Source organism: Pseudorasbora parva, chromosome 17, assembly GCF_024679245.1.
Source record: "Pseudorasbora parva isolate DD20220531a chromosome 17, ASM2467924v1, whole genome shotgun sequence".
Classification (NCBI taxonomy): domain Eukaryota; kingdom Metazoa; phylum Chordata; class Actinopteri; order Cypriniformes; family Gobionidae; genus Pseudorasbora; species Pseudorasbora parva.
Genome location: NC_090188.1, coordinates 5861949 through 5987045, shown reverse-complemented (window position 1 = coordinate 5987045; position 125097 = coordinate 5861949). Strand labels below are relative to the sequence as shown.

Genomic DNA, 125097 nt, shown 5'->3' with positions numbered 1-125097 from the left:
CATGACTGTCCAATTTAGCGATGACTTGATGAGCTGCGTTGCTGGCTGCGCTGAAACCTGATTTGGAAAGTTATGATAATAAACAGCCGTGGTCAATATTGTCAGAATTAAATAAACGGTAAAGAAGGTATTCTTGAATTCATATAATGGTCGGGTGATGGCGCTAAACGCACACCATCTTTGTCTTACAATTGCTTGGGCAGGAGAGTTAAAGATACAACAAAAATAATATAATATACTACAATAATGTAGCCTACTCTTGTTTTATTTATTATTGATGTCATTTTTATATGATTTATGGTTAGTTTAATGATTATAAACACAAGGTTAACCATGCCAATCTACAGTATTTCTTACATTAATATAACATTAATTCAATGAATGTATAGGGGTGAGCAGGGAAACCTAACGCTTTGACTTTCTCAGTTCGTGTAAATTTACTTGTGGTTCCGATTAGGCTATTTATTTTTTTCTCACACGTCTAATGTGGTTCTGTTTCATGAATACCTAGAGTGAATACGTTTTTCCTAATTTACCCCGAAAGAATGGAAGTGAAATGTGACAACATGCCCCATAGGTGCAGGGGTAGCCTAGCCTACATGTAACATGACCAAACGACAACTTAAAATGTTATCTGATATAATAACTAAAAAAATCCAAGACAAACTAAAATATTTTGTAAATAAAATACAATTATTACCTTTTTCAAATAAAATAATGGCATTTTTTTAATCATTAAAAATAAACACATTTTTGAGTTTGACAACAAACACATCGCAAAAGACATAATAATAATTCATTTCTGAACATTGACTCTCAGTCATTATTCACCCTTTTCTCATAGCTTCTCAAAATAATTTATAAAAGTATAGAATAAAATAACGAAGTTTTACAAAAGAAAAAAATAATCAGGTCTCCAATTGAAAATTTTCTAGTGACTGATCACATCTACATTTTTCAGTTGGCCAAATTAAATTTCTGTGAATTGATGCAATTTACATAAAAAATGTAGATGTGATCAGCCACTAGAAATTTTTTCAATTGGAGACCTGATTTTTTTGTTACAGTGTAATAGTGGCTGTGACAGTATCAGACAATATCAGATTAGTCTTATTTTAAAATAAAAAATAAATAAAAAAACACGTGAGAAATTCACTTAAGTAAGATTTGTACTTTTGCTATGCTGTTCAGTAATATCTTCCAAAGATTTTTTACATTTTGTCGTAATTTTTTTCTCTAAATAATGTTAATATGGCAACTAGTAAACTAAGTTTCGTCATCCCGGCATGAGTGGAAAGTTTTGACCCATTTTAAAACCGATTACAAATAACCCCACAGCATGGTACTTTTCTTTCTTTCCTTTTTTGTTTTTAATTCTTGTCGAAATTTCTCTCGGATCTGTTTTGCCTCCATTGCTGCTTAAACCACCCAGCAACTTCACCGAAAGTCTGCAAATGAGTGCCGGATGAAAATGTAAGCTTGAAACACGTTAATATTTATTTTACATGATAAAAAGCTCTCAGATTCTGCAAAGAGGGCAAAAACTTACTTATGCACCAATCGCATATATTTTGTCTGCGGACTAGACTGAAGAAGAACCCAGGCCTCTGTGCATCTCATATCGTCCACTAGATGGCAGCACAGGCCATGTTTTGAAGTGATTCTTTCATTTCCTGTCCACCTCTTGAACATTACCCAGGCTACATGCATTACACATGACCTCTTTTATGAACACAAATCAGGGGTAAATGACACATTTAGTGCCTGTCTCAAGTTCCCACAACTCTGGGTTGCCAGATTTCGATACTAAATTACACTCATGAAGTAGAGTTCACGTGGGAGGTCAGAGCATGTCTGTAAAGTAACATTCATACCATTTCAAGTCTAAAGAGTCAACATGCTCAGTTATACAGATTTCTGTGAGTTAGACCTGACAACACTGCAGCAGGATGAATGTATGCGCTGGTTGACTGATTGTATGGAATCCAGATCCACTCCATCCATATCAAAACAGGAGGGACGTGGCGCCGTGTTCACACTATCAGCGTGCAAATCTATCACGACACCTCCTGTTGTGTGCTTTATCTGTGGATCAGTGTGAGGCTGAATGGCTAACCCGTAACTGCATGAGCGCACACTGAGCAGCATCATGAATAAAACAGACTTATTTTGATGCAGCTCTTTCCCTCAGATATGCTCAATTCACGAATCATTTGATGTCTGTATAACAAGCTGTATAAACACAACTGTCTCAAAGACTTTAGTGCATGAGCCATTTTCAATGAATAAATGTCCTCTTCATATAGGCCTATGCCACCTATTTTCTATTGTAATTATATTTAAAAATGTAATTTATTCATTTGATATATTTTCAGCATCATTAGCCTACTCCAGTCTTCATTGTCACACAATCCTTCAGAAATAATTCTGATATGCTGATTGGCTGCTCAGTAAACATTATTATCAATGCTGAAAACAGCTGTGCTGCTTAATATTTTGTGGGGGGAAAACATGATAGCTACTCTTTTTTTTAGGATTCTTTGGTAAATGGACTGCATTTATATAGCGCTTTCAACAGACCATATGGCCATCCAAAGCGCTTTACATATTGCCTCACATTCACCCATTCATACACTCATTCACACACCGACGGCGGTGTCAGCCATTTAAGGCGCCATCCAGCTCGTTGGGAGCAGTTGGGGTTCGGTGTCTTGCTCATGGACACCTCGACACTAGGTCAGGTGGAACCGGGGATTGAACCACCAACCTTCTGGTTTGTAGACAATCTACATGAACCACTGAGCCACTGCTTTCTTTGATGAATAGAAAGTTCAAACAGCATTTATTTGAAAAATACAACCTTCTGTAAATGGACTGCATTTATATAAATGGACTGCATTTATATAGCGCTTTTATCCAAAGCGCTTTACATTTTTGCCTCACATTCACCCATTCATACACCGACGGCGATGTCAGCCATGTAAGGCGCCATCCAGCTCGTCGGGAGCAGCTGGGGTTAGGTGTCTTGCTCATGGACACTTCGACACTTGGTCAGGTGGAACCGGGGATTGAACCACCAACCTTCTGGTTTGTAGACAACCTACATGAACCACTGAGCCACTGCCGCCCCACTGCCTGTAACATTATGAATGTCTTTATTCCCACTTTTGACCAATTTAATGATTCCTTGAACTGTACAGAATAAAAAGTATTAATTTCTTCACTGATTCCAGACATGTCTTAATTGGAGCGAATTTTAGATATTTAGTGATACAGATATGGTGGCCGATATATCGCGCGTCCCTAGAAATCACATTAATCACAATTGTTTTCCATAATGAGTGAACATTTATTTTGGTCACTTCTAACATGAACTAGCAGGTTATTAAAGGGGTGGTTCCGTGTTTTTTTTTTCTAGGCTTGGTTGTTTTTATGGGGTGCAGTATAACATGTCTTAATACTTCTTTTTTTTTAAAACGCCGTATTTTTGTTATATTTTCCCTTTATTCCACACTGCTGTCTCCCCTGTCCTTTGACCGACTCGTTTGCTTCCTGCTTCTATGAAGCCCATCCCTCTAAAAAACGCAATGGTCTTAGATTGGTTAGATGGCCAAATGTAGTTTCCTGTATTTTTATTGGCTGAAGTGCCAAGCACAGGTTGCCGGAAAGGCCGCGCCTCTTCCCATTACGGGCAGAAGTCACATCTGCTGGACTAGCAAGGGTTTATGATGTCACCAACCCAGGAAGAAGCTCGTTGTAGTCCAAACCGGCCGCTTTTGTAGGCAATAAACTGCCATAACTTTAAAAGACAATATCTCCGTTTGCATTCAACTTTCAGCGCTGTAACTTTGCAGATACTGTTCATGCTCAAGCAGCAACATTACACACTAACTAAAGATAAAAAAAGTGAAATCGCATGCAACCACCCCTTTAATAAACATTCTGTTTCTTTCAAAAAATGTCCCCCTGCGTCTTATCATTTTCCATTCTATTAAATTTCCTTGATAAACAAAAGTCAGTGACATCATTCAGGAAGTAACATTATTTTTATGTGAATCAACCAAGGGGTCAATGTTTGGCTCTTTATTAACTTTATTAACCAACTTAACCTCTTTAGAATATGTTAGGCATGTTTGTTCATCCATAATGAATCAAGTTGAAGTGCCTGATCAAAGCATATTTTTGAAATTCTGGCAAATGTTTTTTATGGAAATACTTCTTTAAATTACAACTCAAGCATATTAAAGTTCAGAAGGTACTTCATAACAGGAAGCACAGTGAATATAAAGGGAGCCTGTCTTGATTTTCTAGACAGGCCTGAAACATGCGAACGCAGGGGGAAAATACAAACACAGACTACAGACATTTCTCCCACAATGTTTCCACAGGCATATCGTCTTAACACACCTAACCCGGTAACCCATTACAAGAAAGCAGTATGCACAGCTGGTTTAAGTAACTTAAACCCTTAATGTAGAAAAACGATTAAAAAATGTGATTCATAGTGACTCAATGTTGTTTCAGATGCAGATGGAGCTCCAGGAGCAGCGAATGGGACCAACAATTACTAAACACTCATAAAAACGACCTCGATGTAAACGAGGTATGAGGAGGCCCTTCTAAAACAGAACATCTACTTGCTATTTTATTCGGCAATATAAATTCCCAGCCGGCAATATAAGTGCCAGGGTGGGCTGTTCGTGTTTCACTATAAGAGCCAAATTTCAGAAAACGTCCTCTCGAATACAGTAAAACCTCTTAAACCAAGTTGTCAATATGATCCTCATTAAAAAAAGAGGCTCATAAATGAGCCAAATAACTTAAATCAAAAAATGTGCCTATAAGTTCTAGGTATACACTAGACTAGAGTATATTTACTAGAGCATTCTGGGTAGTTGTTTCCCAGAATACAAAATAAGTTTCGATTGAGTTATAAAAATGTTATTTCTAAATGCAATCTTGAATGAACGTTCAAAATGTTTAATGTTTTTAAACGATTCTGGTAAAAAAAACGTTCCATGAATGATGTATGAAAAATGTTTTTTTGCTAACTTTTTTAGAGCATTATTAAAGACCAGATAACGTTAAACAAATGTTGTATCACCGTTATGAAAGAACGTTTGTTTATAACTTTCAGAGAACCTTGAACCACAACATTAGTTAAAGATCTGAGAAAGTTCCCCGTTACCTGGGTTACCGATTTTTGGGATATTTTGGTGTTTTAAAATGCTTCTGGTCCTTGCTTCAGTGTCATTTTCTTCACCTGACTAATCGTCCACCATCGAATTGACCCGCGAGGGAAGGATGTGTTACTTTTTTTCAGATTTCAACCACAAAACTCCTTGAATCCAGTTTTTTGTGTGTATTCGTTGGTCCAACTGCAACAAAGTCCTACGCCCGTTTCACACATACTCCGTCTGCAGTGCGTGTGCGTTGCGTATTTTTTTCCGTACCCATGTTAACGGATGACAGCTTTCACACTGCACGCGGATGCGGTCCGTCAGTCCGTTCCAGGAGCGTTGCGTCTGCAGCAGTGCACGGATCGTTTTCGTACCGAGTCTATTTTTTGCTGCGCTGCGCTGCGTTGCGTTGCCGCATTAAAGTGATAGAACATTGTTCGCATTAAAATAAACATGTACTGACGCGAAAATCTAGTAATTTCAACACGGATGCATATCATTTAAAATATACTCTTGTTTCAAAGTCAACACATGGCTTTTTTTCTCAAGTAAAGCAAAACGACACCTTACCTGGCATTTAGGTAAAAAATGTGCCATAATGGAGAGCACTCGTACTTTCTTGGAGGTGAAATGCAAAGTTATTTTTGACCTGCAGGATTTCTTTTCAAAGGGTTTAAAAACGAAAGAAAAGACGAGAGTAGGCTGTTTTTGAATAGCCTATTCTAAGTTTCTAATTTAAAATGTTTATGATTTTAGGCTATAACCTTTGTTTAAATGTTTTGCCTTTTGTGTGAGCTAAATCTAAAGTATATTAATATATAAATATGAATTAATGAATTGAAAAAATGTTGTTTAAATGTAGGCTTGTAGCCTACGTTAACCTGTCTACTCAGAAAGATTAAACAAAGAGAATTGCAATTCTGATGAGCCAAGATTAGTAACAACTTCTGGATTTTAAATAAAAAAATCATTAATAAATGCTGTGTTTGTGGTATGTAAAAGCGGATCAGTTGCGGACTGCAAACGCAGCATATGTGAAAGGACTACAGGGTGTGGGGCTCCTGCAACGCACACGCAACGCAACGCAACACGCACCGCACACGCACTGCAGACGGAGTATGTGTGAAACGGGCGCTAGAGTCTTGGAGAGTGGTGGTGATTGTTGGCACTGTGCTGCACATCTGATTGGTTCCTGCTGTATTAGTAGCCAATGAGCTCGCTGGTCAGCCTTCAAATACACGGGGCCCTATCATACACCCGGCACAATGCGTGCCAGAAGTGTTTTTTGCTAGTAACAGTCTGACGCCGTTTTCATTTTCATGTCCAGCGGCCATCTGTTCACCCATGACACCCATGGTCTGAAGACCAGGTGTGTTCAGGTGCACTGTTGGCACGTTGCTATTTTGAGCCAACTGAAAACACAATATTTATTTTGTTATTTAAAGCGTGTTTGTAATATGCGACTATAGGCGGGTGCACAACACGCATAAACTCTGCTTATTACACACACAGGGTAATACAAACATTTTTAAATATGAAAAATAAAAGGATTCCTTTCTGGAGAAGCTTGTAAATCAGGCCATGTAAATAGCGAATCCTCCATGGTGCGAGCGCAACTGGCTTTAAAAGGGAATGGGAGAGGAGACTCTGATTAGTTTATTGCATATTACATCCAAAACACACCATGACTTATTAAAAGAATCTAGGGACAACCCTTTTGGTGCGCCATGCAGCATGTCAATCAATCAATTAACTTTATTTATATAGCGCTTTTACAATCACGATTGTGTCAAAGCAGCTTCACAGTGTCAAACAGGATAATATTGCAACAAAATTAGATTTGGCTGTACAGTCGTTCTGGAGAAAACTGTGATGTTATCAGCTTAGTTTCATTGAGCATATCTAGCTCACAGCAGTGTGTTGTGTGTGTATTGGCAGTAGTAAGTCCCATACAGCAGAAGCAGTGTAGCAGATCTACTCCGTTACCGTCATTACCATGCCAAAATCACCGATTTGTTCAGATCACCAATGCTAAGTGTGAGCCTTAGCAAATACCACTGATTTGCTTCCGTTAAAGCTCCACTGTGTGATATTTTCCCCCATCTAGTGGTGAAAAGGTATATGACCATCCATTGAATAATAGTTTCTGTTCCTCTCAATTTCGATTTCGTTTCAACTCCTACTGTGGCCGATTTAGTCATGGCTTTCAGTTCGACCTCTTCGGTGAGTGTTGCGTCAACTCAAGTGATGAGGTAATTTTTGAAAACTATTAAAATTTGCAGTTATTTAATTTACCAAATGATCTATGATCAAATTGATCTATGTAAAATGAATAATAGTTTTACGTTTTCGTTATTTTTAACCATTTCATTGCTAACATCAGCTATCAGGTTCCCAGACGAATGCAAGCTCTTAGTAAAGTAACTTTTATCAGTGCTATCATTATTCTGTATATTGTACGACATCACTAGCATAAGGCAAACAAATTATAATGCAATTAAAATATTATTCTCATGTTATCCGTCATAGAACATGGATTTATGTTATAAGGTAAACAATACTTTTTCATCATTGACGCGAGGAAAACTATCCTAGACGTCGTTCTAGTGTTATGCACAGCACACCATGATATAATTAGCCAAGCAACAATAAAACTTCCAATATACACAAATAGGCTGAATTAATATTACCTGTCGAGAAGAAAGCAGGCAACGTCGGCGTTCTTTTTAAAATCGTTGCTCCTCGTGAGCTCTTTCCATCTTGGAAAGGCCACTCCAATATTTACTTTTGTCTTGTTGATTTGCCCGTTGCGTTGCCGTCTTAATTCTCTTTTCCGCTACCTTGGCGACTCTGATACATATTCCGCAATGTTACTAGGTCCCCGACCCGAGTCGAATTCGGTAATCAATGCCGGGACGTGGTTGCTTTCACACAGAAGGCGACCCGGCAATGTTCCGGGAATATTGCGGGTCCGACGTGCAGTGTGAAAGGGGCTTAAGAGTGATGATCCTCCATCATCATATAGCAGCCTCAAGCAATCCTCCTCTTCACATTCGACACAGTGCCATCGAGTGTAAAAACGCGAAAAGCGAAGCTTGAATTTACGGGTATGTCCCTCTTTGGCAAATGTACTTTCAAGATGGAGGGGCAACATGGCGACCGCCATCCGAACCCTCAACACGTATGTATTTTCAATGGCATATTATAAACTTACGAGAATACTTTATTACTTGAAAGAAGTAAATATACATTAATGAGCACATATATTTTTGAAAGAACTAAGTGATTTTAGCTAAGAATAAACTAAAAAAGTTACACAGTGTAGCTTTAAGAACACTAGAAGTCAGGAGAAGGTACAAATGAATGTGTTTATCAGCTTTTCTGTCCAAGGTTTGTCATCAAAGGCAAATTACCTTCATGCCTAGACTAATAAAACCCCTCTCAGCTGTCTGCTCCTTATTCACACTGCACATATTTCATGTAGAGACTGTGGTCTTCAAGACACACGCAGGTCAAATTTCAGACCCTTTGAAGTTTTTCATATAGGGAATAAATCACAAGTTCAGGCAGATTAATTTAGTGTATTTTGGAGAACTCACTTTGCCTTTACAGCTTCCGTTCTTGTATCTGTGTGTGGCGGTGAATTTTGCAGGGACATTTTCAGACAGCCCTCATGACGATAGTTCAAAAAAACACTAACGGGATCAGATTAAAAAAAGATTTAAATATTATTATAATATCAAATCTTTTCACCAACATTCTCTAGCTGTCTTAAGGGACAAATGACCAGTCTGAATAACCGCAGTTAGTCATCATTTCAGCCTATGAAAACCAGCGGCTGTTTTTGCTAGTATTCTGTTTCTTACTGATCTCTGAACAAGGCCTGTCTTTACTGAACTCAATGTTCAAAAAATTTAAATGTAAAATAAAAACTGATCTGCATAATATTTTTAGACAGACAGACAGACAGACAGACAGACAGACAGACAGACAGACAGACAGATAGATAGATAGATAGATAGATAGATAGATAGATAGATAGATAGATAGATAGATAGATAGATAGATAGATAGATAGATAGATAGATAGATAGATAGCTCTGCAGTAAAGTTGCTCTGCAGTGCCTCTCAGTGTCTGACGTGTGTATTACTCCTCTAGAGCAGCTCAATCCCAGCCTGTTAATCAGATGTACTCGCCTTTTAGAAAATCCCAAATTACCTCAACATTTCACTTTACTTTAGTTGTATATAATAGGTTTAACAGAGTCACGTGGATAAAAGCTAAAATACTTTTCAGTGGTCATAATTACAGCGCAGGTTGTTTTAAGAGAAAACGAAAGAAACCAAAGTAAAAAAAAATCACTATTTTTAAAAGCCTGCGTTACTATGAGCATTCAGTTGAAGCTGTGCCAGTGTTTTGGCCTGTTTCTGACATCCTCCCTCAAGACTGATCCGTTTAGACTTCACCCACACCAGGCTAAAAGCTTCTTTATCACGCTTCAGAACAGAGACGCTGGCCGGTTGATAACCTCATTCATCAATAACACATCCTGACCGCACTCTTCTCGGCTGCTCTGACATGTGTTTAGGAATGCAGGGTTAGAATCAGTAAGTTAATAGTTACATTCATAGTCAATAGTTAATGTTAAACTCTTTTGTGACTGGTGATTAACAAAATAAAAAATCATTTTGACCCGTCTTGTTATTTGGTAACACTGTAGCCAATGTATTTCTCATTGTTAGTTCATGTTAGGTAATACATTAATTAATGTTAACAAATGAGATGTTATCTTACTGTAAAGTTTTACCAATTATTTTCTTGATTTAAGATTTCTTGCCTTGTCTGTGTTCTCTCTCTCTCTCTCTCTCTCTCTCTCTCTCTCTCTCTCTCTCTCTCTCTCTCTCTCTCTCTCTATATATATATATATATATATATATATATATATATATCAGAGGTGGAAAGTAACGAATTACATTTACTCGCGTTACTGTAATTGAGTAGTTTTTCTGTGTACTTCTACTTTTTTAAGTAGTTTTAAAAATCTGTAATTTTACTTTTACTTAAGTACATTTTGATTAAAGTATTGTACTTCGCTACATTTTAAACCACATCCGTTACTGAGTAAAAATAAATCATTAATGCAAAGAGAGGAGGAAAAAGACCGCGATCCGGAAATGACTAATATTGAATAGAGGGCGCGGGGAATGCGCAAATATCAGATGGAGACGAACAAGACGTCAGTGACGCAGACCCAGGTGAAAGCAAAACGCCGTCGTGAACTCCTGGCTAGTATGGAAATACTTTGGATATAGAAAAAAATAATGTGGTGTTGTCCTGGAGGATATCAAATGTGCACAAAATGTGGATGCAAATGAAGAAACACATAGAACATGTTCGGGCACACATCCCTCTGTGCAAATAAAGGTATGTTTATAACTTACGGCCGATTGATTTCTGTGACGCAGAGGGAATCCCGGAATCCAGTCATGAACATTAACTTTACATTATAACGTAGATTTGGTGTAATACACGCAAACTGGTGGATGAACGAAAAACTCGAATGTAGAGCTGTAGGCCTTAGAAATAAATCAAATCGCGACATGGTCTGTGAACATTAAAGCACAACATTTGTAACGCTTGTGTCCGGGTGAAAAATGCGGATAGCTCACTTAATATATCTGGAGTGGATGCAAACAGATCGCGCATTATTTCCTGCTGAACTCTCATCACAAACTCCATTTCCGTCCACAGCATTACTCAATAAAACAAAATAACTGACTGTTAGCAACAGAAAAACAGAGAATAATCCCCACACATGGGAGCTCAAAACTCAGTGCGCACATACACAAGATGCAGAACTCGTTTTCAGGGAGCGCGCGCAGCTCTTAAAGGGGCCACACTATATTTCTACTCGTTACACATTGAATGCTATATGAATATATGATCTGCTTGTTATCTCTCTGTGAATGAGCTGCTCCGTCTACTACATATGGACTCTATTATTCTTAAACATTTTTACGAATTAATGATAAAAATAAGTTGTTAATCTAATTCATAATAATTTATTGAATTTAGTTTATTAGACATGTTTTATTGAAATTTTGATAAACAAAATAAACAAATGGTTTTAAGTTTGTTATAATAAAGCATTTGTTCAACCAAATAAAAAAAGACCAATCTTCTTCATTCATTTAACATCATTTTAACAAGTGATAATAACCATCATTTAATAATAGGTACAGTAAATGTTTAATTGATGTTTTCTGAGATAGTTGTCATATCGTGAAAATCTCATTCTATCACAACCCTACAGGGTAGAGTCCCCCACCCCCACTGTTAAAAAAAAGTAACTAAGTAACTTTTACTCTGAGTACATTTTAAATGAGCTACTTTTTACTTTTACTTGAGTAAATTTTTAGACCAGTAATTTTACTTGTACTTAAGTAAAATTTCATTGAAGTAACAGTACTTTTACTTGAGTAGAATATTTTGTTACTCTTTCCACCTCTGATATATATATATATATATATATATATATAGCAATTAAAATATATTTTTGAAGAGTATTTTTAATAAAAATATTTAACTTTTTTTTATTTAATTAATTAATTAAATTGCAAACACAAACAAAAGGCATGCTATTTGTCTAGACATGACCCTTGATCAACCTTAATTCAAATGTTAAAGGTGCAGTGTGTGATATTTAGAGGCATCTAGAAATGAGGTTGTGAATTGTATCCTCTACCTCCCTTTTGCGTAGAGAAGCTACGGTGGCCGTCACAGGACAAACTTACCATCACCTGAGACAGCAGAGAGTGACTAGTGCTCTCTAGAGCAGTTTGTCCATTCATGGCTACTGTAGAAACATGGCGGCGCAAAAAGGCCACTTCACTGTAAGGGGACCAGCGTTGTATGACACAAATAGCTCATTCTAAGGTAACTCAAACATAACGGTGCATTATGTACTGTCTTTATATACTCCACTGAAAATGTAGTTGTTATTATATTATATTTCACTTTGGTCAAAAAATATTAAAATAAAATATTCCTAAGCACATGGCAGTGACCTTCCCTCATTTATCTGCAGGAACATAGCAATTTTGTAGCATTCTTCACCTATTACAGAGGTCCTGACAGCCTTTCCCAGAATCTCATTCGAGTTATTGAGCTCCCCATGAGCCTGTTAAAATGACTTTGAAATCTCCTTCCCAGAGAGCCGCACTAACCGATAGCTCACTTCATGAGGAGCAGCGCAAATGAAAAATAGCAAAGCTGTTTTGAAAACAAAACAAATTTCTGGTAAATATGCTGCCTTTCAAAAGTATACCAGTCCCAACCCTGAAAAATCCAAATCTGAAATGTAATTGTCTGTGTGATAGCTTTAATTTTTAAGCTCATATATTTTTTCTGTATTTCTGAAATGATTTCAATGTTGATTAGACACAACTTTAAATAACACGCACACTCTGGTCCAAAAATTGGAAACATTAAGGTTTTTAAATATTTTTGAAAGTATAGTCTTTTAATCTCACCAAAGCTGCATTTATTTGATCAAAAATACAGTAAAAACAGTAAAACTGTAAAGTATTATTACAATTTAAATCCACTGATTTCTGTTTTAATATGTAATTTTAAAATGTTAAAATGTAATTTATTCCTGTGATCAAAACATTGATTGAACATTTTCAGCATCATTACTTCAGTCTTTACTTACTGATTGCATTGTGACAAGTGTAAAGTTTGGTGTAGGGGGGGGGGGGGGTTATGGTGTGGGGTTGTTTTTGAGAGGTTAAGCTTGGCCCCTTAGTTCCAATGAAAAAAACACTTAATGCTTCAACATACCAAGATATTTTGGACAATTTCATGCTCCCAAATGTGTGGGAACAGTTTAGGTATGGCCTTTTGAGTGATGAGTGAGTTTGGTGAGGAGGAACTTGACTGACCTACACAGTCCTGACCTCAACACGATAGAACACCTTAGAGATGAATTAGAGCAGAGACTGCTCACAAATGCATGCACTATATTATATTATATATATATAAACACACACACACACACACACACACCCACACACGATTTGTTATTACAAAAAAAATTATTTTGTCAAATCAACTTTTTATGTGGTTTAGATAACAATATTTTGAGTTTCTGTTGATTAAACTTATCTTCAATATATTAACGCTAAAATTTGATTTCTAATTTCAATTAACTGTAAGTAGAATTTATATGAATTAATATAAATAAAATAAATAAAAAACAGACATAGCCTATAGGGTGAATGTAGGTAAATGGGGGGCTTTTTAATAATTAGTTGTTTACATAGTTTTTTTTATGATCCAAGGGGGAAATCAATGTCTCATGCTGACTTTAGTATTGGAAGACTACACATAAATTAGATTATGGTTAATATTAAATTATTTTACAAGTATTAACTTCATGCCTATTTTAACAATGTAAAACTAATACCATAAATTAGAATTTAGAACTAAGTTTAAATATCCCCTTCACCTCATCACGCCAGTATTCAGTCGCTGTATTGTGCTAAGATTCTCACAGACACACAGTTTAAAAGACAATTGCACTAACGAGGGCGAAATTACCTCACAATTAGTCTCTCCTGTGAATCATTAAAGTAATTACCACATTTTCAGTACAAGTTCCCTCAGTTAATGGATTGTGATTAAGTTTGTGAATCTGATGGTCAGCAGAAAAAAAAAGCAAGAATAAATAGCATTGCAAAAATATAAATCTATAAAAAAGGTACACAAACAATATCTAAATGTTCGGATGGGACCATTGGAACAATTATCAGGAGCTGGATGCTACATAAAAACCACCCATACAACGTTTACAGCAGAATACTACACTGTAAAAAAAGGCAAATTTTTAACTTTTGCAGTACAATCGACTTGGATGTGTAAGTTATTTCAACTTAAATTATGTTAAACTGACTTTAAAAAATGAGTTACATCTTGTATAACTAATAAAAACAAGTTTAACGTTTCTTAACTTATTTTGATGAGTTAAAACGATGTAAAAACATATGTTGTCATAATTTTTTTTACAGTGTACGATATTAAATAAGACCCAAGTTTGTGTTTCCTTTCCTATCTCTACTATCATGTCCTAAGGGCAAAAGACCATAACATACATTTAAAATATTCAGTACTTAAAGGTGACCTATTATGCCTCTTTTCACAAGATGTAAAATACGTCTCATGTTTCCTCAGAATGTGTCTGTGAAGTTTCAGCTCAAAGTACCCCACATATAATTTTATTATACCATGTTGTAAATGCCCATTTTTGAGCAAAAGCCAAAACATGCAATTTTTGTGCCTGTATCTTTAAATGTAAATGAGCTGCTGCTCCCCGCCCTGTTTTCCAGAAGAGGGCGGAGCCTCTACAAGTCTGTTTATCATCTCTAGCGCGGCCACACTCATGTGACATTGCAGTTCTTCATCATCATGAATGTTTGCATTTTAAAGCCATCAGTTTAAACTTCTGATATATGGTTTTAAGAGCACACACATCCAAAGCACGCTAGACGTCGTGTGAGTATTAAACAAAGTTCTCTTTCACGTCTTATTGCGCTCAAACTGTCAAAGGTTAGGTCAAAACACACACAAAGTTCACATAAACACAGTCAGTTATTTCTGTGAACAAATAAAAACGGATATTAGATCTGTGTTAAAGTGAAAGCAGCTTAATATATATCAAACAACAAAAGAAAATCACTCACTGCTCTTGACTAAATAACTTTAAAGAACATATTTCTTACTTGAATGCTGCAGTTAAATGCTCTGGCGAGGAGATAAACATGGTGGACTCTGTACAGGTCACTCAGGGCGGGGTTTATGCTAATAAGGCGGAGTCTGCAAGCAGTCGTGGGCGGGACCTAAACAATGTGTCGTCACAAAAGCTAGAATCTGCAAATGCTTCACTGCAAAAAAAATGTGTTGGTTTTTGTTGGTTTAACTTAAAAAAGTAAGTAACCTAGTAAGTAACCTGGTTACCTTAAAATTTTAAGTTTATTGAAATTAAAAATTTGAGTTGATACAATGAAGGAAATTTGTTTAATAAATAGAAACTCAAAATATTATTGTATCCGAACCACATAAAAAAATTGATAAATCATGAAAATAGCACTATTTGGCATGTTTCACTGCGTCATTAGAAATAAAACACACAATTACCCAATATGCTTACAAAATCTTTTAATAATATTTTAATAAAGGTTGTTGAATCTCAAAAAATGTTCATTGTATTAACTCTTGTACTAAAATTTAAAACTTGTATTAAAATTTTAAGTTAACCAGGTAACTTTTTTTCATACACACACTGACGACACATTTATGTTCAAACACCATTTTAAAAAAAATAATCTCAGAGATCAACATTTCAATGTAAAACATAAGAGAGTTTTAAAATAAAATGAGCGGATCTGAATACCTGCAGCACGTGTGGCTGGAGAGCGTCTCCATCCCTCTTGTTTATAGATGAATGGAGGCGGAGAGAAGGACGGGAGGAGGTCCTGAAGGTAATGCAAGCCAGGCGGTGACATGACAGATAGCAAATTTCAGTGCTGGGAAACGGGGAATATCCTAATCAGAAGCAGCTCCAGAATCCCTCTCACAGCTGCGCTGACTTACAGAACCATACGCATGTGAAGCACCATGTCAAATACTTCAGGCCACCTTTGCACATAAAAATGCAAAATCCACTTTATTTTGAAAGCTGGCCATCCAGAGGGAAACCCAGGAGCCTTGAGCTCAGTGCTGACTCAAGAATGAAAATAATAAGGGAGAACAAAGTCCAAGTCAGCTGTTTAAACCTAAGTTAAAGCATAAATTATGTTGATGAGCTGTATGATCATTTTCCCCTTCTCTGCTGGTCTTCAATTAGAGGGTAAATGTCACAAAGCTGGTATGTAAATTGTGAAATTGACTGTTTTCTGTTTGTGTGATGACAGAACGTTACTAACAACAGAGGGAAAAGGCATTCTGCCCGCTAACTGACCCGACTAAACATCCTCAACAAGCGTCTTTAGTCTTTGTCTGCAAATACAGCACGCTTGAGAGTCTAAACATTTACCTGGACTGCGTAGTGTAATGCTGCACGGTACTTTGAAACTTCTTTGAAAACTGAAGGTTGTATTGTTTCCTTAAGGAAGATTTTCCCAACGGAAAGGTCAAGCTGAAGACAATAGACGCCACATAAATAGTTTCAGCAGTTTGCCATAAATATATACACCAATATGCTGATTTTTTTTATGCTCCAATGATGGCCATTCAAAAATAGGCATGGAATTTATTTATTTCTTACTTCATTATTTTATTTTTGCAAACTATATAAAATGCATGCATTTCAAACCATTATAGTAGATGTTTTCAGTTCAATTTAAGTTTAAAATTATAAAAATTTCTTCTAAATGTATAAATATTTGTATTCAAATAGTTTAATATTAGGCTATACTAAATATTTAATATATATTTTAATAGTCTAATATTATATATATATTAATACAAATATTTATACATTTATAAGAAAGTGTTTTCTATTAATTACATTATTTACAAACATAAACAAACTATTTTGCTTTTTATCAATTCTTAAGATTAATAAATACGAAAAAGTTACATTTTAACTTGTCTAATATAAATATAAACTTGCCTAATATAAATGTTTTATAGAAAATATTTATACATTTGTAATCATTCATTTTTCATTAATCACAAACACAAACGTTACAATCTACACTGTTACTGTTTAAAATATATATATATTTGTAATTTTATATAAAACTAAAATTGTAAAATTCTACTAGCCTTTAAATTATAGCCTAATATAAATATGTCTTTATAGAAAATGTATAAATTATATTTCATTAATTACAAACACAAACATAATGCAAACTATTTTGCTTTGCATTAATTCTACAATCTAAAACTGTTGGTGTTTAAAATGATTTATTTAAATAAAATGCAATTAAAATCTAATATATGTTTTTATTAAAATATTTATACCTTTTATAATAATTTTCTCTTTTGCTTTGCATAAATTCTAAAATCTAAAATGCTCTATTAGTAGTGCCAAAATAATTTTAAAATGATAAATCATTTTTTTTTATATATTTAATTAAAATATGTATACATTTATGATGTTTTTAGTCATTAATAACAAATTCAAACATAATGCAAACTATTAGTTTGAACTATTAACTATCCTAACAGTCTAATCTTAAACAAGCGACTCTTTAGCTATCGTCAGACATGGTGAGCTTTGTTAAACCCATAAATGAAATACGATGTGATCCTTCTGTCCTGAAAATGTGAGATAAACCGCACGGCAAACAACACAATCAGGACCAGCATAAACACATGGCGTCCCTTTAACAGTTAACTACAGAGCTGGATGGCTATAACTGGCTCAAAGGCTCCAGAATGTAGAGGATGTGCAAAACTGTTTACCATGAATAGTCCCTCACGAGCTCCTCTGATTAACGTTATACGAGCCACATTACTTTACAGCGCATGGCTCTGAATTGTTTTACAGCGGGGTCACGGGCTGATAGCATGAAATGAGAGATTAAAAGAGACATTTGTCATATGTGTCCGTGAGGTCATATATCCCTGGCTCTATAAAACGCTCGCTCGTCCTCACAGCCCAGCTGGTCTTGTGTCTATTTGCAGATGTACAGTACATCATGTGCCTTTGGCCTGTCCCCTTTATAATGTGGACAATGATGGAATAAAACGTCAGGCTGGATGTCTACCCACTCATTTCAGCATGAACATTTATTTCAGTTCCTGAATATGATCCATATATCACATATACAGTAAATAATCTGTGACAATAAGAGTGTAATAGTTTCCAGCTCTGCGGGCAGATACAGAACACATGGCTGGTGAATGTGTACATTTATAAGACTGATGGTAACACTGGTTTTTTGACAAAGAGCCACAGGATCGTATGACGGTATCACCCACCATCCCTCATCACCGCTGAGCTCACCGGGTTTGTTTTGCTGCCTCAAGTCCTCCAGGGAGGATTCTGCTTATGAATTTGCAAATCATAATTATGATGTGATGAGTGTGACTGTTGGAGTAAAATGAGTGCATTAGCAATGGCAAGGAAAGAAAGATTTGCATTAGGTGTGTAATTCATGCTTTCATCAATCTGATAACCGTTCCTGTCTTTTCATAAACAAAAGGAAACTTTTTGAATTTGAAGATCAGGGTAAATTACCGTGTTTGTTTTGTGGTGGAAACAAGCTTTCATAAATAATTTATTTTTTGTAAATTATCCTGAAAAAAGGTAGCTTTCATGGTTTTCAAGATTGATAGTAATAAGAAATCAGCAAATCCTCGTATTAGAATGATTTCTGAAGGATCATGTGACACTGAAGACCGGAGTAATGATGCTGAAAATTCACCTTTGATCATAAGAAATAGAAAAGTTATTTGATATTGTAACAATATTTCGCAATATTGCTGTTTCTACTGTATTTCGATCAAATAAATGTAGCCTTGGTGAGAATAAGAGACTTTTGAGCGGTATAGTGTACATGGCTTTTTTACAATGACAGAAATTCATAGTGAACACTGGCTATCAAGCTCCAAAACAGACCATAAAAGTCAATATGACAGATACCCCAAATCTTCTGGGGCCTCATTTATAAAATGTTGTGCAGAAACAGGGAATGGTGACTTTAGCAAGCGGCAAGAATTGCTTAGATTTCGGAATACCTGCCGTTCTCAAGACTCTCTGCCACAAGGAGAAGTGTGCATGTCCGCTAAGCTCTTTTCCTCGTCAAATGCCATTTGATCGTTGTCGTGGATTTTAGCCTATACACGCTCATATTTTATCTGTGAATGTTCACATTTTATAAATAAGGCCCCTGTAGCCATATAATAAATGTGTGTGTAAAACAACAGTTTTTAAACACACACACAATATATATTTTTTATATATATATATATATATATATATATATATATATATAGTCTTGTTCAAAATAATAGCAGTACACTGTGACTAACCAGAATAATCAAGGTTTTTAGTATATTTTTTATTGCTACGTGGCAAACAAGTTACCAGTAGGTTCAGTAGATTCTCAGAAAACAAATGAGACCCAGCATTCATGATATGCACGCTCTTAAGGCTGTGCAATTGGGCAATTAGTTGAATTAGTTGAAAGGGGTGTGTTCAAAAAAATAGCAGTGTGGCATTCAATCACTGAGGTCATCAATTTTGTGAAGAAACAGGTGTGAATCAGGTGGCCCCTATTTAAGGATGAAGCCAACACTTGTTGAACATGCATTTGAAAGCTGAGGAAAATGGGTCGTTCAAGACATTGTTCAGAAGAACAGCGTACTTTGATTAAAAAGTTGATTAGAGAGGGGAAAACCTATAAAGAGGTGCAAAAAATGATAGGCTGTTCAGCTAAAATGATCTCCAATGCCTTAAAATGGAGAGCAAAACCAGAGAGACGTGGAAGAAAACGGAAGACAACCATCAAAATGGATAGAAGAATAACCAGAATGGCAAAGGCTCAGCCAATGATCACTTCCAGGATGATCAAAGACAGTCTGGAGTTACCTGTAAGTACTGTGACAGTTAGAAGACGTCTGTGTGAAGCTAATCTATTTTCAAGAATCCTCCGCAAAGTCCCTCTGTTAAAAAAAAGGCATGTGCAGAAGAGGTTACAATTTGCCAAAGAACACATCAACTGGCCTAAAGAGAAATGGAGGAACATTTTGTGGACTGATGAGAGTAAAATTGTTCTTTTTGGGTCCAAGGGCCACAGGCAGTTTGTGAGACGACCCCCAAACTCTGAATTCAAGCCACAGTTCACAGTGAAGACAGTGAAGCATGGAGGTGCAAGCATCATGATATGGGCATGTTTCTCCTACTATGGTGTTGGGCCTATTTATCGCATACCAGGGATCATGGATCAGTTTGCATATGTTAAAATACTTGAAGAGGTCATGTTGCCCTATGCTGAAGAGGACATGCCCTTGAAATGGTTGTTTCAACAAGACAATGACCCAAAACACACTAGTAAACGGGCAACGTCTTGGTTCCAAACCAACAAAATTAATGTTATGGAGTGGCCAGCCCAATCTCCAGACCTTAATCCAATTGAGAACTTGTGGGGTGATATCAAAAATGCTGTTTCTGAAGCAAAACCAAGAAATGTGAATGAATTGTGGAATGTTGTTAAAGAATCATGGAGTGGAATAACAGCTGAGAGGTGCCACAAGTTGGTTGACTCCATGCCACACAGATGTCAAGCAGTTTTAAAAAACTGTGGTCATACAACTTAATATTAGTTTAGTGATTCACAGGATTGCTAAATCCCAGAAGAAAAAAAAATGTTTGTACAAAATAGTTTTGAGTTTGTACAGTCAAAGGTAGACACTGCTATTTTTTTGAACACACCCCTTTCAACTAATTGCCCAATTGCACAGCCTTAAGAGCGTGCATATCATGAATGCTGGGTCTTGTTTGTTTTCTGAGAATCTACTGAACCTACCGGTAACTTGTTTGCCACGTAGCAATAAAAAATATACTAAAAACCTTGATTATTCTGGTTAGTCACAGTGTACTGCTATTATTTTGAACAAGACTGTATGTATATATATATATATATATATATATATATATATATATATATATATATATATATATATATATACAGTCAAACCAATATTTATTTAGACACCAACAATTTCTCACATTATCACTGTTTATTCACTATAGTTTAGAAAATGGCATAAAATATGACACACATTTTAATTCATCTTGAAATGTCAGATAACTTTGATAGAAAGGGATGTATTGGATTATAATTAACTAATCAAATTTAAGTACACAATTAGATAATTAGGTCAACCAATGACCAAGAAATGCTTGATCTATTCAGTCTGTGGTGTAAAAGGTCACATTAGCAATTAAAGAAAAAACACTTCAGCAAAACTATCGTGTCCTAGCTCAGAAATCTAGACGCTCCCTAGCGGTAGCAAATCTAATCTGCCGTGAGTGTCGTCTAGCAACTCTCAATACACTTCTGAGCTGTAAATGCCAAACTCTGGTCGGCCAATCACATCGTATATAGAGTCGGTGGGCGGGGCTTAACATAATGACGGCCGAGTTGCGCTTGCGTGCTTCTAGTAAACACAGAAACTGGCGAACGGCGGTCTTTCGAATCAGCTCTGACCGCGACTCTGGAAGACTTGGAGTTGAGCTTTTCTCTGAGAAAAGAACAAAGAACGGCACTGAAGTCATTCTTAAGAAGGGAAGATGTGTTCGGAGTTTTGCAGACCGGATACGCCGAAAATTAATCTGTGAACGAGCTCTGCTTCACCTTCGTTGCTCTGGTTGGTTGTAGCGCTATCCTATCGCGTGCAGAGGGAGTCAGAAAGACAACCGTTTATCCCGCCCCTCGGATTGAGCTGTCAATGGTGAGTTTCCAGACCAAACATCTTGATGTGGGTCTGGCTTGTCAGGCTAATCGTGTCCTGCACCAACTAGTAAAACAATTATTTCTGGTGTCTAAATAATTTTAGTTTTTTCCATAAATATAAATGTTTTACAGTCACTTTTCATCACACTCAAAAATGACTTGTTAAATTTACTTTAAAAATATGCATCAACTTGATGCACACACATATATTGAGCAATTTTTACAAATAACAATTTAGTTAGTCTATATGACCACAAGAAATTCAAGTAAAGCTGACAAAATGTCCTTGAGTAAATACAAACCATTTGAATTTGTCGCTGCTACATAATATTTATAAGTGCAGTTTACTTAATAATGTTATGCTAAATTGAAAAAAGTTTATTATGTAAGGTGAACACATTTTCACATTAATAATTAAGAAGCTTATTTTTAGAAATAAAATGCAAACATAACTCATTGGACAAACTCAAATTTAATTGAGAGCAGGAATTCCATCCAATAATGTGTGTATATATATGAGTCCTCACAGCCTAAACACAGCCACTCCTCTGCATAATGTTAACCACAAAATTACAGAAACTCCTCAAAGTCCAACATAACTGAACATTAAACACTAACATAAATAACAACACTAACAACATCTGTCCCTTTACTGAAAAACACATAAAACAACACTTTAATCCCTACATTTACTCTCCTAACTCTCTTGCAAAGCATGCTGGGAACTACAGAGCCACTGCCCAGTTAGTTATGTCAGCACAAATATTTTATGTAGTTTTAACACAAATTATTTAAGTAAACTTCAGTTTGAAATATATAAGGTTGATTAAACACAATTACATTTACTTGAGAAAAAATTAGATATGTTTAAGTAAAGTGGACAAAATTTAAATGTGTCATATCTATGAAGGGCCTGAATCATTTTTTTTTTTTTTGAGTGATATGCTTCCTTGCTGAATAAAAGTATTAATTTCTTACAAAAATATATTTTTTTGATTCCTTAAGATATATTTTTATCTCCAAAGAAACAATTAACATGTACTATCAGTGTTCTTCTTTGAAAAACTTTTACTTCACAACACTCCAAAACATAATATTTTACTTTTTACTGCAATACATTTCCTATTGAATATCATTTATTACTTAATTACATTAATAATGTAGTACTCAAGTAAAAGTAATTCAGAGTTTTACTTAAGTAAGTTTTACAAGTAAGAAAGTACTACATTTTTATTGTAATGAATTATTAAAGATATGAAAACATGAATTTTGAAAACAAGATATTAATTATTTTATTCATGAAATGTAGTGCAGTAAAAAGTATGACATTATATATTATGCTTTAGAATGTAGTGAAGTAAAATTAAAAATGTTGAGTTTATTAAAATTAAAAATCATTTAATTAAAATTATAAATCATGAAAATAGCTCAATTTGGCATGTTTTACTGCATCATCATCACAAATAAAACACACAGTTACCCAAAATGCTCACAAAATCTTTTAATATTTGAATAAAGATTGTCGATTCTCAAAAAAATTCATTGTATTAACTCACATTTTTAATTTCAATGAACTCAAAATTAAGGCTTATTTTTTAAATAATTTTTTACAGTGTAGATGTGTTTACTTGTAATTGTTTGGTTTTGCTTTAACACTTTGCTTTATTTTTACATCAAAATAAATCGAGCAATTTTAAACTTTTTTATATAAGTTGTACAAGATTTTAAGTTGAAATGACTTCAACATCCAAGATGATTGTACTTAAAAACATTTTTTACAATCTTGTGGCTGTCAGAGCAGATTTTTTTGTCAGAAAAAAGCTGCTGCTCTCCGTATGAGCTTATTTTGTCCATCAGTTTGAAAGATCTGAAAAGCCATACACTGTTAAAAAAAAAAAAAAAGAGTCTGTAAAAATAGGGCACAATGTACTGTATAAATATGAAGGAATTTTCCGTGTTTGAAATATTTCTGCCATAATTTCCTGGCAGAAAATTACCAGTACATTTTCTGTTTTTATTTTTTACAGTGTAGATTTACCCACATATAGACCCGCCCCTCGAATAAATCAGGACAAAAGTGGTTTGAAAGTGGACAAAAGGCAATGTAAACGGGATTGTGTCTCCCTCGTCTACTTGTGATCTGATCGACCAAAACACATCTTAATACCAGGTGTAAACAGGGACTGAATTACTCTTTAAAAAATCTCCCTAAATGTTTCTCCTTCATCTCAGATTCCAGGTTTCCTGTTTGACGGTCAGACTGACAGGCTCATTGAGAGCTCATTACTGCTGCATGCTTCCACAAGACCTCTTCTGCTTCATCTTCTGACCTGACCCTGCCCTACATCCACCCAGCAGGAGCGAGCAGATGAAGGTGAAGGCCTAATGTCGCTTCAGGTTCAACTGGATTCAAGTTCAAACACCCAAGAGTCGAGATTCCAAACATCCCAATGCATGTTAGCAAATCCATTCTGCATTTACACTGTCAGACAACTCTGTATTTTCCCCTAGACATCAGTAAAGAAACACTTACGGAATATAAAAACAACAACAAATATTTCAAAACATCAGTTATCAGGTTCTCTCTCTCTCTCTCTCTCTCTCTCTCTCTCTCTCTCTCTCTCTCTCTCTCTCTCTCTCTCTCTCTCTCTCTCTCTCTCTCTAAACATGTTTAGACATTCATTAAAACTCTCCTTGGGCAAAAAGGCAGCAAAGCATATAAAAGGATTATGCGTCAATGGTAATTATGAGATTAAATGTGTTTTTGTTTGCACGTTGTTATTTGTTTCTAAGCGCTGCCGGCAAAGTTGAGTTCTTGAGAGCGGATCTTGGAAAGAAGAAATATAAAATATGACTAATAAAGACCATCACTTATGGCTTTCAGATCAAATCCAGGGATTAAATGCTTGATTTAACAGCACCACCTTAACCAAAAATCTGTTCACTGCCAAATTATAACAAAGTGTTAATATCCCAAATTAGCATTGCGATGTAGGTGTGTTTGTGCTACAGGATATGTGATTCATAAATCTACTGCTGCACTAGAGAAATGGCAGAGGCTTAAAGTTAACATGAAATCCAAACGGAAACTTGTTTATGTTCTTAATTCACTGTTCAAATAATTCATATATTTATGTATTGCCATTCTAGGCTCATGCTTATACTTTCAGGCCCAATTACAATGAGGACAAATAATAATTTAGAATTATTATTACTTCATTCTAACGCTAAAACTCTGTAAAAACAAATCATTTATGAACTAATAACATTTAAAATACTGTCATCTCCATATTTCATCATAAATCAATACAACTGGTCACCCTTTATGTATGTCTGTGGATTTTGCAAATATTTAACCAATGAAAAAGTATTAAAAACAGTGTGTGACCTCGTAACTTCATTGGCTAACTGGATCTTGAATGAACTGCTGCACGCAGTTTGGAGCGTCTCTTTTTATAACATGAGATTTGGGCAAAATGACAGAAAAATCACATTATGAAATCAATGTATTTCTACAAAACACATTGGCCATAATTACTGTCACTCCTAGAAGATGTCCCGAATCTGCCTGAAAGAGGACGTGTGTCTATAACGTCCTAATGCATGGCGAGGAGGAACGTTTGAGTGGACAAAGACTCTCAAGGTATCACAGATGGAGAATCACAGAGATTAGTTGAGTCTTGGGGCCTACATTTTTTTTTTTTACTCAAACAACCCCTATAACCACATGTTGTTTGGGAGGGTTTTTAGGAAAAACCTTCCTTGCTCATCCAGAAACAAACTACAGCATATTCACTGGTCAGACACGACTGGAAATTCAAAAGGGACTGGTTCTGTGGTCAGATGACATTTACATTTATGCATTTGGCAGATGCTTTTATCCAAACCGACTAACATTGCATTCAAGGTACACATTTTACATTTTTGTCAATCCTTGCTTTCCCTGGGAATCGAACCCATGACCTTGGCGTTGCTAGCGCCATGCTCTAGGAAAGCATCTACAAGCATCAGATGACACTACAAAAAGAGTTTTTTGGGAGCAAACTCAACAGATGTGAGATAAAAAAGGACCCCATGTCATGGTTAAAAATACAGCTGGATCTTAAATGTTGTGGTAAATATTAAATGTTGTATTTAATGTTGTGGTAAATATTTCCTGGTAAATACTAAAAAATTCACAAAAATCCAACCTTTCATTTAAGTACAATAAATGACAATGGGGGGTAAATCACATTATGAAATAAATGCTTTTCTCTAAAACACATTGGCCACAATTGTTGGTACCCCTAGAATTTTAAATGAGTAAAATATCTCTGAAGTATATTTACATTAATATTTACATTTTTTAGCACACCAAGGTGACAAGGAACATGAAATTGTCCAACTAGGATGTCTTGTTTCACAGGAGTATAAATATAAGGAGGCATACAAGCCAAATTCCCTTAATCATTTATCACAACGAGTGACACCAAAGAATATAGTTCTGATGTGCAGCAAAAGATTGTTGAGCTTCACAAGATAGAAAGAGGCTGTAGGAAAAATAGCTAAAGCATTGAAAATCCCCATTTCCACCATCAGGGCAATAATTAAGAAGCTCCATTTAACTAAAGATGTTACAAATCTGCCTAAAAGAGGACGTGTGTGTGTATATTGTCCTAATGCACGGCGAGGAGGAACGTTTGAGTGCATAAAGACTCTCCAAGGATCACAGATGGAGAATCGCAGAGATTAGTTGAGTCTTGGGGTCAGAAAGCCTAAAAAATTCAAACAGCCCCTACATCACCACATGTTGTTTGGGAGGGATTCAAGAAAAATCCTCCTCGCTCATCCAGAAACAAACTCCAGCACATTCAGTTGTCAGACACGACTGGAAAGTCAAACAGGACTGGGTTCTGTGGTCAGGTGAAACTATAAAATAGCTTTTTGGCAGCAAATCTAGCAGATGGGTTTGGTGCAAACAGGGATAAAAGTACCCCATGCCCACAGCTAAAAATACCACTGGATCGTTAATGTTGTGGGCCTATTTTTTTGCTGGAGGTCCTGGAAATCTTGTTCAGATACATTGTATCATGGATTTTAGCAAATACCAAAAGATAAAAAAAACCTGATGGATTCTGCTAGAAATCTTATAATGGGCCGTGGTTAGATCTCCCATCAGGACAACGATCCAAAACAAACATTAAAATCAACACACATGTCACTGAGCTCAAAATGAAGCTTCTGCCATGACCGTCCCAGTTTCCTGACCTGAACCCTATGGAAGATGTGTGGCTGAACTGAAGAGAAGAAGCTCCAGCATGGGTCTGTGAATCTGAAGGATCTGGAGAGGTTCAGTATGGAGGACTGGTCTCTGATCTCTATTCAGGTGTTCTCCAAACTCATCAGGCATTATAGAAGAAGACTCAGAGCTGTTATCTTGGGGAAAGGAGGTTGAAAAAAGTATTTAATAAAAGGGAACCAACAGTTGTGGCCAACATGTTTTGGAGAAAAGCATTAATTTCATAATGTGATTTACCCCCCATTTTCAATTATTTTACTTTAATGAAAGGGTTAGATTTTTGTGAATTTTTTACCAACAATTTTAACCACGACTGTATATATATACTTTTTTTTAACAAAGATGCATTAAATTCATCAAGGGTGACAGTAAATACATGTTTTTATTGTTGCAGTTTTTATTTTTATTTGTTCAAATAAATGCTGTTCTTTCAAACTTTCGATTCATGAAAGAATCCTGACAAAAACGATCACAGTTTCCAAAAATGTTTCCAACATTAGAAATCACAATCCAAAATGTTTCTTGAGCAGCCAATCAGTATATCAGAATGATTTCTGAAGGATCATGTGACACTGGAGTTATGATGGTGAAAATTCAGCTTTGATCACAGGAATAAATTACATTTTACATTATATTTAAAACAATTTTTTTACTGTATTTTTTATCAAATTAATCCAGGCTTTGTGAACACCTTTCACTGCAGTATAAGAAACGGCACATACCAAATGGAGCCCGGGTTTTGTGCTAATGATGATGAATGGACATATGGCACATGTGAGGAGTTCAGTCTCTCACAGCATTAGAGAAATCGCTCTAACAGGCTGCACGAGGTGTAACAGCTTCTCCTAACCAAGACGAATATGGTTAGTGCGTGTGTGATTATTGTATTTAGTGGCTACACTGAACACCACAGTCTAAATCTGAACAACATTTCCTCTCTCGTTGGCTGATTCTTGTCTTTCACACAGCCTTTTATCCTTCGGCCAAATGCTTTCTAATAGTAGCCATCTCACAACGTGTTTGAGATCAAGTGTGAAAATAAAAGAGGGAGGAAAGAAACACAGCTTTCTTATAACACAATCAATCTCTTGTTGAAGTTTAGAGTTTCTGTACGGGTTGCAGACCCTTCACTACACGTAAAAAGACTGCAATATGATTGTACACATTGTGTTAAAGTGCAATTATGCATTGCATTCTGAGTGTAATAGTTCGCCTGTCATATTTCTGGCCTATACGAGGCTGGTAATGGCACAAGATTCATTTCACACACAAAAAACTGCATTTGTGTATATTGTTTGGCACATCTCAAGAAATGAGTTTATACATCTGAGGAACGTCCGGAGGGAATTTATCCTTCTGTACACACTCGACACACACTGACTCATTCAGCCCGTGATTAATAGTCGTCGTGGGATCGCATCAGTTTAACCGCACACAGCTGAAGAAAATACAAGGACAGAAAGAAACTAAAGGACTAATGAAGGGATGTCAACCAAATTGCAATGACATTTTAATCCACCCTATACTCCACTGGATTTCACCATTCACAAAACATTGATTAGGCTCATAGTTCTAGGAATAGTAATAGAGCTCACCACAACAGGAACTGCTGGGTTTGAAACCACTTCAAAACCACACGACTAAATGAAGATGAAGAAGTGAACAGAGGGGAAAAAGAAAAAGAGCTTTTTTTTGCCAAAGTAAATATAAGAAAGTATGGAAGCTTGTTTCCACCACGGAATAGAAATGACAAAATAAATAAGTAATTCCGACTTTAGTTTAGGGTCCAATTCTCACTACAAAGTACAAAACTATGACTTTTGCCTCAATCACCTCCTAATGACTGCTAATAATAGATAGTAAGGTAGTTAATAAGTTTAGGTATTGGGTATAAGGGATGTGGAATATAGTTATGAGTATTAGGCATTAATACAGGCTTTATAAATTCTAATAGCAGCCATTATCCTAGTAATAAGCTATAATAATAATAAGCAATTACTTTACAGTGAAAATTGGACTGTTACTTGCGATTGCGAGAAATAATTCAGAATTGTGAGCAAAAAACAACATACAAAAAATATTATTTATTCATGGAAAAACAAGCTACTATAGAACGAGCACTGTCAATTCCACTCACTATTGAAAAAATTGATTTATTTGACATTGATAGCAATGTTGACTAGTTTGCTACATTTACCCTGGAAAATTAAAGGAGAAATAAAACAACAATGTGGAAAGTGATTTTCCATAAACTCAGATGACTATAGATCCTTTGGGGGAAAAAAGACAATAGAATTATTAGGGGTTCAATCGTGTTACGCTTTAATTGTTAGAATTTCCAAGGAAACAATCTCCAGAAACTTTAAAGTGATGGTACATGCACTCTAAAAAATTCTGAGTAAAAAACAACCCAATGTTAGGTCAAATATGGACTAACCCAGCAGTTGGGTTGTTTTAACCCAGTGATTGGGTTGTCTTGAGTAAAAATTTAACCCAACCGCAGGATTAAAACAACCCAATCGCTTGGTGAAAACAACCCAATTGCTGGGTTAGTCCATATTTGACCCAACATTGGGTTAAAACAACCCAGCATTTTTTAGAGTGTACCCACCCTGTCTACAACGTCCCCAATCGGCCTGATGGTGCTGGTCAAGAGGATGTGAAAAACCGCTCGTCGCAGGCTCAAGTGTTAATGGAATTAACACAGGATATCAATGGAATCAATGGGTCAAGATGAAAATAATAATAATAATTTGCACGTTGGATTTGATCGTCACGCAGGTGAAATGTAAGTAATTCGGGTTTTTCTAAAAAGAAAAAAAAAACCTTTTGTAAACTATGGCATGATCGACAATAAGTCATGAAAACATGTTTTTGTCACGGGAATAAAGGCAGAGGATTCAAAAGCAAGTGCAAACTCGTTTATTGGATAATGCAAGAAGTAAAGAGTGTCAGAGTCTGATGGGGTGATGACGAAGACAGCACTGGTAGCGCAGGAACCTAATGGACAATCCCGATCCCAGGTCCGTGCAACCGTGAGTGATGACCGCTGAAGAGTGACGAAGTCCCGTGTGTGACGATGTCCCGTGTGTGTGTGTGATGATCCCTCAGCAGAGGGTGAAGGCAAGATCCACCGTGAAGGCAGAGAAGGTCAGAGATCTGCCAGGGAACAATCCTCGAGGGGAGAGCAGAGCGATCCTCTGGAAAGCAAGCAGAGCGATCCTCCGTGACACAGAAGGGCTAAGTCCAAACTCAGGCAACGCCAACGATCCTGCTGGAGAGAGAGAGAGAATGCCTACGCAACCACACACACCAACACAGGGAAACGAAAACAACGATCTGACTAACACAAGACGCTAGACAATGGGTATAAGTAGACCCAGGAAACAAGTGGCAGCTGGTGCTGTAATCAGCGGGGAAATAATCAGCTGCCACGCCCATCACCACACACATACACCAACACTCACGTACCACATAACACAGTGCAGGGCGAACAGGTGAATTCATGAACCGTGACAGTACCCCTCCCCCTAAGAGCGCCTCCTGGCGCTCCCAGGAGGACCTACCTGTCGATTGAAATCATCGATAAGAGAGTGATCCAGAATGTCCCTAGCAGGAACCCAACTTCTCTCCTCCGGACCGTAACCTTCCCAGTCCACCAAATACTGAAATCCGCGTCCCCTCCGTCTCGAGTCCAGGATACGATTAACCGAATATGTTGGTTCCCCATCTACGAGACGCGGCGGTGGAGGAACCGGGACCGGCGGATTAATAGGTGAATGAAACACTGGTTTTAATTTGGAAACATGGAATACGGAATGGATCCTCCTGTACACTGGAGGGAGTTTGAGGCGGACTGCCACCGGATTAATGATCTTGGTGACAGTGAACGGGCCAATAAATTTGGGAGCTAACTTATTGCTAACGGCGCGGATCGGAATATTCTTGGTAGAAAGCCACACTTTTTGGCCTACGACGTAAACGGGTGGCTTCGACCGGTGGCGATCGGCCTTAGCCTTGGTGCGTGCTCCCACTTGGAGCAGAGTCTCGCGGGCTCTGGTCCATGTGCGGCGGCACCTCTGGATGAAGGCGTGAGCGGAGGGGACCGCGACTTCGGATTCCAGACTGGGAAAAATAGGTGGCTGGTACCCTATACTAGCTTCAAACGGAGTGAGGCCCGTGGATGACACTGGTAACGAATTGTGTGCGTACTCCACCATTGAGAGTTGTTGGCTCCAGGAGGAAGGATTCTTGGCAACCATACATCGTAACACTCTCTCAAGATCCTGATTGGCTCGCTCCGTCTGCCCATTGCTCTGGGGATGGAAACCCGAAGACAGACTAACCGTCGCCCCCAGCAATCTACAAAACTCACGCCAGAATTTGGACACAAATTGGGGCCCCCTGTCAGAGACCACATCTATCGGGAGGCCATGTAAGCGAAAGACATGGTCTATGACAGCCACCGCTGTCTCCTTGGCAGAAGGTAATTTGGCCAAGGGGATGAAATGAGTTGCCTTCGAGAACCGGTCCACGACGGTTAAAACCACCGTCTTACCCTGGGAGGGTGGGAGGGCGGTAACAAAATCTAGCGCTATGTGGGACCAGGGTCTCGAAGGAACAGACAGCGGTTGGAGTAACCCATCTGGAGGGCGATTGGAAGTCTTACCAGTGGCACAGACCGAACAAGCCAAAACAAAATCTCGGATGTCACGAGCCATAGTTGGCCACCAGAATCGTTGCTTGACCAAAAAACTGGTACGATTAGCTCCTGGATGGCATGCTACGTTAGAACAATGACCCCAACGGATAACGTCTGAACGTAGCCCCTCTGGCACAAATAAACGACTCGGTGGCCCACCGGGCGGAGGCGTTACCCCTTCTAAGGCCGCTTGGACCTTCGACTCGATCTCCCATGTGAGTGTGGAAACAATGATGTTCTCCGGTAAAATACACTCGGGAGTAGACGGGCGTTCGGAACGGTCAAAAACACGAGACAACGCGTCGGGCTTGATGTCTTTCGAACCCGGCCGGTATGAAAGCGAAAAATCGAAGCGACCGAAAAATAGAGCCCACCGAGCCTGCCTAGAGTTAAGCCTTTTAGCAGTTCTGATATATTCCAAATTCTTGTGATCGGTCCAGACTATAAAAGGCACCCCTGACCCTTCTAACCAGTGACGCCATTCTTCCAACGCGAACTTAACTGCCAACAACTCTCTGTTACCAATGTCATAATTGCGTTCGGCCGGCGATAGACGATGAGAAAGAAACGCGCATGGGTGCATCTTGTCATCCGAGGAAGAACGTTGGGATAGAACCGCTCCTATCCCCACCTCTGACGCGTCGACCTCTACCACGAACTGACGTGATGGATCAGGGGTAATCAGGATGGGAGCCGAAACGAAGCGGCTCTTCAGGTTGGAAAATGCCGCCTCGGCAGCATTAGACCACCTGAACGTAGTCTTGGGAGAGGTCAAGGCAGTCAGAGGTGCGGCTAGTTGGCTGAAATTGCGAATGAAACGCCGGTAGAAGTTGGCGAACCCCAGAAACCGCTGTAGGGCCTTACGGGAATCTGGACTTGGCCACTCTACCACAGCCTTAACCTTCTCGGGATCCATGCGTATTCCCTCGGATGAGATGATGTAACCTAGGAAAGGAACAGACTGTGCATGAAAATCGCATTTCTCCGCCTTGACAAAAAGCCCATTCACTAACAGCCTCTGGAGCACTCGTCTGACGTGCTGAACGTGTTCCTGGAGAGACGACGAAAATATCAGTATGTCGTCCAGGTAGACATAAATGAACTGATCTACCATGTCTCTCAGCACGTCATTGACGAGTGCTTGGAAAACGGCAGGGGAGTTGGACAGCCCGAAGGGCATGACCAAGTATTCAAAATGGCCCCTAGGGGTGTTAAACGCAGTCTTCCATTCATCCCCCTCTCTTATGCGAACCAAATGATAAGCATTACGTAAATCCAATTTCGTGAAAAAAGATGCTCCCTGCAACCTCTCGAAGGCTGAAGACATTAACGGCAAAGGATAGGTATTCTTTACCGTAATGTTGTTCAGCCCTCGGTAGTCAATACAAGGTCGCAGAGAACCATCCTTCTTACCAACGAAAAAGAACCCCGCCCCCGCTGGAGAAGAAGATTGACGAATGAACCCAGCTGCTAGTGAATCAGAAATGTATTTCTCTCATATGGCCTCCCTCTCAGGAATCGAGAGAGAGTATAACTTGCCTTTAGGCGGAGACGTACCTGGCAGTAAGTCTATAGCACAGTCGTAGGGACGGTGCGGAGGTAGAGAGGCAGCTCGGGACTTACTGAACACTTCCTTCAGATCGAGGTACTCAGCGGGCACGTTAGACAAATTCACCGGCTCCTCCTGTAAAACAACACTAGAAACAGACGAACAGGCAGAGACAAGACAAGAGGCATAACACTCCTTACTCCATGCCAGGATCGCGCTCCGACCCCAATCCACCTGCGGGCAGTGCTTCACCAGCCAGGGGTGACCCAACACCACCGGAATCTGAGGTGAGTCCATGGCAAACAGGGATATCTCCTCGGAGTGATTTCCGGATATGGTGAGGCGTAACGGTTCCGTGCGGTGGGTGATGCGGGGTAAGTCTTGACCGTTGAGTGCGTTGACATGGATCGGGTTGGTGAGAGGTGTGAGTGTTATCCCCAGCTGGTGAGCAAGCTTAGTGTCAATGAAGCTTCCCTCGGCCCCCGAGTCCAACAGTGCTTGACAGCGATGAGATCGGGTTGCCCATTGGAGTGTCACCGGGAGGAGAGTTGATGAGGAGGCATTCTTCCTGGAGATCCCGCCCGATAGTAGCCTCCTGCTTACTACCGGGCTCGATCTTTTACCGGGCAGTCCTTGAGAAAGTGACCGTCGCCACCACAGTACATGCACAGCCTCCGGGACCTCCGGCGTTCTCTCTCCTCCCGGGAGAGCCGGGCTCCACCCACCTGCATGGGTTCGTGATGGCAATCCGGACTGACCGTGTCACCGCCGATCGCCAGAGGATGTTCCTGCCGACTCTGGACTCTGGACCGTAGAACTCTTGACTCCGCACGATGAAGACGAGCATCCACTCGTAAGGCCAGGTCGATGAGTCCCTCTAGGGTCTTAGGCAGGTCCAGCGCGTAAATCTCCGCCTGGACACGGTCAGCCAACCCATGAAGGAACATGTCCCACTGCGCCTCCTCGTTCCAGTTGCATTCGGCAGCGAGTGTTCGGAATTCGATGGAGTAGTCCGAGACGGATCCGGCCCCCTGGCGAAGATCAGCCAGCACGCGAGCGGCCTCTCGTCCGCTCACCGCCCGGTCGAACACTCGCCGCATCTCCTCTTGAAGGTCTTGGAACGAGGAACAGCATGGTAATTGGTTCTCCCACGCCGCCGTACCCCACTGAGCCGCCCGTCCAGTGAGTAATGTCAGCACGAAGGCCACCTTAGACGCCTCAGACTCAAATGTGATAGGCTGCAGTGAGAAGAACAGTGAACACTTTGTCAGAAAGGGTCTGCAAAAATTAGGCTCACCGGAATAGGGCTCTGGAGTGGGTAGTCGTGGTTCGCGGGGTCTCTCCCCGGAGGATGGAGTGGGGGGAGCAGGCGGCGTGGGTGGCGCAGCGGGCACATGTGATTGTTGTAGTTGTTGGGTGAGCCCGGACACCTGCGCTACCAATGCTTGAATGGCCCGACCAGTCGCGGCCATCTGCTCCTCCTGTTGATCCATGCGGGTGACGCATCGAGACACGAATTCAGATAATCCTGGTGCACTCGCTGAATCCATATCTGGGTCAGATCGTTCTGTCACGGGAATAAAGGCAGAGGATTCAAAAGCAAGTGCAAACTCGTTTATTGGATAATGCAAGAAGTAAAGAGTGTCAGAGTCTGATGGGGTGATGACGAAGACAGCACTGGTAGCGCAGGAACCTAATGGACAATCCCGATCCCAGGTCCGTGCAACCGTGAGTGATGACCGCTGAAGAGTGACGAAGTCCCGTGTGTGACGATGTCCCGTGTGTGTGTGTGATGATCCCTCAGCAGAGGGTGAAGGCAAGATCCACCGTGAAGGCAGAGAAGGTCAGAGATCTGCCAGGGAACAATCCTCGAGGGGAGAGCAGAGCGATCCTCTGGAAAGCAAGCAGAGCGATCCTCCGTGACACAGAAGTCCAAACTCAGGCAACGCCAACGATCCTGCTGGAGAGAGAGAGAGAATGCCTACGCAACCACACACACCAACACAGGGAAACGAAAACAACGATCTGACAAACACAAGACGCTAGACAATGGGTATAAGTAGACCCAGGAAACAAGTGGCAGCTGGTGCTGTAATCAGCGGGGAAATAATCAGCTGCCACGCCCATCACCACACACATACACCAACACTCACGTACCACATAACACAGTGCAGGGCGAACAGGTGAATTCATGAACCGTGACAGTTTTTACATTACTTCAACTCAACAAAATAAGTTAAGCCACTTTAAACATCATGCAGTTTAATGTAATTTCAGTTTAAATTACTTACACAGCCAAGTTGACTGTACTCAAAAATGTAAGCAATTTTTTTTTTTACTGTGTAGGTTTTTCGCCATATCAGAACTAAACTAGTTTCTCTGGAGTCTGATTATCAATAATACAATTTAAAAAATCAACTGATGTCTGTGACGGGACAAAACATTCGAAATGGCCGTGGCCACTTGTACTCAAGCAGCTTAATATGTGGCCACATGAAAAAGGATGCGGAGACTGGCAACTTTAAGACGCTATAAAATAAATTGCTCACAACTTCTATGGATTTTGAAACCTAAATACAATTGGCAGGTGTAAAAAGATTGTACATCTATAAACAAAGAATTTATACGGCATATTCAACATGACCAGCATTAAGCTACAGACAATTCCTTCAATCTCTGTTTAAATCCACACGAATAGCTTGCAAGAGTGAGATTATAAACACGAGGCTGTGAAAGCATCTAGCGAGTAGATGTGTTTACCTTTTCGTCACCTGTTAACAGCTGTCTTTTTATGACACACATTACTGATTTATTTTATGTTGTAAAAAATAAGTGGGAAAATATCTTGTGCTTTTGTTCACCACAGACCTTATTTTAGGCATTTACCCAAAAACCCACTGCTTTTGGGACGATGGAAATGGAAATGCAAAAACGCAAACTCGTTTGTTCAGACAAACAGGAAGTCCCGCACAAACTCACGCCATCGGTCGAGTCACACATTGATATTTTGAAAGCACAATCAAACAAAATGACAGTGTGTGAACAAAGTGTTTACACAGTTGAGGAAGTCAACCTATGAATGGCTTTTTATAGTTTTGGTTGCCCATTACGATAGAACGATTGTAGTAGAAAAAATGCACTTTCACTGTTACACGTTACATGTGTTTACATGAAGCATAATTACATGCTACTAAACTTAAACCAAACCCTTCCCATGCATATAGTAAGTACACACAGTTAATTATTATTGCTTGATTCTTAAATATATAATTACACAGTAATACTGACGCCTTAATAAAATAAAGTGTAGCCAAGTTTTATTAGAGAATATTAAAACAGTGTGATAGTTGACCCTGAACCTGCTCTGTGTGGCTTGCGTGTGTTTCATCTCTCTGCTCTGTGTCTTCATAGTTTATCTCTGTTTTCATAGTGAAATCTCAGGCGAGAAGATGCTGTGCAGGTTCACACTGTCCTGACGGCCTGCAGGAGAGAGATTTATCCACTTCCTGTTCCTCTCCACCATCAGGGCATGTTTAGTGTCACTTTTTAGCGTGATATATCTGACCCTGAGACAGCAGCGATCCTGGTTCTGTCAGTCATTGTGTATATAAAACAAATACAGTGGCACTAACAAGTAAAAAGTCACACTTAAATATGTCTGAATGTCATCGCACATCCATTTCTATTCAAATATATTTAAAATCTCTTGCTGCTTAATGTTCAATCTTGTTTAAATAAAAATAAATCCAAGAATAACGCTTGCCGGCCGTTTGTTCTATCAGTCACTCGGGGTTCAGTAGAGAGCGACACTAACTTTGAGTCATTAACTGGCATTCTGGTGCCTGTGACCTGCGCCAGTTTTTATATTTTTAAATGTTATGGAAAGGAAAATAAAAGAGGAATATGTGCGTTAGTGTGAGCGGTTCCAGGTTTGTGTCAGAACTTCCTGTAGGCCAAGTTTGGGTAATGTTTGGGCTGCGGATCATCACTGTGGCGATAGTGAGGCTCTGAGCAGGGGAGGTGACGGGTCACTTTGTCCAAAGGAAACAGCGAGATCTGTGTGTGTACGCGCGTGTGTGTGCGTGTGTGTGAGAGAGAGCAACAGGTCAGGGGCGATCATAAATTTAACACTCACTAGTGAGCTTAGAGACAGTCTCACTCGCGCTGACCTCGGTGATCTACTCCAGATCAAGAAAACTCAAGAGTCCTGCAGTGACAAATGCACAACCAACTAACCAGTTACATATGACATTTGTGCTCAGCATTTCTGGTGGTCTTGGCTTATGCTGCCTTCACATGCTTTTGGAAATTTCCTGCTTCTCACTTCCTAAGTCATAATTACAAGTTTTTTGCTTTCAAGTGCTTTGTCGCTGGAAATAATGGAGGATGCCAGGTACACGTCTGCCTATTTCTTGAGGAAATCTTCCAAAAGCCAAGAAGTAAGCATAGTCATAACAAAATAATTATTCATGACAAGTAGTGTTGTAGTCAAGACCACCTAACCCAAGACCGAGTCTAGACCAAGACCAATGTGTGTTGAGACCAAACCTGCAGAACCCCTCTCAGAAACTAAAGCCTCCGCGCCTCGATCGCCCCCCAGTGACCGGTCCCAGTATAGTCGCCCCTCTGTGTTTTCTAATGGACGCGAGGCAAACTAAACAATAAAATTACACCTCAAATATTTTCCCCCAAAGTTAGTTTATGTCATTGAAGGCAGTTATCATCACGATGATTTCATTTCAAGTGTTCGTTTTTTAAAATAAGTTTAGTTTTACTTTTTAGTTGTGATGTCATGATTGACAAATGAGATCGACGTCTTCTCTGAGTGAAGTTGTCACTGAGGCACTAACAGACTTTTTGCGGGATTTTTGGGAGCAGATTGGAGCTTTAGCTTTAATTTCTACATTTCCATAATTGTTTATTTCACACCAACATAATTAATTGTTCTGCATCTGCGAGAGTGTGGGCGGGCTTTTGATATCGCGGCTCTACTTCCTGCTCTACTTCCTGTATTTCCCGGTCCCAAGATGTCATCGCCGTGCAGGCCGCCTGAAAGCTTAAAATCTGGCAAACGGAAACAGATGATGTCGAGTCGTCCATATTTTTTTATGGTCTATGGTTGAGACCAAGGCAAGGCGAGACAGTCAAGTTATAACTTATGATAAATGTAAAAAAATTATAATTTTTTTCAAACCAATATCATGTTTGCTGCCATGCTCAAATTTGTGAAAATATTCTCTCTTGCTCTTGTGATATTGCTTAATTATATCACGTTATAAATCCATAACCCATACAAGAACTTTTTTGCAACAATATCTTGAATTTTCTTAAGCCTTAATTAATTTCTGAACCAGTTCAATAAATCAACCAAATTACAAACAAGTTATTGATTTTATCTGAGGCGGTAAGTTTTACATCCAATTTACATTAAAGGTGTTAATAAATAAATTAGTCAATGCATCTGCAATTTAGTAATATCCCAGCAGTTGTGCTCTGCAGCCTTGAAACAAAATCCTGAGTCAAGACCGAATACAAATGTGGTCGAGTACAACAACACTGACTCAGGTTTATTTGTTTGCATCCCTGCAAAAATTAAGCACTCCTTAACAGACGTCTTCATATCTGTGCTATTTTATTTAAAATTAATTGTAAATTGACTAACTATCTTGTCATTTAGTTCTGATTTCACCAGTTTTGTCCATTTGTTAATGTGTCAAAATGGTCAATGTGGCGATTCCCCTGATCTTCTGTATATCAAGCTCAACTTTGGGACCTTGGTATTATATACTGCATTCATCCTGATTGTAAAGGATGTAGAAAGCAATACAGATGTTGTGAAGGGGGAAAAATGAATAAAATGTTTTAAAGATTTTTAAAAATGTTTAAAGCCTGCCCAACTCAGAAACTCAGGTATCAAAATGATTTGACTTGAAAGTTATATTTATGATATTTGAACATAAACCATGCCTGTAACTGGTCCCGCACTGTTCAATGGTACAGATATTAATGATATTAAAGTGATCTGACTTGCACAGCCACCTAGGACTTCATAGCAACCACCCAGAAATCCCTAGCAATCACATAAAAACATGCTAAGAAACATTCAGTGGACTTTAGAAACCACATCGTAATGCTCTGGCAACCACTCAAATTGTCAAGTTTTGCAGAGTCCAACACCCGTCACATTTTCTTTGGGAAAGGAAAAATCCCATTTGCTTATTTAAGTTGTGTAGCCAAGATGTCCTCGCAAGGCTAGAAATACATTACAGATTGTGTAACTGGCTCCAACACACACACACACACACACACACACACACACACACACACACACACACACACACACACACACACACACACACACACACACACACACACACACACACACACACACACACACACACACGCATGTTGGTCTATGTGGTTTACAGGGACTCTCCATAGGCCTAATGGTTTTTATACTGTACAAACCGTATTTTCTATCCCCTTACACTGCCCCTGCCCCTAAACCTACCCATCACAGGAAACATTCTGCATTTTTACTTTCTCAAAAAAACATAATTTAGTATGTTTTTAAGGCCATTTGAATTATGAGGACATTTGATATGTCCTCATAAACCACATTTATAGTGTAATACCATTGTAATACCCATGTAGTTATACAAATTTGTGTCCTCATAAACCACATAAACAGGCTCACACACACACACACACACACACACACACACACACACAAGCAGGCTAGAGTAATTCAGGGGACTATCAAATTCACAGGTCATTTGAAAAAAATCACTCCCAATATGAGCCAAACTGAGATGCCAAATATCGCCCTCTCGCCAAAACAGATCAGGTACACAAGCACTTGATCTCTCCAGTGACCTTTTTCTAGTCCCTACATAAGCAAACACAGCTCAACAACCTATTTTAAATGTTTTTTCCCTATATTTTGAATAAATGGTCACCCTGACTGGAGCTACATATGAAACAAACTGCGGTGCACTGTGTATTCTGACACCTTTCAATCAGAACCAGCATTATTGTCATTTGAGCTCCAGTAGCTCATCTGTTTGACCGGACCACACGAGCCAGCCTTCACTCTCCACGTGCATCAATGAGCCTTGGCCGCCCATGACCCTGTGCCCGGTTCTCCACTGTTCCTTCCTTGGAGCTCTTTTGATAGATACTGACCACTGCAGACCGGGAACAGCCCACAAGAGCTGCAGTTTTGGAGATGCTCTGACCCAGTCGCCATCACAATTTAGCCCTTGTCAAACTCACTCAAATCCTTACGCTAGCCCAAAATGCCTGATGCCTAATATATCCGACCCACTAATAGGTGCCGTGATGAAGAGATAATCCGTGTGATTTAGTTAACCTGTCAGTGGTCATAACGTTATATCTGATCAGTGTATATAGTTAACTTTACATATATGGTTGCTACTTATATTAAAATATGAATAATTTACATAGCATAGTGTAGTTGTGTATTAGTATGTTATTCTAATCACGAGCGCTACTTTGTTGCTTTGTGGCTGGTTAAAACTACACCATTTACCGGAATGCAATACATTATTTTACTGTATGAAACAAACTGGAAATAATTACAGCCACAATCACCTAATTCAATACTCGATCAGACTGCCAACAGTTCCGGCATTGTACATACATAGCCTATAGGAACATAGATGCCCCTTGCAGGATTAAAAATGTGATGCCAGTGAATGTATTAAGGTGAAAACAATATAGCAAAATAAAATATAAATATGTTCATTGCTGAATAATGTTTTTTTTTTTTTTTTTATAAAATAGCAAGCAGTCCACACCAGACTGCAATACACTATTCCATTTTAAACACATCCACACATTTCTTTCTGGTATCTGTTTTCAAACTCTGGCATCACGAAGTTAATGAACAGGAGAGCAGAAGCCTTGTGACAAACCCTGCCTGATAACCAGAGAGATCCAAGCTGCTTTTATCTTCTGAGACCCTTTGGCATGTCCACAGAAATCCATGCGCTGTGTCGCAAAGCTGCCTAATCTTCTCAAAGCTATGCTTAACATTCCTCCTCATTTCTCGAGAATAGCAAAGAGGGGCTGTCTTTCTTTTTTGGTGGTGGTGGGGGTTGCTTAATGGAAAACATTTTCTTTTTTGCAGGGCTCTTATCCACATCCGCTTCTGTTCAGGGTTTTGCATGCCCAGGAAAACTCAAAGGACTCTGCTTTTGGGATGTGGTAGTGGTTGTGGGCCGCTTTTGGCACATTAAGCTGTTTTCTAATCGTCGGAGCAAACTTTAGAAAGCTAATGACCCAGCTAACCTCAACATACTCGATGTTGTGATCTTTGTGATCTTTAGCACAAACACACACATCTGGTTCACTATCTTTGTGGGGACTCTCCATAGACGTAATGTTTTTTTTACAGTATAAACTGTACATTCTATCCCCCTACACTGCCCCTAAACCTACACAACACACACACACACACACACACACACCCTGCCCCTGCCCCTGCCCATCACAGGAAACATACTCCATTATTACTTTGTCAAAAAAAAACTCATCCTGTACTCATCAAACTCACCCACATGAAATTAAATGACTTCCCTTTCTAATATGGAGTCGGCCCACCCTTTGCAGCTATAACAGCTTCAACTCTTCTGCGAAGGCTTTCCACAAGGTTTAGGAGTGTGTTTATGGGAATTTTTGACTATTCTTCTAGAAGCGTATTGATGTACAGTCAGGGACTGATGTTGGACGAGAAGGCCTGGCTCTCAGTCTCCGCTCTAATTCATCCCAAAGGTTTTCTATCGGGTTGAGGTCAAGACTCTGTGCAGGACAGTCAAGTTCCTCCACACCAAACTCACTCCTCCATGTCTTTATGAACCTTGCTTGTGCACTGGTGCGCAGTCATGTTAGAGCAGGAAGGGGGGATCCCCGAACTGTTCTCACAAAACTGGGACCATGAAATTGTCCAAAATGTCTTGGTATGCTAAAGCATTAAGAGTTCCTTTCACTGGAACTAAGAGGCCACGCCCAATCCCTGAACAACAATCCCACACCATAATCCCCCATCCACCAAACTTTACACTTGGCACAACACAGTCAGGCAAGTACCGTTCTCCTGGCAACCACCAAACCCATACTCGTCCATCTGATTGGCAGACAGAGAAGTGTGATTGTCACCCCAGAGAACGCATCTCCATTGCTCTAGAGTCCAATGATGGTGTGCTTTACAGCACTACATCTGACACTTTGCATTGTACTTGGTGATGTAAGGCTTGGATGCAGCTGCTCAGCCATGGAAACCCAAACCCAACTTTCTATATGCAATGTTCATGAGCTAATCTGAAGGCAACACAAAGTTTTTTAAGGTGTGTAGCTGGCGACTTCTGCACACGGTGCACCTCAGCATGTGCTGACCCCGTTCTGTGACTTTTACTGGCCTACCACTTCGAGTTGCTTTTGTTCTCAATTGCTTCCACTTCGTTAAAATACCTCTAACAGTTAACCGTGGAATATTTAGCAGAGAGGAAATTTCACAAATGGACTTATTGCACAGGTGGCAACCTATCACAGTACCACGCTTGAGTTCACTGAACTCCTGAGAGCGGCCCATTTTCTCACAAATTTTTGTAAAGTGTCTGCATGCCTAGTGCTTGAATTTATACACCTGTGGCCGTGGAAGTGATTGAACACCTGAATTCAATGATTTGGTGGGGTGTCCCAATACTTTTGCCAATATAGTGTGTGTGTGTGTATATATATATTTGGTGCAACAAACCATGACTAACATTATAAGTTGGCAGCAGGGAAAAATAACAATGCTAAAAAAAATAGAATTTAGTACTTTAATATGTCTTCAAACTTTTAAACATTTGTGTATTTCCAACATTTCTCTGCCACAGGGCATCAGGATGGATGTATGGCTGACTTTATAAAAAAGGTACACCATCTTCTAACAGCCCTTTGTTTACCTTTACTCGTCGGCATTTGTCATTTTCTTTGAATAAGTGGAACAGTAGGAGAACACTAAGGGACAGATGCCAGGAAAAGGAGTGAAAAAGGACAAATGGAAAGTCACCACGATCCTGCCAGTGCAGAACAGCGTCTGCCAGTGAGAAAGCTACCCAAAGGGCAAGACCAAAGCAAGCAGCGGTGGAAAATGCAATGAACTCTCCAGCTTTCTTTATCCTCTGACTCTGTGCAGACTGGCATGATGAGTCACAAAGGTCTGCACCCGTTCTCATCTCCATACAATTTCCATTCCTTCTCTATCCAACATTACCCAGTTCTTTGATTCAGTACGTTTTTGCTTTTATGATACTAGACCATGTTAGCTCTGGGAACATAAAACATTTTTTAAAATTAAATGTATTTCAGACTTCAATATGCACTTGGCTAAATAACCAGTCCAAGAGGCACAATATTGCATGGGCATCTATTGGAATGAGGCTCAGATATATGCAAAAATGTCCCTTCTTTTCCTTCATCTATTCCCACAGTAGAGATTGGTGCTATTGATCATTGTTTTAATTCCCAAAGATAAAATTTAAACTAATAAAGCGTCTCCCAAATTCAATATCCAAATAATGGTCAGAAATGCTGCTCCATTTGCCTAGAATCGGGTACAAGATACACTTACATCTTGGTATTTAGAAGATATACACATTCAAAACATACGGTCTCTCGCTTGATTTCAGTCATCAATGATTTTGATGACATCACTGCACTTCAGCTTCTCATCAGACTTTCTGTCCAATCGAATGCTCTCTAGAATCTGAAGCCCCGCCTCTACATTATCAATAGACGCTGAAACTGCCTCTGCTGAAATCGGTCGCTTGTTCACACATTTCTTCATAGTGAATGGCTCATAGTGCACTATATGGCGGATAGGGAATGATTCAGACAGTGTAAATATGCTTTCCACTGGGGCGAATGAAGTCTGGCCACCACATCACAGATCCAGAGACACCACAGCACAGAGCGGATCAAATGCAGAAAACGTATCGGACCTGTTTGAATTCTGCACAGAATGCTATATTTTAAAATTATATGGAGGAGATTAGGAGGGGAAACGGTTCGAGATTAGAGGAAACTATGGCTTTACACAGCTGTGATAAACAAAACGCTATTGGCTATTTTCAAAAAAAGGGGAGGGGCTGTTCCCGGCCTGTCTTCCGGTTTCAGTGGAAATGACATCAACACACTGAATAATGCTGTGTGTTTCGAGGCACTTCAGTGGGTCTTTAGGTTCTGATCAAACCCAGAACACACTAGCAACTACCCAAAACATCTTAGCATCCACCTAGCAACTAAAAACACTACAAACCCAAAACACCTTAGAAAATGTGTAGCAAGGCCCTGGAAACCACCCAGGACACTCTATAGCAAACACCAGTCACATGTTGTTCAACTTAGCACATGCCTTCTTTTGAGACACAAACACCGATCGCTGCTCGATAAGCCCCTTCTCATGCGTTCTCTCTTTTTGTTGAGGTATGTTTGCAGTTGTTGTGTACACAGGTCCTATGGTCTCTCACAGAGCTTTTGGCCCGAGTGAGAGGGTCCGTGATAAGGCAGGCATTAGCCAGCTGCGGGGCCCCGGGGAGCTCAAACATTACGCCACTGAGTAAACTCAACACGGGGCCTCTGGAGGCACTGCATTGTTGTTCAGGCCAGAGCCGAGCAGGGTTCATGTTTGCAGAAGAAAGAACGTAACTCATATGGCCCGGCTTATCGCAAGATCCGAGCCCTCCTCTGCCGTCTGTTCCTATGAGCCACAGACAGGACACAACTTTGTTTTTCAGATATTTACAGCAGCCCTAAAATAATAGGGTATTTAAGATGCACTTAAATTGCATTAAAAAAAAAATCTGTTATTTGCACTCAAATGCATTGATCAGCTGGATGAAAGATTGAATGTCTATAAACGCATATATGAGGATCTTGCCTTAGACATTACATTCATTCATCCAGTGTTTGTAATGGAAATACATGATGACCCCACAGGAAAAGAGTAAAGCTTTTGGAAATGGGACACAATATTAATGGCAAACAAATGCAGTGGGAAAAACGGTGTATGGCATGTTACCAATGGCCAATCTGCTCTTCAGCACCCTCTAGTAGTATTTATGAGCTATGTGATGTGCATTAGAGAAATTATTATAATTTTTTTCATAATTTCTTGTGCTGCTTAGTTGTTTTGAAGAGTTTTTATGGAGATGTTTTCCATATGGCATATACTGGCCACGTCTGTCAAGCTCTAAACAGGACAAAAATAACCACAAACGCACCATAAAATGCACCCATATGACTCATGTGCTATATTCAATAAGATTCAAAAGTTTCATTTGTATAGCGATTTACACAATACATATCGTTTCAAAGCAACTTTACCTTATTAAATATAATATAGAGTTGGGATAGTTATTAACAAACCGTAGTTAAATACATCAAAGCTATTTAATAGAGAATTAACTAAAAATATGTTATTGTATTATTATTATTATTAATATAATTTATTAATATTAAAATATGCCATTCATAATTATAAAATATAATAAAAAAATTATAATAAATTATATACAAGTGTGTGTGTCTATATCTATCTATCTATCTATCTATCTATCTATCTATCTATCTATCTATCTATCTATCTATCTATCTATCTATCTATCTATCTATCTATCTATATATATATATATATATATATATATATATATATATATCTTATATGTTTTTTAATTTATTTATATTCACATTTCTAATAATTATAAAAATATAAATATAATAATATCTGAAAAACCTTTATGTAACAGAAACAAAACATTATAGTGATAATTTAATTAAATTATTTAAATATCTGACTACAAAAAAGACGACAAACTTTTCTTTTCTTTTTTTGGTTCAGGAACTGGTGGACATTAATTTGGGTAACAAAAAAAACGATTCACTAAAATAAATCAGACTACTTCATGCTACCAGAGAGAGAACTCGTCATTAGGAGACATGAATCAGAATGGCCTTTACGGAAAGATAATCTTCATCAAACCACGTGCCAAAGTCTAAAACTCAGGGATGTAAACAATCCACAAACCTCTTGCGTATGAGAAATACTAATAGTGATGCTTGCCTTAGCAGAAGCCACTAATTAAAAACCTACGCAGAGATGCCTATTTATAGCCGTGCTGTGAATGGAAAAACACTTTAGGACCTGAATTCAATGAATGAGAGGAGCTGTGGGCTTTTACACAGGGGCCGCAGAGCTAAATGTTACAGTTTAATAGAGCCCCTCTGTGCCTGATGAGTTACAGTGGGAAGCGAGGACTGTAAACACACCTAAACAGCTGTCAGCCGCTTCCTGTCCTTAACCGAGCCCTCGCTGGCAGGACAGCCTATTGTACACATGGCACCGTTGCCAAGGCGATGTCAGCAAGCTCTGGGACCTGTCACAATAGGTTGTGTTCCATCTCCACGGCAACTGAGAGCCAATCAAGAGTAATGGGGTGGTGGGACGCAGAACGGATGGGCTTCCTCACCGCAGACCCCTGCGTGGATAATTAAAACAGGAGAGAAGCCAGAAAAACAGAACAAGGGCATTTGTTGAAAGCCGAGTGTTGGTTTCAGGGCACGTTTCCCGCTTTTTGAGGCATTGTGTTGTGCAAATGCTGTGCATGCAAATGTAAAGGTGCTTTTTACTCACTTAAAATGTAGAGGTTGACATCCAGTAGAAGTATTGCTCTTTATATATACACACCGATAAGGCATAACATTATGACGCCTTTCCTAATATTTTGTTGGTCCCCCTTTTGCTGCCAAAACAGCCCTGACCCGTCGAGGCATTGACTACACTAGACTCCTGAAGGTGTGCTGTGGTATCTGTCACCAAGGTGGTAGCAGCAGATCCTTTAAGTCCTGTAAGTTGCGAGGTGGGGCCTCCATTGATCGGACTTGTTTGTTCAGCACATCCCACAGATGCTCGATTGGATTGAGATCTGGGGAATCTGGAGGCCAAGTCAACACCTCAATCTCGTTGTTGTGCTCCTCAAGCCATGCCTGAACTATTTTTGCTTTGTGGCAGAAGCATTATCCTGCTGAAAAAGACCAGACCAGGATATCTTCTTCCATTGCTCTTTGGTCCAGATTTGATTCTCACATGCCCACTGTTTGGCGCTTTCGGCGGTGGTCTGCAGATATGCAGCCCCATACGCAAACAAACTGTGATGCACTGTGTATTCTGACACCTTTCTATCAGAACCAGTATTAACTTCTTCAGCAATTTGAACTAAAGTAGCTCATCTGTTTGATCGGATCACACGGGCCAGCCTTCGCTCCCCACGAGCATCAATGAGCCTTGGCCGCCCATGACCCTGTGGCCGGTTCTCCACTGTTCCTTCCTTGGAGCTCTTTTGATAGAGACTGACCACTGCGGACCGGGAACAGCCCACAAGAGCTGCAGTTTTGGAGATGCTCTGACCCAGTCGTCTAGCCATCACAATGTGGCCCTTGTCAAACTCACTCAAATCCTTACGCTTGCCCATTTTTCCTGCTTCTAACACAACAACTTTGAGGACAAAATGTTCACTTGCTGCCTAATGTATCCCACCCACTAACAGGAGCCGTGATGAAGAGATAGTCAGTGTTATTCACTTCACCTAGGTCATAAAGTTATGCCTGATCGGTGTATCTATATACACATTATGGGGCTGTTGAATGCTTGAATCTGATTGGTTGACAAACCTTATAAGGTGTGCAATACATTTCAGGGAAACGCACAGCTAAAGTATAGTTCCAGGCAGGTTTTGACCGCATTACAGTTCCATATTCCTCCACCAAATGATTTCAGTTATTTCAAAGGTCCTAAGGGCCTGCACAAAGAATGTGTGTGTGTGTGTGTGTGTGTGTGTGTGTGTGTGTGTGTGTGTGTGTGTGTGTGTGTGTGTGTTGTTTTTTTTAAAGTGATGTTGAGTCTGAGCTGCTTTGCTGAACCCTTAATTGAGGATGACCTTTAACCTCTGGATCTCACTTTCCTAAAGGCACACAGAGATTAGACATGACAGAGATGTCTGCTGAAATAGAGAGAGGAATATAAGAAATACCAGAATAAAAACAAAGAAATCTTAAAAAGGCACAGCAGCAAAAGCAACAACAAAAAAGTTTAATTAGGATTTAAAGAAAATGTAATGAATGTTTTGGCACAAAACAAATCTTGACTAACATTATAAATATACCTGAGAGGGAAATTAAAATGCTAAAAGTACACTGTGCGCGCTTTTGTAAGCCAATATTACAGTGTATATTGCAAGCCGTTAAATAAAATGTACTTCTAGAGAAGGATTGACTATTGAGTAACTCATATTGCTGCAATGATTTACAAATGACATTTACCATATAACTCTCTAATGAAAAAACAGAGCCTCTTAGCAACGTTTGGCCTCGCTGGACAGTGCTTTCAAATCTGCTGTAAAGTGATAAATCCAGAAAAGTTTGTTAATACTTCTGTCAGGACTCTGATCAACTGACACGGAGACGCCATTACGCCTGTCCGAGCACAGTAAAGAGAGCCATGGATCAGACGCATGACACGGCCATGCGATTATGTGTGAGGGACGACATCCAAGCCTTGTGTGGAACGTCTCTGAGCATTCAAGATGATGTCAAAATATATTCTGTCATATTCCCTCGCAGCGCTCATAACAAAATGCCCCCACAGGGTTGGGCCTGTTGGCTCCGGGACGTTTTGGCAGTTTGCAGCTAGCGATGTGCATCCTCACATTTCAAGATGAATTTCTGCTGTCAAAGTTTTTTCTGGCGAGCTGTCATCAGTTCAAACGAGGGCAAAATGGTGTCATTTCATACGGCTAATTTGACTGGACAGCCAATTCCGCTGCTGTCGTCAAACTATTTCTAAGTTTTCAAATCTGCCAAGAATGCTTGGAATTCAGGCCTTTCTACGTGCAAGCGAAGAATGACACTTTTTGCAGCATCGTGCAGAGATTAAATAAATAAACGCCTGTTCACACTAAAGACTATAACTATAACATTTTAGTAATCATTCTAATTACAGAAAAACAAATACAGCAAACATATTTGTTTAATCTGAACTTAACCTTAAAATAATAAAATGTACCACTTTAATATACAGTTCTATCTATCTATCTATCTATCTATCTATCTATCTATCTATCTATCTATCTATCTATCTATCTATCTATCTATCTATCTATCTATCTATCTATCTATCTATCTATCTATCTCTCTATCTGTCTGTCTGTCTGTCTATTTATCTATATATACACACAGATCAGGCATAACATTATGACCAGGTGACGTGAATAACGCTGACTATCTCTTCATCACGGCACTTGTTATTGGGTGGGATTTATTAGATAGCAAGTGAACATTTTGTCATCAAATTTGAAGTTGAAAAATGGGCAAGTGTAAGGATTTGAGCAAGTTTGACAAGGGCTAAATTGTGATGGCTAGACGACTGGGTCAGAGCATCTCCAAAACTGCAGCTCTTGTGGGCTGTTCCCGGTCTGCAGTGGTCAGTGTCTATCAAAAGTGCTCCAAGGAAGGAACAGTGGAGAACCGGCCACAGGGTCATGGGCGGCCAAGGCTCATTGATGCTCGTGGGGAGTGAAGGCTGGCCTGAGTGGATCAATCATTTAGACAAGCTACTGGAGCTCAAAATGCTCAAGAAGTTAATGCTGGTTCTGATAGAAAGGTGTCAGAATACACAGAGCATCTCAGTTTGTTGCGTATGGGGTGGCATAGACCAGTCAGGGTGCTCATGCTGACCCCTGTCCACTGCTGAAAGCTCCAACGTGAGCATCAGAACTGGCCCATTTGTTGTGTTTGTATTTTTTTCTAGATCATGAGGTTCAATTGCTAAATTAAATTAGAATAGCATCGAGTCGAGAAATGTCAAACCAGCTAAACTCTGTAATCAGTCATACTGCTTTTTTTACTGTTTGGGTTTGGTCATTTAACCATTGTATAGGTAAGAAAATGATCTAAAATATTGCATTTCTCTGAAAACTGCTGCATTTTCCATTGTTTAATCAGAGAGGAGAAAGTTTTTGAGCTCAAGAGAGTCTTTTATTTACTGACATGATATGAAACAATAATCTGTAATAAAAGTTTAGTGCTTTATTATTTTCGTCTTTAACCCTCAATCCCAAGTTTCTTCCTGGTTCTCTCACACCTGGTGGTGCTTCAGGAAGGCTTACAGGAGGATTACAGGTCTGTCAATCTCCTGATCGCTGGCCTGGAGCCACACTTAACCCAACCCTACACTCTCAACTCATTCTGGGACGCCGCTCACCCTGGGCAACCAAACACTAATGCATCTGTCCTGTAAACAACAGACCAGGTGTGCCAAAAAGAAAGGGGAAAAAACAGGGCAAAGTCAAAAACTGAATACAAGCCTATGAAAAATGGCACTAGATGGCGCAATCCTTAAAGGGTTAATTAACCTTGAAATGAAAATTCTGTCATTAATTATTCACCCTCATGTTACACATCGTGTTAGCTTCCTTCCAAGAGCCAATGAGGTTCATTTCAATCTGTGCATCATATAAAGCGATCGAGTCTCTTTAGGAAATTTGGACTAAATCGCTTAATTCATAAGATTTGGTTTTACAATCTGTTTATGAACTGTTTGACGCGCCAAATTGGCAGCTGCCTAGTTTTCAATAAAGGGACACAAATCTCTCAGATTTCATGAAAAGATCTTCATTTGTGTTCCGAAGATGAACGGGTTTGGAACGACATGAGGGTATTTAATGACAGAGTAATTAATGACAGATTTATTTTTGGGTGAACTGTCCTTTCAACGCAACCTGATGACATTTACATTATTTACTACATGGCACAAGCTGATTGGTTCCTGTCACATCTGCAGCCAATGAGATTGCTGCTCAACATTTAGATAATAGCATTTGCTATAACAGTTTGCAGAGCGCTCCAGAGTTCCTCAGAAACCCTTCACCTTCCCCAGCTTCACCTGTATAGATCTGCAATGGGGGATTTTATATATGCTGTTTGTGCAGCAGCAGTATGTCTTACATGCACATAAGTGTATCAGTGTTTGGCTAGGAAGCAAATGTATGCACAATGCTATTAACAACTTTTATTACACGGCTCTGTGAAATACGTTATTCTGATTGGTCAATTGTGCATTCCAGCAGTATGTTATTCCCAGATAACAACAGCCAAATTTGAATAATACACCGATCATCTGGGTACTACGAGTTATCTTGACCGGTACTACTTCTATGCTTAACGCTGTCGTTGACTGTCTGGCGCCCTCTCGTGGCTGTAATACACTTAACCGCCTTGGGTTACAATTAAACATAGATATTTTTCTTACACAAACGCAGCGACTCGAATCAGAAGGCCTCTATAACCCATTGGAGCCGTGTGGAGCACGTTATTTGACGGATAGCTGCATTTTTTATGGACTTTAAAAACAGCTAACTACTGCTTGGATTAACGCCAGGACTTTTTAAATATAATGCTGATTGTATTTGTCTGAAAGAAGAATGTCATATACACCTATGATGACTTGAGGGTGAGTAAATCATGTGCTTAGTTTCATTTTTGAACTATTCATTTCAGCATTCGTTTTCAACATATAGCTAGCCTATTGTAAAAACAAATCTTCAGCAATAGAGAAAGGCTTAAAGCAGTTTGGAACGTTTTTTTTTCATGGCAGAAGCTTTGCGTAAGAGCTAATAAAATGTAATCTTAAGACGATATTTCTAATTATAAGAAAGGTATATGTCTAATTAAGACAAGTAGCCGTGTAATAAGCGGGATAATGTACACCCAGCCGGTTGTTATCGCAGAATAAACCCCTTCAGAGTAATGCAAGACCTGTCCGCTTCGCGTCGGGGTCCCACGGGGTCCACTCTGTCAGGGTTTATTCTGCGATAACAACCGGCTGGGTGTACATCATCCCTTACTTGTTATGTTATGTAATATGGAGTTGTTTATTATGTTGGTTAGTTCTACAATATGCAGAGGAAAGACATACAATACATTTCAAAAGGCTGGATTTGGTAAGATTTTCTTTTAAAGAGTCTTATGTTCACCAAGTTTGGATTAATTTGATGAAAAACAAAACAAAACAGTAAAACTGTGAAATTGTGAATTAAAGCTGATTTTTTAGCATCCTTACTCTATTCAGTGTCACATTCATATATACTAATTTCCAGCTTAAGAAACATTACTGATTATTATCTGTGTATTATTAAAAAGAAATTAAATCACTTTTTTTCATCTGAATGAATGTGTGTTGCTCTATTTGTTCTCACGAATGCTACAGCAGCAAACTGAATGCTTTATATGGATGTTATAGCGCACATGTGGCAAAAAGCATTGCATGCAATCACACCAATGTTTTGGCCATGTTTACATCTCAACCGAATCTAAAACAAGCATAAATAAAACAGACAGCCTCCATTAAGATTGAGAGAGTTAGAGCTTTAGATAAACAAGCATCTCTCACTTCACAGATGATATCTCCCATAATGCACGATGAACTTGTATTTTGACAGCTCCATGCCGAGTTATCTGGTTAATAAGAGTGCATTGACAGAAATCTGGTGGCTGGGGTGTTTCACATTCCTCTATCTTCACAAGGCCCTATGGGTTTATGATGGAACTGACTGTGAGATTAACTAAATCAAGAAAAATAACATCAATATCTTATTGAGATTAAGATTTTTTCCAATGCCCCTCTGAAATCCAAAAGGCTTTAAGTAATGTTGAAAATCTAATTTATCTAGATTTGTATTTCATAAGATCTGCTGCATGTACTGCGGTTATAAAGTGGAGTGTTTCGTCAAACTGATTTTAAAACGGGCCTGTAAGGACTTTATTTTATGAGACTTGGAGCCGATGTCAACACTGGATACTAAATCAATAATTCATTGTGCTTATTAAGCAATCCATACCTTTTAATGGAAATTTTATAAACAGTATTTTTATTTTGGCATTAGTATTTTGGTGACATAATTCTGCCCTAAATTCACTTCATTAACTGAGCCACTGTTACGTTTGGATGTTGATGTTTAATATGTTTATATACACACATATATATATATATATATATATATATATATATATATATATATATATATAATGTTTTTTTCACATTTTAAATTATTACAGCATCTCTCGCGTATATACATACATACATACATACATACATATATATATATATATATATATATATATATATATATATATATACATACATACATACATACATACATGCATACATACTATATATATATATATATATATATATATATATATATATATATATATATATATATATATATCAAAACATATTAAACAAAAAGTGTAAGTGAAAAATTTGTCCATTTTGACCCAAATTTCAGTGTGTATATGTATTAATTGAGCCACTGTTACGTTGGGATGTTTAATACACACAATATTAACCCAATGGTTGGGTTTTTCCATATTTTACCACGTTTTTAAAACAACCAGAGTGTACTATCTATTTTATTGGCACTGGTCATTAAAAACCACCAGTTCAATTGTTTTCCCCAGTCCTGTAAGTGTGCGTTCTTTGACAAGACAGTTCCTCATCAGAAAGCATGACACAATCTCTCTTAAACAGTCTTTCTGAGAATATCTGACTGCACAAATATTGTTCTGCGTATACAGTAAAAGAAAATATACAAAAAGTCCATGACATGGACCAAGCAAGCACGAAGCCAGTCCAAGAGTCATTTCCTACAATCCATCCTCTGATTTACAGTAAATATTTATACATCTTTATGCACTCAGCAAAACCATTGAAGCAATCTCAGCAAACCTACAATGAAGACTGTTTGTGTATTTATGAGCACCATGTGGCTGTTTTCAGTACATTTAAGCCATTTGTGGGTCATTGCTGCACTTATGCATTTTTGGTTATAAACAGAAGGTTGTGTGTGAGTTTTCCTGATGGTTTTGCTGGGATGATGTATGGAACTAAACAAACCCAGACTCTTAAACATTCAGCCTCCAACTTTGTTTGTCATTCTGGCTACGTGGACGCATGGCGTGATTCTTTACAGCAGTGCCACATATACGGCACAGCTGCCTCTCACAGTCTGCTCAGATTTCAAATGCTTCTCCTAAAATGGCTAAAAATACACACCAAAAAATGCACCAAAATTCTGTATTTCAAATATACATGTTCCATACCTTATTAGTGAAGCCTGACTGCATTATGAATGTGCCGTCACAATTTTACACCACCGGTCAAAAGTTTGGAATAATTATGAGGTTCTTTTTTTTTTTACTCTCTTTTGCTCACCAAGGCTGCATATATGTAATCAAAAAATACAGTAAAAACAGCAATATTGTAACACATTACAAGTTTAAAAATATATTTCTATTTGAATATATTTTAAAAAGTAAAACAAGAGTTCAGGGTCACATGATCCTTCAGAAAGAAGTCTAAACTTTTAACTAAACTTTAATAATGGTTCTTATTATTAGCAATGTTGTTTTGTGGAATTAAAAAAATGTATATAAATGTTTTGTTTTTGATCAATTGAATGTATCTTTGGAGAATAAAAGTATGTATGTATGTATGTACACTGTAAAAAAAAACTTTTGCAGGACAATCGTCTTGGATTTTTAAGTTATTTCAACTTAAATTATGTTAAACTGACTTTAAAAAATGAGTTACATCTTGTATAACTAATAAAAACAAGTTTAACGTTTCTTAACTTATCTTGATGAGTTAAAACAATGTAAAAACCTATGTTGTCATAACTTATTGAACATATAATTTTTTACAGTGTATGTATGTACATCCCAAACTTTTGAATAGTAGTGTATCACAGTTTCGCAGCACAACTGTTTTCAACATAGACAATAATAAAAATTTCTTGAGCAGTAATTCATCATATTAGAATGATTTCTGAAGGATCATGTGACACTAGCTGTGTTTTTATTAAAGATTTAAGACTTTTGCAATATTTTCTATATAAAAAACGATTGCTAAATGACAGCGTTTCTATTAAGCAATGTAATGCAACTAAAACTTTTTTTTTCCTCTCGCGATGAGTAAGGTTTCATGATATCCCAGCCACTGCACTAGCCATTACTTTTAATCAGAGACGTAGATGTGTTATCCAAGCATTAATGGTAAGGACGGCCCCTTACCCATGAGAGCATCACAGGTGTGTGTGTGTTTCTCCCTCAGATCTGCTTCAAGATCTTCATGATAATGTGGCATTTCTGTTTCGAATCCAGTATTCCTGTAATTCTATTGTCTATTATGAGTTTAATAAAGGTCTCGTATTCTGCCCAAACATACCACGTCATCTGTAAAGAATGATCATACTTTTACATACACCAGGTGACCTGTACGTGCGGAAAAACTGTTTCCATTGCAGTTTTGTGCAAATTTCCTTTTTTTAAATTGCCTGAAAAACCACCTCACACATTTTTTTTTTTTTTTTTTTTGATATACGGGCGTTTTTGCGAAATTGACGCGTTTCCATTGGGCGAATTGTCAATACAATCTCAATTTGCACTATTTGAAAGTTAATGGAAATGCGGCTACTGAAATCTTGAGTAATGATGCTAAGAATTCAGCTTTGATCACATAAATGATATTTTAAAATGTATTACAATAGAGGGTATAATACAGGGTAATAATCTGTCCCAGTATTACTGATCATATCAACGCAGAACCAGAGACTTTCTTCAAAATCCTAATTATTCCAAACTTTTGACTGGTAGTGTAAAGCTGACAAGAAGTTTCCACATACACTGAAATCAGTTTCTTCTTGCTGTCACAACATGCATCTGCTTGCCAAGTAGATCCTCTGCTGTATTTCTGTGATTTAGCAGAAGCTTTATTAACAGAACCTGAAGAACATTGCCTAAATCCTGCCGTTCTCTCTCCCAAACCCTCTCAACCCGCTTCTGGGAACAATGGAACATTGTAGCCCAAGATTGAAGCCTTGTGTTGGTTCTTGTTCCTACAGTGTCTTTTCTTCGCTATATTCTCCTTCCCCAGCTCATATTTTCTTAGCGTGCTGTTTTATTTGTATGAAATCTGTAGCGGGCAGGCTTATGCAGGTGGGAGGCCTGGTAATTCAGCGAGCGAGAGTGTGTATGCCTATGTGTGTGACCTGCGGGCTACCCCTGCACAGTAGGCCCTTTGTGTACGGCGGAGGTTTATAACACCTCCACACACACACCCTCGCCCGCCTCCCTCTCTTTTTACAGTATCTCCTTTCGGTCGTGGCTGCAGCACACGGCCCAACATCACCCTTAAACACAGACTTCATAATGCTGCCAGCTCTTTATGCTGCATTGAGTCCAGTCAGATTTTCCACTGAGATGAAAATGTCTCTGATGCATGTAAGCCAGCTGATAATTGGCATGCCTTGTTACTGATTAATTCTTCTTTTGTGTCATTTATGGTGTGTTAAGAATGTCTAAGTAAGCGATGAGTGTGAGGTCAGATGTTATATGAATAGGTCTATATCAATTTTTTCCAGAGGCCCTCCAGTATTTCCTGTATCTAATCAGCTACACGGTCTTTGCCAAATACAGTGACTGGTATCAGGTTTGTTTTTCCCACTGCGCTGGAAGTTTGCCTTTAGCTTGTCTTTTCCAACTTCCTGCTGACATTTGACCTTTCACACCTTCTTTACCTTGAACTATCAGTCCTCATAACCCAGGTATAAAGACCTCTGGTGCTGCACACCACCACTATGGCCCAGATTCGTTTTGTTCGATCAGACCCGTCTACACCTGGTGTTTTAATCTGTCTCTTTTGTCCACTTTCAACCACTTTTGTCCTGATTTTTGCGACTCTATGGGCAGGTAAATGTATGATTTTTTTCAGCTCTTTTGATCTAATGGATAAAATAAGCTCACATGGAGATGACGGAAAAACATACGTAGAGCAGTTCTCTGACAGCCGCAAGACCAGCCGAATGCTGTGAGTGTTAAAATAGAAACATTGAGAATATTGGTAAGTTTTTCATTTTAAAACCAAACTTGGGTCTTCAGCAAACAAAGTTTAAATTCCATCTGGCTAGTGAGCTTCCTATTATGTTCACGGTAGGCGGAGAGTACACGGTTCAAACACTCAACCTTTAACACTACACAAAAGCAATCCGGTCGACTGCGTTTTCGACTACCTCTGGAAGTGGTTGAAAGTGGACAAACTCAAAAAGACTCCATTTACACCTGTATTTAGCATCGCCCACTTGTGTTCCAGTCGAACAAAACATGTCTTAAGAACAGGTTTAACAAGAGCCTATGACAGGACAGGTATCCTTATACATAAAGGGATAGTTCACCCAAAAATGAAAATCCTGTCATTAATTACTCACCCTCATGTCGTTCCAAACCCGTAAGACCTTCGTTCATCTTGAGGAATTGAGAGGTTTCTGAAGCATCCGTTCAGGTGAGCTCCACGAGGCAGGCATGCGATGTTGACGCAGGAGCTAGCCAATGGCGCTGGACCTTTATTTACAACGTAAACTGCGTAGGAGACTGACACAGACAAGAAGAAATTGTTAAATATAGTCGTTATTTTTGTTTGTATTTACAAAAAAAAAAGTATTCTCATCGCTTCATAACATTAAGGTTAAACCCATAGACAGTAAAAGAAATGGACAGAGTGTTCCCATAGACTTCAACAGCGGAAAATGAGGTCAATTAGAGGCACTTACTTCCTGAGCGAACTGCGCAGGCTCAGACTAAGCTTGACGACGTAGATGTGACGTGAGCCTCCTGTCTGACAGCTGTAGGTCTTCTAGTAGTTGTGGAAAGTGAAATCTAAATCACTTTGTTTAAATATTTTCTCCCGTTGCTTTTGGCTCACTATCGGCTTCTCCCCATTCTTCTCCCTTGACTTTATCGGACTTTATGTCTCCACGTCCCCCCAACTGCCTCATAGACAGTAAAAGATTGTTTCTGAGCGTCTCCTCAGGTCTATACGGTAATTTCTCTACTGTGTGACAGAGTCGCGTTGGTTATGACACAATCGTTAGCCTATTTTTACAAAAACAGCTTCTACGGGGCGATAGTGTAAGATACAAGGTAACGGAGCCTTTTAGGCAGTCGTGTTTCTTTATAAATAAACAATGGACAAATGGAGTCTTTAAACGCCTCAGATGTAAAGTTATTCACTGTCAAAGTGACTCAAAAATGAATGGGAGTCAATGGGATGCTAACAGCAGGTGATGGCTTGGTTAGCAATGGCAGCCCCTATGGGTGGAACGCTTTCCGAGTGCTAGATTACCCGCTTGGTTAAACCACTGGAGTCACACACACTATTTTTAATAATGTCTTTACTGCCTTTCTGGGACTTGAAAGTGTGCGTTGCGTAGCTGTCTATGGAGGGTTCAGAGAGCTCCAAAATTCATCCAAAATATCTTCATTTGTGTTCTGAAGATGAACAAAAGTCTTACAGGTTTGGAAAGATGGTAATTAATAACAGAATAGTTTCGTTTTGGGTGAACTCTCATTTTAACAAAAAATATGATTATAACTATTAAGGGTTTTAGACAAGTGACAGACCAATATTAGTCGGGTCAAATAATGGCTGATATTTGTTCTGCCCCGCTCTGTCAATATATATTTAATCTATTATTATTATAATTAATAAATAATGTCAAATACATTATTAGAATTTATGTGTATATTATTATTAATGTAACAAATAATAATAATTTGATATATATATATATATATATATATATATATATATATATATATATATATATATATATATATATATATATAGTGTATTGTATTGTATTGTGTAATGTAGTATTTACAAATAGCTAAAATTGATTACAATAAATTCTGTTCCAGTGTACACACACACACACACACACACACACACACACACGCACACACACACAAACATATGTGTGTGTGTGTGTGTGTGTGTGTGTGTGTGTGTGTGTGTGTGTGTTATTTGCAAATACTACATTTTTATGAAAGTATGCACAAATTCACTCTTAATTGTATGCCTAATATAATAATATAATCACTCTCAATAATATGCCAAAAAAAAAAAAACTTTACAACTTTTTGTCATCATAACAACAAGCAGAGCAGCAGCAAGAATATCAAACACTGGGCCATATCTGATTATCGGAGACTTGTTCTCCTAAGTCCAGTGCTATATGCTTGGCTAACGTACGCTTCTCCCCCCCCCCCCCCCCCAAACCCCCGAGCAAAAGCCGTGAAGTCCTCTCTTCCCACAAACCACATCTTCCCTGGATGAGTAAAAGCACACAGTGAACAAGATGATCCATCAGTTAGAAAACAGAGACGGTCAGTCTGGTGGATATTGCCAAGCTACTTGTGGTTTTGCCTCCAGCAGAAGAGAAACAGAATCTCCTGTTGAGGCACCCACAAATAACAGCATAATCAATGTGTACAGACTATTTGGGCTTGATAAACCAACCACAGCCCGAAAAGAGTCAAATATCGCAGATATTTCGCAGCACAAGACGTAAAATAACACGTTTGTGGTTTAGCCGTGATGTGAAATGCTTGCTCAGGTCCACTTTCACTGACTCCAGTGTAATATCTGTATATGCAAACCCGACCGGATCGCCTTCAAGGCCACAGAACAGAACCACAGATCGCTTCTGTACCACTGCCGCTATTATTAACCCAAATCCAGCCCCAAAACTTCAGACTTCACCACCTCCGGCCCCTTTGTTTATTTCTTCAAGTTTCCACTGAACCGTCATACCACGTTAGCATGCAACGTTTTCAATTTTGAGCCTTATGAAGTTTGAGGCAGGACTTTGTAAGAATACCGGAGGAATGTAAAGCAAAGGGGGGGTTTGTAAAGAAAGAGAAAATAAGATTTATAGCGCTCTCCCTTAAAGTCAATATGAGTTTCGGGTTTCATCAACGGGGCTGCCCAGATTTATGTTTAATAAGTTTCAGGTGGTGAGGACGGAGGGGGGGGGGGAGTTTTGACTATTTTAGCCCAGCGCTGTCAGAACCCACAGCAATGCTTCAATTTGCACGGCAGCGGCGCGTCTGGAACAACAGAGCTACCTTTGTCCTGCAGGCGGAGATGGCGGCATGGGGCTGTGGAGCACGTGAATCACAAACACACACGCCTGCCGTGAGCTCAACCTCGGCTGACAGCAGAAAGATGGAGGGCCACATCAATAGCTTATAATCAAAGACAGCAAGAAGTCTGGAGTAAACTGAGAACTTATACAAGAGATTGACAAGCACCTATTAAATTAAACATGTTTGGTCATATTTCAGTCTAAAATAAAAAGGGAACAGTTTTTGCATGGTGACTTTCATGAAAATTAAACAACCACAGTCCCAGATGCCAATTGCCTAATATCATATAGAAAAAAAATGTGTGTGTGTGTGTGTGCCTTTTTTTCGTTCAGTGCTCACCCATTCTTTTGTCTTAACTTTCTCTCTCTCTTTGTTTTGAAACTCTGCCTTGTTTAACTTTCACCTTTTCTATTCATGCTTTTGTGTCTCTCCACACCCTCTGACAGACGGGCCTGCCCCTGCTCAGGTAGTGAGAGAACAATAACCCCTCTGTGTGCGGGACGGCAGACCGGACCCCCTCAGGCTCGAGGGAGGAGAGAATGAGGCGGGCCGGGGCAGGACAGAACGTGTCGGAGTCTACACTAAACATATGGGGAGAAATATCTCACTGCTACTTCCTGTTAAAGTTGACAGCTAATCATTGCTGGAGAACCTACACTGTTGTTTACTACTTTATACTGTTAGAAACAGACAGACAGACAGACACACACACACACACACACACAGACACACACACATACAGATAAACATACAGACCGACAGACAGACAGACACACACACACACACACACACACACACACACACACACACACACACACACACACACACACACACACACACACACACACATACAGATAAACATACAGACCGACAGACAGACAGACAGACAGACACACACACACACACACACACACACACACACAGACAGACAGACAGACAGACAGACACACACACACACACACACACAGACAAACATACAGATAAACACACACAAACAGACAGACCGACAGACAGACAGACAGACAGACAGACAAACAGACAGACACACACACACACACACACAAACAGACAGACAGACAGTAAAACAGACAAATACACACATGCAGGCAGACAGACAGACACACACACACACACAAACAAACACACACAGACACGCAGACAAACTTACAGACAGACAGACACACACACACACACAAACACACGCACACAGACAAACATACAGACAGACAACATGCAGGCAGACAGACAGACACACACACACACACACAAACACACGCACACAGACAAACATACAGACAGACAACATGCAGGCAGACAGACAGACACACACACACACACACACACAAACACACACCCACACACACACACACACGCAGACAAACAGACACAGACAGACATAAATACATGCAGGCAGACAGACAGACAGACAGACAGACACACACATAAAGACAGACAGACAGACATACAGACAGACATGCAGACAGACAGACAGACTGATAGAGAGAGAGATGGATAGATAGACAGATTTAATTGTACACTAAAGCTAATATAACCACAAAACAAACTCATTTATTAACTATAAAAAAAAAACTCACATAGGGACAAAACACACACATACAACCAACATGGTCATCATGACTAAAATGGTTTTGACAGTCTCTTCTGGAATGATACTGCATGGAAACACAAACACATGAATATGAATGAAACTCAATAAGCATCAGTGTTTCTCCCCTGCAGGCATTTCCTTTCACTCTATTGTCTCTGTGCAGCCTATACTTGCAGTTTACTAAGACAAGCATCGCTCTTACTATTGTTCATACTTTTGTTAGCGATTCTAGTAAAGTATTCAACTTCAGCATCATTTGTGCTACAGTCACGAACCACTTGGGCCAGTGAGCGACCACACTGCAACACACTAGCATCATGGTATAGGTTTTGCAGAGGAAAAAATGCCACTCACATTTTCTGCAGAAAATGTCAAAAACAAATGTCTCTTCTGGACTGTGCTCCTTGCGTAACTTGGAACTTCAGGTTGTTCTAGAAGTCACAGTCAGCTCTGCAGGCACTGAGATCATTTGGACAAAACGTTCGGTATGAATCATTATGAGATTTAAGACTGAAAAGGGCAAAATGATGAGGTACTGCAAAAAAAATATAGAATAATTCCTGCAAATTTTTGCCCTTTAGAACTTTAGAGTCTCACATTTCTTCCAATATTTGACAACCATGTACTGCCTGGTAAAATGTTTCTGGCAAGAAAACTGGTGAAATCCTGAAGAGGATCGGTAACATGCTCTAACTGCTCCTGCAGAAGATCAAACACCACGTGAAATGAGACATAATAGCTAGAAATGAAAAATGTTTTAGACACATAATGGACCATAATGTTCTTCTGTAGGTCATTAAACTTCAGAGGAGAAGAAATGAAAGAATGTGAAATGTGCTTTTGCAGCTTTTGCAGCACATGCAGCTTTTCCAGATATCTTTTCTTCTTAAGAAAGCAGTATTTTTTATTTACCATAATGAGGATCTGAAACATGCTAATGTTTATTAAAGCACTTTAACACTGCATTGATTGGTTTACAACTATATGAAGGGATAAAGGCACACCAGAAGAAAAATTTGCTTTTCACTACTCCCATAGAGTATGATTACACACACACACACACACACACACACACACACACACACGATCAAATCATTAAAAATCATTAAAGGCACAATATGTAATTTTCACCACAAGAGGTCACCTATTCAGAACAAGGCACAGCTTGAGGACAGTTGTTGTCTTCACATCTACAGCCAGTGGAAAGGATCTGATGAGACAGAAATCGAATGTTTTAGAGATTTATTAACATCATGATGCAGGGTGTGGCTGAACGAGGCACTGGAGCGATTGTTAATGAGAGACGAGTGCGACACGCTGCTTGAGAGCAGTGGAGCTTTTCTTTTATTCTGCCGGAGGCGAGCATTTCCACTTCTTTCGCTCATGCGTACTTGGAGTAAAGCAGCGCTGTTTATTATATTTGATAGATTTGAGTGTGTTGAAAGTTATGTTTAATGCTACTTGAGTTCGTTTGGCGACTACTATGAGACACTTGTTGCACACTGCAGTAAGCTAGATCGATATTAGGCACGGTAAAATATGGTAAATCATGAATAAGAGATTTAAACAATAAGTTGAGCTATAACAATGACTAGTTTTCTGTTTCTTTGGTGTTTCCATGGTTTATAAAATCAAACCAAAATAAAACTGGAATCAAAGGTAACGCGGGGATGCTGTCATTGATAGGTCAAGCACGGACACGGTCGGTGTTCTGGATACAATTGCTGATTTCTCTGGATTCAAACATTCTTGGAAACATGTGGGATAATGAAAGTACACAAGTCAACAAAATATATAACATTGTTCTAGTGGTTTTTGGTTATTTTAAACCAAAAATCTTACATATTGTGCCTTTATCAAGACCTTTGTCTGAAAATATAGACAATCATTTTATTGATTCTCATTTGATACTTAAATCTACTACATAAAAAAAACAACCTAAAATTAATATTAGATCAAATTAGAGCAGAATCAACGTTGTATGTGATCGTGTCAAGAAGTAGCCAAATTTTCACATGCATCATAAAAAGTGGTTCTTCAGAAAAGTGCTGAGCTGGAATTTTGCGGAAACATGATGGATATGGTCACAGGACCAAAGATATATACCAAAATCAGTTATACTTTATTTAGATATAGTCCACTTTAGACACTCTACAAACTATAAGTAACTTTGCAACTACATGAAGAACGTCTAAAGTGGACTACAGAGATAAAGTGTTACCCTAAAACAGTCAATGGCACATTATATCTATTATTCTTGCAGTTGCAAAGGAGCCTTAAAGACTGTCATGTGCAACTTTCCCATAAACAACGGCAGAAACGTTCAGGAACATGCACACACACTGTGGGGAATGTAACTCCATCAATGTCAGTCACGACACAAAACAATCATTTCAAAAACCTACTTAAATTACTATTGTATGTCTTTTCAGTGATATTTCGAAGAGAAATTGGATGTTTTTTGTCTCTGTGAATGCTGCAGGATGTGATACTGTTTTCCGTGAGGCTTGTTGATTTGTTTTGTGGGAGTATTGTGTGAGGCGTGTAAAATCATCCGTTTCTTTCAGTGAGCGCACGCTTCGGCTCCCCATCTCACCGCGAGACACAAAAGAGCATTTCTCCCAGGGGCTTCTCAGGTGTATCGCTTTCCTCAGGTGAGCCTGGCTCAATCTGAAGCTGTGAAAAACACACAATATGTCCTATGAAACGCCACTCCATTCTTCCCATAATTCAATCCTGCGATTATAGAAGCTTCTTATTTTCTGCCTGAAGACTGAGCTTCATTCAATCAGATGATTGCGAGATGGACTGTACATTTCCATCAAATCTATTGCAGTGTTTTAGATCTGAATATATCTTTTTTTGTTTGCTTGTTGGTAGATATGAATGTAATCTGTGCTATAAAAATTTTAATTGCAGAGATTTTGGAAAAATTAAACTTCCAATATTAACAAGGCTTTATATACTTGTAGTTCAGTTCGGTTGGTTGGTTTAGTCCAAACCAAAAAAAGCATTTAGTCCTGGTCTGCTTGGGATTCACATTGGCATTTTTAACACCGAACCTAAAGGCATATACATTCATAACCTCATTGGTCTGCTTTCATTACGTAAATTTAGAGACAGAACTTACTAAACAACCAAACCAATGCTGTGTGCTGGGCTACATGTGCTCGTTGTGTGTGTGTAGCTATATGATGATATTTTGGCCAGCTGAGAATTCACAATAATTGTGGCCACCGTGTTTTGGAGAAAAGCATTTATTTCATAATGTGATTAACCAACACAATCTCATGGTCATGCGTATAAATAGTACGAGTTTACAATCTCGTGGAATGTATACGCCAAAATGAGTTTTGGCGTGCGTATGGTACGCGGTTTTTCGCGTGCATATGAGACGCACTTTATGGCGTGCATATGACACGCTCTTGGGTAGGTTTAGGGTGGTGGGGTGGGGGGTTCGTATGTATAATACGCCATAAAGTGCGTCTCATATTCACGTGAAAAACCGCGTACCATACGCACGCCAAAACTCATTTTGGCGTATACTTTCCACGAGATTGCAAACTCGTAGTATTTATACGCACCCCCTATTTTCAAATCTTTTACTTCAATGAAAGGTTACATTTTTGTGAATTTTTTGAATAAAATATCAAAAGGATAAACAATGCAGATTTATTTTTTATATATTGTGTATATATATATATATATATATATACACACACACACACACACACACACACACACACGTATATACACACACCCCGCAAGTTACAACATTTTAAATTATACACCATTTTTTTAGTGTTCGAAATACGGTGTGCAGATTCCGTGAGTGCCGGTCGTAATTAAGAGACATAAATATAGCACACACAGTGATATGATCTCAGGACTGACATACTATTCCTTTCCAAACAATAGCAGAAAAGATTCTCGCCCCGCGAGTCAAGCAGGGACTCCCTCTCCACTCGCTCATTCCCACGTGCTGGTAGGACACACCGCCAGACAGCCAGGCCAGATTGTAACCTGAACTCAGTACTGCAACCTCGCACCATGGTTTACACTTTCACACAGTGAATGGTGTCATATATTGCTGTAAACCAGGTGAACAGTTACACCTGCAATCAAAATCCAGGTATCGCTGTCTAATCACGGTGAAACCCCTGCCACGTGTTCACAAGCCTTTTCAGAAAATCAGAACAAGTCACAGTACACGCTGACCCTATTCATACCTGGGATTAGCATCCATCTCAGGTGTCTGATCACAAGAGGTCATGCAAGATAACCATTTTCAAGATTGCCAGTCTCAAATGCAACATTGCATGCATTTGGCAGATACTTTTATCCAGATTGACTTGCATTGCATTTAAGTTCAACTGATGCACTCCCTGGGAATCAAACCCATGACCTTGCTATTGTTAGTGCTGTGCTTCATGCTGATGTTACACATGCCAAATATGTCACGTGATCTTTTTTGTCTCTAAACAATTTGCTCTGAAATGGATTATAATGGTGTGTTTTTCATTTCAAATAGATTTAAAATGTTTACACTATTTTTGCAGAGACACTATACATTTTTTTTCTTATATTAAAGGGATAGATTTACTCAAACTCCAGTCATTCTAGGTGTATATGATATTCTTCTTTCAGAAAAATAAAATGTATTTAAAGTTATATTATACATTTTAAAAAGTCCTGGCTCTTCCGAGCTTTACTTTATAATGGCAGTGACTTGTTGGTTAATTTTTGTCCTTAGAAGTGCATCTATCCATCATATAACCAGAGGTGTCAAAAGTACTGGCATTCATTACTCAAGTGGAAGTATAGATACTAGGGTTTAAAAATACTTTTGTAGAAGTTGAAGTATCAACTCAAGCTTTTTACTTAAGTAAAAGTGTAAAAGTACTGGTTTTCAAAACTACTTAAAGTATAAAAGTAAAAGTAATGTAAGGAAAAAAATGCCATTAAAGACAAAAGCTTTGGCCACACCACAGGGGCCTATAGTGCACTACCCCACCTCCTCAAAAAAACATTTTTCTAAAGGCCATAATGACTATAATGTTATATTCAAATGTTAATGCTGAAAAATTTGGGATGCACTGGCTACCTGTTTCAGCCACATATATACCCATTGAAAATTAATGCATTTTAGTACAATGGACATATGTGTACTGCTGAGCATGTTTCCTGAAGCGGAAGATATGATGGCTAGTTGCCTATAAGTTATGAATATCCTTTATCGGAATGTAAATGTAGGCTACATGTGTGATCAGTGTTGCCAGATTGAGTCGACGCTTTAGAGCCCTACGGGCCCTGACTTTTACACCCCTAACCTCATACCCACTGTCGGCCGCTGACTGCTTGGTTGTCACTTTAAAAAAAATTAACAAACAAACAAATTATCCAAACATTTTTCTAAATTAACTTTATTAAAGAAACTAAACGAAATATAACTATTGGACATTACAAACAAAGCTGAACTATTTTAATGACTGCAGAAGTGTGTCATAAGAAGGATTGTGCAGGGCTCAAAGCAGTGGCGCCTCCAGAAATTTTTCATAGGGGTGGCCAGATGGGGCCGCTTAAAATCTTGGGGTGGCACACCAAAACTAGAAACCATAATTTCAGAATTTTATTCTACTGGTGTAGTAAACCGGCCTGTAGCACGTCACGACACATAATTCCGCGTCGTCTTTTACTAAAAAATATTTTTTGACTTATTTACTTACCAGTAGTCTACGTCTTCTAACGTTAACTTCTTTTGAAATTGTTGACTGACGGGCATGAGCTGACCTGTTGCTGTCTGAGCGCACAAAGACTTATTAATAAGTCTATTAATTTATGAGGCTCTTCAGTTCAAATTATCCAGTACCAAAATAATAATACTCTTTATTTTCCAAGTTCATAAATGATTTTCAAAATGGATTTGGGAAAAAAAAAACATACACACAAAATGACTTATTTTAAATATAAAATATATAAAAGTCTTGGGCATGTCAAAGATTAGTAACAACTTTAGCTTTGATGCATTGTTAGTTTTTGTGCAGCATCAGATTTTTCCTCCCTCATTTATTGTTCGTGGCTGTTTTTGCCCCATTGACTTCCATTATAGCCTCATTTTTTGATTGGAAAGCAATGACACCACATAATCATGCATTTTTGATTGTTGGTGGTTTTCCCAGTTGGGAAGAGGTAAAATGTGTAATTTTTACAGTTGATAACCAGGTGGCACCATTAACCCTTTAGATAGGCCTGTGCTGAAGAAAAAGAAGAAGCTTAGTTTCTGGCATTTGTATAGAATAACTGCATATAAATGAGGGATTAAAAAAAAATGTAAATCTGATGCTGCATACAAACTAACAATGCATCAGAGCCACTGTTGTTACTAATCTTTGACATGTCCAAGACTGTGATAAAAGGTCAAAAAATATCCAGTCCACAATAATTTTTTATTTTGAAAATAAGTTATTTTGTGTGTATGTTTTTTTTTTTTCAAATCAGTTTTGAATCCGTTTTTGAAAATAATTTATGAACTTAGGCAGTTAAAGAGTGATAAGAGTGACAATGAAACAATGACAGCAGCTCAACAATAAACATGGAATCAAGTATGTAAACTTGCAACAGAACACATTTTAAATGATTTTACTTTTGATTATTTTATTTATTTCTGAAGAACTCTTTAGAAGACTGTATTGGTGTACTTTAAAGGAATAGTTCACCCAAAAATGAAATTTCTGTCATCATTTACTCTCCCTCATGATGTTCCAAAGCTGTATGAGTTTCTTTGGTCTGTTGAACATAAAATAATATATTTTGAAGAACGTTTGTAACCAAATATTTGCTTTGGGGGCAACATTGACTTCCATGGTAGGAATGTCTCTTGTATTCTACATAAAGAAAAGCATACAGGTTTGGAACAACTTGAGGGTGAGGAAATTATGACAGATTTTTTGTGGGTGCACTGTCTCTTTAAGCAGTCATTCTGAACCAGTAACCACTTTACTGACAAATCTGAAATTCAAAAATGTTTAATCCTCTTTATTAATTTACTATTATGACTATATTATTATGTAATTATTTGTCTCATTTTAATCTAAATATTTTTTAAATATCAAACTGCTAAATGATAAATTTATAACATTAATAGGCTATAATCTATTAAATTAACCTTTCTAATGTCTAGAAAAAATAAGTCTGCCAAGCTCTGATAAAGTATGGAATATTATATTATATTATCCATTAAAAAAACAATAGGCCTACCTTTAGTTCACGGACGTGTCTGTCATCGCATGCTTTAAGTCAGACAGTCTGAGACACTGAAATGCTTCTCTGCAAAGGGTGCAGTTTGTCTTAGGTTCATCTTAAGTTACTGGACAGCCCTATATCAGGAAATCCTCTTGCGTTCAAACTGTGGACGCGAGCTCGACATGTTTTTAAAAAACCGCGCAGGTTTCCAGCGCATGTTCTCGAGACTCCGTCGCTATGGCAGCAAAGCGCCGCTAAAATGCAATCTTGTGCATCGCGTCCCATATTGGTTTGATACGGGACGCGTCATTTTGCTTATTTTAAAAATTGATTGGACTAGTACCTAGCGTCCCCCCCAAACCTACGCCATGGCCAGTGGGGTGGCCAGGGGTTCGCCAGGGGTGGCCGTGGCGCCACTGGCTCAAAGGTCACCAAAACTGGCAAAATAATGTGATGATATTTTATTGAAGAAGCCACTTTAAGTGCAAACAGTGCCCAATATAAGATATCGGAAAAAGCACATAATTAACAGGCATTTCACATTAAAACACACCACTGCCAAAATGCGTAATTCATTGATATACTGTACAATAATCCGCCGACAAAAAAATAACAACAATGCATTTAGCTTTGCTCTGACAAAACTACAGTACCCTTGTGAAGTTCATAGAACACGCACTTATCCCAGTCAAAACTGGTTCATCATTGATTCAAACCTCTTTCGGCAGCTGTTGGGGTTGCTAGTTCCAGATGTCCTGAGTGTGTATTATGATGGACAGGATCATGATTATAGTCTTCGAGTCACAGGTGTAATCCACGTTTGAGAGTTGGTTCACTCTACCACTCCTTACTGTACAAACGGCTTGTGTATATATATATATACTGTATGTATGCCACTTTAGCATAGCAATCACTTGAATATACATCTACAACGAGTTATCGCGCTAAAAACCTGGCTGTCATGAATGAGCGCGTCTGCTGCTGATCGCTGATTGACTGAAAGTGCGTGCTCGTGCGCTGGAACCCGCCCAATCTGGCAACACCGTGTGTGATTTGTGCTTTGAGTCATGTGCAGGCGCGATGTAACCAATAGGGTGTTGGAATGGTATATGTTTACACTTCTCATCCAACCACAATCAAATTCACCATCCGGATGACGCGATTTATCTGCATAGTTTTTTTTTTTTAAACAAGATGAAATGAAAGAGGAGTAACGAGGCTATTTTTAAAAAGTAAGGAGTAGAAAGTACAGATAATTGCTTGAAAATGTAAGGAGTAGAAGTAAAAAGTAGGCAGAAAAATAATTACTCCAGTAAAGTATAGATACCAAAAATTTCTACTTAAGTAAGGTAACGAAGTATTTGTACTTCGTTACTTGACACCTCTGCATATAACTGCTTCACACGGCTCCGGGGGGTTAATAAAGGCCTTCTGAAGAGAAGTTAATGTGTTTGTGTAAGAAAAAAAATCCATATTTAAAACTTTATACACTGTGAGAAAAAAGGTACATTGCTGTCACTGGGGCGGTACAAAACCAAAAAGGTTCACATGTACCTTTTAAAGTACTAATTTGCACTCTTAAAGTACTGATACGCATCTTTAAAGATACTAATATGTACCATTTAGGGGTGTTAAGATGTACCTTTACACTTTTGTACCTTAGTGACAGTGACAGCCTTTTTTTCTGAGAGTGTAGACTAAAATGACTAGGCGGATTGCCATATGTTGTTTCTATGATATGAGAAAGATGTGGGAAACTCAGATAATTCTCACTCTCCATGATTCCACATTTCACACATTTGACATGCCTTGAGATTTACCAGGACATATAAAAGGTCAGCCAAGTTATCCAACCTTCTTCCGTTCCCAGTGAGATATGGAGACTAAGGTCTCTTCCCGACAAAAGCCAGCAGTGAAAACCTGCGATTTTGTGAGCCATTCATTGCCATGAATATATCAACAATATTCTGCTTGTACTTGTGCAGAGTTACTGATGTAACATCCTCAGGTTGAAAGTTTATCCAAAAGTAATGACTTCAACAAACAAACAAAAACACAAAAGTTGGGCTTTTACTTGTGTTAGGGTGCATGTTTCTATGAAGAAAATGCTTTTAAATCAAATTGCTTGGGTTGTCATTGATTTTAAATCATTGTAAACTCATTGGCTCATGAAAAGTGAAAGTGTGATCATGGAGAAAGCTTGCAGACAAGAAAACAGTGTGGATTCTAATTCATTAGTACTTATAAAGCACACAATAATGCCTTATTCTGCATGACCATATTCTACATCCCATAATCCCACCCAATAACCAAACGTAAAAAACTACCATACGAACTATTAATAAACAGACATAAGGAGTTTATTGAGGCAAAAAATTTGGTTAATAGTGAGAATTGGACCCTAATCTAAACCTGTGACCGTATTTGTTTTTGCTTAGAGTAAGGTGTAAAAGTCCAGTTTTGACTCATTTAAACTGGAAATTAACATAAAAGACTTTAAAACAAAGAGAGGATTATACCATAAAATGAAGAAAACATATAATACTAAAACTTATAACGAACATATAATGCACTAATTATCACACTGACCATGTGAAATGAAGAATATTATTTAGCATTATTAACAGGTTTATTTAAAGGCAAAAAGACAAACTAAATACTAACACATTATTATTCAAGTCCAGTTCATAACACAAATGCATTATAAAAGAATGCATGATCTTGGATATTATAACAAGTACAGTTAGAACCATCCTTCTCTGAACTAGTATGAATGGAGCTCCTTCACTACGCATAAACGTGTGTCTGCATGCCTGGAGAAAAGAATAGTTTGACTAGAAGAATTACTAACACTATGGGTGCGTTCACACTTGTAGTTCGGCTAGTTTGGTTCGCTTGATCCGGACCAAAAAACAAAAACAAAACATAGTCCTGGTCCGCTTAGCGTTTAAAATGGCATTTTTAACAGCGAACCTAAAGTTACCGAACCAAAGGCATAGGGATACGGTCACAACCTGATTGGTCGGCTTATATTACGTAGGAGCTCGCTTACCGAACATTCAAAACAATGCTGTGTGCGGATTACACGCCATCATTTTATGCGTGTACATATGGCATTATTTTTACCAGCTGAGAACTCATGAAGAGCTCATGAAATGTTCAAAACATTCAAAACAGCACTAGGATTTCCTCCTGTGCAGAAAAGAGACGGACGTCTCTTATGCAAAAGAAACGGCCGTTCTGCCGTCTGTACCTGCTAATAATGGGCAGGTCCTTTGATGAGAAGAACCAAGTATGCTTTTTGTGTGTTTTTTCTAGCATTTTCGAAACATGCTCGTCTGACCAAATATTGATTAGGCTCTTCCTCGTTGCACCACGTTTGCCCTCTAACGTTAAAGTTATTCATTTTGGATACACCGATCTTTCCGCGTCGTCAAATCAGCTGACTATGCGTCGCATCTTGTGACATTACGTCCGGTTTTTGGTCCGTTTACATGTCTTTGGTCCGTGTTGCGTTCATATATCAATCGAACCGCACCAGAGTTCGTTTGGAAGCGGACCAAGACCCATCTTTTTAGGGTGCGTTCACACTTGTCATGTTTGGTTCGATTAAAACGAACCCTGGTGCGATTGCTCGGTTAGTGCGGTTCATTTGAACATATGTGAACGCTGCCATCCGAACCCTGGTGCGCACCAAACAAGCGGACCGAGACCGCTAAAAAGATGAGTCTCGATCCGCATCCTACGTAATATAAGCCGACCAATCAGGTTGTGACCGTCTCCCTATGCCTTTGGTTTGGTAACTTTAGGTTCGCTGTTAAAAATGCCAGTTTAAACGCTAAGCGGACCAGGACTATGTTTTGTTTTTGTTTTTTGGTCCGGACCAAATGAACCAAACTAGCTGAACTACAAGTGTGAACGCACCCTTAGCGGTCTCGGGCTGCTTGTATGGTGCGCACCAGGGTTCGGATGGCAGCGTTCACATATGTTCAAATGAACCGCACTAAACGAGCAATCGCACCAGGGTTCGTTTTAATCGAACCAAACATGACAAGTGTGAACGCACTCTAAATCAAATTATCTTTTCTTATTTCCATGGCTTTACAATCTCAGTAGTACATTATTGACATTATTGATTCTGGAGGAACATAAACAGTTGCATTAAGATATCAATCTAAAAGAAAATTTCGGTATACAAAACCATAAGTGACGGCAACAATATTAAAACAAAACTTTTCTGTATAGCTATTTTGAAACATTGAAAAAACATGAATTGACTGCGTAGAAATCTAATAGCAGCACAGGAATAATTTGCTTAAAAAGCTGCATGATTTGAGGAATTATTGTGTGTCGCAAAAATGGATATATGCTGAAGTTTAATAGTTAAGGTTATGGATTTAATTGATGGTTACCTTAAAAAACAACATTATTACATAATGAAGAAGTGCAATCGAACTTTTGAATGTACTTTATATGTCACAAATTCCTTAAGCATTGTCAAAATGCATACTCATACTTTTACTTAGTAATGATTAAAACATACTATATGTGGAAAAATTGGGGATATAAAGGAATGTAAATATTAGGCTTTCCATCCATGAAGAGACATTTTGGAAATTACTGGAAATAAAAAAAGATATGGATGCATTTTTATCTTAATGAGTGCAATCTTAATTAAATTACTTATAATTGTTGTAAATTGGAAAACCTAGGGAATCCTGGATTAAAGAGCATTGAATAAAAAATATATATTTATACATTTCAAAAGGGTATCTTGGGTCTTAAACATTGACAGCCGCTCCAGTCCAATTACATCTAATTATTTGGTTAACATGTGGATAAAGTAGTTTAAATGAGGCTTTAAAACACAGGTGGGGACAGATGGGACGGACTGGGGATGGATGTGCTGTCATTTGTCAGGGGGTGGAAACTTTAGCCCTGTCGCCCACAGGGGGGAGACTTATCAACGCGCGCTGAAAAATGGACATGAGTGCCGTCGGCTGGGCGAGACTGGCGGAAACTCAATACACCCATGCCCTTCATTCGTCAAGTTCCTCCCCTTGCCTTCCTGATGTCTCTATTCCACTGATTTTTGCTTACTATAGTTTGCAATTTAATAACGGTGTGTGTGCGTGCTCCAAAACAGACCTCGTGCCACATGAGCGGGTATATGTGCTGTGTGTGTTTGCTCATGTTATATCCTCTGCTCTCCGGGTCGCATGGCTGTCATCACATAGTCATATAGTCGGAGTCTGTAAGTCACTGAATTACCTCAAGGGTATGGAGGTCTCGTACTCTCCCTAACCTGGGCTACGTTTCTCAAAACCCTTGAGCCAAGTTGATCATAGAGACGTTGGTGCCAATGGATCTACTTAGGCTGATGATGCTCTTGAAAAAAGCAGAGTAATGCTCAGCGTCCAATTCTCACTACTAACTTTTGCCCTAATAAACTCCTAATATGTGCTTTATAAGTGGTAATAAACAGACAGTTTCCTATGCGTGCTAATGAACAGCTAGTTCATAGTGAGAATTGGACCCTAAACTAAAGGTGACTTGACATATCATGGACCCAAAAGTAATTTGCACTCAAGTCTCACAGCTGCATTACATTAGATAGAAAATATCAAACCAAGTGTCCTTTAAAAGAAATACAGTACAAGTAGACTTTTCAAACTAGCCTTTCACAAAAAGCACTTGGTTAGGTTTTAAATGATAAAGAATAAATTTATGGTTCTGTGGATACTCTACCTGTGTGAACTTGAGGGGAACTAACCTCATACACTCACTAAAAATCACCAAAAGACCAGAAAAAAATTAATAATAATAATAATAATCTAGTTTGTACAAGATCCTCTAAAATGTTAAATATTTTAAGAATCGTTTTACCTTCAATTCACTCATCTGCTCATTTAACACTTTATTATAGTTTTTTATTCCCCTTTATGAATTATTGCAACATTGTCTGGGGTGCTACTTTTCCCACTTATCTCGCAAAAATTTCAAAAATTCAGAAAAAGTTATTGCGTATGATCTCCAACTCTTCTAAATATGCTCCTTCTGCACCTCTATTTCTTAGATTCAAGATTCTTCCAATTGAGAAAGTCAGTGTTTATTTATCATGCATATTTATTCATAAGTTCCTTTATAAGAGAGAAGACCTTCCACCAACATTACAACACTTTTTTACTTTCATTTCAGATACTCATATCCATCAAACAAGGCATAGAGAAATAAATCTTGTTTTACCGTTCTCTAGAACTTCAGGTCATAAAACTGACCTCAGTTTTAGGGGTCCTCAATTATGGAGTAAATTAAGTTTGTCCCTAAGATCTATGTCATCTTTACTCGTCTTTAAAAAACAGTTGAAAGATCTTTTAATTTTACTATTACAGTCTTTTGTCTTAGTTTCCTGCAGTATATTTCATATGCTGCTCTTCTCCTTTGATCCTCCTTTACCATTACCCTTCAACATCTGTAACCTTAAGTTAAAAGGATAATCAGGCTTCTGAAAATGTGTTTTTCACCCTTTTTTATTTTTTATTCAATATATTTGTCTGCGTGTCTTTTCTTGTGTTTTTTGTTTTTTCATGTAAGTGGAGTGGAACTCTGTATAAACCCAATTGGGCTTCGTTCCACCCCTTGTACTGTATCCATGTGATATTCGTGCAGAAATAAATAAATAAATAAAAATAAATAATAATAATAATAAATTAAATTAAAAATCAATAAATAAAGAAAGAAAAATTATAAATACAATAAAGCTTAAGAAACTTAAGAAAATATCGAAAGAAATATAATCTTAAGCGTTTTGAACTGCGAGAGGCTTTACACTTCCTTCATAAGTTGAATACGGAAGGCAGGCTGCTGGCGGAAGCTAGATATGTTACTTTATAACATGTTAAATATGGATATTTTTCTTACACAAACCCATCGGTTCACTTCAGAAGGCCTTTATTTACTAGCCTGGTCCTATCAGACTCTCGTACATTTCACTTGTACAGAGAGTCTAAAACTATTGGATCTGTCCAGACTAGAGCCATTGGATCTGCCATAACTAATCGCTAACATTTGGTCATGACGCATGTTATCTTAACATCATTGTTCTCAACCACTCCCTCTGTTTGCTGATTTAGCAATTTTTGCAATTGTGCAATTTCGCAAATTTTGCAATTTCGCAAATTTGACCAGAGAAAACCAGAGAATATACCGCAATCCCAGACGGAATTCTGAAGGAAAATGAAAATTAAGTGAAAGTACGTATAGGAGGGTGGAGCCAGGCTATTTATTAACCCCCGGAGCCGTATTTATTACTTTTATAATAGATGGATGCACTTTTTTAGGCTTCAAATTTTGGGCTGCCATTCACTGCCATTATAAAGCTTGGATTAGCCAAAACATTTTTTATATATCTCTGATTGTATTTGTCTGAAACAATAATGTCATATACACCTAGGATCGAGTCGAATTATTCTCAGAAGTGCTATTCCACCATACAATCTAGTTTTCCTTTTTAATCCGCTTTTATTTTATGTCATCATACTTGATCATTCAACTATTCGTGTAACTGTATTTAAATAGGGAAAAAGTGGAGGTGTTTGGTCGCTTCTAACTTGATCTCTGTTTGGTACTATAGTGAATGAACTGGGCTTAGTGGGCTAAGATAAATCCTATCAGATCGTCACCGCGCGTCAGAGAGATTAAGAGCACACACTGAGATAAGAGAGGTGTGTATCAACTCGTTTTAGTTAAGGGAATAACACAGTTTAATATGAAAAAGCGGTGAAGTATCCCTTTAAGTGTGACTAATGTGTCCAGATTCAATTACACATACAGTGATACATTTTAGCTGAAATATGTTTCCTTGAATCATACATTTTGTTAAGAAGAGTAACTATAAAAACTCTGCACCAGAATATCACAAAGACTTGACGTCAGTCTGAAAGCAACCAGAAAGGCCTAACAACAACAACATAACCTACAGTACAACACCCTTGAATAATGCCAATTTTTACAGTAAAATATCAGACAATAATCTAGTGGGTTGTCTGTGCCGTATTGCATAAATGAAAGGTTACTGGCATTTCTCATCTTGGCCTTTCATACACACTCCTAGAAATAAAAGTTCTGTGTTGGCATCAATGATCCCACAAAATGCTTTCATGGTTCTATAGTGCAAAAAAGGGTTCTTTAGATTGTTAAAATATTCTTCACATGTATGATTCTTCTCAATGAAAGGTTATTTGGGTAACCTAAATGGTTCTAAATGGCATCGCTGTGAAAACCCCCTTCTGGAAGTGCATAACAGTGGTGACAGTAGTGTCAAAATTAGCATTTATTTTCCATAATATGGAAGGTTATTGGGTGTAATATGACCCGTCAGGTGGTTTCCCCACTCATAATTTTCAGATATGGTACATATTGTTGCAAAGCACATCAGTGTAGATCTTTAAATGCGTAGACCTGTTTTAACATAATGATTTGCTGTTTAATTCAAATACTGTAATGGCTTTTGTTTTAGCTTAGCAGGAACAATGAACATCTTACAAAGTTTCAAACTGGGACCAGGAATGTTCTGACATGTTTGTACAACCCAACCGGAGGAAAGCCCCGACATTCAGACTGAATAAATGTGTGATTGGTTGACAGGATGTGTTATCATAGATGAAGCCTTGTAAATTTCCTTTACGCTCTTGAATTTCACACTTATTTAAGGCAAGTGATGTGTGCACAGACAGCTTTGAAGCTGTTTGTAGATGAACACGTAATGCTTTGCAGTATGAGATCTATTGTAGAGAAAAGCTCTAACTCCAGAATGGTTGAGACCTTCCGTATATTGGCTGCTTTTCAACATTGTTAACAGCAGGAAACAGAAGTTTCATCTCATCTAGAAAACAAACTGTATGTCTTCTGAACAAAATGTGTCCCAACACTTAAAAATAACGGTTTTATTGGCATCAATGGTTCCATGAAGAACCTTCAACATCCATGTTCAAGCAGTCACACTACTTCTGTCATAAAGACAAAAGGATTTGCAATGGTCACTTTGTCACCTCCAGTAGAAACAGCTTCAACTGTCTCATGCGGTGTAGACACGTGTTAGATGGAAAAAATGGTTATTTTAGGGTGAGTTCACATTTGTAGTTCGATTCGCTTGTTTCGATTGGTCCTGAGTAAAAAAAAAAAACGGGTTTCCTATATGACCCCGAATGATCCCATTGGTTCAAACTGCTTTTAACAGGTACTCGGCTGATTACCATTTCTACAAAATCACGTTATAATAAATGCTGTTTCAACTACGTTATAATAACCATTTATGTCTGTTTTAGTTAGCTTAAATACTAGCATAGCATGCCGATAAGCGATTAGACTGATACCTTTTATACACACATTTGCACTTACCCTACATATATTCTCAAATCACCTTTAATGTAATTATGTGCTATATTAAGTGTTAAATATATCAGTTATAAATAAACAAATGAATGACTATTATTCACTTAATAGGCTATTATTATAATTATTTATTAATTAGCAGTTAAATTAAGTGTAAGAAATTACGTTCAATTGGTTTTAGGGGAGACCCGATTTCGAGGGAGGACCTGATTTGTCATGACACCAAAAAAAAAAAAAAAATTTAGTCCAGGTCTGCTTATCTTTCACATTGGCATTTTAACGATAAACCTAAAGATACCGAACCTAAAGGCATACCGCTACTTTTATGGCGTATATTTCGAGACAGAACTTAAAATCCAAATGCTTGTTGTATGTGTGTAGCTGCATTTGCTGGAACTTCTCACTGAAAGGTTCTTTAGGGAACCAAAAATGCTTCTCTAGTCTCTATAGACGACTCGGGTTCCTCCCTCAATGCAAGTCTCTTGGATTTTCAGCCCGATTTTATCACCTCCAGAAGGTGAGGGCTCATGCTATGTTGCTCTTCCGCTGTTAATTTTCATTCAAGCCTGGGCACAGATTTGTCGTCCTGCAGCACTTTTCCTATTTTACGGCCCTCTGTCATGGCACGTCTTTTGGCACAGGAAAAAAGCAATCACAGAGAGGTAAAACACTTCAGGGAAGATTCAGATATCTTAAATAACTCCTTTACAAGTAACCGTTATTCAAAACAAGCACTTGTGGCACACACTGCTTCAGATATCAGAGTTTCCTGAAGGTGAAAAGACATTTATTGATTTAACTGAAGCTGAAAGATATTTGCTCTGCGCCTCACACATTTTCCTGTTTCAAAAGGCGGGTCGTCTATAAATGACATGCGACCAAAAATACTAAAACTACATACAAAACAGACTGGAGAGGACTGATGTTTGTGAACATTTGAAGTTTTTGGTCATTTGGAAAAATAATTTAAACTATACAACAAAACAAAAATATAGATTTGCAAAAAAAAAGTGCAAATGTCTGAAGAGACACGTGTGTGTGTGTGTGTGTGTGTGTGTGTGTGTGTGTGTGTGTGTGTGTGTGTGTGTGTGTGTGTGTGTGTTACATGTATTTATGCAGTAATCTTTGTGAAAAGAATGGCTAAAAAATAACTTTGAACTCTCTGGTGCTCTGGTTCTGTAATTTTTAACCAAAAAGTTATTAATAATATAAAAGTATTTTTTAATTTTTCATTTCATCGGATTGATTTACAACTTTGTAAAGGTTTTGGCACTTGCTATGTGAACACAAAAAAGGTTAAATGTTCCTGAAAAAAAAGTCACACATACTCCTCGCGGTCAAAAATTAGCACATTGGAAATGAGTGTGAGATGAATTTCATCTAGTGGAAACATTTGGTACTGCGTACAAATAAAATTTAGCTGAAAGCTAATTTTTGGAGATACCAACCTTAAATTTGGAACACAACTTGAATAGATTTATGGCTTTAGACGTTTTTATAATTATTATTTTTTTGTTGTTGAAAAATGTGTTTTTGAAAATACATTTCACCAAGAAAATGTTATAGCCTATACACTGTAAAAAAATATATATATATTTTTTGTTGGTTTAACTTAAAAAAGTAAGTAACCTGGTTGCCTTAAAATTTTGAGTTTATTGAAATTAAAAATTTGAGTTGATCCCATGAAGGTTGTTTAATAAATAGAACCTCAAAATATTATTGTATCTGAACCACATAAAAAATGTAATAAATCATGAAAATAGCACTTTTTGGCATGTTTCACTGCGTCATCAGAAATAAAACACACACAATTACCCAATATGCTTACAAAATCTTTTAATAATATTTTAATAAAGGTTGTCGAATCTCAAAACATGTTCATTGTATTAACTCAAAATTTTAATTTTAATGAACTCAAAATTTTAAGGCAACCAGGTTACTTTTTTTCTAAAAAAAAATTTACAGTGTAGTATTTTTGTGCAATTTTCATAATAAACATAACATTTTGTGAAGTTCACTTTTTAAAAAACGTTTCTCAGCAATCATTTTCCAAGAGTCGTCTTTGAAAAGAGATTGACATTAAGTCTCTGCTCTAAAGCATTCAAGATTTACAACAGTTAATTGTAAATTTAATTTGCTCAAAAAGTGAATAAATGGAATATAACTACAGCATAAATATAATGTATTATTATAAATGTCTCTTTTTTTAAATTATTGAATTATTAATTTAATTGGGGGGAATGGGGCCATGTGAACAGTACCAGAGGGTTAAATAAAACAATGTTTCCAATTTGGTATGTTTTTACAGCCAAAAAAACAACAACATTTGAATTAGACAGATGATGTGTTACAGTATTTCTTTTTTTTAGGCACAGTTTGAAGTGAAAATCAGACAATAACACTAAATAATTAAATAGTTTATTAGTGCAAATGCAATTTATACTGTACATAGAAATTCATTTAATTAAAATAGAATTAATTTGATGTGTCAGAGGTCAGTTATATATCTGTCTTATTCATATTTTACATTGCATACTTCAGTAATAGTAGGCTAGTTTGTCATTCTAAACAGAGCCTATAAGAGAAAGCTCAACTTTCTTCTAATGGCCCAAATATTATGTATAAGCAATAATGAACTGAACTGTTAAAACAATATTAATTTTCACTCAGCACACACACACAGGTCTGGTATTATAATTGGCTGCTGTGCAATCTTAACAGTATGAATTTTGATGAACTTTCTCCTGAGTGCAGGTAATTGAGAGGAGTCGTATGCCACCTCAACCCGACCCAAGCTAATATTTCACTGTAATAGATCTCTGTGCGCGTGCACTTTATCAGTTTGTATTAATTGCTAACCCAGTTTTCACAACATGGTTTGAAATATTTGATGTATTATTTTCTTTTGCCACATGCGGCAGCTCTTACTGCAACAGACTTTCCAGAAGTTACAAAAACACGTCAAACTGATTTTACAAAAAAAGGTCAGTCGTAAGTTTTAGATCTATTGCAAATTCCTTTTGTATACATCAGTCAAGTTCAATACATCATGTGTTTAATGCATTCACATGCTTATACAATAGGATAATTCAAGAAGACAATAGCAAACAGACTAGCCAAACATTTTGCAATTCAGTTTTCATTTATCACTGTTGTGCAAAGACTTTTGGCTGTGCGGTCCTCTGCAGGGGTCAAGCATCTGAAAGACGCTCTTGAATTCATCTCTCACCCCATCATCTGTACTGACCTGAACTCTCTCTCACGCTCTGTGAGGGGTCCGCTTTTATCATCTCAAAAATACATTGAAGTATGAGGTATGTTTTTCATAATCTTATGAGAACTGATCAAATAAATGTAAAAGTCATCCATGAAAAATGTAACTTGCATTACTTCCTTTGGGGAAGGGCTGTATATGCAATGAATTTGAACTAAATGCTTATAAAATACATATATTCATACTCAAAGACCTATCTACTACTGATCAAAACTTTGGAGAGAGTAAGATGTTTTACTTTTTATTGAGTAAATGAATACTTTTGTTCAGATATTTATAATGTTTACAAAAAATTCTATTTCAAATAGAAAATAATTTCTATTCATAAAAGATTACTGGAAAAGAATCCTGATTTCCACAAAAATCACCAGCATAACCGTTTTCAACACGGATGATAATAAGAAATTGAGCACCAATATATTATAAGTCAGACATAACAATATGACCTAATATGACCATTGTGTTGATCTCCCTTTTGCTGCCAAAACAGCCCTGACCCATCGAGGCATTGACTCCACTAGACCCCTGAAGGTGTGCTGTGGTATCTGGCACCAAGATGTTAGCAGCAGATCCTTTAAGTCCTGTAAGTTACGAGGTGGGGCCTCCATGGATCGGACTTGTTTGTTCAGCACATCCCACAGATGCTCGATTGGATTGAGATCTGGGAGATTTGGAGGCCAAGTCAACACCTCAAACTCTTCCTGAACTAATTTTGCTCTGTGTCAGGAGCATTATCCTGCTGGAAGAGCCGAAGCCACCAGAGATTACTGTTTCCATGAAAGGCTGAACATGATCTGCAACAATGCTTAGGTAGGTGGTACGTGTCAAAGTAACATCCACATGGATGGCAGTTTTTCATCAGAACATTGCCTTAAGAATCACACTGCCTTCTTCCTGAGGCCATGTGTTCCCCAGGTAAGCCACACACACACACACATACCCGCCATCCACGTGATGTAAAGTAAACGTGATTCCTCAGACAGGGCCACCTTCTTCCATTGCTCCGTGGTCCAGTTCTGATGCTCACGTGATGCTTTCTGCGGTGGACAGGGGTCAGCATGCATGTATTTATAAGTAGCAGGCTTGACTATTGTAAGTCCCTGACTCTGGTCTACCAAAGAATACAATTAATCCAAAATACTGCTGCTCAAGAACTGACAAGAAGAGAGAGAGATCACATTAATGTTAAAGTCACTGGTTACCTGTTAGTTTTCATTATTATTATTATTTGCACGGATTTGCTCCAGACTATCTTTCAAACATGCTTGCAGTGTATGAACCCTTCTTTTCTTCAAACTGTATCTCATAGTAGAACAAAACATTTTGGTGATGCTCCTTTTAGTTGTTATGCTCCTCGAATGACAAGAAAAAAAGCACTTTGAACTGCAGTAACTTGTTTGGAAAAGTGCCATATAAATAAAATTAGCTTGCTTCCGTCTGTCACTTCCATCTATTTATATTTGAGTATAGTTCTATATTTACATACATTGATTGTTTGAGAAATGCAACAATAAAAATCAGGCAAGAAGGCAAACAAATATGTGTTTCCTTTCAGTGTTGAACAATACAGAGAAACATTATCTACAGCCAAGGCTCTAAATATATTTTTTATAAAGAATTAAATTATTTACTTTCAAATTTACAACAGTGACTGACAAGTCAACCATCTGCTACCAAACCATACCCAAAATCTTCTCTCATCAGATCATTGTTTATGAATAACTATTAAGATTATGGATACGTTTGACCTTCTCTCGGCTCCTATAACAGGCCTCTGACCTCGTCATCCACTCAACTCCTCTTCTGAGAAACAGAAGGAGGTGGAAAAACATCAGTTTAACCCCATTAATCGTTGTACTTCACCTTTATCATCTGACCAGCTCATCCTTTGTTTTAGCGTTTTTTTCTAAAGCCAACAGACTTGTACTGAAGGAGGGTCCCTTCAGTATAAGTGAATATCTCAGAGACTTAAATGTCTGACATAAGGTCTTTAAGGGTGGATAAGATCTGTTATGGAAGACCTAAACTGTTTTTTGTATGGATTTATCATGTCATGTTTTATTTCACTCCCCCATCATTGTTTAGTCAAATTACTCATTTATCTCTGCATGCATCCTGCATTCCCCTTTGGTTTATCCCTTATGATGAGGGTCAAACATGAGAGTAGTCCAATGTACTTGTTACAAATGGCTAATAAAATTAAAGTCCTTGCCAAACCTATTACATGAACACACACATTCAACACTCACAGACACACATACGCCGTATGATGGAGGGTGATGACGGGCTAACAACCTCCAAATAAAACAGAAACATTCCAGAAAAAAACTCTAATCGCAAACATAAATAAAACTGAATCAATCAAAAGTAATCCCTCCAGACCGAAGCGATGGGTGGTACCAGCCTGTGCCCAGGTGTTAGCATTTTAGTAGCTGACAGAAAATAAATTAAACTGCAGCTTGTGTGATCTCACACAATGAGGTAATGGATAATGTGCGAATGGGAACAGAAATTCAATTAAAGTGAAATGAAACAAGTAAATATGTAGAAATGTGAACTCTTCATTTTCCAAAAATAAGATTGTCCCTTTTATGATGTATATGCTTTAAATGCACATTTCAAAACCAGATATTCTGAAGATTTTTATCATCATACAGTATTTAACATCCTTATTTGGTAATGATCCATAAAGTTGCATATCAAACTTCCTGTCTACAGTCTGCAGGGTCTTGCGTGTGCCGGCATGGCTTGGGATTAGACTTGAAATTATAACATGTCCTTCTATACGACATGTTAGTTTAATGACACTGTTGGCGTCTGAAATAAGCCTGTGTTTGCTATGGCATCAGTTTAACTTAATGGAGGAATTATGAAGTAAATGGCTTAAAATAAAACATTACCCACAGTGCAGAAATCAGCATGTTCCAGCAGGAAACGCTTCTCTCACTTCAAGCGCTTGCCCTTACAATGATGGTTAACAAAAAAAGAAACATTTCTCCTTCCAAATAGGATCTACTTCCATAGCATTAGGAAACTGCACCATTGCTTTTGTAGCAATTTTTTTTTTTTTTTTTTTTTTTTGCAATTTGGTGCAAATTGCATGTGCAGTTTACTTCCACACTTCCTGCAGTTATTCCAGCTAAAAGCGTTTGTAAGGTTCACGGAGCGCTGGATCTGATAGGAAAATGTAAGGGTCTCTCAACGCAATGCTATTTCCTGTAATCAAGCTGGCCGTTACAGCACTGCTTTAAAAGAAATCAGAGTCCATTTTAGACTAAATTTAAGCATGCATCTACACTGACAAACTTACACATTTAAAATCTAAAACAATAGTACATTAGTTCAAATATCTCTTTGATTATAAATATGCAGCCAAATAGGAGAACTGGTTTAATATGTTTAGAAACAAACTAGCTTTTGCCATTAGAAAAGAAAAGTGCATTTGCCCTTGACTTGGATTGGACTGCCGTCAGGACATTTTCTGTGCAGTTGTTTTGAGCTTGTTTTAAGGTGTTCTGAGGGTTTCTAGGGTGTTGCCAGGCTCTTTAATATTCTGGTATCTGGCTTGGATCATTCCATCAATGTAAGTATATGGTCATTTTTTTCACCTTGTTTCGTATGGAAGTTTGAATAAAAAAATAAAAAAGGTAATTGCGACTTTTTCCCCCTCACAATTAGTACTTGACTATGAAGTCAGAATTGCAAGATATAAAGTCACAGTTGTGAGCAATAAAAAAAGTGTCTTTTTTTCCTCCGAATTGGACATTAAAGGAATAGTGTGACTTTTAGTGTCATCTAGCGGCTAGGTTGTGAATTGGACCCCCCCACCGCTCGCCCCTTCCTTTTGAAGCACAGAGAAGCTACGGAGGCCGACACAGGACAAACATGTCGTCGTCTGAGACAGCAGAGTTACTAGAGCTCTGTAGAGAAGTTTGTCCTTTTAGGGCTCCTGTAGAAACATGGCGGTGCAAAATGGCGACTTCTAAGCAAGGGGGTAATCTAGCACTCGGAAAGTGTTTCACCCATAGGGCCATAGCGGCCATTGCTAACCAAGCCATCACCTGCTGACTCCCATTCATTTTTGAGTCTTTGACAGTGAATAACTTTACATCTGAGGCGTTTAAAGACTCCATTTGTCCATTGTTTATTTATAAAGAAACACAACAATGCATAAAAGGCTCCGTTACCTTGTATCTTACACTATCGCCCCGTAGAAGCTGTTTTTGTAAAAAATAGGCTAACGATTGTGTCATAACCAACGCGACTCTGTCACACAGTAGAGAAATTACCGTATAGACAGGAGGAGACGCTCAGAAACAATCTTTTACTGTCTATGAGGCAGTCGGGGGGACGTGGCGACATAAAGTCCGATAAAGTCAAGGGAGAAGAATAAGGAGAAGCCGATAGTGAACCAAAAGCAACGGGAGAAAATATTTAAACAATGTGATTCAGATTGAATAAACTGTCAGACAGGTTGCTTACGTCACATCTACGTCGTCAAGCTCAGTCTGAGCCTGCGCAGTTTGCTCAGCCATCAGGAAGTGAGTGCCTCTGATTGGCCTCATTTTTACGCCGTTGAAGTCAATGGGATAGCTCTGTCAATTTCTTTTACTGTCTATGCTTCTAAGGTAGTATAAAAGTTTTTTACACTCCATCGAAAAAATAGTTATGTATATTATATTTTATTTCTGTCAGTAGATCCACAAAAATATATAACACTAAACCTTTAAATCTCCCAATTGTGAGAGTTTCTATATGGAGAAAAAAGTAACAATTGTTTTTTTTTTTTAACAATTACATTGTTTTATTCTGTGGTGGAAACAAGCTACCATATTTTTTTGCATGTTTTGGCTGTGGTGATGTTACATTTTTAGCAAAATCTCTATAAAAGTTAGACTCTTAACAAGCTGTCATATAAGCTAATGTTCCTCATGTTCTTTATAAACTTACTTCAAATTATCATGATGTCAGTAATTTTATTTTTATTTTTAAAAAGACTTTTTTAAAGTAAAAATGTTACAAAATGTTTATTTCAAATAAATGCTGTCCTTTTAAACTTTCTATTCATCAAAGAATTCTGAAAAATGTATACATTTTTTAAAAAAAAAGCTGCACAACTGTTTTCAACATTGATAATAATAAGAAATGTTTGATAATAATTGATAATAATTCAATCTACATTACAATTTAGAGTGATCTGTTTTCAGATGTGGTATGTTATCATAAGGATCATGTGACACTAAAGAGTAATGAGTCTGGAAATTCAGCTTTGCATCACAGAAATCAATTACATTTTAAATATGTTCAAACAGGAAACAGGGATTTTAATTTGTAATAATATTTTACTGTATGTTTGATTAAATAAATGGAACCTTGCTGAGCAGGAGGGACTTATATCCAAAAACATTCAGAAATTGTTAAACAGTATATTACTTTTGTCTGTCCATAGATGGTGTGTCTTGCAGAAAATAAATTCATTTGAATCTCATCTCTCTTGCTGCATGGCTGCACTTAATCACGAGCAAACTCTATCTTCAGAGAGCAGGGGTTATCCATTTAAATTGAGTTAACCAGATAAATATTGTCCTTGCCCAAAGACCCTCCTCATCGCAGCTCTCCATTCATGTTGGTGGTCAGTTTAAAAAGCCTGATTGTAGCAGGCGTCCCCGGATGACACTGGGCTCCATTGTGCCTGACTACACCCTGGAAATCAGGTCTGCCAAAGCACCCTCTATGTCTCTATCTGATGGCACGGAACGCTGATCAAGCCTTCACTGCCGAACTCGCGTCTCTTTTTCTTGGCTTGGTGAAGCTTTATTTGGTCATTCGATAACTGAACCTGATAGCACTAGGGTCTAGGGGTCAAGAAGCTTATTGACATACGACCACAACAGCTAGACCAGGTGCTCTGAAAAAAAAAAAGTGTTTTGAAAGCATCACTGTTTTTTCCATTCATTTTTATGTAAGGTTTGGGATATAGCATATAAAACACTAGATGGAAATGTCAAGATGCACATAAATTCTAAAAATGTGCATAAAATTTGTTATGCGTTCAATCATTTTTTTGATCTGATAAGACGACATAGGCATGTTGGAAACACATTTACCGAATTAATCCTTCGATGCGCAGCAAAAAAAACTCAGGTGACTTTGCCTCAGATGATGTGATTGGATAACCGGACTAACCAGCATGTCAAATGTTGGTTTGGTCGTTCTGAAATGCCTGAGCCAAAGTCTGTCATCAGAATGATTAGGTATAATAACCTCCCAGAACTGTCTTATACGACTGAATTCCCAATCAATAGGACCATCTAAATTCTCAACTTTGGATGGAAACATAGCTATTGTTACTCCAAACATGTATACTGTTAAAGCTATCAAATCAAGAGCATCGGAATTGAAATCAAATCGAATTCTGAGATTTGGGCCTGCATCAATATTAAGCCCTCCTTTCCACCCAAACCCAAGCCTTAAAAGTTAAAGCACCCCATAATGCCATTTTAAAGGCTCCTAATTTAGTTTTGGAGTCTCCTACAACAGGTCAGAAAACATTTTCTCATCATATACATTGCATATCACCACATTTTTCAATGATTCACAAACGACTCGTTGGATAAAATCCCTCATTTCCACAAGCTACTCTGCTCTGATTGGCCAGACAGTCCAGTCTATCGTGATTGGTCTACCGCGTACACTCATTACCATGACTGAACTTCAGCTCCGGAGGCTCCTAAAGTTTAGAGATTGTACACACTAAAGACAGAAATTATAAAGTTGATTTTACCATATCAATCGGACCGAAAGACCGAATCGATGATGAAACATTGAAATAAGTTATTCTTGAGAAGGACGTTTCTCAGTGACACGGCACTCATTTTAAGGTACATTATGAGATGTTGCAACTGTAATTCCTCATCATCAGCATTAACAAGCGTACATCCATCAGCAAACCCTTGTGTGCATTTCTGATTTATTGCTGTGCACATGCGGGAACTATCAATAACAGAGCATATATATTATCAGAGCACTAACGTGAATGACTGAACGTTTGCAAAACCAATCCTTTATCGTTCCTCAAAGTAGTAAGAACAACAGACAATATACGTCAATAATTTTTCATAATTACAGGTTGTGATTCTGAGGAGCAAGCTGGTCCAAAAAAATGGTGTACTGACCCATCTCTCAAAAACAAGCATTATCTAAATGTCTTTTCCAGTGACATGAACCGTAACACAGTGAGATTTGAATTATAAATGACTCGTATAAACGGCTCTGAGTCAATTCTTTCTTTTGGGAGACAGTCACTTTATTTACCGTGTACTTTCCACTTACAACTTTGCAGAATGTTTACAATCACAAACAGCAATATTACACATGGCATGAAATAGCCTAGAAACCTAGACGCACCCTAGCGGCAGCAAATTTAATCTGCCCGCGAGTGTCGTCTAGCAACTCTCAATACCCTTCTGAGCTGTATTCCCCTAACTCTTGCTGGACCAATCACATCGTGTATAGAGTCGGTGGGCGGGGCCATAATGACGATGGCCGAGTTGCGTTTGCGTGCTTCTAGTAAACACAGAAACTGGCGAACGGCGGTCTTTTGAATCAGCTTTGACCGCGACTCTGGAAGACTTGGAGTTAAGCTTTTCTCTAAAAAAAGAACAAAGAACGGCACTGAAGTCATTCTTAAAAAGGGAAGATGTGGGATACGGTGAATGTTTAATCTATCAACAAGCTCTGCTTCACCTTCGTTGCTCTGGTTGGTGTAGCGCTATCCTATCGTGTGCAGAGGGAGTTTGAAAGAAAACCGTTTATCCGCCCCTCAGATTGAGCTGTCAATGGTGAGTTTCCAGACCAAACATCTCGATGTGGGTCTGGCTTGTCAGGCTAGGCATGAAAGCGAATATTCGAAAAAACATAATTGGGGCACAACTTTACACAACACTTCCATAAAATGACTTAAAATCTAGGACACTCCAAAAACAAAAAAACAGCACCATACTGTAAAAAAGCATCATAAAAAGTTAATATGGCTTATGCATTGTATTCCAAGTTTTGACACAAAAGGATAAATGATAGTTTTTTTGTCTTATTTGGAAGGCTTTCATTTTATGGAAAAGCGCTGTATAAAAACATTTCAGAATTTTGAATAAACAACAGCATATGGGTTTTATAAAACATAAGGGTGAGTAAATAAATGGCACTTTTTCTTCAGTGAACTATTAAAGCTTTCAAAACAGCAAAGAACCAAAGAATCTCCAACACAGGCATCTTGAAAAGTCATTCTAATGTCGGTTCTCCAAGTTTTTCTGTTTCATTGCACAAATATATATTTCAACACTCCCTATTTCAATGAACTATGGCGATTATGTTAGCTTTATTGGCTAAATGTGACATCTTGCAGATGTGCGGCGTACTGGCGCGCCTCACAATCACAGTTATGAGGTGATACCAGAGACCGATTGAGATGGCGCTCGAGGGAGGATGGCGCCAAACCAAACAAAGTGGTAAATACACACAACAATGTCATCGCAGAGATAAATAAGATGAGACTAAACATTTGTGATTTGTTCTTCGAGATCTCGTTTGCAAAATCAGCAATGTTTACTGTTGGCAGAGCGTCTGTTGGTGTTGCTCATTCTTGAAATCGTCACCAGCGTGATTTATTTTTCCTCTCCATGACCATAAACATTTACTCAAAGCCATTAAACAAATCGAAATTCCATTAGCGGGATAAACAGAAATATCTTTGCATTCTCTTAAGCAGGCGCATGAGAAATTAAACAAAAGCAATTCAACAATGGGTTCAACCAAACGGCACCATATGCTCAGCGTTCTCGGATGACATTCAAATGTCAGGGATTCGTCTGCAGATGACAGCGGTGTTGTTTTTACCAAATTCGCCCACATGCAACCTTCACCAAACAACTAGCAGCGGACAGGGCTGGACTGGGGCTCAAATTCAGCCCTGGCAAACCCAGCCCATCTGGCCCATGAGTTCCCCGTGAATGTGTTTGCTGGGGTCAGGGCCTTAAATTGGAGTAAACAAATAAAACTAAGACAGGGACAAATTATGGATATTATCGAATTTACTGCAAATGCAGATGACAAACTTTATATTGTACTTTTGTCTCACAGATATGCACTGGACAGTAAAGCACTGGTTTTGAGCTAGGATGCAGTAGATTTCACTGCAATTACATTATTGAATCATTTACTCAACCTCATGCAATTCCAAACTTAAATGACTTTCTCTCTTCCATGAAGCACAAAAGAAGATACTTTTTGAAGAATATTGGCACAAAACAAATTGTAATGAACAAAAAAAAAACAGACACAAACGATTTTTTTATGTTACACAGAAATAAATTCATTCAGGTTAGGATTGACATTAGGGTGAATAAAGGGTCACATTTTTAGGTTGAACTACCCCTTTAAAAACAATAATAGCTCTTTTTCAAGAGTTAACACCTAATTTATGTAAGCCACTGATATCGATATTTCATTAGATTAACATTTAGTTAAATTTCATTAGATCTATTAAAAAGTTAATAAAACATTTAAAGAGAAAAAAGCTTTGTCCTTCATGCTTTGGATCCAAGCTGTTTTGTTGAATTATAATGACATTTGAGTTTAACTCTAGGCCAGTTTCATTTAGACTAACTGTAAGTGTAAGATAGTAGTCACAGGTAAAACCATGCTCTTCGTTATCATGGGTATATGGTTTCTAAAATATATAAACTATTGAAATTGTAATTTAAAAAATATTTAAACATGTAGAAAATGCGAAAACAGCCAAATACAGAAAAATAATAGAATTTTTTTTAATAAATAGCTTCCAATACCCTTTATTTATTTACTGTTATGCCGCCTTCTCGTGCTATCAGATGTTTGATAATCCCCACTTCTGAAGTCATAATTACAAGCTCATTGCATTCAAATTTTGAAATGAGAGGGTGTTCATGTGTAATTTTTACCGAGGAAACTCGTATTTGCGATAATTCTGAGAGCACGTGAAGGCAGCATTAGTAGCTGCAAGGTAAACCATGGCTGTGCTAAAGTGAATCTAAAGTGAATAAAACAAAATCTTATTGGAAACTAATTTTTGGAGATATCCACTTTAAATTTGGAACACAACTAGTTTATATTTATGGCAGGTTAAGCTTCATTTTCAGGTCTATGCTCAAAAAGGGATTAACAGGTAATAAATGGGTCATAAGTCAGTACCATTAAATCCCCCCCCCCCCCCAATTTTTTTTTTTATCAAACTAAAGTACAGTACATTCATTTCACTATAAAAAAAAATGCAGTCATTTTTGACCGCCATGTATAAGGGTTTAACCGAGCCCTAATGGAAAGAATGAACATTTAAAAGACAGCTAGTATGACAATACTCAAATGGATTTTGTTTATTGTACATCTGAGTCAAATTTGTGGTATTTCCTCTGTAGCATAAATGGTGTACGACGACTTATCCTTTTGCTAATAGTAGTTTCCTTATTGCAAACACTACATCATTATCTAGAATGCCTTCGAAAAAGGGAAATGGCCTAATGGATCATGAAATTATTCTCAGAAAAGTAGAGGTGGCTAACAGCCTGTAATGCCGAGTTTAGGACAGAAATAGAGTGGCGGTATTAGTAGCGAACGGCCCATTACTGGTTCCGGAGCTTGTGGCACCATCCTGTCTGTAAGGAACGGGCTCAAGAGGCCACAGAGATACCATCACAGCAGGGCCAGTGAAACACTACCTCCCCCGGATAATCACCCCTGAATTCCAGTGCACGGGAGCCTGGGATTATGAAGGCGGAATGATATGGAGAGATATTCTACACACTGTAAAAAAACAGAGAGAGCTGAAGTAATGGGGCGTGAGGGGTAGTAAGTCATGTTTGGCTGCACATGACTAGTAAGTTTATCACTGTGCTTACGCATATGGCGACTAAAAATCTGATTTGATTTTGCAGGACACATGATGTCCGAAGTCAAGTGGAAACACATGCATCAGAACACAGTTTAGTCATAGATGCCTTATTAGCGGCAGTCTCTAGAGCTCAACGGTCACGTTACGGAAGTAAAAACTCCATTCGTTTTCTCTATAGAGAAACTGATTTTGAACTATAACTATAGCATTTGCATTATTTCAACTTACTTTTACAACAGAATTTTTGGAGAAAAACTACATTACCCATGATGCAGTACAGAAAATTCCACCAATCAGAGTCAAAACAAGCAACACAAAGATCTTGTTAGCTCCACCCACTCCCATGAAGCTCTGCATAACCGAGTTGATCTCTGCACTCTCAAAATATGTGAATGTTTATGAATGCATATTTTGCAATAAACTTAAAATATGTAATAAATATATAAATCAAATGTGCCTTGCCGAATTGCCTTGTTTTAGAATGTTTCCTGGGGTACATTTATAATGTTAGTATGATTTATATATCAAAAAATGTCATAATTTAGAAATAAAAGGCATTTATTATACTCTAATTTTAGCCTCTGTTTGTGGTGATTCAACATATTATTGCTATAAATATTAAAAAGTAAAATCGGAAAAAGTAACCAGCCATATCACCCTGTAGCCCAAGACTGGTTTCCCACTGAAGCTAAAGCAGGCTGAGCCTGGTCAGTACCTGGATGGGAGACCAACTGGGAAAACCAGGAGCTGCTGGTAGAGGTGTTAGTGAGGCCAGCAGGGGGCGCTCACCCTGTGGTCTGTGTGGGTCCTAACGCCCCAGTATAGTGATGGGGACACTATACTGACAAAGAGCACCGTCCTTCGGATGAGACGTTAAACCGAGGTCCTGACTCTCTGTGGCCGTTAAAAATCCCAGGATGTCTTTCGGAAAAAGAGTAGGGGTGTAACCTCGGCATCCTGGCCAAATTTGCCCATTGGCCTCTGTCCATCATGGCCTCCTAATAATCCCCATATCCTGATTGGCTTCATCACTAGGTCTCCTCTCCACTAATCAGCTGGTGTTCGGTGAGCGTTCTGGCGCAATATGGCTGCCGTCGCATCATCCAGGTGGATGCTGCACATTGGTGGTGGCTGAGGAGATTCCCCCCTTCAGTGTAAAGCGCTTTGAGTGCCTTGAAAAGTGCTATATAAATCAAACACATCATTATTATTATAAAAAGTAAACATCTACATTTTGCAGGTTGATATAAAACATAATTCTGCTGAATGCATAAAATGACTCGATTTGGAGTGGCCGTTTAAACGGTTCCAGGTATTTAAAAAGGGCTTTAAATGACACCACAGTGAAACAAGGCGAGTCTGTGGTCAAACCAACGGCACTGTTACCAACTCTGAACTTTATGAACTCAACGGAAACTATTCAACAGGCAACGAGTGCAATGGCCAAATTAACACCACTGTGTACAAACACGAAGACAAGAGAGCATAATTAACCGCAAAAATCACATTGTGAAAGTCGCATTTATAACATGCGTGCTTATTTATAGTTTATATTAGAAATGAATGCAAGTTCCAAACTAGTGATTGAAAGCGTGTGTGTAATGTGATTGTATTGAGTCCAGAGATCTGTGTTTGCGTTCATTAGTGTGAATGTGTGTGTGTGTTTTATTTCTCTGTTTGTGTTGGCCATTTGGAGGCAGAGAAAAATAACAGCTCTCTTAAAGCAAACACATATTTCACACTTCCTACCACGGAGAGGGAGGGAGACCAAACATCCTTTGCCATAAATTGCATACACACATACACACTCCTAATTTACTTTAATATAGATTGTTTTACTGATGTTTGTACCTACACTTTTCTTTATACGAGAAATTAAAACCAAATCAAAGAAACATCTGTACTTCTAAATGGAGGGTTGTCTGGAGTCAGTACATTTTAAAGAAATTATTCATTTAGCAAGGATTCATTAACTTGATCCAAAAGGACAGTTAGGACATTTATAAAGTCACAAAACAATATTGCACATAATTGCTGTTCTTTTGAACTTTCTATTAAAGAATCCTGAAAAAATGTATTGCCGTTTCCACAAAAATATGAAGCAGCACATCTGATTTCAGCACTGATATTAATCATAAATGTTTCTTGAGCACTAAATCCTCATATCAGAATGGTTTCTGAAGGATCATGTGACACTGAAGACTGGAGTAATGATGCTGAAAATTCAGCTTTGATCACAGGAATACATTATATTTGAGAATATATTAGAATAGAAAACAGTTATTTGAAAGTAATAATGTTTCTCAATATTACTGTCTTTACAGTATTTGGCCCCACTTTATATTAGGTGGCCTTAAGTACTATGTATACTTACCTCAAAAAATAAGAACAATGTACTTACTGTATTTAAATTGTGTTGCAAAACACCTTTGCTGATATTGAGGAAGGATACGGGTAGGGTTAGGGACAGGAGTGGTGATATGGGTCAGTTTAAGGGTAGGGTTAGGTGTAATGGAAGTGCCAACTGTGTAATTACAAATGTAACTACAGAAATTAATTACAGACGTAATTACATGCAGGTATTTAAAAAAACGTACAATGTAAAAACATGTATGTACAACCCAAATCAGAAAAAGTTGGGACAGTATGGAATGTGCAAATAAAATAAAAAAGAAGTGATTTTAAAATTACTTTGACTTGTATTTCATTGCAGACAATATGAACACAAAATATTTCATGTTTTGTCTGGTCAACTTCATGTCATTTGTAAATATGCATCCTTTCCTGTCATTCCCACCTGCAACACATTTCAAAAAAAGTTGGGACAGTAAAGCATTTACCACTTTGTAATGTTGCCATTCCTTTTCACAACACTTAAAAGACGTTTAGGGACTGAAGACACCGCATGAAATATGCATGGACGTCCCTGGAAAAGATATCTTCTTGAAGGCAGCATATTATGCTCCAAAATCTCTATGTACTTTCAGCATTAATGGTGCCTTCACAGAAGTGCAAGTTGCCTTTGCCAAGGGCACTGACACAACCCCATACCATGACAGACCCTTGCTTTTGGACTTGTTGCTGGTAACAGTCTGGATGATCCTTTTCTTCTTTGGTCCGGAGCACACGGCGTCCATTCCTCCCAAAAAATACTGATTCATCTTACCACAGTACACATTTCCACTGTGTGATGGTCCATCCCAGATGCCTCGGAGCCCAGAGAAGTCGATGGCGCTTCTGGTCACTGTTAACATAAGGCTTCCTTTTGGCACAGTACAGTTTTAACTGGCATTTGTGGATGTAACTACGTATTGTGGTACTTGACAAAGGTTTGCCAAAGTAGCCCATGTGGTGACATCGCTTCTAGATGAATGACGATTCTTGATGCAGTGCCGCCTGAGGGATCGGAGATCACGGTTGTTCAGCTTAGGCTTGTGGCCTTGTCCTTTACGCACTGAAATTCCTCCAGATTCCTTGAATCTTGTAATTATGTTATGCACTGTTGAATGTGAAATATCCAAATCTCTTCCTAGCTTTCTTTGAGGAACATTGTTTTTAAACATTTCAATAATTTTCTCACGTATTTGTTGGCAAACTGGCGATCCTCGGCCCATCTTTGCTCCTAAAGGATTAGATCTTTCTTGGATGCTGCTTTTGTACCAAATCATAATTTCAATCACCTGTTGACATCACCTGTTTCAAATCACATCATTATTTAGCCCTTTTACCTCATTACTAGCCCTAAATTGCTCCTGTCCCAACTTTTTTTGAAATGTGTTGCAGGTCTGAATGACAGGAAAGGATGCATATTTACAAATGACATGAAGTTGACCAGACAAAACATGAAATATTTTGTGTTCATATTGTCTGCAATGAAATACAAGTCAAAGTAAATTTAGAAATATCTACTTTCTTTTTTATTTGCGTTTTCCAAACTGTCCCATTTTTTTCTGATTTGGGGTTGTACACAATAAGTGCATTGTATCAAATTATTAAATAAAATGTTAGTACATAAGGCCACCTAATATAAAATGGGGTCACAGTATTTTTGATTACATAAATGCAGCCTTCTTTCAAAATCATAAAAAAAATCTCACTGACCTCAAACTTCAGTAGTATACATCAAGAATCTAAATATGAATGCATGTGTACAACATTCAAAATGTTCATGTCCGATTTATATATTTTATGTAAAAAAGCCAATGCATTTATTAATACACACGTACACTTCCACACCTCTCAACACGTGGCATCTAGAAGTACTGTATATCAGTGCCAGCTGTAATTACAGTAATCTGCAAAATCCCCACTTCCAGGTCCAGATTTGGTTTCAGAAAATCTATCAATACACAGCGTGCTAACCCTCTTAGCAAAGCCACCCAGATAATAACATCTATCAAACATCATTCACCCCTTACAATTTCATATTTACCCAGTCTATGATTTATGGTAGTCATTATAGGGATTAAATATGTGCTACATGTGTTCACATGACGCCTGTCCCACACTTCACAAAGGTCCTTCTGTCTCACTGTCTGACTGACTGACGCTATGTATGTGTGTGTGTGTGTGTGTGTGTGTGTGTGTGTTTAGATGGCCCAATGAGTTTTCTGAACAGCACACGCTCCTGCTCTAAATGGTTCAATTACTACAAAAAGCGGAGGCCAACAGTAAAGCGCTATGTCTGTGCCCATTGTGGTTGTCGTTCATTTATGAGCGTGTTTATTTGTATGTGCACACTCATGCGTGATCAGTCACAGTCTGTGTGGTCTTTGAGGTCGTGATTTGGCCCTCGTTGGCCCAAAATGGAAGGACACACTTTAACAGCATTACAGCGGGCAGGTCTCAAGGGTCTGTGCGGTTCATGCCCAGTTTCATGCCAACCCACATGACCCACACCACAGATGCACAGTGCCAGCATTCACCCAGACCACAGCCCTCAAAAATGACTTCTCCTTATGGACATCTACTCTCTATTTGAATTCACACCATTTAGTTCTCAGACTAGTGTTAGTGTATTGTTACCACACCAAAAAAGCAATAGTATGGTAAAAGTGATGGTATCAGATATGTATATGCGATATATATCCTCGATCCGCACTTCTGCCGAGCCCGCGCTGGAGTAAGACCGTGAGAGTTTAGGGTGCCATTTGGGACAGGGCCTTGTTTGAATTCTCCGCTTTTAGGCCCTTTCCCAAATGGCACCCTAAACCCTCACGGTCTTCCACTGAGTCCGCACTTTCACAATGTAATGGCACTTTGACTGCCGGGAGGAAGTCCGCTGCGTAACCGGCACCAGCGCAGGCTCGGCAGAAGTGCGCATCGAGGGCGCATATCGACCTCAAAGGGAGGCGCTCGTGAGCACCCTTCTGAGACCTAGAATGACAAATGGGACACCAGGCGGTCTCATGGACTTAACGGACACACACGCAACAGCAATTGTGAGTCCACAAGACCGAAAGAGCACATGAAGAGTGCCATTTGGGACAGGGCCTTATGATATCTCAGCTGTGCCCTCACTATAGTGCAACAGTGAAAAGGGACCCCTCTCGAACAATCGTGCTACGCTGCGTTCCAAAAGTTGTTTAAGCGACGTACACCGGTAGTGCGGTATAATAAAAATTAATATCATAACAATAAACACTGATATTCGGTATGAACCGGTATCCCGTTGATAAGGCTGACGTCGCGCAGCAGCACTTCCGGGTCCAACCGCTTTCTCTTATGCCACAAGAAAAACTACAAGCGATGCTAATATACACACACAATGTGGTGTAATACTACAAAAAAAGTTATAATCATAACCTTTTCTCAATACCAAAATTCCAGATGGCCAGACAGTGATTCATCTTTTATAAATCGTTAAAATATTAATGTCTGTAACGCTGTGACCATAGAGAATGTTGTGTAGACTGTAAGTATTTAAAATGTTTAACTTTTTTAAATGTTGAATATGAAAAAATAGCGCTCATAAACGGGCGTCAATGGCATTCTCAAGTGAAACGAGTTGAGGCTTGGACCCAGAAACGGCGTTCCTTACGTCACGATGACTTAACAAGCGGATACCGCCCGGCACTACTGTGCATGATTCAAAAATGTTTGCGTTCATATTCTATAGCCAAAAACGTAACTAGTGTCCTTTTCATCCGACTTTTTCATCCACCTGACATAGAAATACTTTTCACAATCCAGTCTAAGCCCATTCGATTAAATCAAGTCTCGTCCGATACATTGTCTCATTTAATATCCAGTTTCACTCTGAAATGTGCCACATTACAGAACGGGTTGTGTTGCTCTTTCTTGTTGGATAATTATCATGGCACTTAACTAAAGCAATACTCGTGTTTAGTGAGATGACCGGAGGTGCTGATACATGGAGAGTGGAGAGTCATTGTGAAACACATGTCCAGTCTTTTGGGTCTCTGGCGCCTGTTCATCCACAGGACGTCCCCTGCCCTGCCACTGTGATAAAGAGCCTTTCCTCTGACCTGTGCACTGACATGCTCTCTTCCCAACACGCCGCTTAGCCGCTTAAATTTACGACACCCTTCAAACCGAGAGACCAACACAATCTCAGCACTCAGCGGGTGGAGAGCATGAATGCGAGTTCATTCATAAAAACTTCCTGACACAAAACACTCTTACTTACCCAAAGGTACACAACCTCTCCTCTACACTAAATCCATCACACCGATATCTTTACTACAAATCTGTTTACATACTCAACATATTATTTATACATACAATTGAAGATGTCAAGTGTGTTTAGTGGCTTATATAACAACAGCTTCCAACACAGATCATCCAATTCGATTCTAGAACCATTCATCTAAACATTATGGAACAGTCTATTGTTGAAGTCCCTTTAATATAAGACAACCCAGATAGCAGACAAACAGTGAATCAGCATTGAATCAATGTTAATGCATCAACTAAAATATCATTGAATCAATGTTGAGATGTCAATGTTGAGAATGTTGATTTTTCATCAGGTTTGCACCCTGAAATAATGTTATTTCAACGATGAAAAATAGATCAAGATGGGCTTAAAATCAATAGTTTTCCAACTAAAATTAAACCACTTATTTAAGTGAATCAATGTTGAATCAATGTTAATGCATCAATCAAAATATCATTGAATCAATATTGAAATATAACATTGATTTTTCATCAGGTTTGCACCGTGAAATAATGTTATTTCAACAATGAAAAATAGATCAACCTTGCTTTATGTACAGCAGGATTCTATGCCAGTTAATTTGTCTCTTTATTTTATTAATTTTAATCAGAGACCATGTGTGGCTGCAGTCGATATGATTTTGCATCATAAAGTCACTCAAAGTAAACAACATCCTTCAGTTTAGATGCAAATGTATTTATTTATGCCCCCACAGTTACAACAGGAAATCTCACATTGACTTAAAACAAATAAAACTTGACAATAAATACAGAAATGACACAGTACTACTGAAAGAAAGAAGGTAGAAGAAAGAATAGAACACTCCAAACTCAGGGGGTTCCACCATGAGCAATGTCCCCAAGCCTTTCAGGTTGTAATGGAGCCAGTTTTGCACCGTCCCAGCAAAGATAAACTCTGATGCCTCCTTTTTATCAGCATTCACAGCATCTAAAACAACAAGAAGTTAGTAAATATTTGGAAATGTGATTAATTATACATTACAAATATAGCCTACTACAAAATGAAGTGAAACTTGAAATTTTATCAAAATCTTGATATCCCAGTTAAAACGGTAACATTAAATTCAGGACTATTTAATGCATTTTAGTAAAGACTTTAAAGGACCTACAGACACACAATGAATGAAAATGCAAAGTGACTGTATCCGGTGTTTTATCTAATAATATTATTGTATTTAATAGTAAATAAATAAAGTGTGAAAATGAAACAAGTCAATGAATGACCAAATAGCGGAGCTGTATAGGCTACATGGTGGTTTGGAAGAGATTTTTTTTCCATTTACAACACGAACTGGAGGCACAACTGTTTACTAAATTTCTGTTGTTTGATATAGCTGCCTACAGAACTTAAAGATCTCACTCTTTTCTTTTTTCTTGCTGCATTAAAGATTAAACTGTAATGATGTAATTGTGATCTGCTCTCGTGATGATATCGTACAGCTGAAGCTGAACTGATTGTATTTCCCCTCACCGCGCTAACAGGTCAATCAGTTCTAGTTCTGCTTCAGCTGTGAGAAACTCTCACGAGTGGCGAACACAATTACTGACAAGCCAGAAATTCATCTAACCTTCCGATCGCCTCTCGTTTATACACTGGACGAATATAGGATGATTCAAAATGATTCATCTGTGTGTGCAACGAGTAAGATACGTTTGTGAATCCGCGCCGCGCATTCATTGACTTGTGAGTCGATCCTATATGGCCTCAAAATCCAAATGAATCAAATAGGATCTACTCACAAGTCAATGACTGCATGAGTTGCACGAGTCAGAATTCGGACGCAATTCACAGTGTATATGCCAATCTTAAGAAAGAAAAAAATGAATACAAATATGATATGGTTTGGTGAAAAACAAACTGAAACTCAATGTATTAAGATTATCCTGGCCGTTGGTTGTGTAACTTATGAGGGCGCTCATGTGACTATTATTAACATTGCAGTTCACTCTAACTCGCTGAGGAGAAGCACAAAAGTGTTGAAACATAAAGATGAATAAAAACACTAAATTAAAATTGAGATGAATTTTATAATTATCTTTTTGTAGGCCACTTACCTCTAAAAAAACATGGTCATTGTCCTGTGTTCCTTTTTCGCGATTGAAGTATGTTCAGCTGCGCTTGCTTTGGTTGATTGGTGGATGTCTTGAAGGTGCATTACCGCCACCTGCTGGATTGGATTGTGGCGCATTCGATAGGGACACATATTCTAAATTCTTTATTAACTCTGTATTCTTTAGATAAATAATGAAATACATGTACATTCTACATGATTTAAATAATAATAATAGGCTACATTTTTATTTATTTAAAACTGATAGACTAAATTTATGGTAGAAGTTCTTTGTTTTTTTATTTATTTATTTTTTACATTTTTTATTATAATAACATGAAACACAGAATGACAACATTACATGCCAGTAAGCAGGAAAATAATATACCTTTTAAAAATATTCATAGTTTTTACAGCTTTCTTATTGGAAGAGTCAGAAATCAAACACGCATACAATTTTAACTCTTCCAGAAAAATTTAAAGAAAGGCTTACAATTACAAAATTTACATTTATGTATTCTTTGTGAATCCACATACTCGTTGGTGTACTCATCGTATCCTTTGAGGATAATAAATGTGCTAACATTCACACAAATGTAGCCAATTGATTTGGACTTGCCTTAACATGTTGAATAATGGGACAGATAGATTGACCGTAAGCCTCACTGGTGGAGAATTAAGATGACCAAACATCAGCATTGATTCAATGTTTGTCTTTTCAACACTGAAAAGCATGGAATTATCAACATTGATCCAATATTATTTAGCAGTGAATTTTCAACATTGGCCCAGTATGGTGTTAGCATTGAATTTTCAACATTGATCCAATATTACTTAGCATTGAAGTTTCAACCTCAACCAAAATGATGATTCTGATGGAATTTCAACATTGAATCAATGTCACCATGCTATCTGGGAAGTCATTTAACCCGGCCGCCATCATTGAAATGCCTCTGGCTAAGTTAACAATTAAATTACACATTTGAAATCACCAATGAAATGACAACTGTCTCACAAATTTGGTTTCTAAAAGCTGAAATCGTGACCAAAAAAAAACATTTTTCAGCCTGGACAAAGCTAATGCGCATGTGCAGTCCTAAACATGTGGCTCAGAACACTGCCTGTTTCTATAGCAACCGGAGCTTCTAATGGCAGCTGCAGTCATAGATATGTATACGTAGATACCTCATTCGAACGCTCCAGGCACGTTGAGGAGCCGCCATTTTAGAACGGTCAACACACGTCAACACTTCAGATGCTGTCAATCATCACTCGCTTAAAAAAAAAAAAAAAAAGAACACTGCGCCTGCGCAGCCTCTGTGAAACTTTTCAAAGCCCGGCGCAATTTAACTTCCCGAAGAAACCTTTCTCAGGTGAGACGTTTGTGTTAGTTTAACAATTATAATGGTTGGATCTACACAATAACACGTAACATTTGTTAGTAACAGGCTTCTTGGTTCTTGAATTTCAATTCCCAGTATTTAAGAACTGTATGTGAAAAGAAACATTGACCCTTTGAAAGTGTTTAAATCAAACTAAATGTAAGAGTATTTAAAGAAGAGAAACCGACATATTTCTGCTGTTCTATAGGCTAAGCATCCCCTTCTGTCAGCGAGTCTGTTTGCCGCGATGCTCGCGCTGAGTTAAAGCCACGGTGTATAGTTCTTGATCAACTTGACCTTATTAACATGAAAGATAACCGACTTCACCATAAAATCATGTAGTGCAGTGTTCCGTGTGTTTCACAATCACCTCATAACATCCAGTGCTGTGAAATAAATAATAAAATACACGAAAACACATCACTGCCACTACCAGAAGATTTTGCCCAAATCTTCTTTGACCGTTCTAAAATGGCGGACCACTAACGTATAGCGGCCCATAGAAACAGTCGCTAATGAGGTATCTACGCATACATCTGTGGCTGCAGTGATACGATGACTATACTAGTCGACCATTGGCTCTTTCATTTAGAAGACGGGGCTTATTTGCCATATTGGGCGTTGCACTTTCTCCTAATCATAAGTAACCGGAGTGCTCTGTCTTCCTATATAAAGGCTATAGTTCTAAGAGATAGGAATACACATCAAAATATGTATATACAAAATATTCAAGCCAATATTAAATAAATTACACACAAATCACATAGACTATTTACATAGTATTTTTTATATACAGTCACTGTAAGTTTTCAATAGCAATGTTTTATATTATGGACATTTTAGGATATCAAGTTAAAAACGTTGGATGAAAATGGCAAGATGTGCAGACATTTTAAAAACATGCATAAAAAAAGTATGCACTCAGTGAGGCAGATACATTTTTATTTGATAAGATGACATGCACATAAACTAAGAGGAAAACATTTACCGAATAAATCCCTTGATGCACAACAAAAAAACTTTAAAAAAAAAAAAAAGACTTTGCCTCAACTGAGGATGTGATTGGACTAACCGGCGGACCAATCATCTTGCAGCATCTCAAATGTTGGTTTGTTCGTTCAGAAATGCCCAAGCTAAAGTCTGTCATCAGAATGATTTGGTTTAATTGCCTCCAGAAGCGTCGTCTCACACGACTGTGTTTGACAAACACCAGCATCCGAACACAAGACAACATGACAGGGTTTAGAGTTGATCTGTGTTCTCTGAGATGCACGTCATTTATGATGGAAGGGGAAGAAGAGCCACAGTTTCTTCCTCGATTGCGGCAACTTCCATTTTTATTACAGATATTGTGCATCATTTTACGAGGAAGTGACAATTTTGTTCTCTTAAACACATGGGATGGAAATGCTGCTTTATTCACAAATGTTTTATGCTAATCTGGAAATCTAGATGCACCCTAGCGGAAGCAAATCTAATCTGCCGCGAGTGTCGTCTAGCAACTCTCAATACACTTCTGAGCTGTAATCGCCAAACTCTGGTCGGGCCAATCACATCGTGTATAGAGTCGGTGGGCGGGGCTTAACAAAATGACGGCCGAGTTGCGCTTGCGTGCTTCTAGTAAACACAGAAACTGGCGAACGGCAGTCTTTCGAATCAGCTTTGACCGCGACTCTGGAAGACTTGGAGTTAAGCTTTTCTCTGAGAAAAGATCAAAGAATGGCACTGAAGTCATTCTTAAGAAGGGAAGATGTGTTCTGAGTTTTGTCGACCGGATACGCCATAAGTTTAATCTTTCAACTAGCTCTGGTTGGTTGTAGCGCTATCCAATTGCGTGCACGCCATGCAGAGGGAGTGTGAAAGACAACCGTTTATCCCGCCCCTCGGATTGAGCTGTCAATGGTGAGTTTCCAGACCAAACATCTTGATGTGGGTCTGGCTTGTCAGGCTAGTTTTATGCCATATTCCAAGTTAAATTCACAACTTTGGATAAAAACAGCTAATGAATAGGATAAAAAAACATCATGAGGGTGAGTAAATGAAGATTAAATCATTTTAAATTTAAAGAAATAACATTTTTCTTTCATGTGGCTCAAACATCTCTGTTCTCCAACAGCAGATCAACTCTAATAAGAGCCATGTGGAACAAACTAAGGCAAATGCCCAGTCGAGAGATTGACGCTCTCTGTAGTGCTGGCCTGCATTTTGCTGCTTATCTTTAGACAGGAAACGCTGTAGTCAGAGGACTGACATCACTCAGGCTGGAGTGTGTGCATATAACACTAACACCAGCACACACACACACACACACTAACCACAGTTATCACTAACCAGAAGCCTCCTGTCTGGAGTCTCTCTGGCCCAGCAGGGTCGAGCTTTACAGGATTTACTCAACAGATATTAAATCATGGGGAATTATTCCAAGCCCAGTTGTAAATCTGATCAAATGTTCAGCACAATAAAAGAAAATAAATCCATGACTTCTATTTAACCCACTTCTCGCTGAGGTCAGCCATGACTTGTGCATGTATTATCACTTTAAAAATGATCTTATTCCATCAACAGCTATACTTATTACTTAATGAACTGCTATTCTGAAGAAATCATTCAGTACTGGTTCGTCTGGACCAGGGAATCTCAACTCGTGTCATTTCTGACAGCAGACAAAATAAAACAATGCCAGAACTCTATACAAGTAATTCATCTATATCAATATTCTCTAGTTATGTCTCTAAACTGTATTCAACACAACTTGATTATTTACACAATGGCAAGAAAATAACTAAATGTTTTTTTTTTAAGTTATTCTTTGCTCGTTTTATCAATGTAAAGGTTTTGAGTGCAAAAAAACAACTAACACCACAATACATCAAAGCCATTCATCTAATCTATTTCTTATACTTGCTGATCTTCTTGCTGTTGAAGTCCCTCCAATATGATGTCACTTCCTGTATGATTATGTCATCAAGGAAAATGTTTTTGTTATTTAAAGGGATTTGACAAAAAACTAACACGTTGAAAGGGATGAACAATTAAGACAATGTTCTTTAGAATTTTTTTTTTTTTTTTTTTTTTATTATTTGAGAAAGCAAAACATTAAGAAACATCTGGAATATGTATTAGGTGTTCCATCAGTTTTTAATTTCTCTATTCAAATTTGTACTGGAGTACTCTTGAAATTGTATGTTTAAAGTCACTTCTATTTTTCCAATTATTAGTGGTTTGGAAAAGTAAATTATATCATTTCAATATTGTAAGATTAATATTTTATACTGTATATTAAGAGGACTTATTATATTTAAAATCAGTAGAATGAGAAATTGAGACTTTTATGGTGTTCTATTGATTAATTGATCATATTCTCTTTTTTGTATTTTCTAATTATCTTGACCTTCCTTTATTTATTTATTTAGTTTTGCTTAAAGGTCCCCTTGGCATGAAATTTTCATTTTTATGAGGTTCCTCAACATTAATATGAGTTCCCCTAGCCTGAATATTGTCCCCAAGTGGCTAGAATTTTTGATCGGTGTTAACTGAGTTATGGCTGTCTTTCTCTGCCTTTGAGAAAATGAGAGCCCAGACGAGCTGATCTTGAATTCTCCTGTTATGACGTCCTCAGGAACGGTTTCCTCCTCTTCCTCTGCTTCGCCCGCCCAGAGAATTAGTAGAGAATGGAGTCAGTTTATCAGTCGCGATGTTAGCAGCACAGGCTTTACCATATGGATTCAACAGCACCGCCACAAACAGTGAGTAACAGTGTTCATTAATGCCTGATCTGGGATCAGTGAGTTCTGATGTGTAGATAATCATTCAAGTTCACAGACTTACTTTCTAAATCGTTTAATATTGTCAGTCCCGCTGCTGGCCAACCCATGCATCAGTGAATCAAGCCAGTGACTAAAACCATCAACTTCACGTCATTTCTGTTAGCAGCATGAAACAAATCTGTTATTTAAATGATTAAACTACAGAAAGCGATCAACGAACACTCTTTATAATGTTCAGATCTGTCCATCACACGTATATCTGCAGTGCACACTTGTCCAAACTGCCGTTATTATGAATGATGCTGTTAACAGAAGCTCTTACTGTATTCATGTCGATGTCATGTTTGTTGTTAGCTGTGGTGAAAGCATTTTGTGAGAGAAATAATGTCGCAAAGTTCACTCGTGTTTATTCAGAGCTCTCAGATACAAACAAAATAAACTCACGCTATCAACAACTCGGTACAATTCCTCAGCAATCTTTCCCCAGCTCTCACCCTGCGTCCCAATTCGCCTACTTATACTACGTCCTAAAAGTATGAACTCTTTTTGTGAAAAAAAGGTATATATACTTTTGAGTGTGTAGCAGAAAAGTATGCACGCTTCGGGACATACTACTTCGCCATCTTTAACAGACTCTGTCGCTTAGTTACGTGCATCCCATCACCGTTTATCACATCTCCACATTAATTTAATCTCCTAACATTTTGGAGAGAAATGTAGCCGCTCGTTGATCTGCCATGTGTGTGTCTTTAACGCAAAGACTCTCCGCGTGTTTGCAGTTTAAATATAATGATGCATTTAAAAGTTAATGGCCAAACGTGTCATTACAAAAGTTCACAATGCTACTGCAGGTGAAATATAATGTGGACAACATTGAATAAATAAATTTTTTTAGGTTAAATATTGATAGTTGGTCACTCAAACCCCTTTATCTAAACTTCTCTACTTAACGTTGAACTCGAACATCCGTCATGTTTGTAGTTTTTTTAACGCTTTTTATCCGCGTTTGTAGTTCTAATCAAATCCTCGTCCAACTCGCAATGGGTTGTGGGCAATCAGCCATTAGCGTGCCTATCGATCCATACTTCGAATTCTGACCGGAAATAGTAAACCATCCGGGAATCTTTGGAATACTCTTTTCAACATACTACGATTTGGGACATACCAATTCAATTTTCGAATACTATTTAGGATGGATAGTATGCGAATTGGGACACAGGGTCAGTCTCTGGACTAGCAGTGCTGCAGCTGCTGCTCGCGCTAGATTAAACCACGCCCCCTCCGCACGTAATCTCATTTCAAATGCAAAGATGTCAGCCAATCACAACAGTGGGTGTTTTCATTGACGTCTCACAGCAGACACGCCTCTTGAAACAGAGCATTCCAGCCAGAGGGCTAATATCAGTATAGAAAAAATGCCTTTAATTTCTAAATTATGACATTTTTTACATGTAAAAACCATACTAACAATATAAGTACGCCCCAGGAAACATTATAAAACAATACAAAATCCATGCCATGGGACCTTTAAGTGTTTTTTTCTTTAATTGCTAATGTGACCTCTTACACCACAGACTGAACTAAATGAAGCATTTCTTGGTCATTGGTTGAACTAAATTGGTATAATCTAACTATCTAAATTGATCAGCTGATTGGTTGAATAGGGACATTACATCCCTTTCTATCATAGTTATCTGGCGTTATTAAGATTAATTTGTTCTGACACAGTTTAATTCTTGTTCTTTGTCATATTTTATTACCATTTTCTAAATTATAGCAAATAAACTGTGATACTGTGAGAAATGTTGAAGGTGTCTGCATTTGGTCTCTGCAACAACCATAATATATACAGTCAAACCAAGTATTTTATTATCTCACGAACCCCTGCAGTTCCATTAAGAACCTCTAGGTTCACACCTAGTTCAGACCCTTGACCTAGAACTTTGAAAGGAAAGTAGAGCTATAATAGAGAGAGAGAGAGAGAGAGAGAGAGAGAGAGAGAGAGAGAGAGAGAGAGAGAGAGAGAGAGAGAGAGAGAGAGAGAGAGAGAGAGAGAGAGAGAGAGAGAGAGAGAGAGAGAGAGAGAGAGAGAGAGAGAGAGAGAGCCAGCTGCCACATGTCTGCTATTAGCTAAGTGCTGGTGTTTATGGTCTGCACTGTGTTGCTCTTAAGTGGAGATTATGTCACTAACCAGCTCGAGATGGGGAAGCACTTCACACCGGGATAAACAGCAACCAGGCAATGAAAGGCCGTCCACTGCTGTGACCCTCAGCCGCGAGAGGAGCATGCACAAACCGGACCTTTCCCATATGGAAACGACGGACTCCTGAAGTTATAAAGTTAGTGTTATTAGTGAAAGAGACAGCTTTATTATATTGCTGAATTAAGAAAAGGACCAGGTGGTGTCAAATTGACTAATCATTGCATGATTAATGGCATCTAACATAAAGTTTGTGTTTATATAACATGTGTAAATACATGGTATATTATTATATTTATATATGCTGTTTATATTACATGTGCGTATACACATATATACGCATACATATTACTCCAGTCTTCAGTGTCACATGATCCTTCAGAAATCATTCCAGTATGATGATTTGACCCTCGAGAAACATGTCTGCAGCACAAATGGTTACACACTGATTTCTGTCTCTGCTTTGTTCCCTCTCTCTGCCTTGAGAAAGTTGCATCTTGGGTAATCACTCGACAGGCACAGCAAACAGCCCATTCCAGGCCGTTCTAAGAGGCTTTTTTTGTGTTTTTGCGTGACTGAGGTTCATATAAAAAGAGTTTGTCTCATAATTTGCTTGGTTTGGATGCCGTCCATCAGCGAGGGGTTTTTATTTGGTGCGACGGACTGAACCCTCACTCACAAACCCCATTCATTATGGTTCACATTTTTTCTCATCTCATACTAAACGTACCATGAATCATCTGTCGTCATAATCACAGAACACAGGCTATTGATCTATATAAACACAGACGCACACACACTTGCATCCTCAGGGGCTTGATTTCTATCACATTCACTAACTCAGACCACTGACAAAATGAACGCTGAAGCCGTAGACAATTGAAATTGCTCTGCGGAAAAGTCTAATTTCTCTTCGCGGCAGAATTCCATTTGCTAACCATTAAATATAAGCCAGATTGAGATCATCTTCCAAACCAACGTCGGCCTGTCCTCCACTGAGGTTCAAACCTCACAGTCATTGAGATTGAATGGATTTCGAGCTGCTGCGTTTCAGGCTCATCAAAGGAAACGGGAGGAAAAAGTGTCTTATGATTCTAAGTCAACACTTCTCACAAACCATTTTACTTCCATTACCTGACGCATTTCTGAATGAAACAGGATATTGTAAGTGGAACAATGAATTTAGTGCAAAAAGAGCATGTATTAAGAAAATAAATATGGTGGATTTTGATGTCTTGTTGACTTTAACAGTTGCAATCATCCAAGTGAAACAAGGAACGCTGATGTTGTTGACAGACACAGCAAATGTGTCATTAACATCATAAATCACTTTTGATGAGGTTCATTCGGCCAACACAAACTCCTCAATTCACGGGCCAAAGTCCACAAGTGCTACGGCAGGTCTCTGTGTTCTTAAAGTCGGCATGAAACGGAGGTTGAGATAGTCTTTTTGTCCCTATCGTGACGTATATCCAAGTGAAATGGCTTCTCGATAACAAGAAAAAAAGGACGGAGAATTGATTGGATGGTTGTGGTTTTCTATTGGTCAATCTCATGTGAGTGACAGGCCTGCGCTCACGGCAGTAAAAGCTATATATATATATAAATAAATAAAGTATATTTTTAAATTTTTGGTGACTTTAACCTTCATTTTAACCTTTTGTTACCCCAAAGTGTTCATGTTCAAAGGGACCTTCTTTACATATAAGTGCACTTAAAGGGTTACTTCAGCGATTAACATATGGCTTTGTATCAGTAGAAACCTTGGAGTATATTCAAATGATCGTGCTCCCCCTGAGACGAGAGATTTATGCATTTTATTTCTGGAAAAATTCCTCTCATGACGCAAATTGACGATATTTGCGTCACGAGAGGAATGTTTGCCCAGAGGCTAAAGACTACAGCCAGCAGAGGGAGCCATTTCCGCATGTTTTCAACTCGTGCATGGGGAATGGAGATCACACTTACAGCACAGCTCAGCTACAGGCATTAATTTAAACAGATGCTAAGCAATGTAAGTGTTTTAACTTCTCAAATTAATTTCTATGAAAGTTAAGCTTCCAAAGGCATGAACTGAAAACTAGTTGTGAATGTATGCCGCGAATGTGGTCGCGATTACCTCAGCTCTCATCACGAGAGCTCGTCAACTCATTTATGACATTAACCCTCTGGTGCTCCTCGTTTAGGGGTTACATTGGTTGTCTTCCCGGTCATAAGTGACCGGACACCTAAAAATTAAACTTCCACCCCAGTAAAACCTATGCAATTTATTTTTCTTCAATAATATTTTTTCTTTTTAATTTTGTATTTTGAGATGATTTGATCGTATTTTTTAATATTTTTGCAATAATTATTGTCTATTTTTGCCATTTAAAATTATAAAATATATATTTTTTAAACATTTTATTAAAAATATTTTTAAATGCAGTATTTTAGGTTAAAGCAGCACTAGGTAACTTTTCAACCTTCATAATATATTTTTTAAGACTCTTGTGATGATAAATCGACTTACAATAGGTTGAATGACACGTCTGCCATAGCCTGATGGGGTCTGTATCGTTTTTATTCGTACTTTTAAACTTCGGGTTTCGGGTAGTAACCCGAGAACAAAAAGAACTACAAAATTCGACTGCTTTACGGCATATACGTCACTTCCACCAACACCCACACTTCCTTACATTCAGACGTGCGATCCCAACTTTGTTCGTCGGATAATATAGTCATGTCCGAAGCAGCAGAGACAAATAAGAAAGAAGAGGTTTTGTTGGAGGAAAGCAATAAGAGGAAACGAAAAAGTGATGTGATTAAAGGCAGGACGAGAATCAACATGTGACCAGCGTTTGCTCGTCGGCGTGAGCTGAAGCAGGCGTGCCCGACCGATGCTGTCCTGCTTGTTATGGTGATTACCTCCCACTCAAACATTGAACTGAAGTATCATATAGATTCTGTAAAACGGTAACCAATAGACTACTATAATGACGCTGGCTTGTAAACGTGAGCATCGTGATTATTTAGCGTTTGAAAAAAATAAAACCCATGAAATTATATTCATATGACATGCTGAAACATATGCCACTGACTGTAACGTTACCTGGGATGAAGACATTTCACACACGACGCCAGAAGAACTCTGAACTCCTCCTGCAGTGTTCAGGGGAACTGTTAGTGCTGCACCGACCCGCGGGACGCTTTTATGAAGTTATTTGGCCCGCACCGCAACACTGTATATATTTTTACAACCCGCCGCGCACCCGCGACCATTAAATAGACATACGGGGTCCGCAGGTTATGAGACGACCCGCGCATCACTAGTTCAGGGCTATCAGGGTTGTCATGTCAACAAATGCACGCGCGATGGCATCCCCTGTTGTAGGATGACAGCTCTTACGACAGTAGTTGAGGACATTATTTTTTCCAAACTGTAGGGGGACCCCAAGAGCAAAAGTAGCCAAGTGCGGCTTTAAAATAGAGACTAGGGCTGTGTCCCAATTCAGGGGCTGCATCCTCCTAAGGCCGCATTTGAAGGCCGATTGCGTCACCGCAGAGCGACGAGGCTGTCCCAATTCGAAGGAGCCTTCTAATGCGGCCTGCCGTCGGTGTTGCCAAGGCCGCGGTTTTCACGCCGAATTGGGCTACTTTTATGTTGTTGTTGCGGGTAAAAAAATATTTCCACGGGTTGATTTTCAACCCTGTAAGTATGATTTCGGCGCTCCACCATCCCCAAACGCACAAATTCAGGGGAGAATTTGGCCGCTCAATGGAGAAAATTGCATTGGCAGTTTTGGGTTAGTTTTGTTGCAGAGACCTGGCAACCCTATCTCCCCGGAACGAGAAGGATTTAACTGATTCTTCGCAGCCTAGCCCATCCCACTAGCCTGCCATCCCACGGCAGAGGAATACAAATATAAATGTAAGTATTGTGTTTTAATTTACTCAAATAACCAACGAAACGTGTTAAAAACCTGGGGTCTTTATTTCTTAACGTGAACTTGACGCCTGCGTTACCACTGCGGCTTTATCCTTAGGTGATCTGATGTAATATTTTGTTTTGTTTTATGGAGCAGTTAGCAGACAGCTTTATTAAAATAAGGGCAGCAAATTAGTATTTATTTACCCGGCCGAAAAACTCGGCCAGTGTGGATTGACACTGATCACTCTGTCGGGGTTTATTCTGCGATAACAACAGGCTGGGTGTACATTATCCCTTACTTATAGCCCCCCTTATCCAGTTGATAACAATTGTCTATCATAAAAGCTGTGTCTACAAATGTTTTAACCAAATTTGAGTATCTAGAAATATGATTTCTGGAGTATTTTGTATACATGTATAATACATGTATACAAAATGTATAGCTGCATCATATATTTAAAATTCCACCCCTGCCTTGCAGGTATACAAAAAAAAATTGGGACAACTAAAAAAAAATACATGTATGCAAGTTAATAGACACATCTTTGCTGACATGTATTGCTTTTGTGTTTGTTGTTTTTAACAGGAATGTTTATTTTCTCTGCATTAGGATTGCAAGTGTCCTGGGACAGGTGAGGGAGTGGAAAACTTGGCCATGGTTTGTCCTCATGGATGAGGTGTTGGGACAGGCATTCATGGCCTCCAGCCCTGAGGACCATGGGCGTCGCTAGGCCCATTTCAGAGGGACTTCAGCTTTTATTTGTAAATAAAAAGTTATTTCTCTGTATTGTTTATTTTTGTAATGCACATTTTTTTTTAATGAAACCAATAAATTGTTTACATATTTGTCATGCAAGTTTTGTAAATGAAATCAATTATTCTGTTGGCTACATTTATTTTTGTCATGTCAATTAATTTGTAAATGAAACAATAAATTGTTCTAAAAACAAATATTTACAGTACTTGTTTACAAGTATTTACAAGATAAGTTACGTTTAAGATGGGAAAAACTAAATAAAATGTTAAATGAACTGTACATAAAAAATAATGGAAGAAAGGGTTTTATGTAAACTTTTATTGAGCAGGGTGGAGACCCTGGATGGGCTGCACAATAGAGACAATAGAGATAGATGTTTTCAGAAAGAGTGATGAATAAATTAAATGAACTTACATCCTTAAAATCAAACCATAACATATTTGAACATGCATAACTGTTCTATGAGCTGAACTCTGCAGGACAGCGGCCCTCTAGGACCAATGGTTCCTATCCCGGATCTTGAGACTATTTTAGTGTATTTTATTTTTGGATTCTATAATGTTCATATTTTTTAAACAATATCAAAATCTAATATCCATGTATAAAAAGTCAGTTTTTCATTGAACTACAATATTTGCCTCTGAGAAGAAGTTTAAACTCAAATACAGAGTAAATATATTTTGTTGCAGCATTTGTAATGTTTAGCAACTGTGACAGCTGCCGTTGAAGAGTAGCAGTAACAAACTGAACTGCCTAACAACAAAACAACTAAAGATGTTCACTTCCGTCCATTTATGTACATAATAAAGAGTATAAACTATATAAACTCGCATGTTAGTTACATAGCCTATTAGTCGACATTTGAATATTTATTGCATTTTTTTTTTTTTTTTATCATTAAATAAGGCTACTGGAGTAAATTCAATCCCAATGCTTACGTTACATTTATGTGTAATCTGGCTTTCTTTAAACAAAAAATCTGACGTCGCGGCGCGCAATGAATTCTGGGGTGGGCAAGGCTGCGAAGCATCCATCCGAGTATCCTTCGTTTCACGGGAAAAGAAGGACGCATTTGCTGGCGTTATTTTGAAGGAGCCTTCGAAAGACCTTTGAATTGGGACAGTCTTCGTCGCGCCGCGGTGACGCAATCCGCTATACCTTCCACTGTAAACAAGTCTCGGTGCGTCCTTTGAAGGCCGCGTCGGCCGCGCACTTCGAAGGACACAGCCTTCAGAGGACGCAGCCCTTGAATTGGGACACAGCTTAGGCCTTCAAAAAAAATAAAAAATTGAAGACAGATTAGCGCCCTCTTTTGGAATTATTTAAGAAATTATGCAACCATGGGTGTAATCCACTAGAGGTCTCTATGGAGGGGCTTGTGAATTCCCAAGTTCACTTTTCAACACATTTAATAATTTGAAAAAATATATAAAAATAATCAAATACTATTTTTATATTATTACTTTTTTTTTAGAAATGGTGATTTTTTTTCTGTGAATTTGTGTTTTTGCAGATTTCCCATTCATATCCTATGGCAAGTGGGAGTATTTTTTTTACAACCACTTAGCATGCTCGAATCATGCCCTCAATTTTTTTGTGTGTTTACATACCTAATGCTAGAAAAGTCACCAAGTTTCACGTCATTCTGACGAAGATATGATTTTTAATAATTCAAAATGTGGTTCATAGGTTCAGTTTTTCATGGGTGTGTGTGTGTGTATAAGTGTGCGTGTGTGCGTGTGTGTGAGTGGATGTGTCAATATCACGCTCCTGATGTTTTAGAGTGTCATCCCTATACTGCTGTGTACTTTTTTCAGCATTGTGGCCGATTTGTAGATTGTACACACAAATATCCTGCAAATATTTGTGTTTTTGCAGATTTCCCATTCATTTCCTATGGGGGTCATTTTTGACCGAAGAGCACAAGTGGAAGTAATTTTTTTATGACCACTTAGCATGCCCGAATAATGCCCTAATTTTTTTTGTGTGTGTTTACATACCTAATGCTAGAAAAGCCACCAAGTTTTATAATTTAAAGATGAAGCTGTGATTTTTAAAAATTCTAAATGTGGTTCATAGGTTAAATTTTTCATAGGTGTGTGTATAAGTGTGCGTGTGTGTGAGTGTGTGTGAGTGGATGTGTCAGTATCACACTCTTGATGTTTTAGAGTGTCACCCCTTTACTGCTGTGTACTTTTTTTCAGCATTGTGGCCGATTTGTAGATTGTACACACAAATATTCAGAGAATTTTTGTATTTTTGCCGATTTCCCATTCATTTCCTATGGTCGGTCATTTATGACCGAAGACAATGAACGTTACTTTTTTTTTAATGACCAATTAGCATGCTCGAATCATGACCCCATTTTTTTTGTATGTTTACATACCTAATGCTAAAAAAGTCACCAAGTTTCATATCATTCTGATAAAGCTGTGATTTTTAATATTTTAAAACAGAAAATTTTTCGGTCAGAAATGACCGAAGAGCACCAGAGGGTTAAATGTAATCTGACTCCTAATCTGAGTCTGCTGTGAGACTCACGAGGCAACTCGATCGTTATATTGAACACATGTTCAGTATTTAATTGTAGGAACTCAGTCTCTGTAATCCAGTAGCGGTGGCTTTGGGAATGGCCTCACAGGGCAGCGAAGCATTCTGGGAATTGTAGTCTTTCATCCCCATGAGACAAAAATAAATTTTCTGTCTTTTCTCAGTCTATAAATCACCAAATTCAAAAATAATTTCACATTTCTACTACATTAATGACCCAATTTAAATACAGATTCATCTTCCCAGTGCTGAAGTACCCCTTTAAGTATCTTGAATGTGCACTTGTTGCGTAGTTTAAATCATAAAGTATATTTTAAAGGGGTGGTTGATTATGAGTTCACTTTTTTAACTTTAGTTAGTGTGTAATGTAGCTGTTTGAGCATAAACAACATCTGCAAAGTTACGAACAAATTCAAAGCAACGGGAGATATTTACTTAAGTAAATATCGCTTTTTAAAGACTACAACAAATGACAGGTAGGGACTACAACAAGCTTATTCACGAGCTGGTGACATCACTAACCCTAAAATCTACATACAACTTCCCCCGGGAACATGCAATAAATGCCATGTTGATAAGAGGAGAAGTTGTTGTAGTCGAGCACAAATGCAACAGCATGTCATAAAAGCAAGATGAACATAAGTTATACGTCTAATTAAACTAAATTATACCTGCTATCTTCTTGTAGAAGATATTCTCTGGCTCTGTGCACATTCTTACAACAGTTTCCACACAAGCGATTTATAGATTATCATGACAGAAAATGCTTATTAATGACTTGAAGATAGTCTACATCAGCTACAGAAATTCATCAACTAACCATTCAGAAATGTCCTGTCTCATTCTACGCGTAGTCTCTCCATCATTGTCCAACTCTGGTTTGAACATGAAAGACGGAACAGTTTCTGAACGCTGAATGTTTTGCTGTTCTGCGACTGCGTGAGGTAAGCGGAGCTGCTAACACAAGCTCTTCAAGCTCCGCCCTCTTCTTCAAAGAGTGCAGCAGCTCATTTGCATTTAAAGGGACACATAAACAGCACGTTTTTGCTCACCCTAAAAAGGTAACAATTTTAACATGCTATAAAAAATGATCTGTGGGATATTTTGAGCTAAAACTCCACACACACTGGGGACATTATACACTGTAAAAAGTCAATCTGTGGGTTTGTAGATTTCATTAAATTTAATATGTAAACTTTATTTAGCAAAATTAATTTCTTGTTTTTTGACAGTTTTTTGCATTGAAATTATTTAAAAATTACTGGAATAAAATCTACTAAATGTGGTTGTTAAGGATTTAGCTATTATTTTTGAATAATTTAAACTCGAGAGAATATTGAATTAATCCAACATGATACAAATGAGCTGTTTTCAATTTAGAAGCATTTCCTGTTAAAACGCATGCTTAATGCAGCTCACAGCACGAGGCACACATGCACTGGAGTTCCTCGATGCAGACTCATTTCTGACAAAGGTAAGGACTATTATGTAATTTATATTTGAAAAAGCTGTTGTAAATTGTCCAAGTTGTCTACTTGATGTAATATGAATGTCATTTTTAATATATAGGGCCTATAGGACTTTAAAGGTGCAATGTCGTTGCTGCCTATGTGTGGATCAGATTTAATCAAAAAATGGGTCTGGGATGACGTGGGTGAGAACATGAAATTTTATTTTGTGTGAACTAACCCTTTAATCTGGTTTTCTTCAGTAAATTTTAATGGAAAAAGCATTATTTTTCACATATTTAACTTATCTCAAATGTGCTGTTGATTTTGATTGCTTGTCCAGGGTGTTGCTATTGGCACTGTTTAAAGCATGTTTGGTAAATGTCACGGCCATTAGAGGAGATATCATTAATTAATTTCTTTCTTTTAGAATGAACATTGTCCTGTTGATATGACGATAGGGGGACATCCGCTGCATGACAGAATTCCTTGGGGAACGTACAGGAGATCTCATCAAAGAACTCAACGTATGCAAACTTAATTTCAATATACCAAATGTGTGAGTTTAAATAAATTATTGTTGGTTACTTAACCATAATATTTTTGACTGGACTTAACTTGTTTGATCAGTATTGTAAGATACAAATAGAGTTTCAGATTTTCTCTTTTAATCAGTATTTCTTTTTTTGTTTTTAGTCTCACTGCTGTTTATGATTGCAGGAAAATGAAGAACAGTCAGGAATTGAACAGCTTGTGATGGCAGTAATTGTGACCAGGACAGGAGCTAAAAGTGACAGTCCAAATGACACTGGAATTGTTATCGAATGCTTGGAAGTTCTCATAGGCCTTGAAGTTGCAGTTCTGATGGTAAAGTTCACACTGAGAATACAAAATTTGTGACTTGTTGGCAATAAAATGAGTTTGTAATTCATCTTTGATGTCTGTCTGTTATTCATACCTGCAATCAGATTTAATTAAATGATTTTAATTAATTCACTCATTAAAAATAACAATACCAACTTAAATTTGTGTTAAATCAAAATAATTCCAATAAGTAGTATCCTATATTAAAGTCAGGTTTTTGTCCAAGGAAACCAATATTTTTGTTTAAATTTTACTTAATTATTTTGTGTGATGTTTGCAGTTACTCATTTTGAATGGTTGATTTTTAATGTGCTCATTTGATTAATTCTAACTCATTTTTTAAGTGTTGTTGAATTTAATTAATAACATTGCTTGTAATCTGTTGCCACAATTTTATTGAGTAGATATAGGGTATTATTTTTTACAGTGTAGGCCCCCTTTGCAAAAATTAATTGCAGATAATATAATATAAATTGGAAAGAAACATATATAGAGTACACTTCAATGACTATGTTTCATAACAGTGCACAGTGCACTAATAATCTCAAACACTATAAATTATTATGTTTTTGTTGTAGTTTAAAGTAGACTTATTTTTATGTATTAACTAGCATACTGAAGCACATGTCAAGTAGTTTATTATAATTTAACTCGTGTTATAGAATATTACATTTTAAGTTTTTAAATTGTAGTTTTGTTTATACCATAAAATCCATACATTCATACATATAATTAAATGTCAAATTACTACTTACGTGGATCAAAAAAGCCCTCTTCAAATCATTGCATTTAAATGTAAACTATAACACAATTCTCATTTAATTGCAAATAACATGCATTAAATGTGTCTAAAATAATGACATTCAGTTCACACTTAAGTACATTAATTTTAAGTAAATTATTTCAGTAATAAGTGCTCTTTTTAAAAGCATGCTATAAAGTGTTCTTCCTTTGGTAACTCTCATTAGACTGTCTTCTTAATATCTGCTAACTCTTTATTTCAGTGTTCCCTAACAGACACTCTACTGACTAGAAGCAACTACATGTCAAATTATTCTGCTAGCCCAAAGCCTAACCTAACAGTCTACTAATACTCTAATGAGAGTTATGCTGCGTTGTGCGTTCCAGGAAGTTTTTTGAGCCCGTAAGTTCCAGCTTCAAACCACGACTCACGACTTTGTAGCGTTCCAGGCAAAGTCACGCCAAACTGCCTGAGCGTGAGGAATTGCGGTAGCGAGACGTTAACAAAGCATGGAGGACCATACAGGGCTTAACGCTCATTTACAAACATTTATATCGCCAAAGGTGCTTATGCTGTATATTTGAGGGAAATGGTGTAGAAAAAACGGCGAATAAGGTAAGAGAAGCTGTTATACCTTTTACATTTACATTTAATCATTTAGCAGACGCTTTTATCCAAAGCGACTCACAAAAAAGGGGAGAGCAATAGAAGCAACGAAACAAACAAGGCCAACAACCTGTAAGAGCTGTAAGAAGTCTCAATTAATTCGCACAGTACACTTTTTTTTCTTCTTTTTTTTTACAATAGCCACCTACAACAAAAACTCACGTACGCAAAATACAGAACACTGGATTTTGATAGCCTTTTATTTTACATTATTTGTATATTTGGACATGCCTATTGGTATTCATTTATTCTTGCACTCAATGGACTGGAAACCAGCTAACGCTAGAAAAGCTGCTGACAATGCATTATATTTGTGGATAAATAACGTTAGAGCAATACCTTATTTTAATAAACGATTCGTTTTTTAATGTGCGACTTTCCTAAACACCGCGTCCATAGGGTCTGCTATTGTTGTTTTGCAGGCTATGTAATATCAGAGCTCGTAACTGGGAGTACATTGATCTAGTACGAGTTCACGCCACGGGTGGGAAGTCACGGGTTTAACGGCCGTTCCAGTGCACTTTCAAGGCTAGAAGGTCGGAAAAACACGGGTTGCCTGGAACGCAGCCTTAGTTGAAAAGTTACTTATAGTTAGAATGTCTAAAGTGGTCTATCAAATTAAAGTGTAAATATTCTTTTTCACAAGGGGCACTGAGACTGCATCCCTCATGGGAATGGAGCACAGGGGTACGGTTTGTTTTTCCATCTTGTTTGGTTCCAGAATTGGGCTGGGATGAGGTGTTGGGCCCAGTGTGCTCCGCAGACGGTGCCAGCGAGGGCCTGGACGTCCGCCTAGAACCACAACCGCTGATGGGACCGCACCTCTGTCAACCTGGAGTCCAGGACAAAGCACCTTTTCAGCACTCGCTCTCCTTCGAACTCACTTTGCTCCAGTCACCTCCAGGAGCTTGGAAATGTTCTTTATTTATAATTATCATGATTTCCATTACAACTTTCATCCTGCAACCCTACAGAGGATAAGAAGTTTGAATAAGGAATGGTTGATAGTTCTTAGTAGTGTTTTAAGTTGAACTTTTTAATGTAACATTTCATTTTTAGTTTTGTTCAGGTTTATTTAAATTAAAGAAAGTGATTTTCAATAGGTTTTAGAATTTGGGCATTTCCCTTACAGCAGTTAGTGTGTTCCTTTACATATCCCTGATGGAGTTATAAACTACTTTTAAATAACATTTGGTGCATGTTTATTCCTAAAAATAATAAGCATGATGTTGAATAAATGTCAGCATTTTTATTTTAATTTTTTATTTAATTTAAAAACAATTTCACTATACCTTAAATGCCTTCGGGGGAAAAATAAGTATAGAATAAGTTACTGTGAACTTTTTTGGCTAATCTCTTTTTGCCAAGGGCACTTGAACAAGAACAAGCAGTAGAAAGACAGAGGCAAAGACAGTTAGCCAGTTAGAAACTGGAATTAGCATTTCTTGCCAGGACAAGATGGGAGAAGCTCTTGTCCTCACAGGTAGTTGCCATTGAGTCACAGCCAGAAAGAAAACTGATTTAATTACATTCTAACCCCAAGACAAGCACAGACATTCCTGAGTGTTTGGAAGGGCAGCCTCCTTCAACCTGCAGCCGGCAAGCTAATTATCCACACAATAGACACTGTGTCCAGGTAAATGACTTTAGATATTGCGCATTAGCTGAAGGAAAAATTGCAGGGAACAGGAGCGGGAAGGAGGTCATCCTTCTTTTATACGGTGTTGAATGAACCTTTGGATTCTTTGGCCCGTCTGTTTTCCCGCTCAAACGAGCAGCTGTCTCTGATCCGGCACTACAAAATAATTAAGTCATGCTAGAACTGAAGCTGCCAGCAAATTTCACTCAAAATCGTATAAAAAGCAGCATTTAAGTGTGCTTTCACATCTCTAGTTCGGTTAATTTGGTCCGAACCAAGGGCAAACAACTACATTGTTGCATTTTTCGGTCCGAAACAGTTTAAACGAACCAAAATACAGGCACATGACAACATCCACATCACTCATTGGCCATGGCGTATTTCCTAAACTGCTTTTCGATTGGTCAGAATTTATGTGTGGGAAAATTGCAACAGAAGAGGAAAAGCCAGCAAACTACACAACTATGGAGACACAACTGCGCGGGCTGGTTTTGTCCTCGGCCATAATTTGCTACATTGTGTGTATTTACCACAGTTTGCAAACAATACATTTCTATAATGAAGCGTGGATGCGACTTGAAAACAATATTCTAATGCACTGCAAACAGCGAGCGCGCATCGCTTGTCACTTCGTGCATTTATTATTCTTAACTCTGACATGCTCATCTTCTGAAAATATTGCCAACGATCTATCAGGTAATGTCATCCACATAATGTTAGCACAGCTGACTACGACAGCTGGTTTAGTCCAAAAATGATCAGTACTTTTGCAGTTGGTTCTGTTCGAGGTCGGATCACGTTCTCACCACGAACCGCTCCAGAGTTCGTTTGAAAGCAAACCGAGACCACTTCTTCAAGGAGGTCTCAGTATGCTTGTTTGGTGCGCACCCGAGTGTGATTGCTGCTTTCACACCTGACCAAACATACTGCACCAAAGAGAGAAATGAACTCTAGTACGATTCAACCAAAATAAATGTGGCAGTTGTGAAAGCACCCTAAGAAACAAGGTTAGGATTAAAGAACCAGTTCTAATGCCACGTTCCAGACAACCCGTAACCCATGTTTTTCCGACCTTCTACCCTTGAAAGTGTTGTTAAACCCGTGACTTCCCACCCGTGAACTCGTACTAGATTGATGTACTCCCAGTTACGAGTTCTGACGACACATAGCCTGCAAAACAACAATGGCAGCCCCTTTAAAAGGTATAACAGCTTCTTTTGCGTTTTTTTTTTCTCCTTTGTTTCCCTCAAATAAACAAGGAGTAAGGCAATAGAAATGTTTGCAAATGGGCGTTAAGCCCCGTATGGTCCGCCCTGCTTTGTTTACGTCTTGCTACCACAATTCCTCACGCTTAGGCAGTTTGGCGTGACTTTGCCTGGAGCGCTACAAAGTCGTAAGTCGTGGTTTGAAGTCGTAACTTACAGGCTCAAAAACATGCCTAAAGCGCGGCAAATTTACAATTAGTTCCCATCTACAAAATATGCTGCATAACACGAGAATGAACCTCATTGGTTCTTGCTCAAGCTCAAATGTGCTGTGTAACACAAGAATGAACCTCATTGGTTCTTGCTCAAGCTCAAATGTGCTGTGTAACGCAAGAATGAACCTCATTGGTTCTTGCGGAAGCTCAAAAATGATGTATAACAGGAGAATTAACTTCATTGGTTCTTGCGGAAGTCTACGACATTAGATATTTCTAGACTGTCTAATGTCAAAGAAAACAGTTTAGTATAAATAAAAACAATTGTTGAGAGGTGTTAAAGTTGATGCACAACTTATTAATGTTCAAAGTATCACAATCCACCTCAAGATATACGGGAAACTCCAGGCCAAGACAATCAGAGCTCTGATGAACTGCTCATCTGCTCATTTTCAATTAAAGCTCATTTATGAGACTGTGTTACTTTATGGTTGCTTTTATTGGCCATCATGAGGACTGGAGTTTATGACAGTAGCTGCACATCTGCTATATCTCTTAAACTTGACTCTATATAGTATTGTCAACTTAAGCCCTGTAGAGACAAGCTTTAATACTTAACTAGATCATATTTATTAAGCCTGTTTGGTTTACTACATCAAAAATCTGAGGTGAATCTGAGGACTAGTTTGTACCTACCTCCACGTAAAACTCCACCTTTCTCTTGTGTAGACAATCGCAGCGGTTAAAATACTATAAACGAGTGCCAATCGTGAGCAACTGGAACAAGAAACTTTAGCGCTTTGCTAGTGAAGTCTTTAATGTTGATCCCGCCCCCACACTGTATTGGCTGATGGTTCCTGTGTCTGACTTGTTGAGCGAACATGATCATCAGCATACTAGCATATTATTTCTGCTCTTTATTTTTTGACAAAATAAGATGATGCAGAAATAGTATGAGCAGTATAATAGTATACTGTTGCTATTTCATCAAACTGAGTGTTTTTATTAGGGCCACAGAGACGGTGGCTGAATTCAGAACGGCATACTCATACTATTTCTGATATTGCATAGTAAATGTAGTATGCTAGTATGCAGCAAAATCTACACCTACAAATTACTTACTGATACCTTTTTTTGTACATTAGACTTATGTGATAGGAATATTTAAAAATGTCTAAAATTCAAAAATGTTTTATTTAAATATGTTAATACAGCATTATCTAATTAAATATACACTAATTTGCATAGATTTGCATACATGGAAAAAGACAGTTTCAAATTTTTAATTTTTAATTTATTTTTTATTTTATTTATTTTTTGTCCAGAAAGTTTAATTAATTTCATTTTGATAATATTTTTGGGAGTTTTTATTTATTTATTCATTTTTACCTTTAAAGCTGCAGTCCATAACTTTTTGCGCTCTAGTGGCTAATAAACAGAATTGCATGCGTCTTGCGGAAGAACATTGCAGCCGGAGCAACTTGTCTATGGCGGATCACGCAGGGACTGTGCTCCTCCGCAGCGGTACCCACCAGTCTGGCCTGAAATAGTCCTAATATAAACACTTATTATAAGTGTGCCATCATGATTCAGGGTAAGACAAAAACACAGTTCGGAAAATGGATTCAAGTTCTACATTCTCATTATATAATTTTTGTCAATCTTGAACACAAAAAAAGTTACGGACAGCAGCTTTAAATTACTAAATAATAAATAAATAGCAATCTAAGCACAAACTTAAATTCAAAATAACTCACAATTTCATGCATAACTCTTTTAATTCAGCTCAAAATATCTTACATTGGGTGTCTTCACCAACCTCTCAAAAAAAAAAAAAATGTCATGACTGGTTCCTAAAGCTTCTGTATGCATTCAGATACACATGTAGTATAATTTTTTTGTAAAGTTTTAGCATTTTTTCTTTTAATTTTAAACATTTTTAGTTTTTTTTCCTATGTGTACTGAAGCATTCCCCACATTCCATTCATTCCCAAGGGGGTCAAATTGAAGAATTTGTTACTTTTTAGAATTTCAACCACAAAACTCCTCAAATCAAGTGCAACAAAAGTCTTAGTATCTTGGACCACTCCAATGAACGCTCAATTTTTAAATTTTTATAAAATGAATTTCGGGTAAAAATGACCCAAAGGATGGATGAGGGTTAATTCTGTATAACATTATAAGTATATTCAATTATAATTATAAACTCTCATTATATTGCAGCCAGGAAAAAGATCACCATATTTTTACTAATATACCGGTATATGTAAATATTCAAATCA

The 125097-nt window shown here is 38.1% G+C and overlaps 2 long non-coding RNA genes across 2 annotated transcripts; one reads left to right on the top strand and one right to left on the bottom strand.

The window, feature by feature from the left end:
- Positions 1-17958: 17958 nt before the first annotated feature.
- On the bottom strand, positions 17959-108941 carry LOC137045626 (uncharacterized). The gene is made up of 3 exons (XR_010898817.1): positions 108811-108941; positions 57560-57722; positions 17959-18277 (listed from the first exon to the last, which is right to left on the bottom strand). It is a non-coding gene; the product is annotated as an uncharacterized lncRNA (long non-coding RNA).
- An 8429-nt stretch (positions 108942-117370) lies between these two features.
- LOC137045525 (uncharacterized) lies at positions 117371-118356 on the top strand. Its single transcript, XR_010898792.1, has 4 exons — positions 117371-117510; positions 117606-117690; positions 117915-118011; positions 118205-118356. It is a non-coding gene; the product is annotated as an uncharacterized lncRNA (long non-coding RNA).
- Positions 118357-125097: the final 6741 nt, after the last annotated feature.